This window comes from Gorilla gorilla, chromosome 3 (genome assembly GCF_029281585.2).
Source record: "Gorilla gorilla gorilla isolate KB3781 chromosome 3, NHGRI_mGorGor1-v2.1_pri, whole genome shotgun sequence".
Classification (NCBI taxonomy): domain Eukaryota; kingdom Metazoa; phylum Chordata; class Mammalia; order Primates; family Hominidae; genus Gorilla; species Gorilla gorilla.
Window position 1 is genome coordinate 155,818,316 of NC_073227.2, and position 144,179 is coordinate 155,962,494.

Consider the following 144,179-nt stretch of genomic DNA (forward strand, 5'->3'; position numbering starts at 1 on the left):
TACATTAACATACAAAATCATCTGCTTTATCAGAGCATAGTAATACAGAATATATATAGAAAATGCATATCACTGTTAACTCTCACTGTTTGCATATAGACTAGAGCATTATTAAAACTTCCAGCCTGCCAGATGACAAAAAATATCTATTTTAATGTTAAAAACAAAAAAATAAATTATTCAGGAGATCAGATTATCCTGGTGAAACGTTTTTAGCTATTTTACCTAAGTCAAATCTCTTATATTTATTTTATTTTATTTTTCTTTCTTTCCCTTTCTTCTCCTTCCTTCCTTCCTTCCTTTCTCTCTTTCTTTCTTCTTTCTTTCTTTTTTTGACAGAGCCTTGCTCTGTTTCCCAGGCTAGAGTGCAGTGGTGTGATCTCAGCTCACTGCAACCTCCACTTTCAGGATTCAAGCCATTATCCCACCTTAGCCTCCCAAGTAGCTGGGATTACAGGCACGAGCCACCATGTGCTGGGGTTTTGCTATGATGGCCAGGCTGGTTTCAAACTCCTGGCCTGAACTGATCATCTGCCTCAGCTTACCAAAGTATTAGGATTACAGGCATGAGCCGCCATGTTCAGCTCTCTTAGATTTCTTGAAGAACAGTTTCCTACCTATCAGTAAATAGGGTAATTGATTTCAGAAATATTGTTTTCCTTTCTATGCTTAATATTTTAGGTAATTTTTAAGCCATTAAGGATAAACATATATCATTCTTATTTAAAACCATTGCTAATATGAAATTGTTTTGTAAAAATTATAAGTAATGTATATTAATTGAAGGAATTTGAAATATAATAAATATATATATAGAAATATGTATACATACAGAAATATATAGAAATACACAGAATATGTAACAATATTAAAAACAAATAATATTATGCTAATAGTATTGTATCATTTTGGATCCTCCCACTGAAAATAACCACTCTGATACATAAATCTGTCTCCCTACTTTGTTTTTACTCTGTTGTGTTTGTGTTTGGTACGTTTATGAGAGAAAGAGATTCATAAATAGAAAGTTCATTGTAATTTTATTTTGCAACCTACTTAAAAGGTATCTTGAGAATAGATTTATTTATTTTTTTGAATTTGGCCCTATATTTCATGTCCTGTATCTTTGTTTCCTGTCTTTTCCAATATAATTAGCTTTATCAAGTTATTTTGTAGCTTCCCCTGTCAGAAAGTTGGGTGTATTTCCTTGTTTCTTGTTTATGAATTTGGCCATGTGATTTGACAATGAGACATGTGCAGTAGGACCTTGAAAAGCTGTTTGTGCATTTTTACTTCCCCTTCTGCTTGCCACTATCATTAAAATGTGCTTGAGCTACCTTGCAGGAGGGAGAAGAACATAGACCTGAGTCCATCCTAGGCAATCGGAAAACTAGTCAACGCCCAGACAAGGTGTTCAACATCTGGCCAAGATCAATGCAGCCACCTGGCTGTACTGCAGATAACCACAGACACATGAATCAGCTAATCTGATGCCAGAGGTTCCACAGAGTTGGCCTGCCAACTCGTGACCTAAATTAATGCATATTGCTTTAAGACACTGAGTGTGAGGTGGTATTTTATGCAACATTCTTGTGGTGATTGATATTTTAAATAGTGTCTCATGTAGAATTCTTAAGCTTTTTAAAAATAGTGTTTTTTAAGATAAATTATGTATCATAAAATTGATCATTTTAAATGTGCAATTCAATTAATTTCAATATATTGATAGTTATACATCATTATCATAATGTAAATGTTCAGCATTTTACCACCCTAAGTTAAAGAAATGAAAAGAAATAAAAGAAAGGAAAAGAAAATAAAAGTGTTCATTCATAGCCCCAAGCAACTAATAATTTATTTTCCATCTCTATATATTTACCTATTTTTGGTATTTCATATAAATAAAATCATATATTACATGTTATTTTGTGTCTTCTTTCACTTAGCATAATGATTTTTGGGTTCATCCTTGTGGTAACATGTATCAGTACTCCATTCCTTTATGTTGCTGAATATTATGCTTTTGTATGGGTATGCCAAACTTTATCTATTTATCAATTAGCAAACATTTGAGTTGTTTCTGCTTTTTTACTATTGTGAATAATATCCCTATGAATATTCATATGTAAATCTTTGTGTGGACATATATTTTTATTTCTCTTGTGAATATATTATACTTACAAGTAAAATTGCTGGATTCTATGATAAGTAAACATTTAGCATTTTGAGAAACTGACAAACTGTTTTAATAAGTGGCTGTATCATTTTACATTCTCACCAACAGTGTATAAAGGTGTTGGTTGTTTTACATCCTTGCCAACACCTGATATTATTTGTCTTTTTTCTTGTAGACATCATTGTCAGTGTGAAGGAACATCTTGTGGCTTTGATTTGCATTTCCCTAATGGCTAATAATATTGAGCATCTTTTTCATGTGTTTATTAGTCATACATGTATCTTCTTTAGAAAAATGTATCTTCAGATCTTTGCTCATTTTTAACTGAGTTATCTGTCTTTTTATTGCTGTGTTGTAAGAGTTTTTGTTGTTGTTTTGGATATAAGTCTTGTGATGTATACTCTGTAAATATTTTTATATTATCACTTGTTTCATTGGTATCATATCTAAGAAATCATTGCCTAACCCAAGATTATATATATATATATTTTTTCAAGATGGAGTCTGTCTTTGTCGCCCAGACTGGAGTGCAGTGGCACAATTTCAGCTCATTGTAACCTCTGCCTCCCGCATAACCTAAGCTTAATAATGTTCACTTCTAAAGGTTTTACCGTAGCTTTTACATTTAGATCAGCCATGCACTTTCAGGTAACTTTTTTTCTGTGATGTGAGACCACTCCAAATTTGTTTTTTGAATGTAGAAACCAATTGTCTCAGCATAATTTGTTGAAAAAAATTATTTTTCCCATTGAATTTTCTTAGCATTTTTGTTGAAAATCAGCTAACTATAAAGTCAAGAGCTTATTTTTCACTCTCAGTTGTACACCATTGATTCATATGTCTGTCTTTATGCCAGTACCTTACTGTATTCATTACTGTAGTTTTGTAGTGAGTGATGAAATCCATTTTCCTTTTCAACATTGATTTGACTATTCTGGGCCCCTAGTATTTCCATATGAATTACATGCAATCTAGTCTGGGACAAACACTATTACCCACAGTGATTGATAGAGCCTGAGTGGCAAAATCTTCTCAAAGCTAACCACGCTCAATTTCTGGAATTTCATGTATTAAGGTGTCAAGAGAAGTCTTCTTTACTTTTTGTCTCTGAGTTGGCTTGATACAAATCCAGAACTTCCAACTGTTATTGTTACATACATAGACTAGAACTCAACTACCTATCTTTACGAGGACAAAAAGGTGATAAAATATAAAGAACAACAGAAATATGAAATGAAGGAGAAATTCTGCATCTATTCAAATCTCTCAACTGATTGAACCTGACTTCACGTTCATCTCTCTTTTCATGGGTAAATTTTGTTGCGCCACTACATTCTCCTTTTTTGTGGCTTTAGTTCAAGATGCATTTTGTCAACCAAAATGGAAGGTTTCTAATTGATATAAATAATTTTGTAATAATTTACCTCATGTGTGTATCCCATTACTTATTTCAAATGGTATCTGGGAAGTGTGAAGAAAGACATCTTTGTTTTAGTACTATATTGTGCTAAGGTCAACAGCACTGAAAATTCAATGATGATACGAAAGTTATATCACTATCAAATGCTCCATTTTTCTTAGTCACTTTGACATATTAATAAACCAAAAGTGATTTGGCTTTTCTTTGAAGATTTGTTTGAACTATTCAACTTAAGCAAGTGTTATAAGTAATTCAAATTCTAGTTATGTTCAGTCTTATAAAGAACTACTTGATGGCATCAACATTAAGTATAAAGAAATTTAATGTTTCTAAGCAATATTATTTTTCTTCGTGAAACCTGACACAATGAAAACAACTGAGTTAGGGACAATTCTGGAAAAAATTTGTCATAAGCAAATACCATTATAAATCACTGTATAGTATTTTTACCTGTCAAGATGATTCATTAGTTATTATTCCATTTTTAGCTCTGACCATTGACATATAATCAAGAACCAGACAACAAAACTGGATAGGTCTGTAAAACTATGAATCTACCAACATTCCAGGCTGGCCACTGAAGTGACAGTTTTAGAAAGATAATACTTTTCTGCAAATGAACTTTTATTGAAAACTGAGGGCTAAAAAGTTTAATAAAAAAATCTGTTTAATAAACTGGATGTGCAGTGTCCTATTTTCTTTGCCACCATATTCTTCAACTTTTCATCACTCCATTCCAGGACCTCATGAAATGTGAGAATTCCTGCTATCAACAGTTTCTTAAAGTTTACTTATATCTGTCCTACTAATTTCTTTTGGCATCTGAGCTGAGGCCGGGCGCAGTGGCTCAAGCCTGTAATCCCAGCACTTTGAGAGACTGAGGCAGGCAGATCACGAGGTCAGGAGATCAAGACCATCCTGGCCAACATAGTGAAACCCCATCTCTGCTAAAATACAAAAAATTACCTGGGCGTTGTGGTGTGCGCCTGTAGTCCCAGCTATTCAGGAGGCTGAGGCAGGGGAATCATGTGAACCCAGAAGGTGGAGACTGCAGTGAGCCAAGATCAAGCCACTGCACTCCAGCCTGGTGACAGAGTGAGACTCCATCTCCAAAAAAAAAAAAAAAAAAAAGTAATTTGAGCTGGTTCTACGTTGGCTTTTATCACATGGGAGGACGTGAATCATTAGCAGGAATATTATTTATATATCATATCCATTATTGGCCTCTGATATATGAGATATTAAGTATATTTTCTGTATCTCCAACTAGCTATAATTATTTTCAACAGCAGTCATTTAAAATTGAATATTCCTTCATACTTTCACTATAACAGATTATGCTTGTGCTTATATTTTCACTGAATGCTTGGAATTTTAACCTTATCCACTTCTTATATTCCCACCAACAGTTTATGAGAGTTCTAATTTTTCTGCCTGCTCTCCAACACTTATTGTTTGGCTTTTTGATGACAGTCCTTCTTCTAGTCAGGGTGAAGTAGTATTTCACTGCAATTTTGACTTGCATTTCCTGAAGCTACTGACATTGAGCATCTTTTCATGGGCTTGATGGCCATTTGTGTATCTTCCTTGAAGAAATGTTTATTTAGATTCTTTTTACATTTTAAAAATTAAGCTACTTGTATTTTTAACATTGAATTGTATAGTTTTTTTTGTATACTACATAAATACTTCCCTTATCAGATACATGATTTGCAAATATTTTATCTAAATTTGCTAGTTGTCCTTTGACTTCCTTCTTGGTGTTTTCTAAATCACAATACTCCTTAATTTTCATGAAATTCAACTGATCTAATTTTTTGTGTCTTTCATTACTTTTGAAACTTTCTTTAATAAATTTTGTACAGAAGCTTCGATCTAATAAAGTTTATGGATGTTTTTATGTGTTGATTTTTTTCCTATTTCATTATTTCATTAGTTTCCAGGTTTCTTGCTAGTAGAGCCCTTTTGGTGGAATCTCCCCTTTTCCTATGAAGTACAGACACAAGGTAAATTTCATATTTGTTTTGCAAATAAGTTTTTAAAGAGTCTGTCTGCTTTCTGTAAATACAGAAAGATTAATCAATAGTTGCCTTCAAGAAATGATGGCAAAAATCCTTTTACTCCCCTTGGTTGATAAAACCTTTTCTTTTAATAAAACACTAGTAGTATTATTCCATTGATGCCTATATTTTACTACAAAATTTGTAAATCATCACCAATGAATAGATTAATCTATGAACATTCTCCCTTTTTAGACCTGATAAGATACATCAAAGAAAAACAAAACATGAATACATATTGTGCTACAGTAAATCATAATCATAAAGCATGAAATAATAATCCTAGCAAGTATTTCAAAATACTCAGCATTTGCATGACATCTCATAATATTCCATGTCACCTTAATAGGCATGTAGTCATTAAATAATCAAAAACACCCAACCAATGGAGCTAGTCAATGGTTACAATGAGGAAACTGCATTTCAGAAAACAAGATAGTAATAGAGATATTTTAATTGGCTTTAGCACTTTATAGTTTACACAGCAATTTCATTGTCTGTCATGATCCCAATTTTGTCACTGATTTTGTGAGATGCTTGAGGAATACTTCAGTGTCTAGGGTAACCAGTAAGTTATACATCAGCAATGAATTACACAGGCATCTAAATAAATATATACATATATAAAACAAAATTTTAGATTAGGTTTGTAATCAAATGCAGAGTTTTAGTTTTGTCATATACTAAATAAAACAGAGTATTCTTACTGAGTAATGAAAAAATATTTACCATTTATTAAGTACAAAAATCCTCTAACTTATCTAAACTACCTACACAATTTGATTTTTAAATGGATGTGGCCAGTCTTGATGTTTCTGTTACCCTGACTTGGTCTTTGTCCCTGCTTCCTGAGAAGTTAAGGTTCTTGCCAATGCCACCTGAATATTTCCTCTCTATCCACTCAGCCTTGGTATTTAATGGTTGCTTGCTTAACAATGTGCTCTCTTATTTTATTTCTACATTATATGAATCACATTGCCTCAATATTTCACTGTTGACCGATCCACCTAAAATATGTTCTTTTATATTCTCATGTCTTAGACTTTGAGATCTTCTAAAGATCCCTTTGCCCCCTTTTATCCCACATGGATATATTTTTGCAAATTCCTAAAGTTATTATTTGTTAACTGCTTTATTATAGTGCCAATATCTCACCTTAAAAACCTTTGCTTATCAGAAAACAAAAAAGCTAGCCATTTTTCATTAACATACCCTTGTATCAACAATGTAAATATAAAATGGATTCAATACAACAGAAGTTCCAAAAATGCAATTAGCAGAGATTTGACACAGATAAAGGTTTGTCAATTCCTCCTAACAGAAGTCCAGAAGTAGAAAAGGCAAGTATGGGTATATTATGGTGTACTGACTTGGCTCCACAAACTGCAGTGACCCAGGATACTTCCAGTTCTCCAGTCTACAGTTCCTAAGATATGTCCTTGACTCTTATGGTCCAAGATGACTGCTGGAGCTTCAGCCATCATATTTGCTTCACACTTTAAGATTGGATGTAGAGGTAAAATGTGCAACCTCTCCTTTGAGAACTTTTCCAGGAAACTGCACTAAACACTTTCACTTACCTGGGAATGGCCAAACCTTGAACATAGACCAAACACAGTTGCAGTAGAAACTAGATAAAGTGTTCTTGTACTTGGGCAGCAATTTGCCAAGATAAAAATCGAGATACCTACTGCAGAAGGATAAGAGAATTGACATTTGAAAGGAGTGGTGACTCTCTCAGAATATTATTGTTTTGATTTATTCAGGAAAGGAAAGGATGGCTCATTGTATTAGTCCATTTTCATACTGCTGTAAATAACTACCAGAGTCTGGGTAATTTATGAAAGAGAGAAGTTTAATTGACTCACAGTTCTGCATGGCTGGGGAGGCCTCAGGAAACTTACAATCATGGCAGAAGGTGAAGGGGAAGGAAGGCACCTTCTTCACAAGGCGGCAGGAAAGAGAAATGCCGAGCTAAGAGAGAAGAGCCCCTTATAGAACCATCAGATCTCGTGAGAAATCACTCACTATTATGAGAACAGCATAGGGAAAAACACCCCCATGATTCAATGACCTCCACCTGTCTCCCCCTTGACACATGAGGATTATAGGGATAATAGGGATTACAATTCAAGATAAGATTTGGGTGGGGATACAAAGCCTAACCATATCACTCACACATATTAAAATATTTGTACAATTTTACTCAATTAACATAGTTTAATTTTGAAATTAGGATTATATAATTACACAGTCTTCCTCTTATTTCTTTAGCATGTACTCTCCCATTTCAGGGTAAATTCTGAATAAATTATGTTTCTAGCCTACATTTTATTTGTTACCTGCTTTTCCCTTCAGGGCACTATATTCTGAGAGAGTCCACTATTATTCATTTTAAAAGCACACTTTTACACTTTATTTCTCCTGTAAATTCTAATACATGGAATGCTTTTTCTTTTCAGTGTATTAGTATTTATCCATCATCAGAATAAATACTAATTTTATGTATTTATCCATGGTCAGGATAAATATTAATTTTATGTATTTAATTTTATGTGTTATTTAGATCCCTCAAAGGAACAAAAATATTTTGTCTATTGTATGTTCTACTTCACAGAGCATTTATGGTCATTATGACTTTATAGATCTATTTCCACTATTATCCTCTTTCCAATTCTAGAGCATAGAGAAATGTGTGCCATATAGAAGTAGTTATGGGCAGAATTGTGTCCTACCGATATTCATATGTGAAAGCCAAAATCCCTAGTACCTTATAATGTTGATTGTGTTTGGAGATAGGTCCTTTAAAGAGATGATTCAACTAACAAGGTCATTATGGTGGGCCCCAATCCAATCTAGATCAGTGTCCTTATAAGAAGAGGACATCTGTACACAGAGAGCAAGCCACCAGCAGTGCTTTTGCACAGAGGAAAGAACACATGAGGATGCAGTAAGAAGGCAGCCACCTGAAAGCCAAAGACAGAGGCCCCTGGAGAAACCAAATTGGCTGATGTCTTGATCTTGGACTTCTAGCCTCCAGACTGTGAAAATATCTTTTTGTTTGTTTGTTTGTTCAAGCCACCCAATCTGTGTATTTTATTAGGGCATAGGCAAATGCAGAAGACATTTAATAATTATTTAATCAATACAATTTTTATGGTATGTACTTCTTTGGTGTTTTTTGTTTGCTTGTTTACTGATTACTGCCTTCTTTACTGTAAAAATTCTTACTTCAGAAGAGACAGTATCTATATTAAAATTTAAGGTAAAGTTTTTTTTTATTTTTTATTTTATTATTATTTTTATTTTTTGACAGAGTCTTGCTCTGTCGCCAGGCTGGAGTGCAGTGGCACGATCTCAGCTCACTGCAACCTCCGCCTCCCAGGTTCAAGTGATTCTCCTGCCTCAGCCTACTGAGTAGCTGGGACTACAGGCATGTACTGCCACGCCTAGCTAATTTTTGTATTTTTAGTAAAGACGGGGTTTCACCATGTTGGCCAGGATGGTTTCGATTTCTTGACCTCATGATCCGCCCACCTTGGCCTCCCAAAGTGCTGGGATTACAGGCGTGAGCCACTGTGCCTGGCTAAAGTAAAGTTTTTACCATAAATATTTGCAAAAGGAAAAAATCAGAAATCTTTCGTAAACATTTTACTCCTCTTCATCAAGATGGCATCCAAGAACATAGAATGTGTGTTTTTTTAAAATTTCATTTCGTAGATAATAATATAAACATAGATTAACTTCTATTTTAGCTAATACACAATATTAAACACAATAGTCCTTTCTCAACCCAACTTTTGACTTTATTGCCTGATTTTTACATTTTAAGTCTTAACATATCATAGCGAGGCAGGGCTAGTTACAAAATTTTAAGGGCCTATCGCAAAATAAAAATGTAGGGCTCCATGTTCAAAAAGTATTAAAAATTTCAAGATGGCAACAATGGAGCATTATGAAGCCAAACACAAGCCCTTCTGACTGGGGAGCCCTGTGTGGGACTCCTCCCATGAAGCTGGCATTGAGACTTCATGACTATGATCAGTGACAGAACTCGTCTGTAGTTTGCCATCAATAAATGGCACATTCTTTAGTCTGGAATTTCACTAGCCTGCTTATAATTAATCTTAATTACTTTCAAGGTGTCTTTTCCCAGAATTTCTGTCCTGTCCTTGAAAACCAATTTTCCATTAAATTGGAACAAACTTCTTTTTTTCTTTTCTTTCCTTTTTTATTTTTAATTATACAATTTTACAGCATAGGGTAAACGACAGGCAGGCTTTCCCTGGTTTATGGCACAGGCTTTCACTCTGTCTCCCAGACAAGGGTGCAGTGGTGTAATCATGGCTCCCTGCAGCCTTGACCTCCCTGAGCTCAGGTGATCCTCTCACCTCAGCCTCCTGAGTAGCTGGGACTACAGGGACATGCCACCATGCCTGGCTAATTTTTCTATTGTTTCGTACAGATGGACTTCCACTATGTTGCCCAGACTGGTCTTGAACTCCTGGCTCAAGAGATCAGCCAGCCTTGGTTTCCCAAAGTGTTGGAATTACAGGTGTGAGCCCCAAGTTTCTTTTCACAAAGGACTATAACCTACTTCTCCAGAAGCTTCAAGTGTGCCCAAATTGTTCATATTTTACTCCTCCATAGGAAGTTGATGTGAGTGTGGATATAAAACACTAACTCAAACCTCACCAACAACCATGAGTTATACAAATATGAAACAAGTTAGGTGGCATATAGAGAACCATAATTTAGGTGAATTTTGTGCTTTTTATAAAGCAAACTATGTTCTACATTTTATCTTTGAATATTCAACAACTTGTTAAATTAATTTGAAGTCAGAAAAATATTATGCTAATTTGCATTTTTAACACAGGAAATTTTTTTGAAGTATAGCATCTATCTCTGCCAAGTGGAGTGCTGTATATCCTCAAAGTTGTAGGGCTCTGCACAACTCATTGCCAATCACTTATAAGCTGCTGTAAAATTGAAAATCCTCACAAAGACTTCCACCAACAAAATCTTTAATGCTGTGATTATGAAATGGGAACACCTTTAAAGTGTTTACCTCAAAAAGGAACAAAAAGAAAGAAAGAAGTAGTTACTTTGCACATTATTTTCCGAAATAAATTATCTGGCAATGTTACTGAGCTTCTCTGAAAGCTGCTTTCTCACAGCTATTAGATTTTATGCAGCCAACTACAATGAAAACAACAGGCTCAAGCACAGGAATTGAGGTAAAACGGTATTTCGTGGAAATAGGTTTTTTTGTTATTTTTAAATTATAAAATGTAACAATAGACCTAAAAGTAACATTTTAAGATAAATTCTATTGCACCTATATAGAAACACCTCTTACTATAGTTATATACAATGCTCACATTACATTCTAATACAAGAAAGCAATGCCAAACAAATCAAATTGCCTTTAAAAATAAAGGGATTGATTATTTCACTTCAAATAGACTAGAGATAAGGCAGACCTCAAGCCAAGTGAATTAGAGATTCAGTTCTGGTTTTCTGTGAATCTCTAGGGTTCGCCTTCCTCCACGATTGTTATGAGATGGTTGTAGGAGTTCCAGGAATTAACGTTAAGGGCACCAGAAGAAGGATAGAGGCCATTTCCTTTATCTTCAGTGTCTCCTAATTGGAGCAAAGGAACTTTTCCCAGAAGTCTTCCAGCACAATTTCTAAATGGACTCAGATACAGATTCCTAAAATCAGTCACTGGAAAAATAAAGCTAATCATTTACATTGATGAATCTATCAATCTGCTTTCTCTGGTTTATGCTGCAGTTTAATTTTGAAATCTTTCTGGGGCACCAAAAAAAAAAAAAAAAATTCCCCTTACACAGCGAATGGCAATCCTGGCTTAGTTTTAACTCTGCCTGACATCATTTGCGGACCAGGACTAAAGCTTGAGGAGTGGCATACATATAGGAAAGGGCAGAGTAAAAAGAATTAGTGGGGCCACACAATGACTCTTAAATCAGAAATGCACACTTCAGTTTATTTTCCAAATCCTGTCACATGCCTAGGCCTGACATCAATAGGGCAGGCAATAATTCTTCCTCCAAGAGGGATCCCAGAAAGGGGCTCAACTGGAAAGACTACTAATAATTTGAGAACAAGACGATATACCACAAATAGTTATTACATCCATATCTTGGAGATATTGTGCGTCCAGTTCCAGATAACCTCAAAAAAGCAGATATCACAATAAAACAAGTCACATAAAGTTTTTTTTTGTTTTCCCAGTGCAGATGAAAGTTCTGTTTACATTATATTGTAAACTATTTTTTTTTTTTTCTTTTTGAGACGGAGTCTTGCCCCATTTCCCAGGCTGGAGTTCAATGGCGCAATCTGGGCTCACTGCAACCTCTGCCTCCTGGGTTCAAACAACTCTCCTGCCTCAGCCTCCCGAGTAGCTGGAATTACAGGCCCTCACCACCATGCCCAACTAATTTTTGTACTTTCAGTAGAGACGGGGTTTCACCATGTTGGCCAACTTGGTCTCGAACTCCTGACCTTGTGATTTGCCCACCTTGGCCTCTCAAAGTGCTGGGATTACAGGCGTGAGCCACCACACCAGACCCTATACTGTAGACTATTAAGTATTCAATAGCATTATGTCTAAACAAACAATGTACATACCTTAATTTAAAAAATACTTCATTGCTAAAAAGTCAATCATCTGAGCCTTCAGCTAGCGTGATCTTTTTGCTGGTAGAGTGTCTTTCTCAGTTTTGATGGCTGCTGACTGATCAACGCAGTGGTCGCTGAAGATTGGGGTGACTGTGGCAATTTCTTAAAAAAGGACAGAAATAAAGTTTGCCATATCAATTAGCTCTTTCTTTCATGAAAGATTTCTCTGTAGCATATGATGCTGTTTGACAGCATTTTACCCATAGTAAAACTTCTTTCAAAATTGGAGTCAATCCTCTCAAACCTTGTTGTAGCTTTATCAATTAAGTTTATGTAATATTCTACATCTTTTGTTGTTAATTCCAACAATTCTCATAGCAGCTTCACCAGGGATAGTTTCCATCTTGAGAAACCACTTTTCCCCCTCATTCATAAGAAGCAACCCCTCACCCATTAAATTTTATCATGAGATTGCAGCAATTCAATTACATCTTCAGGCTCCACTTCAAATTCCAGTTGTTTTAATATTTCTACCACATCTTAAGTTACTCCCTTTGCTGGAAACTTGAACCCTTTAACATTATCCACACGGATTGGAATCAACTTCTTCCAAACTCCTATTGTAGTTGATATTTTGACTTTATCCCACAAATCACCAACGTTCTTAAGGCATCTAGAGTGGTGAATCCTTTCCAAAAGATTTAAATTTAGTTTTCCCATATTCATCAGAGAAATTACTCTCTCTGGAAGATATAGTCTTCTGAAATGCATCTTATAAGTAACGAAACTTGAAAGCCTAAATTATTCCTTGATTCACTGTTAGCAGGCATGAAAACAACATTAATCTACTGGTACATTTCCATCAGAGCTCTTAGGTGACCAGGTGCATTTTCAAGGAGCATTAATATTTGGAAAAAAATCTTTTTTTTTCTTTTTTTTATTAGTATGTTTCAACAATGGAGTTAACATATTTAGTAAACCATGCTATAAACCAATGTGCTGTGATCTGGGCTTCGTTGTTCCATTTATAATGCACAGGCAGAGTAGATTTAGCACAATTTTTAAGGGTTCTGGGGTTTTCAGAATGATAAATCAGTATTCCCTTCAATTTAAAGTCACCAGTTGCATTAGCCCCTAACAAAAAAAATCAGCCTTACCTTTGAATTTTGAACTCAGACTTTGACTTTTCCACTCTAGCTATAAAAGTCCCAGATGGCAACTTCTTCCAATATGATGCTGTTTTATGTACAGTAAAAATCTAATATTTAATGGAGCCACCTTCATCAATTATCTTAGCAACATCTTTTGGATAACTTGTTGCAACTTTTCCATCAGCACCTATTGCTTCACCTGCATTCTTTGTTATGGAAACGGCTTATTTCCTTACCTCATAAAACAAACTTGCTAGGCTTCAACTTGTCTTTTGTAGCTTCCTCACCCCTCTCAGCCTTCAGAGGATTAAAACAAAAGTTAAGTTTTTGCTCCACATTAGACTTTAGCTTAAGGGAATGTTGTGGATGGTTTGATTTTCTATTCAGACCATTAAAACTTTCCCCATATCAGCAAAAAGGCTGTTTCACTTTCTTATCATTTGTGTACTCACTGGAGACATACACACACACACACACACACACACACACACATATATATTTTTAAGCTTCAGGAGTTTTTTTATTTTTCTTTTTTTAACTTTTATTTTAGGTTCTGGGATACATGTGCAGGTTTGTCATGTAAGTAAATTGTGTTTCATGAGGATTTGGTGCACATACAATTTTGTCACCCAGGTAATAAGCATACTGCCCAATAAGTATTTTCCTGATGCCTTCCCACCTCCTACCCTTCACTCTCAAGTAGGCCCCAGTGTCTGTGGTTCTCCTTCTAGTATCCATGTGTTCTTGTTGGTTAGCACCCACTTATAAGTGAGAACATGTAGTATTTGGTCTTTTGTTCTTGTGTTACTTTGCTTAGGATAATGGCCTCCAGTTCCATCCATGTTGCTGCAAAGGACATGGTCTCATTCTTTTATATGGCAGTATAGTATTCCTTGGTGTATATGTACTATGTTTTCTTTATCCAGTGTACCACTGATGGACATTTAGGTTGATTCCATGTCTTTGCTATTGTGAATTGTGCTGAAGTGAACATATGTGTGCATGTGTCTTTATGGTAGAATGATTTATATTCCTTTGAGTACATACCTAATAATGGGATTGCTGGGTCAAATGTTATTTTTTTTCTGAGATCTTTAAGGAATCGCCACACTGCTTTCCACAATGGCTGAACTAATTAAGAAGTACTTTTAATGTTTTACTAGAACTTTTTCTTTTCATTCACAACTTGGCTAATGGTTTGGCACAAGAGGCGTAGCTTTTCACCTATATTGGCTTTAGGCATGCCTTCCTCACCAGGCTTAATCATGTCTAGCTTTTGATTAAAGTAATACATGTACAACTCTTCATTTTATTTGAATATTTATTGGCCATTCTAAGATTACTAATTTGCCTAATTTTAATAGTGTTGTATCTCTGGGAATAGGAAGGCCCAAGAAAAAGGAGAAAGACAGAGAAATGGCCAGTCATTGAAGCAATAACAATACACAACATTTATCGATTAAGTTTGCCATCTTATGTGGAGGCAATTCACGATGCCTCAGAACAATTACAATAGTAATATCAAACATTATTGATCACAGATCACCATAACCAATATATTAATAATAAAAATGTGTGAAATATTGCACAAATTACCAAAATGTGACACAGAGACACAAAATGGGCACATGCTATTGAAAAAAAAATGACACCAATATAGTTCTTCAACACGGGATTGCCGCAGACCTTCAATTTCTAAATGATGTAATATCTACAAAGTGCAATACAGTGATGCATAATAAAACGAGGTGTGCCTGTATGCTTCACCTTTGGTGTGTCTTCATCATCATTTATTGTCATTCTTCTACGTAACTACTCTTTTGTAGGATAAAATGTAGCACCATAAAAAGGGGTAATTTGAGGTCTATTTACAAACTATTAAGATAATATAACAATTCAACTGTTTTTGTGGAAACATTGAGAAAAGTGATGATTTTACCTTAGACCCAAGTACGGGAAATTGATCTATTTATAACTGCCTATTTCTAAAGTTTCTTAACTTTTACAAGCATTCTCTCTTGGTTATCAACTTTGAATGTAATAATTATTTTTTTGAATTTTTTTGTTTAAAGTAATCACAAATATCTAGGAATGTTCCTGGTAGATATCAGTTTCATATTGCTAGCTGTTGATAATAATTTTAAAAGTATTTTAAAAGTAAAAATTAGCTTGTGTTGCTTACCAAAGTTGCACATGTTTTCTTTTTCATAAAATGTTGTTATATTTTATACTTGATTCTACTAAGAGATATCTTCTAGTTATTAAACCATTTTATTTAACTCCACTTTCTTCATCATTAAAATACTTACATTCATGAATCTGTGTACCATCAAGATAAGGAAAGAAGGAAAGTCTTTATGTTTTTTAAATTATATTACTGTCATCTAGAAAATCATACGATGTACATGACATCTAAATAATGAAAATGACTGAAAACCATCAGCCATACTAGAAAGGTTTCCATAGGACAAGAAAAAAACAGAGTATGTGTCCTAGTAGTTTTAGCTTAGGCACCAGTCTTCAACTTTGAGCAAAACTCATGGTGTAAGATCATTCCTGCTTTTATTCCATTTGCATAAAGTCCCAATAAGCATCAGAACATTTTCCTAAGAACTCTTTCAGCAAGTCTTCTAGTTTGTCAGGTGGTCAAACTTCACTACACCTAAGTGATACACAGCAGAAAAGAAAGAAAAAGGGGAGACAACTGAAAGCAGAGGTGGTTTTCCAAACTGGTGGCTCCCTATCATGTGTGCTTTGGTACCTTTTGTCTCAAGGAGTGACACAGAGTACGAGATATCTCATAATTAATTTATGCAGTATACCCAATTTTTAAGGGGACAGGTAACTTTCAGGACTAGTGTGTGAGAATAAACTCCAAGAAACACCATCTACATTAAGTATTTTTCCCCAAATGTTGTCATCCAGTTTCAATTATCTGTGAGTTTCAATTTTAAAATAATTAAGCATGTGATAATATAAGTTAGCAAATTTTGTTTAGTGGGACATCTCTTGCTGGGAGAATTAACGGTAATTAAGACATTTCCCTCCCAAATAATCATAACTAGGTCTCACAGAAATTTTGGACTGGAAGATGGGAACATGCAGAAAGCAAAGTTGCCTGCTTGTTCTTACTCTCCCTGCAAGTTTGTTTCCTTTATTTATCTCTGCACATTTTCTTTCTTGGCAAACTGAGTTGCCTATTTAGATCTTCTCACATATGCCCTCAAACAGTAGTTTTAGATCCTTAGTCTACATGATTTGTTTCAGTCTAGAACCTATAGCATTCAAATACATTTTCTTCATCCATAGTTAGAATATTTAAGACAGGAAACAGATTCAGATCTAAAAAATAAAAAAAGAGAGTTAAAAATTGTTTTAGGGGATAATTACCTGATGTACATCTTCATTTTTATCACATTCTAAGCTTCATTTCTATATTTAAATGCCTCCTAAACATATTCACATGGATCTGTTACCATTCTCTTAAAAACTAATCTTGTGATAGTTCCCCCCCAAAATAGCTATGCCTTCTGTCCCTTCATACAGACTCAATAATAATGATGCATTCAAGATAGTGATTTGTGTTCATACTTATTTTAAACTTTTTCTTCTTCCAATGTTATTAGAATCTGCATGAATATATTACATTTTAAATTGAGGAACCCTTATTTTACGTCTAGTCGTGGAGATTATAGTACTCTTTAATAGACCATCTTGTTTAGGGAATAAATTCTTGAGTGCTTCCTCTTACTTAGGAAATCTTAGGGTGAGTGGGCAGCTTTAACTATGGAATCACAGGGCAAAATAATAAAGAAAAGTTCTTTGATATATTTGGGATCCCACAAACTATCACAACTTTCTGTGTAAATAACTGGAAAAGTTTAAGTCATATGATAATATTTTTACTCTAAGATTGTGAAACAGTTTTTTTGAAGGGTCTTAATTCAGAATGTTTACAAATCCTCATTGCCTAAATACAAACTGTAGTACTGGAGCATTCTGATACTAGAAAAGTGAAATGTGCTATTGGCTAACTTTTGTACAAGAATGTACAAAATGTATCACTTATTTTAGAAATATAAGCCAACTTTGAGGAGACTTAGATCTAAAAGATCTTAGAGGATATTATAAAATTTATTATCAAAAACATACCCACCAGCCTAATATTTCACATCAAGAAAGTACATACATGGAAACTTACTGACATATGAATGAAACATCACACATAGAGAAAACAGATTAATTAAAGTTGATTTGAAAAACCTGCCTCTCTGCCTCAGCTTCTATTTTTAAATGGAAAAAATAGGCATATAGTTCGTTTTGCAAGTCTAAGTGCAACTAACTTGTTTAGCTACTAAACAAGTTAAGACATTGACTACACATGGACACAAATAAGGGAACAATAACACTGGAGCCTGCTTGAGGGTGGAGGGAGGGAGGGGAGTGAGGATTGAAACCACTTCTCCAGCATTATGCCAGTTACCTGGCTGACAAAATTATCTGTACATCAAACCCCTACGACACACAATTTACCCATGTAACAAACCTGCACGGGTACTGCTTGAACCCAAAATAAAAGTTAGAAAGGAAAAAAGAAAGTTAAGAAAGCCTGCTGAAATAATAAGGCAACAGAAATCTAGAGGGTTTTATGGTATTTTATGTAAAATATGTTTACATTTTTCCTGGTGTTCTTTCCTGAAATGACATAAGAGCATCAGACATCTGAAAGTCAGTGTATATATGTGTATAATCTGAATCTTAAATTCATGTGGAAGTGCAAACAACTAGAAAAGCCAAGGCAACATTGGAGAAGAAAAGTAAAATCAAAAGACCTGCATCAACAGATTTCATGATCTATTATGAAACTACCATAATTTAGATAGTGTCTATTATTATGGGTTAGAAAAATAGACCAACAGAATGTAACAGAGATCTACACATATATTCACCTCATTTCAAACAAAGTCACAGTGAATTTCAATATAAAAGTATTTTCAATGAATGATAGTTTGTTAATTATCTACCCAAAATGAAAATACAAAATGAGAATTTGACCCCAATCTTATAAAAAATTATTCAAGATGTTTAAAGACTTAAAAGCTAAACCAATCAAGCTTTTAGAAAAAGCATACTATAATGTTATCATAATCTTAGAAGAGAATATAAAAAAGTTAACCATAAAAGTAATAAATCAGACTTAATTAAAATTGACTTTAAAAGATATTTTTATCCACATATATCACAAAATAATTATATCCAGAAAACACCATCAGCTCTTTAAAATCAACAAGAAAATCACAAAGACAACTTAATTAAAGGATTGCCAAAAATGTCATTTTCAATAGAAGAATGCACATTAAATCCCAGCAAAATATTATTAGACACCCATCAGAATGTCTAAAAGTGAAAAAGACCATACAAATGTTGAGAAGAATGTGGAGCAGGTGAACCTATCTTATATTTTGAGTGAGAGCATTTGGAAAATGTTTAGCAGAATGAACTAAATGTGTATAAATGTTGAAATGTCAGTTGAAAGTCTGGCATTACTTGACATCTGTATTAGTCCATTCTCACATTGCTATAAAGAACTGCCCGAGACAGGGTAATTTATAAAGGAAACAGGTTTAATTGACTCACAGTTCAGCATGGCTGGGGAGGCCTCAGGAAACTTGCAATCATGGTGGAAGGAGAAGGGGAAACAAGGTGCCTTCTTTACAAGGTGGCAGGAAGGAGAATGAGCACAGGAGGAACCGCCAAACACTTATAAAATCATCTGATTTCATGAGAACTCACTTCCTATCATAAGAACAGCATGAGGAAAACTGGCCCCATGATTCAATTACCTCTACCTGGTCTCTCCCTTGACATGTGGAGATTATGGCATTATGGGAATTACAATTCAAGATGAAATTTTTGGTGGGGACACAGCCAAACCATATCAAGTTCAGGACTTGCTATAAAGTCATAACGATCGAGAATGCATGCTATTGGTGAAATAATAGATATCAATCAATAGAACAGTAGTCAGAGCAGAAATAGATACAAACAAACATAGTCCGATTTTTGAAAGAGGAGCAAAGGCAATTCAATGGAAAAAGAATAGTCTTTTTAACAAAGGGTGTTTGAACAAATGAATGTTCATATGCCAAAAAAAAATGCAAGTAAGAAAAAGTAAAACAAAACAAAAATCAGAGCCTATATGCAGACCTTATATCTTTTAAAACATTAACTTAAAATAGATCATAGACCTAATGTAAAATGCAAAACTATAAAGCTTCTAAAAAATAATATAACATAAAATCTAAGTGACCTTGAGTCACTTGGCAATTAGTTACTGTATACAACATCAAATGCACAATTCATGAAAAAAATGTTTAGTTAAATTCAACTAAAAGTCTGCCAAAAGTAATGTTAAGAAAATAAAAATAGAAGCCACAGATTGGGCCAAAATGCTTGAAAAACACATATCTGATAGAGGCATTGTATCCAAAATATACAAAGAAAAACTAAAATTCAACAATAAGAAAATGTACAACCCAATGAAAAAATAAGCAAAAGTTCTGAAAGATACTTCTCACTAAATAATACACATATGTCAAGTAATAGAAAAAATATGTTCATTCTTTTATATTAAGGAATTAAATATTTGCAAATTAAAACAACAATGAGATATTACTACATATCCATTAGAATTACTAAAATCCAAAAAACTGACAAACCAAATGTTAGGGAGAATCAAAGCAACAGGAACTCTTATTCATTGCTGATAGAAATGCTTTGAAAGACTGGCAGCTTCTTCCAAAGCTAATCGTGGTATTACCCCATGATCCTACAATCATACTTCTAGGTATTTACCCAATTGGTTTGAAAACTTATGCTCACACACAAAAAACTTCCCACAAACATATGCAATGACTTGTTCATAACTGACAGAAACTAGAAACAGTGAAGATGTCCTCCAATAGGTAAATGGATAAACAAATAGTGGTGCATCCATACAATAGAATATCATTCACTGAAAAAAAGAAATGTGATATATAAAGTCACTTACTGACATATTTTAAAAAATATATGTAAATCATACCTTAACTAAAAGGGAGACCTCCACCCTTTCTTTTCCAAGTCCATCTTCATACTCTGTTCTGCTTTCCCCAAACCAAGCTTATTCAAAGTGTCACATATATAGCTCACATTCTTCCCTGTCATTCCCTCTTTAGTCCCTGATAATCTCTTAGGCTTTCATGAAAAGGCTCTAATAAAGACTACCATAGTTTGTTTATAAAGCCAAGGAACTCTTTTCAGACTCCATCTTACAGGGCCTAGAGGCAGGAACTGATGTATTGCTGAACACAGTCTCCTAATCAAAATTCTATTTCCCTTTGCTACTTCCTGTATGCAAAGAGTTTATAACAATGTATATTTCATTGTGACATTTTTGAGATAAATTAATCTTGTAAGACCTACATGTAGAGCTGTGCCTGGAACTTAGAAAATGCTACTAAAATGATAATTAAACTGGAGAGAGAGAGAGAGAAAAGAAAAATAAGGATATCCATCATCCATTCACTGACTTTGGGAGTATAACTTCATACATCTAAGGGAGTCAAGGATGTGTATAAATTTCATAAAGTCTCATTACTAAGTACATATGTGAGTAATGTCCACGCAGGTACACCAGAATCTATGTACAAAATGTTTATAGAAGTATTGTACATAATAGCCACAAATGGGAACAACCCTTGTTTCTATCAAAAGAGAAAGAATAAATAATATTAGAAAACTGGAATACTACGTAAGAATGAAAATGAACATACTGCAGTCTTCAACTTGGATTACACTAAAAACATAAGGTTGAGTAAAAGTGTTAAGTCCCAGAAAAATACAGATGACTCATAGTTTCTAATTTATACATTTTTTCTGTTTTTTCTAACATGTAATAAATATCTCTTTTACATAATTTAAAATATGATGATAGTAAACTCACAAATCAGCTTTCCCTTTCTTTTGCTTTCCTTGGCACGGTATATTATTTACTTTTAATAATGTCAGGAGAATGCATGTGTATTAAGAAGATAAAAGAATAGATCTTGTGCAAGTATCTACCTAGCAAAGATAAAAGGAGACATAAATATAATTCACTAAACCACACTGTATGGTTCAATAGCATGACATTGAACACTAAAGATTTGAATATAGATTTATGTATTATGCCATATTATACTTCTCATATTTTCCTTGTTTGTCCTTCCTAAAACGACATGAACTTTAGCCTCAAGAGACCTAAGCTTGAATGCAAGAACACCTATTCTTTTCACAAAGAGACAAATAAATGGGCTATTGTATTAGTTCGTTCTCACATTGCTACAAACAACTACCTGAGGCTGGATAATTTATGAAAAAAAGAGGTTTAATTGGCTTACAGTTCTGCAGGCTGTACAGGAAGCACAGCGGGGGAGACCTCAGGAAACTTACAATCATGGCAGAAGGCCAAGAGGAAGGAATCACATCTTATATGACTAGAGGAGGAGGAAGAGAGAGAAGGGGGAGGTGCCACACACTTTTAAACAACCAGATCTCATGAGAACTCACTCACTATCATTTGAAAAGCAAGGGGGAAATACGCCCTATAGTTCAATCACCTTCTACGAGGCCCCTCCTTTAACATTGGGGATTACAATTCAACATGAAATTTGGACCGGGACAAAAACTTAACCCATATCAGCTATCAAGCCCATAGAACTTAATATTCTAGAATGAATAGGGGTGGGCAAACTACAGCCCACAGGCTAAATATTGCCTATTACATCTATTCAATGATTTGTCCACTGAAAGACATATGTAATATTAAGCTTTTCCTGGAAATCCATTTTATGGGAATGATCTGTCAAAAAAAAAAGACATTTTACTAGACTTTAATTTCTTGAAATTTTATATTTTACAGTCTCATCCTTTGGATAATAAATAGTATTTATATTGGTGATTTATTAAAATAAGTATTTCTTAGTGGAAGAACTTCGGGGAACTCAGCACTGGGGAGGTTATACAAGTTTTCTCATTTTTAGCGTGCCATTTTCTGAATTCTCAAAGGGGTATATTGTGCAAAGCACAGAAAATTTGTAACGGAAGTGAAAGTCTGTGGAGGATTCACTGATTTTCATTCTTTCAAACAGAAAGAGCATACAGCCAATTAGTAAAATCCTTAATTGTTATGAATATAATTATTGCTTTGGTTACCCCAATTTAGGAAAATATGTCATCTGATGATGCACCTTTTCCTTAAGTGATTGCCATTTAATAAGGCATCAGCAAGGATATCTAATCATTTAATATGCCTTGTTTACTAATAGAATTGTTCACTGTCAAGAAAACTCACTTAACAAAATTGTATGCCTACAAAATTTTGATTTATGTAGAATCATATGATTTGTTGCAAAATTCATCTAGAATTTATTCTAGCCAGGGTTGTACAGAAGAGAATGTCTTCATTCTTTAAATGTTTAACTTTTAGCCTATTATCCTGGAATAGATGAACATTAGACCTTTGCTTTTTCAGCTTTCATAACAAAAATGACTTTAATGCCACATTCTTTTCTGTAAAAAGATAAAACTTGCACCCTCTTAATATGTTTCTTCCCTTCTTATGCAGTTACTTTGTTTGGCAGGAAATGAGCTCACATTTCTCTCTGCTGAAGAAAGCAATTTGTGAATCATATACAGTTTGAGAAAAGCATCACCTTATTCAAAAGATAAATCATATGATATTGTTATGCTGAATGGATAAGAAAGCATGGATTGAGAATAGATTGGATGATTGCATTATAAAGACATCAAAGTAAACTGATCTGAAGGGTGCACTGTGAATGGACTGAAATTTAAAGATATTTTATTGCTACCTAAGTCTATGGGAATCTAATGAACAAATAAATGCTGATTTTCTATTGCAGACTTTCTCAAAGACTAAGAATTAATATTAACCTCATTTTAGAAAGTCTATTATATTTATTGCCCTCATTACATATATATAGAATAATGAGCTCAACTAAATAATTTTTACAGGTAAGGTTTGTTTTAAAATCTTTTCACTTTACTCAGCAAGTGATTAAATAAAAATTATTTCATTTTTAAAACTTAAATATCATATTACTTTCTTGCTGTAACAAGTTAACACAAACTGGGTGCTTAGAAGAAAAGAAAGTTGTTGTCTCACAGTTCTGGAGGCCAGAAGTCTGAAATGAAGACATCAGTAAGTCCATGCTTTCTCTGAAGATTCTGGGGAAGGATCTGTTCCAGGCTTCTCTTAGCTTCTGGTAGTTCCTTTGCTTGTGGCAGCATAACTCCACTCTTTACATGGTATTCTCCCTGTGTGCTTGTCTGTGTCTGCATCCAAATTTTCCCCTTTTTAAAAAAAACAGCAGTCATATTACATTAGGGCTCACCCTGTTGACCTCATTTTAACTCTCTTACCTCTGTAAAAATCCTATCTTCAAATAAAGTCACATTCTGAGGTACTGGTGGTTAGTAGTCCAAAGTAACGTTTTGCTGGGGAGGGACACAATTCAATCCTAGTAAGTATTGCTTTTTCCATCTAGTTATCACATTGTAATTGGTCCCAAGTTTCATGGCAATCATGAGCAAGTTTGCTCACTTTTTTTTAAAGTTGAAATTTCAATGAAGTCACCAAAGAACCCTGGTCCATTCTGTGTGAACACTCTGCCACATTTATTGTATTGACTTTTGATTTTCACCATGATTTTGTATGGTAACTCTATGGTTTCTGTAACTATAGTAAATATGCACTTTAAGAAAGTAAAACAGTGAAGACAGCTTCAATTTATTTTACCAGGAAAGCAAAGTCCTCCCCATGTCCTCCCATCACAGATTCTTGTAAATCCAGTGGCCAGGATCTAGCAAATGAACTGAAGACAATTCAATGATTAGAAATCATGAGTCATTTCCCGCCTTTGAGCACACCGACCTCTTAAGAAAATCAAGTTTCTCCTATAAAGGAAGAACGTAGGGTGTGTCTGTTGAGTCAGCAACTCAGAGGATCTACTTTACCCACTCTGAAATAGTTGTAACAATGAGAATTTGATGGAGTCTGGTGAAATTGGTAATCCTTTCTATTGTTTCCTATACTTCCATTTGGGAATTAAGAAATGAACACAAAAAGTAGATATTGAGACCTGAGTGTATTATTATAATTTTTAATACAATTTATTTTTATAGTAATTATCTCATCAGTTACATATTTAAATTATATTAAGATTTACAAGATATTAACATGCATGGAATTGTGTGGGGGTGCTATTAATTGCAAAATAGCATACTTTTTCCCCTAAATATATTATGATGATAAATTGAAATGCATGTTCTCTCATTCTTTTTTTTTTTTTTATATGGAGTCGCTTTGTCGCCCAGTGGCGCGATCTCGGCTCACTGCAACCTCCGCCTCCTGGGTTTCAATGATTCTCCTGCCTCAGGCTCCTGAGTAGCTAGGATTACTGGCGTTTGCCACCACGCCCGGCTAATTTCTTACCTTTAGTAGAGACGGGTTTCACCATGTTGGCCAAGCTGGTCTCCAACTCCTGACCTCATGATCCACCCGCCTCAGCCACCCAAAGTGCTGGGATTACAGGCGTGAGCCACCGCCCTCGGCCTAAGTGTACGTTCTTTTAATGATGAATCTTAATATGGCTCATTTCTTCTAATATATATAAAATATGATTGTTTAAATGTTGTACAGAGAAGTTAAATGTCTGAAGCAAAAATTTTTTCAATTTATTATTTAACAAAGCTGTGGAAAATTTCTCAGTCTAGTTCTCTACTCCTGTAAATAAACAGAGGAAAATTTGTTTTGTATATTGGGAAGTTTATTCTAATGATTTCATATAGAACACAATTGTTACACTGACATTTCTACATAGTAGGTAGATTTTTTCTTTTTTTGTTAAATTATCTGGGTAAGAAAATATATTTATGTTTACTTTTTGTCAGGATGGAACTGAAAAAAAAAAAACTTTAAAGTTAAAACAAAACCGTCAGATGCCTACATGCTAGATACCAAGCAGAATGAATCCCTGCAGAGCAGAAAGAAGTAAAAATAAATGGCATTAAACTTAAACACTATTGTTGGAAAGAGAACTTAATGAAAACAGTGAATCACAAATAAGATGTCTTGAGGGTAGTAAAATGTCTAACATAACTTAATGCTTGTAACTTTGCCTTATATTATTTCATATATATCTTGCAAATGGTACTGCCTGTTCTTGGAAAAAGAGTAAGTCATACAAAAAAGAATTTTTTATACAAAGGCAACATCTAGATACAATCAAACATAACATATCTAGATAGTTCAGCAATTCAATAAAATTGATTGCAAATAATTTGAAGCAAGTTGTGCAGACAGAATAATTCACAAGTGGAAATAATTTTCACAAAATATTGCTTCAAACATAAATTTGAGAAAGAGCAATGTAATATTCATTTAAAATTTTAACTATAAAAACATCACAATCAAAGTTGAAGTGAACTCTCTTCTATGTGAAATATCAACAATTTTCCATAAGTCTTACCATTTACAGAAATGCTATATTTTATTTAAACAGCTAAAGCCAACATAACTATTTTAGCTAAAAAAATTTGCTACTGTAAAACAAGGAGAATTTTATCTTCTGGTATAAAAGAATTACTGTTAATATTCATTTTTGTGTTGAGTGCAGACACATGATAGTCACAGAAAATTTTGAACCATCTCTGCTCAATAAAAACATCTACCCAATAATTCTGAGATGGCAAAATATACATAATCAGCTTAGATAGTTAATTGATAAACTTGATAAATAAACTTGATAGTTTATTAGGTAGTTTCAGCTGAAAATGCTGTTTTCCAAATATTGCCCCTTGCCTGTGCTATTTCAAACCTTTGATTTGCACCAAGACTTTGTCCTCTTAATACTTAAATTCTGTCATCTTTTGGTTATGTTGTTTATTAAAACTTAGTCCAATATGCTTTAAAACTCTAATCTCAGATCCAGTTCAGAGTTTATTTAATCCCATTTTCACAGCACAGCCATTGCAGAAATGGAGGAGAGGACCCTTAACTGGCCCTGAGACACCAGATCCACCCAGCTTCCATGGTGTGGGGCACAAACGGGTAAAGAGAATACAAAGATCCTCTTGCATACATAACCAGTCATACCTTGCTCAAGGAAGATGCCCTTATCCCATATCCATTGTAGTCAGTTTCACTTTCTGATGCTTGTTGCTTCTCTAGATGTTGTGGGTTCCCTATAGGAGTGTGCAGCACATGTGATTAGGGTGCAAAACAAGATTACACAGAAGCTCAATTATGGGCTAATGTTGTCCCCCACTGTTCCCTAAACAAATTTTTCCACAGGAGAATTTCTTCCTGTGCTTCTTGATGATAAACTGGGAAGTTCCATGATTAAGCAGTGTCATAGTTATCATTTTACAATAATTCCCATGTAATAAATACCCTATATTTTCTTCAAGTCACTCAGCATAATCTTTGTTGTTGTTGTTGATGGTGGTGGTTCTGACGTGTTTGGGGAGGAATGGATGGGAAGTTGGTGTAGCAGTGGATAAAGATGGTAGGCCTCTTCTGCTTTTTATAAGCATGGATAAGGCAGTGCTCAGGGGTAGACTCTGGCTCTATTTTTGGAGTCTGCTTAACAGCTCTTTTTAGGGTGTGAGTATTAAGTACCCTTATTCTCTGCCTTGTATCTTAACTGCAATTCCAAGGATAGTGGATACATCCAAATACTTTTCCTTACATATACATGAGTTACTTACGTTTTGGGGTGGCAAAAGGAACTAAGGTCAGTCTTTTTGTGTTGTTGCTCTGTTTTCTCCTACTCTACAATATACTATGCTTCTCTTTCATTATCTTATTTAAAAAAGTGTTTTGAAGGTTCTCACAAATTGAAAAATGGAGTAATCTTAAAAATCTGGACTACTGTTCCACATTCTCACCCCAAATTTTGGAAAATTTTATCTATGTTCCCTTTTTAGCAATTTGTCTGAAAATTATTCATGATACATTCTTATATAGCTATAATTAATATAATTATCAGGAAGCATTAATCATCTTTATTCCATTTTTTTGTAGCTACCTAATTATTATGCTTCATTACTTGTAATACTATTTAAAATTGGAGCTCAATCAAACTGTTACACGATCATTAGAAAATACACCGCATGGAGCCCTTAGGTTATCTTGTCTTCAAACCATTATGTTGATGGTTCTAGGTTAAATATCTTCTTATTACATTTCTTCATATTTTATATTCTTCTTAAGAAAATATATTTAGTAAATTCTTCCCTTATCTTTGTTTAGCTGGTGTGAAGAATATTGCCAGGTCTAAGATTTTTCCTCCACCTAGATCCTCTGTTGTAAGACAGAAAGGGATAAAAGGAAAGGCAAAGATCTTCTTACATAGCCAGGAATACATCAACTATATTTGAACCAGCCAAAGGTTTAACAAGTTTTTTTCTCTTTGTTTAAAAAAGTTCCTAAAATTCTTTCACTTATTAGTTTATTGGAAAGTCTTAACTCAAAGATGTGTCATGAAAATATATTTTTCTAGAGAGCATTTTTCAGCAGTGCTAGTTTGAACTCCTCGTTCCATTACATATAGGTGACCAGAATAAAAATACCTAGGAATTATTTTTTGAAATATGTAAAAAATATGTAATCTTTAAGTATTATTATCATTATTATAACTCCCTATTTTAAGTAAAGCTTTAAACACTATTTTGGAGGAAAATTTTTGATCATAAGTAATTCAAAGTAGAAAACAGCTTAAAGTTATGAAAACAGACAGAACTCAGTGCAAATTATGAATTCTGGCACTGTCAGTTTGTTAGTCATATGATCATGGCGAAGTTAAAATAGTTCTAAATTTCACATATTACAAGTGTAAAATTAAGATATCTATCTTACAGAATGGGTATGACAAATTGAATCAATTTTTATAAATTATCTTACAAAACCTTTGTAAAATTAAAGAGACTTAATAATAAGCAAAAATTTTAAAATTGTCATTGTAAATTGTTAAGTAAGAAAATCTGAAATATTTTATAAAGCTATAAATATAATTATATAAGGTCAAAGTTCACATACAAAACACTATCAAAAATTTTTAAGAAATATTATCCTCAAATTATTACATTCAAATATTGTCTTTCAATAAACAATAATGTTTATTCATTTCTGTGACATCATATTAAATTTTTTGCTGTGTATTTATAATGCTGTTGGGAAAGTTTGATCTTACAACTCATAAAATAAGGCAATTTTAAAATTCCAAATGTTATATAGGCCATCAAGACTTGTTAAAAATACCTTCACATTCTATTTATCCATTTCATTTTTAGTGCCATCAGTAAATACAAATGTTGTCAAGCAACAAATCAGGTGAAAACAGACAGTGCAATAAAATATGTTTATATTGACTATTTGCCCTTCTGATTTCACTGCTATATAAATCTGCAAATAAAAAAACTCTGTGGAGGTAGCAGAGCACCTTACTTTATGACTGTTATTTTTATCGTGACTTTTATTAAATTTTACCAAATATTTGATGCACATAAATATTAACATGAATTTTATTTGCACTTTTAAGAGATTCTTATAGTGAAGTATATTGGTTTAGATAGAATACTCAAGATGCTCATTTTATAGTATTTAGTGGATAGTGAGATTAAGACTACCACTTTTAGAATAATTGTCTGTTGAGCATTGTATACATGAAGAAAATAAAAATTGATCAAAAGACATAACACAAATAATTGTGCACATAATATGGCCATGAACTAAAAAGGTACGCAAGAAGACATATTGTGAAGAGATTACTCCGATAGTCTCATGACAGCCTTATTTCTGTATATTCTTGAGCACGGGGAGAAGAAGGCAATCTGATTTTAAATGATATTTCAACTTGGAAATTATAATTACTGTCTTAGAGGAAACATAAAACAAGTCCAGCATTTAAGAGAATGAATAGCCCTGTTACAGATCAGGGCCATGGATATGCAGGGTTATGTATGAAGCAAAACAAAACAAAACAAAACAAAACTTTTCTGCAGCAGTATAACTGGTGAGGAAGGTATTTTGAAGAGCAAATTAGAGGCAAGTATAATCTGTATAAATATAATATTGATAATGTTATTCTATTTAGAGTATTCGTTCAGGATTTACAAAAACAGATACAGAATTTTTACCAATAACTGTTGTAAATTTTCTGTTTCAAGATAATAACATTATGTGTTAAATCATTTGATGGGAGAAATAAAATGTGGGAAATAAAAAAAGATCAACAAAATTTGGATATCACAAGAAAAAGACTCTTGGCTAGATTAGAACAGAAAGCTTTCTCTGTTACACCTGCCTGAGACTTTTCACCAATAGCTGTAAGAAATATTTATCAATACAATTCCTCTATGATTTGTAGTTCATTTTACATAGTAATTTCTATGTTAAACATGGCAATATTTATCGATTTGCACAATAGTAACAAAATACAATTGAGGGCATACTATGTGCCAGCTGGACAGTGTTGAAATTAACATCAATAAAATATGACATCCCAACCCTCAAAGGCTTCATAGATTAAGAAGTGCATTTTTTCTTCATAGTGTGGCATTAGCCACTCTCAATAATTGTGATGTCTTATTAAAATTCTGAGTTAACAACCATCTCCAGGGGTTTAGCCCCATATGTGTTTAATCTAGATATTGAAAAATTGTATATCTGCTAACTCTGAAGATAACACAGTTACTATCAGAAAACCTTTATTTGAACGTTTTGAATGTTTAAATGCTCCTATTTTCTGTAAAATTATTTTCCAAGGGGCAGGCATTTATATTAAGATTTTTTTTTAACTGATTGGACCAAGTCATGTATTTATACTTATACAAAGTTTAAGTTTTTTTTATTTTGAAAGATATGAAATAAACTGACCAAAAGTATAACATAAGTTATGTTTCTATCAAACCCCAAATTTAATGCATGGTAATGTTTTCATCATTTGGTTTCAGCATTTTATAAAAAAAAATAAATAAATAAACATTAAAGAGTGAACAAAAGCACCATTCCCATCACTTCTTCCATCCTCACTCTTCAGAGATAACCAGTAACCTAAAGTTGTTTTTTATGACTTTCATATATATCTTGTATTTGTTAAATCATTTATTCTTTAATATTATATGTCTCAAGAGGGAAACAGGGCAGAAATACTGGTCACAAGAAAACGTTTTCCTACAGGTTTTCCATAATATGTTACTATTATGAACCAAACATGACTGCCTACAACTTGGAACGTACTATTCTAGGTTGCAAAGATAGTGAACAAAATTTTTCACCTTAAAAAATGTATAATTTATCTATATTGTATCCCTTATTATAAAATACAATAAATACAAAAATTTATAAAATAATATACAAATAATTAAATAAGGCCATTTGTTCATGAAGTACAATAAAAATGATAAAATTGATGTGGCAAGGTTATATAAAAACATTTTATATTCTGGCTTCTCTCCTAGTTTGCTCTTTCACTTATGCTCTGAGATACAATTGAAAAACAAAAACAAAAATGCACAACAACAAAAAATTATTCTTACCAAGAGACAATTCTCAAAGGTGCCTTTGGCTGGAGCATGTGTCATCAAGATTCTGGTAGCACCTTTCAGAGTGAATTTTCAACTCCTCAAAGACACAATGCTTGTAAGGAGGGAACACTGGAACTAGGGAGGTGGAATAGAGAGGTGCCAGTGCCTTGCATGTGAGAGAGAGTAAAGAGGGATTTTAGCACTGATGTCCAGTTGCTGTGCAGAAACCACAGGAATTCTGAGCATACAGACTGCCAACAGTGGACGGACCATCAGTCTTTGAATATGAATACCCACTGTTCTCAATATTCTTCTTAACCTGTCCTGCTCCTTAACCACTCCCATAACCTCCCATAAAGGGTGAAGGGCTTGGACATATTGGGTGGAGATGACGTCATGAAGGCAGATTCTCCCTCTATCAAAATAGCCCAGGACAGTGTGAAAACAAAACTGATAATCTGCCTTGTGTACACTTCACATTCCATAGTCAGAAAATGAAAGAAAAAAGTGACACACTGAGATGAACTAAAAACAATTAGATCAGGCTAGTCGCGCTAGCTCACGCCTGTAATCACAGCACTTTGGGAAGCCGAGGCTAGCGGATCACTTGAGGTCAGGAGTTCGAGACTAGCCTGGCCAACATGGTGAAACCCCATCTCTGCTAAAAATACAAAAATTAGCTGGACGTGGTGGTGCATGCCTGTAATCCCAGCTACTGGGAGGCTGAGGCAGGAGAACTGATGCAACCTGAGAGGCAGAGGTTGCAGTGAGCCGAGATCCTGCCACTGCACTGTGGCCTGGGTAACAGAGCCAGACTCCATCTCAAAAAAACAGAAACAAAAACAAAAAAAAACCCAGCTAAATCACCATTTCTATTCCTAGTCTCCCTAAAAATATAAACCTTTGTATATTTCCTCTAAGCTATTAATTTCTGAACAGAACAACTTTATTCCCGACTTCTTAAATGTTAAAAATCTGGGTTTTCTTTCATCACAGAGAGAATAATTACAATCTCAAGTGGCCTTAGAAATGCATAATTTTCTTTATTTAACTACCTGGTGTCTCTTTCTCTCTCTCTCTCTCTGTGTGTGTGTGTGTGTGTGTGTGTGTGTGTGTGCACGTGCACGCATGCATATCTTTCTTAATGTACTGTTATTTCTGAAGTCTAACTTTACAATGGTTTTAGAAGTCAATATCTTATTTTTGTTTTCAAAACGCTTTTCTAAATAGTTGTCAGTCTCCTGTAAGTTTAGGCAGCAATGATTTCTGAACAACTCCCCTGCTATCATATTCTCATAGGATGATGTCCAAGAGTGCCTTGAATATGTGTTGAGGAAGGGTGTGGAGTCAGAAAAATAGAACCTTAGGCCATTGCCTGAAATGGGGTTCTATTTTTCACAACCCCTAATGTGGTGAGCAACACAGCTACTTAGGGACCTTTTAAAGTAAAAGGGATAATTTATTACAAATCTAATTTTCCTTCACTTCATAATAGTAATTCTCATCACTAAATTTTTATAAAATGATTTATTCCATATGGTTCTTATTTTATGAGGAAAATATTACACTTTCCTAATATCCCTATATTAGTGTGACAGGGACTAAACATTTTATACATCACTTTCTCAAGGCATTTACTACTTTATAATGTACACTCTTTTGCCTACTATTCTCCTAAAGTAATGAAGTTACTTAATTCACTTTTTTTGTTGACTACGTTATATTTAAACTGAAATGAATGCTTTTGTTTTTGTTTACCAGATCTGATCGGAAATACTGTTTTCAAAATAAGTTGTAACAAATAGGGGGCTATGAAATCTATATGCTAGATTTTGGCCAGCATTTTAAAAAATAAGATAGAATATAAAAGAATAAAACAGACTTGAAAATATTATTTTAGATACATTGAAGTCCATTTGACTGAAAAAGAAGATAGAGTATATTGCGTATGACGAGTATACGTAAGTTTATTACTTTTAATTTCAAATATAAAATATATAGGTATACAAACAAACATACATATACATGCATTCCTACATTCATACATTTCTGTGTGTGATTAGGTGTGTTTGTATAAAGACAGAGAACACATAAAATGCTTTTCTTTCTATGCATTGCATTATTGTTTTCAAATTGTTTAAAGCATTTATGAAGACCAATAAAATATCTTCGACCCCAGACAAGAAAAACAATGACATACTGAGAGATAACTGTGTATCTACCTCAAAGTTAATTTACAAGTGATCAACATGAACCAATAATAACTAGAGCTACATTTAAAAAAGGAAAAAGCAAGGAAGAGGCAGGAAGGAACATATTGGTTGATTAGGAAAATGAGCAGAAAATAGTTTATGATCTTGATTCTTTCTGAAAGAAAGTCGACATGGATTATTCAAACATAAGAATAAGTCATCTATAAATCTATCTATGTCTTCTTCAAATTAATTTTCTCACTCTCAACACAGTGAAAGCAATCTCTATTCTCAAAATATCCATGCATGTCTCTGAAGCACATGTGAAAAAGATATTTTATTCCTAGGTTCATGGCCTGTTTAACCTCTTCCATTACCCATAAGCATGAGTTATATACTCTATTCCCATATTTAAAAATGGTCCATTTCATGTTCCTTTTCAATGTCATTTATAAATGCCAACCATCAGATGTATATGTGATTTATTTCATATGCATTGAGAAGTTTTGTACAGCTGATTTAAATAAAAAGTATTTCTTTGTAAGATATCTCAACCATGCAAAGCCTCTGTTTATTTGACCACTAGAATGACAATAATAATTTTTTTTTTTTTTTTTTTTTTTGAGACAGAGTCTCGCTCTGTGGCCCAGGCCGGAGTGCAGTGGCGTGATCCCGGCTCACTGCAAGCTCCGCCTCCCAGGTTTACGCCATTCCCCAACTCAGCCTCCCAAGTAGCTGGGACTTCAGGCGCCCGCCATCATGCCCGGCTAATTTTTTGTATTTTTAGTAGAGACGGGGGTTTCACCGTGTGAGCCAGGATGGTCTCGATCTCCTGACCTCGTGATCCGCCTGCCTCGGCCTCCCAAAGTGCTGGGATTACAGGCGTGAGCCACAGCGCCCAGCCGACAATAATAATTTTTAAACAATTCACAGCACAAGATATCTAAGAAGCTCTTTGAGATTTTGTAGATAAAATTAATACAAGTATAAGCAATATAAAAATGAATTTGTTCTTACACATGTTTCTAATTTTGTAGTTTGACTAGCATCCCTCCTCCTTTACCTGTTTCCCCCGATAATAAGGCGAAAGATGAAATAAAAAGAACTGTATCAAATTTGGACCATGCTTCTAGGAAAAATATAAAGAAGCATTTATAGCCCATGAAGGTCCTTGCAATGGAGCTTAGTTAAGAAATAGAATCCCATAAATGCTCCTCTGCATGATTATGGTGAAGTTTGTTGTTTCAGATATGGCAATGGCAAAGACAAGGTGCTGGATAGAGTAGGCGTTTATTTCCCATATATAATTAGCTTACATTTATTTTGAGATAATATGATTGTTTTTTATTAATGAAAGGTAATTTTTATACATTACAGAGGTGTTATTACCTCTATAAAACTAATAAAAAATATATTGACAGTTAAGAGAATAGAATGTTCTTTGAACACCTAGCTTTGCATTAACCATGGAAGTATAATTATTCTTTCCATCAAGCTAGAGTGGCAAATCAGATGATCAGAAGGGGACCTCCTGTAACTTCTGGCCAAACCTGAAAAATTTTGTTTTAAGAGGCAAAAACTGACAGAGGAAGTAATGGGATTCATGAGGAGAAAGGATTGGTTGAGGAAAGGTGAAGAAACAAATAAAGACTTAGATGGTATCCATAATCAGAAAGGGTCTTAACCTGTAGGATACCCATTTAAGTATCTGTTGTTCCATCACTGTGCAGCTAGGCTTAAATCCATCTGTTCCTTTAATAAAGTACTTCTAATAATCTCCAGTGTAGATAATAAAAGATTGCTCTGAGGGAACATGGCAAGGCAGAATGAGCAACGGAGGATGGTTCTAGGTTAAGGGAAGGGTGCTTCTAAGAAGCAGAGGGCCGGAATCATCATAACAAACTGTGGTTTAAGAGCAGAGAAGAAATTCAAGGCAGAAACAATGGTAAGAACAAATTCTTTATCACTCTATGGATTAGTAAATTTCATTATGCAGGAAAGTAAAACTGTTTATCCATGATAAAATAATCTTACATAAAAAGGAGCTATAAAAATGATATTTCTCAAGGACTAAGGAAATGAGATGAGACTGTATTCATATTATTGTATTTAAAACAATTAAATCTCTGTAGGACATAACCTGTATGAAGAAATCACCTACACACCGTGTTTAATGTAGTTATCATAAATAACTGTGTTAATGTATGGGAACAATATACTGAGTTTGCCAAAATACCTCTTCAGTGCTTTTTTTTTGTAATTATAAACCTTATCTTAAGAAGATTCAATTATATTTTTGAAAATCATTTATACATTACTTTCTTCTAGTTTAAAGAGCCTTCTTAATGACTTAAAATTCTTAATAAACAATATTGCAAATATTATATAACAGAGCAACTAATTGAGAAACCATAAAAATATTTAAAAAATACAAACTTTTAGGGGTAGAGGGAAGAGTTTTGAGAAACAGGAAATTAGACTTCATCAATATTCCCTATGCAAAATGTAGAAGAAAACTTGATGGGAAGCTGTGTGGAAAATTGACAAATAATCTGTAAAAATTACAGACCCATGAGCTCATATCCAAGTTGGAAGGGAGAGAGTGGTTGCTTCCAGCAGTTTGGCCTGGCTTTAATGGATAACAGCTACTTTTATTCAGTATATGCTTTATGCAAATTTTTTTCTAAATACATTACATGTATTAAGTCATTATTTATGTTTATACTATCCCTATAAAATGACTATTTTTTATTATAAAAATTATGCAATCAAGACACAGAGAGGTAATATAACTTACCCAAGATCACATAGCAAGTAAGTGTCAAAACTACTGATGTACTAAATGTATTAAAAGAAATCACACTAAATTAAAAAGAAAATACTCTTCTCCAATTGACTTTGATTGTATATAATATATTCCTGTTTAATTGTAATGTAAAGGAGAAGTGCCTCCACACAAATATCATAATTTCTAACAATTCAGGTGATATAGACCCCAAAAATTTAATTTTATTTGTAAATGTAAAGAATGTATTTTTTTTGGATTCTAGTGTCATGGAGAATTTCATACATATGACTGATCTAAATTAATACAAGATTTTTGGTTTTAGGTGTTAAATTTGTATATCTATACAATTAGTTTACAATGAGATATCTTTTTATGGACAGAGAGTGAGGGTGGGCTACCTCATAATAAAATAAAACTCATTTTGCCTATTTGGAAATCCTAGAAAGTTATTGAAATCACCCATCCAACCCTTAGCATTGTGAATAGGTTCACCCCAAGAGGGTTTTTTCCAAACCAAATATCCTGTGATTTATATACTATCACAAGACTTCTCTACTTAAGGGTATGACTGCAAGTTAATACATCATATGATAGAAACTTGCCATAATATAACGATTATAAATCTTTAAGGTTTCTGTTCATAAATAAAGATTTATGATCAAGAGTTACATTTTTCTTTCCTTTCATGTATAAATTAGCCTGAGGATTTTATGAATAATTCATATGAAAAATATCATCTTTCAAAGCTATGGTAACTAGGAAAGTTGCATGTGATTTTATGCAAGTATATCTATGTATATACAAAAATAACACAGGGTATAATACATATACAAATGAGGAAGCCTAACTTTAATGTTTTATGAATTTTGGAATATTTTCTTAAAATTTCATATGTAAGTATATCTTGTGGTCTTTTAATCAATCCTATAATGTAGAGTGATTTATGAAGTAAAAAATTTAATTTAAATACATTAAATAATGATTCATGTGGTGTATTTTTCTTTATAACACTTTATAATTTAGAAAGTTAAGCATAAACAATTTTAAAATAATATTTTCAGTTTAAGATAAGACTGCATTCTTTTAGATATTGATTCACAATGCTGCCAATTCCCCTGATGTAGAAAGAATATTAAGGAAAGCAAAGCTGTGGGAATCAGCCCAATCAACCTAATACTGCCCTCAAAAATTTCTTTGACTTGAAATTTAGGTCAGATCTGGAATACCTTTAAAACACTTATATAATGCAATAAATTCTTTATCTTTGGCAAACACATTAATATAGAGTCCAACATTCTCACTAAGTATATTAAATATTTTATACACATGAATTTAGAACACTTTAATAGAGGATAAAAATGTTAAAGAGCATGCTGATTATTTTAATTCATTCTCTGGTAAAATCCAATAAATAATATTTCTAATGTTTAGGAAATATTACAAAGTAGTGTTGCAACTAACTTTTGAGATTGCATTCCATGCAGTCCATGAGCACAAGATTTTTAATCCTTCAGAATTACATTGGAATTCTTACTTTAGCTATTGACAACATTTTTGAGCTCATTTTCTTCATTAATTAAAATTACAATAACAATAATACTTGTCCTATTGAGTTGTCAGGGATAACTGACAAAAAGTAATAAATCACTTTGCATGTGGCACAAAATAATTAGCAAATTTGTGAATATTAAAAACTAAATATTAATTATTACTATTATCTTTCCTTTTGAAAAATGCCCAAGGAAATTTTTAAGCTATTGGCAAAAATGAAAAATACATTGAACATGTGTTTTCTTGCTATTAATAAGAATGATAATTAGAACAATAATAGCATCAATCACAGTGACAATAATTGACCTTTATTAAACAACTGGTGTGGAAAAGGTTATTACCTACCTTGTCTCAATGCATCTTTATAGCCAACTTTTGCAGTAGATTATACTGATATCCCCATTTCATAAATAAATAAACAGAAACTTAAAGAAAACTCCGTAAAGTACAGAGGAATTAGAATTAAAACTGTGGAAGATCTCCCTTTCAAATTTGCTTTTGACAACTATACTTTAGCTCCTGCTGTAGTATACTGCTGCCTCCCACTAGTTTTCTATGTGACACACAAACACAGAGACACACACACACTGAGCTGCATTTAAGCTAAAGTGATTATATGACAATTTGAAACAGAGAAGAGCATTTCTCATTAGGATTTTTTTCAGGATTACCTATGTCGCTCTTTATCTTTTCACTTAATACCAACTCCTCACTCATACCGCTTCCTGTTCCAGTGGTAAATGCTTAAAAACACTATATGAGGAGGGTAGAGAAGAGGGAGCTCTTGATTTGTAGCTTTTGCTAATTGTAAATTTGCTAATTTACAATTTCTAGGGTGTGAACAGGCTCAGTTTCTGGCACATTGTAAATTATCAGTGAAGGTAGTTCATCAGCATAATATACTTTTATAAGACAGATTTTGCAATTCATGATTATGATATAAAGTATTTGATTAAACTTCTCAGTCATTGCAAAGTACTTCTGAAATCCAAAGTAATGAAAGAATTTAAGATCTTATAACTGTTTTGGCTGTGAACAATAAGACAATTAAATATGATGACTTCGAATTTGTATTATAATACAATCAACAAAGTGAAGAGACAACCCACAGAATGGGAGAAAATTATTTAAATTACCCATTTGCCAAGGAATTAATAACCAAAATATATAAGAAGTTCAAACAACTATAAGGCAAAAACTCTAATAATCCAAGCAAAAAACGGGCAAAATATTTAAATAGATATTTCTCAAGAGAAGGCATACAAATGGAAAGCAGGCGTATGAAAAAGTGCTCAACATCACTGATCATCAGAGAAATGCAAATGAAAACTACAATGAGATATTATCTCACCCCAGTTCAAATGGCTTTTATTCAAAAGACAGGCAATCATGAATGCTTCCAATGAAGTAAAGAAAGGGGAACTCTTGTACACTGTTGGTAAAAATGTAAATTAGAATAACCATTAGGAGATCAGTTTGGAGGTTCCTCGAAAAACTAACAATTGAGCTACCACATGACGCAACAATCCTACTGCTGAGTATATTCCCAAAAGAAAGGAAATCAGTATACTGAAGAGATGTCTGCACTCCTATGTTTGTTGCAGCACTATTTACAACAGCTAAGATTTGGAAGCAACCTAAGTGTCCGTCAACAGATGAATGGATAAAGAAAATGTGCTACATATACACAATGGAGTAGTATTCAGCCATAAAACAACTGAGATCCTGTCATTTGCAACAACATGGTTGGAACTGGATATTATTATATTAAGTGAAATAAGCCAGGCACAGAAAGAGTGGGATCTGAAAATCACCACAATTGAACTCATGGACATAGAGAGCAGAAGGATGGTTACCAGAGTCTTTCAGGGCAGTAGGGGTCTCAGAATGAGATGGGGATGATTAATGGGTATCAAAAAATAGTTAGAAAAAATGAATAAGACCTGCTATTTGATAGCACAATAGGGTGACTAAAGTCAATAATAACTTAATTGTACATTTTAAAATAGCTAAAAGAGTGTAATTGGATGGTTTGTAACACAGAGGATAAATACTTAAGGGGATGGATACTTTGTTTTCTGGTATGTGAGTATTTCATATTACATACCTGTGTCAAAACATCTCATATACCCCATAAAAATTTAAAATAAAAAATTTTAAAAACTCAAATTTGTAATTAAATGTGAATTTACAAAAGTTACGATAGACTGTAATGTAAATACTTAATATGGCTTCCTGCTCAGCATTTACTAAGTGCTAACTCTAAAAAATGTGAACAAAGTTAAGCCAAGTGTGTTTCTCAATGCTGCTTCATTATTTAAATATCTGCCCATAGCTGTTAGAATATTTTTATTTGCACATTAAATGCGAGTAAAGGTGATAGTGGGACTCAGAGAAGCAACACAAATTTTGACAACAGACATGTAGACAGTGCTATCCCCTACTTAAAGCACCACCCACAAAGGCAAACTGATTGACCCTTCCTTGTATTGAGTACTTTGAGTTGACAAAATTCCTAACTATTCACTTACATAGAGTAAAAGTTTCAACGTACATGAAAACAAAATAATAAAATGAAAAAGGGATTATTTAATACTATTAGTGAACAATTTTACAATGATATATTAAAAAGAGTCTTTGATTATTCAAATCTTGAAATTATTAACAGTTTTATTTATTTAAAAAATAAATATGAAAAAATAACTATTCGTATTTTATATAGTGTGTCTCTTTTATAGATGATGGCCTGGAGAAAAATATTTCTTGATGACATTGGACGAAAATGTGGGGTCTCTGATTTCCCATATCATTCAGTAGAGGATTTTTCTCTTGCTCCAAACCCTGCAAAAACAATGATTAGTCTGCCACCAATTGAACACTTCCTTCCACATGTCAGCAAGTTTGGAATAAATTTCTATAATAATTTTTTATATTAAAAATATGAAGAGCTGCATGCTCTTGGAGATAATGTGTGCAAGGAAGAGACCATTTAAACGAAGGTGTTGTTTCCAATTACAGATCTACTAACGTATAATAATAAAAACTAAAATTATTCTAAAATCATCGACATTTTAACACTATTAGTACCAAACCAACAATTAAAGAAATACATAAATATTTGAAAAATACTTAATCTAGTACTACTAATTTATTTATATCATATACTAGGGGATCTCAACCTGTTTTGGGCAAAAGATTTACCAAGACTACTTGTTTAGAATGAAGATTACTAGACTGACCCATGACTTCTTTGTTAGTGTGTGTGAAGTGACACTTTTTGGCAAGTGCCACAGAAGATGATGGTGCTGGTGACCCACAGTTCACACTTCAGCAAACACTGCCACCCTCCATTGCAACCATTATGGTAGAGAAAAACTGTCTTGGATAAGTGATCAAATCATGTTAAGATAAATATTCTTGAAGATTTGGTATTTGTTTCAGTACAAATACTGTTGCATGTTAAGTACTTCACTACAGAGATGACGGAAATGAGAATAACATGTAAGTGAACATCAAGGATTAGGTATTGGTTTCAATAGAAGAAAATTAGCATCTATAAATAAATAACTTCTTTGAAACCAATGAGAACAAACACACAATGTACCAGAATCTCTGGGACACAGCTAAAGCTGTGTTTAGGGGGAAATTTATAGCACTAAATGCCCACAAGAGAAAGCAGGAAAGATCTAAAGTAGATACCCTAACATCACAATTAAAAGAACCAGAGAAGCAAGAGCAAACAAATTCAAAAGCTAGCAGAAGACAACAAATAACTAAGATCAGAGCAGAATTGAAGGAGATAGAGAGATGAAAAACCCTTCAAAAATTCAATGAATCCAGGAGCTGGTTTTTTGAAAAGATTAACAAAATAGATAGACTGCTAGCCAGAATAATAAAGAAGAAAAGAGAGAAGAATCAAATAGACACAATAAAAAATGATAAAGAGGATATCACCACCGATCCCACAGAAATACAAAATACCAACAGAGAATACTATAAACACCTCTACGCAAATAAACTAGAAAATCCAGAAGAAACACACACCCTCCCAAGACTAAACCAGGAAGAAGTCGAATCCATGAATAGATAAATAACAAGTCTGAAATTGAGACAGTAATTAACAGACTACCAACCAAAAAAATCCCAAGACCAGAGAGATTCACAGCCTAATTCTAGCAGAGCTACAAAGAGGAGCTGGTACCATTCTTTCTGAAACTATTCCAAACAATAGAGAAAGAGGGACTTCTTCGTAACTCATTTTATGAGGCCAGCATCATCCTGATACCAAAACCCGGCAGAGACACAACAACAAAAAAGAAAATTTCAGGCCAATATCCCTGATGAATATCAATGCGAAAATCCTCAATAAAATACTGGCAAACCAAATTCAGCGGCACATCAAAAAGCTTATCCATCACGATCAAGTCAGCTTCATCCCTGGGATGCAAGCCTGGTTCAACATACGCAAATCGATAAATGTAATCAATCACATAAACAGAACCAATGACAAAAACCACATGATTATCTCAATAGATGCAGAAAAGCCCTCCGATAAAATTCAACACCCGTTCATGCTAAAAACTCTCAATAAACTAGGTATTGATGGGATGTATCTCAAAATAATAGAGGTATTTATGACAAATCAACAGCCAATATCATACTGAATGGGCAAAAGCTGGAAGCATTCCCTTTGAAAACTGGCACAAGACACGGATGCCCTCTCTCACCACTTTTATTCAACATAGTATTGGAAGTTCTGGCCAGGGCAATCAGGCAAGAGAAATAAATAAAGGGTATTCAAATAGGAAGAGAGGAAGTTAAATTGTCTCTGTTTGCAGATGATATGATTGTATATTTAGAAAACGCCATCGTCTCAGCCCCAAATCTCCTTAAGCTGATAGGCAACTTCAGCAAAGTGTCAGGATACAAAATCAATGTGAGAAAACACAAGCTTTCCTACACACCAATAATAGAAAAACAGCTAAATCATGAGTAAACTCCCATTCACAATTGCTACAAAGAGAATACAATACCTCGGAATACAATTTACAAGGGATGTGAAGGACCTCTTCAAGGAGAACTGCAAATCACTGCTTCAGGAAATAAGAGAAGACACAAGCAAATGGAAATTAAAAAGTCAGGAAACAACAGATGCTGGAGAGGATGTAGAGAAATAGGAACACTTTTACACTGTTGGTGGGAATGTAAATTTGTTCAACCATTGTGGAAGACAGTGTGGCGACTCCTAAGTATCTAGAACCAGAAATACCACTTGACCCAGCAATCCCATCAATGGGTATATACCCAAAGGATTATAAATCATTCTACTATAAAGACACTTGCACATGTATGTTTATTGCAGCATTGTCCACAATAGCAAAGATTGGAACCAACCCAAATGCCCATAAATGATAGGCTGGATAAAGAAAATGTGACACATATACACCATGGAATACTATGCAGCCATAAAAAAGGATGAGTTCATGTCCTTTGTAGGGACATGGATGAAGCTGGAAACCATCATTCTCAGCAAACTAACACAGGAACAGAAAACCAAACACCACATGTTCTCACTCATAAGTGGGAGTTGAACAATGAGAACACATGGACACAGGGAGGGGAATATCATACACTGGGTCCTGTTGGGGCGTGGAGGGCTAGGGGAGGGATAGCAGTAGGAGAAATAACTGATGTAGATGACGAGTTGATAGGTGCAGCAAACCACGATGGCACGTGTATACCTACGTAACAAACCTGCACATTCTGCACGTGTATCCCAGAACTTAAAGTATAATGTAAAAAAAAAAAAAAAAGATTTAAAGGATAACCAATTCATTCACATTCTGCAAAGATAGAAGGAGCTTATAACTAATTATTTCAAAATATTTTCACAAGATTATATTCTACACACATGAGACTTAATCATTTTCCAAGTGAAATCACTAATTTGTATAGGCTATAATAAGTCTGCATAATACAACCTAAATATTATTCTGTAAGGTAAATACTTTATATGATATTTTAGTTGAGTGAAATTTCAAAATATGATCTTTTTCTTTGAATTATCTTTTATCATTCTTAAATGAATTACTGTGGGATTTAAAAAGCTGCCTCCTATCTTGCTAGCTTATCATATAGGCACACATCAGATACTCTTACAAAAATTGTATAGTGTGTTCTCCAGAAGCTAGTTAAATATAGCCACTGTGGAATAAGCAGTCTGTTTCAAGGTCTCTAAGACTCTTAATGGGTGAATAGCATTGCTAAGGTACATAATAGTTATTCCCAGAGGCAGAGCTACTTTTAGCTACTCAGTAAAAGTTATAAATTCAGGTCACATACATTAGTACAAAAAAAAATTAGCAAGTGTTTCTTTTCTTGCCTTCCCCTCTTGAGGTAGTAATTTTTCCTTTTTAGTAAATTTGTATTTTTAAAGAGAAGAATTTCTAACTGTTAATTCAACACAACAACGAATCAAATTTTATAGTATTTGCAAGTCGACACAATGAAGGCAGATGGAAAGTATGCTCATGAACCAGAGAATTAAAAATTGTACTCTTTATATTTTTGGAAATTTAACTCCATTAAGTTACAATCACTTCGAATGATGTTTTACCTATTTACAATGTATTTTAAATCAGGAAAGGCAAAGTTCTGGAATATAAATAATTTTTAAAGTCCTGTGTACTGTATACTTGTTTTGAATATAAACTTTATTTCTTTTAAGTGAAAGACTGTCCAAATGCAAAGGCGTACCTGCCTCCACAATTTTCTATCATGTTGACACAACTTGGGCCAATTTACATTGTTTTTTTTTCCAGACAGGAATATCCAGGGAATTTCAAAGAGTTCCTCAAAATAGTTCTGCACAAAAGACCTGCACACAGTAGAAGTCTAGGAAACACATAAGAGTAAAATGCAAACAAGGAGGAACTTCAGCATTTACAAAGTTCAGATTTATTTATTTCGCTATTTTAAGGCTATTTGTTCCATATGAATTTTCTTGTTCTTCGATACTGAATGGAGATGGAGATCTCTATAAGGCTGTATACTAGAAATTAATCTAAGAGATTTTACCAGATGTGGAGAACATGAGAATATGCTTCTTATACCTCTGATGGCAGGTAAGTTTCTTGACCAAGGACCCCATCCTCTGCTCTCTCTGTTGGCACTGAGAACTGAGTCTGTTTCCTGTAGGCTGTCCCCTGCCAATGCTTCACTCTCAGACCATCGTCTTTAATTCCCACCTCTCTCCCTTCACTAATCCTATCCCTTCAATTATTCCACATTCAATGTGACATTAAAAACAACTGACCTTCACATGTTTTTAAAAACTCTCCATCATCCTCCCTATGTCATTTTTTTCTTTTCTTATTCAGTGGAAATTCTGTGGTTCTTTATTTAAATAATTTTATTTGCACCCTCGGCCTTCTGTACTCCTTGGCAACTAGTTATGCCTACCTTATGGGATTTGTCAAAATGAAGAAAAATCAAGAAATATGTAGGTATTATATTTATAAATTTACATAAAATAATATAAATTTCTGTCTATTAACCTATCTATATTCACAAAAATTATCTTTATGTTTTGCCCTTAACACTTTGAAATAATAATAAAAATATACCAGAGATTATTCTTCCAATAGGAAGCTTGAAATTGATTTTTGTGTGGGTGTGGATCACAGGCCTATTCATAAATTATGTTTATGAAATGAAGGATAAAAGATGAACATTTGTAATCTAGTTAGTATAAATAAGAAATGACTATCAGAAAGCTGATCACTGGAGAAAAAATTTATAAGTACAAAATGTAAGCAAAATTTAAGAAACAAGCAGAAGATAAGGAACATGTTTAGTAAGACAATTTCATCAGAGAAAGAAGATGAAAGCAATTAGCACAAAATGGAAAAGAGAACTAAAAAGGGAACAGTTTCAACAAGGAAAGGGCATTTGATAGAGATAAAATGATGCAACTAAGTATAAAAGGATGAGAACATACAAAGTTTAATTTTGCAAAATATCTTTGATGACGAGAGAATTTTCTATAAAAAATAACTGGCTAAAATTGCATTGATTGGTAGAAATCATGAAAAGAATAGAAGAAAGCATCACAAATGTAGACTATTTTAAAATATATTTGTGGATAGTGAGGAGCTAAATCACATTTATGGGGGATAGAGAAGGATGCAGGATATTTTCTGATAGATAGTGGGATGCTGGCTCAATATGACTGAGTAGGAAATTCAGGGTAGAGCAAGGGGCTTAAGTGTTAATGGCTTTCACTTTGCTTAATTCCTTGGAAACCACATGATGATCTCAGTTATTTGATGTTGCTAGGAATTGTACTTGTAGACAGCAAGTATTTGTTTATTCATAGACAATCCTCCCTGAATCCAAGGCTTTTCCACATTGCCATTGTTAAAGATTTTCCTTCTCCTGGGAAGATGCATGGGGGATAGGCTATCAGAGTCTTTCTCAGTCTTATCACTACAAGATTTTTACCATATTGTCACAAGAGATGATTTATATAAATCACCACAACGGAACAAAGTAGAAGTGCATAATGTACTTAAACAACTTTATGTTTTATTCTCTCTGGGAGGGGAAATATACATACTTGGTTATTCATAAGGCTCAGCTGGGGAAACGACAAAGTGATGATTTGTGTCCTAAATGAGAAAAAATTCATTCAAATATAGTTTTTGATCATCTTGCATATAAAGGACAGTGTCATATTTTCTCACTTTGAAAATCCCATGCATATAGAGTGACAGTAAGCAAAATCTATTCTTTCTTCCTTCCCCAATCCAGGATGTGGGAAAGGGTTTTTCATTCACTACTGAGATTTTTCAAATTAAAACAAACAAATAAAAACAAACTGTAGGTAATATTTGACTAATTTTTAATATTGTATTTAGTAGAAAATCAAAGAGGCTTGTCAAAATCTAGAGAAAACTCCTCTGACTGATACCTGTCTCATTATGTTATGGATATCCACATCATACTTTATATAATGCCAAGTTAATTTGATAAGGCTTTGCCAACAGAAAGGAATCACCTTGATCCTTTGACAAAGTTTCTAAAAGTGACATCTAATATATGTCATGGGTAACCAAAAGGAATTTGAACGCCCTTCAAAGTGACCTAATGGCATAAAGGTCAATACCACCTTAGAAAAGTCTCCAATTTATGCCTTCTTTCTTTATTGCTCCTATTGATTTAGAAAATATAAAAACAAAGTACTATTGCATCTTTTTACAATACTCATTTTGCATTAACATTCACTGAACTTAGTTGATATTGCTGCGAATCTTTGCATTCTGGGCAACTGCTACTGATAACTGTTATTACCTACCCAAAACACCATGGGGCATATGAAATTTTAAAGTCTTCCAGGATATTTGTATGTGTTGCACTACTATCTTAAATGAGCTTTGTTTTCAGTTTGCCTTGGGTTCATTATTCTGGTGTTAGTATATCAATGACAAATCTGAGACTGTAAGACAAAGAAATAATGAATATAATTAAACGGCATATTCTTTTCTTTCTTAGAATGTCAGTTGATGTCAGTAAGGATTCGTTTTCAGAGTTCCCACGTGCCTCAGTCCAGCTTATCAAGGTTATGCCCTCTTTCTATACTTACTGTGACTGAAGCTAACTACTTCAGTCAATTAACCATCAATTGTATTGACCACCTCCTAGGTACCGCTCTTTTGATCATTGTGCATACAATGGTAGACAAAATAGGAAGAGTTCCTTCTTGATGGAGTTTAAATTATATTGAAGTATGAAAAAAATAAATAAATGAAAAAAGAAACAATAATTTTGTTGGATTCAGATTTTACCCTAACTAAATTCAGGAGGATTTAATTTTGAGATCCTTAACCAATTGCATATGCAAAGACAGACGCTATTTCCAAATAAGGTCACATTCTGAGTGTCTAGATGGACATGAAATTTTGGAGGATACTATTCAACCCACTGCAGGTGGTAGAAAAAAAACAAAAACAAAAACAAAACTAGGTAGAAGTAATTTAAACAACCCCAAGTAAAAAAATGTGACAGCGTCTGCCACTACAATGTTGAAAGTGAGATAGTGATGAGATGTGATTGTCTTTAGGTATTTAGAGTTAATGGAACATGCTGAGTTAGTGGGAAAGTCAAAAGTGGATTGTATTTGAGGTCTACATTCTAGATAAATAGTGAAATGTACTGAGGTGGGAAAAACTAAAAGAAAAGTAGATTTTCGGAGAAATAAATTAACATTTATTCTTTGGATATATTAAGTTGTAACCTATATTTGATATCCAAGTTGAAATATTAACTTCAGAGTTAAATATTGGAAAGCCTATAGTCATATTTATTAGTAAATAAAAAAAGAAATTAAAATTTCAGCAATATATTTCTTTCATTCATAGAATCATGACTAAAGAGACTTTTATAATATAGTTACAAAATTAGCATGCTATAATATCATTTAGAACATACTAAATATATATTCATCTTCATTTCCATTTAACATATTTTTCTTCTGGCTATATCTGAAAGTCAAACGAGGTCCATATCTTCCAGTTATCAAGCCCACTATCAACAGACGATTTAACTAGAAATAATTAAAACCAGGCAATCATCTGGCCTACTTTGTGTCTCCTACACCATTCATCAACTATGTGGCTTTGAGGAAGTCACTTAAATTGAAGCATCCCTTCCCTCATATTAAAACTGGGTTAATAACACCTACTTCTCAGGAAAAATTATGTATAAAATCACCAGTACATCGTATATATTTATGAATGTTTGCTCCTGTTATATCTAACATCTTTTAAAAATAATTACGTAATCTTTCCTCATAATATACATTTAAAATAAACAATATTAAATAAAATTTCTACTTTGCAGAGAAAAAAGATGAAAATAACATATCAAAAAGGATGAGGAAGTGTTAAACTGTTTTCAGTTGAAAGAGCTAAACCTAGGAGAAGCTAAAGTTTTTTTTTTCAGTTTAATAGTGTTGTTTATACGGAGACAAAAAGTGCTATAATTTAAATCTTTAGCATGCTATTCTGTATTAGAGTACTAATGCTGTGGCTTGTCAATTTAGCATTTTTATTTCATGGATTCCTTGAATAATTAATAAGTGAGAACATTGAGGCTATGCAGACATTTTATTAACACACATCCTAATAGCATCTCACTATTCTAATTGCCAAACAACATCTTTACGTGTCTGCTTCATCTCAGTGCTCACCATCTTCGGGGAGCTTTCTACAGTTATGCTCACTCACCATCTCAGCCACTAGAGACATAAATCTCCAGCTTAATTTAATAACCTTAGGACGTATATGCCTCTTTCACAAAATAAAACAAAATATGTTTACTAGAGAAAAAGAAATGAAAATAAGTAAACTCACAAACAATAAAAAATGTCATTAGAGAGAAGATAGTCAAATTTTATTTTTCATTAGCCCAGAACATATAGAAAGGAAGCAAGCAAAAGGAAATTGGGGAAGTGACATTTATTGAGCAACCACTAAATGCCAAACATTTTATAGAGGGCATTTCATTACGTCATTGCAACACAGCAGTAAGGGTATCATTTTCCCCATTTTGAAAATGGCAAACCCAAGTTTTAGTAAGATTAAAGTAGATCAAGGTGCTAAGCTTTTCGTAGGAATGCTGAGTGTCCAACCCAAAACTATCTGACCTTGGCGAATCTGAAGTACAATTTATTTCACTAAATTGCAACGTAAAGGAGAAATAATATGACATTAATATAGGACTTACAGATAGTATGTACTCCCCAACTATTATTGCTTTATTGTGGGAAAAAACATGAATACGTGGTCAGAGAAAATAGATGTTAGCAACACATTACTGAAAACAAATTATTGATCAGATTTTAATGGATCTAATGTTCATACTTGTGTTTTTCTACAGGAACTTTTGTATCACTTAGAAAACCACTCCTCTACTCATCACCATTTTATAATTATTTTTGTCGTATTTCCTATTTTATATTATTGGATAGAATTTATGACCTTGTTGTAAGTTTTTATAACTACAAACTTAGAGATAATTTAAGTATATTAACATATTACAGATTATACTATAATTATATTTCACAATGTGAATTGTAGCTAACATAATTTTCTGTGAAAAACCTTTATAGTAATTTGAATTCCTATGCTTTTCAGGCAATAATATTCTCTGTAATAACAGTTACAATAATTTCTGTGAGTATAATTTTTTTTATTTTAAAATATGCTTCATTCTGCTGATTTAAGTGGTCTAAGAAATTATAACCTTGCAGTCAATAGATTAATACGAAGACAGGGATGGTCCAATAGACATTATTGCAATAAGTCTTTCATTACAGAACTTGGATCAGAATGTCTAAGGATTTGAATCACCCCAGGGATCCAAGAGTTGTGATTGAAATTGGATCCACATCTATTCCAAATTATGTAATATTCCCAAGCATCCTCAAACCCTTCTTGAGGAAAAGAAAAATTAAAACAATATGAGAAAATCCAGCTTATCTATACAAGAAAACTGTTAGACTGATTTCAGCCTTCTCATCTACAACACTACATTCTGAAACTTAATTAAATAGTAGTTTTAAATCTGAAAAGAAAAGAAAAACATACTAAGCTTAAAAGTAAGAGAGGCTATGAGACATATTGGCCATTAAAACATTTGGATATCTATGTATATCCTATTGCAAAAATATTTAAATTATTTCAACAAAATGGAAAAAAGCAATTGAAGCAAGAGGACAATATAGGATATAAGAAATTACTTTAGGTGATTATTACCAGATTAAGTAAAGAAAAATTAGCAAGATCTTGATTCTTGGTAAAGTCTCCTTTGAGCAATAATATTACTGCATTTGATTACATTTTATAATAAAGTAATAATCAAATTTAAATATTGTTTATTTATATTCAATGTGTAGAATCAAGCTATAGGAAAAAATCACTGAATTACAGATAACTAACATAAAGTAAATATATTAAATTTAACAATGCAAAACAATACTATATGTAACAAACTACAAATTAGTGGGTATGAATTTTGGAAGGAAAAATAACTCCCTCGTATTTTGTATTCGACTATGTGTAAAACAAGGTTATCTTACAGCTGAACTGAGATAGCTCCATAACTATCTGGAAATCGAGTATGACCCTTGGTCAAAATAAGGATGGGAGGTACTAATTTGGAAGTTGCATTGTGCTGTTTAAAGCTGGAAACTGAAAGGCAATTAGGGCTAGCTGTCTATACTGTTTAAGGATGTATTGACTGGTTTCAGCAAGCTTAAACAGTTATGTAACCTAGTTTTAGCTATGTAACCAATGGGATATGATAAATCCTGTGCAAAATTTTGCCCAGACTCACTTGAAATAAAGATACTTCTCACTTTCAATAGTAGTTCATAATCTAAAGACAAAGACTATCCTGTGGAATATGTGAATATTCAAGGCAGGAATATGTGGGCAGGTCTACCGTTGAAAGTACTCAGACCTTCCTATGTGCTTTCTTCCTCTTGTTGTGCTACATCTTTTACTTTCATAGAATTACATGCAAGCATAACCTGTGAGTCATGAATTCTTGCAATTTTGTAATTGTGTAATTGATGTCATTGGCAATGTAAGTAGAAAAATTGAAACAAATCTTAAATCTATAATTTAAATTATAATTTAGACTTGATTTGGGAGAGAGCAGGATGAGGAAGGGGGAGCCATTTTTTGTCAGGATAGGTTCCTGGCCATCTCTGGTGTGAGATTGCTCAAGAGCTTTGACTACTGCTGACAGGAAAAGCTTAATAATAGGACACAGAGGCCGAGCATGGTGGTTCATGCCTGTGATCCCAGCATTTTGGGATGCCAAAGAGGGCTGATCACTTGAAACCAAGAGTTTGAGTACAACCTGGCCCACATGGCAAAATCCCATCTCTACCAAAAAATACAAAAATTAGCCAGCTGTGGTGGGGTGGGCCTATAATCCCAGGTACTCAGGAGACTGAGGCATGAGAATCTCTGGAACCTGGGAGGCGGAGATTGCAGTGAGCAGAGATCACTTCGCTGCACTCCAGGCTGTGTGATAGAACAAGACTCTGTCTCAAAAGAAAAAGAAAAAAAAAGAAAAGAAGAGAAGAGGAGAGGAGAAGAGAGGAGAGGAGAGGAGGGGAGGGGAGGGGAGGGGGGAGGGGAGGGGAGAGGAGAGGAGAGGAGAGGAGAAAAAAGAAAAGAGAAAAGACAAGACAAGACACACAGTTGGTAGATGCATGGAAGAAATTACTAAAGGATTACAAAAGAAATTTGAACAAGGGCAAGTCAGTCAACAATGTGATACTTTGGCAGCTTTTACCCACTTTGGTGATTAGAAAAAAAAGAAGAAGTAGCCGAAGGCGGCCAGATTGCAATCACAGTCAGTGACCCATCTGTACATGCAGGGGTATAACATCATATGGGAGTTGGGCAGATACCTGTTTTGGTTGAAATGATGTCCCCATCTTATCACTAATCATAGAAAAATAATACATGTCTCAAGGAGAGGAAGTCAAGAGACTCCTTAAATAGAAAGCAAAAGCAAAAAGATATTCAGTTAAGAGATAACTCCATTTATAAACTGGTGTTGACAACATGGCTAGCCACAATTAAAGTTGATTTTATTGACAAATAAACAAGTAGCTATTATTCCTGCTTTAGATACTGCCAAATGGAAGGCCATGTTTGGTCTTACTGAAGATCTTCATATAACAGCATCTTCTGCAGAAATGTGAACAGATGGATCAATTCCCAATATGGACACAAGACAATTGTTCTACTCTGCCTTCAGACATTAAATGGAATATTAAGGCTGCTAAAATGTTGAAAATGCAACAACTGTGGTTTGTTTACATAATGATATTCAAGTTTCTACAAACTCTGTGCCCTTGATCCCAGTAATGATTGATGTGATAAATGGTGTTCCAATTCCTCAGGCTCATTTGGTGACTTTATTATTTGAGAGGAGGTAAGATAATGTGAGAAAGTTTGTCATGAATCTCTTCACCAAGAAACCTTAATGAAATTGCATGATTGTAAAAAGATTAGAATTTCTGAGAAAAAGGAAACAATAAAAAGGGAAAAACAGAAAAAAAAACTAACAAAACCTCAGGGCAATTAAAACGGTAGCAAGAAGTACTTAAATAATTAGTTAAAAATAGCTTGAGAAATATGGAGTAAGTAGTTCTCAATATCTTAATGGATTATTATAAGAAATTAGGTAGTATAGCTACCATGAAACTCCTCATCCTATACGAGGATAAAAACAGCGTCACTCAACTTATTCTAGCCTTGATGAATTAAGAAAATGTTAATGGTTACATAACTGATGAATTTTCAAGTCCTTCAGAATCAGTGCTGATTACCATAGTGTGAAGTAACGTAGACGATTATGACTACAAATGTCACGCGGGTCATGGTCTCTTGGCACAACTCCTGGCAGGAGAAATAAGACTGTTTGCTTTGATATGGGTAAACAGCTTGGCGGTGCTGAAAAACTTATATTGGGTTTACTGGACACTGATGCACCATGTATTGTCATATCTAAATCTACTCATGAAAAATGTATTGGCAATATAGCTAAGCTAGGGTAAATGGCATGCAATTATACAAGCATTTTGAGTGAGGACTTTATGAACAAAATATATGGATGCTGTTTATTTTTATCAACCCTACTAGAATGTATTATTTCAATAAAATTAGAATATAAAAATAATTAACCCTCATTAACATGCAAGAAGGCCTAATCGATTTTTAGATAGGTAAAGTGATGTTGGTTCATATTTTTTTATGGGAAAAGAGAAGCATTTTTGTGTGTGAGTTCTTTTTCTGTAACGCAAGTCAAATAACAATGACCAGTGAACATCCATTCTCAAAATATTATTTTCCTAGGGTTAATTTCTTTTAAAAAGTTTTTTACTTATTTTGTTAAAATATCAACATTTATTTGAAGGAATTAATTTTGTAATTTTTTTTTAAAATATCTGCTAGGTAGCATAATATTAACAAAGTTTCTAACATGGAACATGTCAGAAATTTTGGAGCATTCTATTTTTTTTTGTAAAATAAAATTATGACTCCATTTTAAAATTGAAAACTTTTAATATTTGGCAACTTTATCACCTCTCAGCCACACTAAAGTACAAGAAATTTTATTATCGCCTTTTATCTCTTTTTCACTAATAAAAGTTGACATAAGTTGACAGCTTGCTACGTACACCGTTCAAAGTACTACACACATATAAACTCAGTTAATCCTAACATCAGAACTTGAAATAGATACTGTGTGGGGAAAAGAGAGATCAGATTATTACTGTGTCTATGTAGAAAAGGAAGACATAAGAAACTCCATTTTGATCTGTACAAAGAACAATTGTTTCTGCTTTGAGATGCTATTAATCTGTAACTTTAGCCCCAACCCTGTGCTCACAGAAACATGTGCTGTATTGAATCAAGGTTTAAGGCACTTAGGGCTGTGCGGAATGTGCCTTGTTAACAATGTATTTACAGGCAGTATGCTTGGTAAAAGTCATCGCCATTCCCCATTCTCTATGAACCAGGGGCACGATGCCGCAGGGACCTCTGCCCAAGAAAGCCTGCGTATTCCGAGGTTTCCCCCCACTGAGACACCCTGAGATATGGCCTCGTGGGAAGGGAAAGACCATCCCCCAGCCTGACACCTGTAAAGGGTCTGTGCTGAGGAGGATCTGTAAAAGAGGAAGGCCTCTTTGCGGCTAAGAGGAAGGCTTCTGTTTACCGCATGTCCCTGGGAACGGAATGTCTCGGTGTAAAGCCGACTATTCGTTCTATTTTGAGACAGGAGAAAACCGCTCTGTGGCTGGAGGCGAGATATGCTGGCAGCAATACCGCTCTGTTACTTTTTGCTACACTGAGATATTTGGGTAAAGAGAAACATAAATCTAGCCTACGTGCACATCCGGGCACCGTACCTTCCCTTGAACTTATTTATGACGCAGATTCCATTACTCACACGTTTTCCTGCTGACCTTCTCCCCACCATCACCCTGTTCACCCTGTTCTCCTGCCGCACTCCCCCTGCCGAGATAGTGAAAATAGTAATCAATACATACTGAGGGAACTCGGAGACCGGCGCCGGTGCAGGTCCTCACATGCTGAGTGTGCCGGTCCCCTGGGCCCACCGTTCTTTCTCTATACTTTGTCTCTGTGTCTTATTTCTTTTCTCATTTTCTCAGTCTCTTGTCCCACCTGACGAGAAATACCCGCAGCTGTGGAGGGACAGGCGCCCTTCAGTACTGTAATCAGCATCCTTACTTTGGAGATGAGGAAGCTGACACACATATATGTATATTAACTTTCCCAACACAGATTTTTTTTTTTTTTTTTGAGATTGGGTGTTGCTCTGCTGGCAAGGGTGGAGTGCAGTGGGTGCAATCACGGCTCACTGTAGCCTTAACATCTTGGGCTCAAGTGATCCTCCCACCTCAACCTCCAGAGTAGCTGGGACCACAGGTGTGTGCCATCATGCCTGGCTAATTATTTTATTTTTTGTAGAGATGGGGTCTCATTGTGTTGCCCAGGCTAGTCTCACACCACTGAGCTCAAGCAATCTTCCTGCCTGTGACTCCTGAAGTACTAGGATTATAGGCATGAGCTATCGCGCCTGGCCTGAGAGGCAATTTTTTTTGTTTTGTTTTTGTTTTATTTTAAGGATTGAAATGGTAACTTTTATATTAGGTATATTTTACCACAATTTTAAAAATTAAAAGAAGAGTGATAAGGGTAGAAATTTAAAAACATTTAGAAAGTCAGTGGAAGCTAGAAAGGATCCAAGTATATCACATGTGATTTCCTTTACTGCTTTTGTAATTACCAACATCTTAGAGGGTTTCCCTTATTCATTGTTCTTTGGGAAATGATTTTTTTTTTAAATTATACTTTAAGTTCTGGGATACATGTGCAGAAGGTGAAGTTTTGTTACATAGGTATACATGTGACATGTGCCATGGTGGTTTGCTGCACCCATCAACCCATCATCTACATTAGGTATTTCTCCTAATGCTATCCCTCCCCTAGTCCCCCACCCCCAAAGAGGCCCCAGTGTGTAATGTTCCACTCCCTGTGTCCATGTTCAACTCCCACCTATGAGTCTCATTGTTCAACTCCCACTTATGAGTGAGAACATGCAATGTTTGGTTTTCTGTTCTTGTGTTAGTTTGCTGAGAACGATGGTTTCCAGCTTCCTCCATGTCCCTGCAAAGGACATGAACTCATCCTTTTTTATGGCTGCATAGTATTTCGTGGTGTATATGTGTCACATTTTCTCTATCCAGTCTATCATTGATGGGCATTTGGGTTGGTTCCAAGTCTTTGCTATTATGAATAGTGCCACAATAAACATACCTGTGCATGTGTCTTTGATTTATAATCCTTTGGGTATATATACCCATTAATGGGATTGCTGGGTCAAATGGTATTTCTAGTTCTACATCCTTGAGGAATCACCACACTGTCTTCCACAATGGTTGAACTAATTTACACTCCCACCAACAGTGTGAAAGTGTTCCTATTTCTTCACATCCTTGCCAGCATCTGTTGTTTCCTACTTTTTAATGATCATCATTCTAACTGGCGTGAAATGTTATCTCATTGTGGTTTATTGTGGTTTTACTTTGCATTTCTCTAATGACCAGTGATGATGAGCTTTTTTAAAATATGTTTGTTAGCTGCATAAATATCTTTTCTTTTTCTTTTTCTTTTTCTGTGGACGGAGTCTTGCTCTGTTGCCAGCCTGGAATGCAGTGGTGTGATCTCGGCTCACTGCAATCTCTGCCTCCCGGGTTAAAGCGATTCCCCTGCCTCAGCCTCCCGAGTACCTGGGACTGCAGGCATGCACCGCCATGCCCGGCTAATCTTTTTGTATTTTAGTGGAGACGGGGTTTCACCATGTTGGTCAGGATGGTCTCGATCTCTTGACCTCGTGATCTGCCTGCCTCCACCTCCCAAAGTGCTGGGATTACAGGCATGAGCCACTGCGCCCAGCCATAAATGTCTTCTTTTGAGAAATGTCTGTTCATATCCTTTGCCCACTTTTTTGATGGGTTTTTTTTCTTTTTTTCTTGTAAATTTGTTTAAGTTCTTTGTAGATTCTTGATGTTACCCTTTTGTCAGATTGATAGAGCTCTTTAGTTTAATTAGATCCCATTTGTCAATTTTGGCTTTTATTGCCATTGCTTTTGGTGTTTTAGTCATGAAGTCTTTGCCCATGCTTATGTACTGAATGGTATTGCCTAGATTTTCTTCTAGGATTTTTATGTCTTTCAGTCTTATGTTTAAATCTTTAATCTATTTTGAGTTAATTTTTGTATAAGGTGTAAGGAAGGGGTCCAGTTTCAGTTTTCTGCATATGGCTAGCCAGTTTTCCCAACACCATTTATTAAATAGGGAATCCTTTTCCCATTGCTTGTTTTTGTCAGGTTTTGTCAGGTTTGTCAAAGATCAGATGGTTGCAGATGTGTGGTGTTATTTCTGAGGCCTCTGTTCTGTTCCATTGATCTATTTTTAAGCACAGATATTTAGATTCCAAAGCTGACATTTCTAACCGTGATGTCACTGTCTGCTACTTAAGGTAAGGAAATTGATAACTTCACTTAATTAGGCAAAAATTAAATCCATTGCATTGAAATTGGAAGGAGTGAACAAGTGAGAAACCAGTGTGAATGCCTACATATGGTGGAATTTTCAAATTTTCAATTTTGTTAAGGTTTCCTCTATGTAAGTATTGATTTCTCTTTTAAATATAATTAAAATGTGAATTTATTTAAAAGTTTAATGTAAGTATGCATACTTACTCATTTGTTGAGTGCATATTTGAACATGATGTTCTTCTAAACACCAGAGATTTGCCAGTGATAGCATCAGAAATTGAATAAGGAAAATATTTAGAAGGCATAACTAATAGGTCTTATAATGATTCTAATGAAGAATTAAGAAACGAATAAGTGGGGAATTGCAAGTTGTATTTGTTTAAGAAACACTTTCATGGAAAGTTTGAATATTGTCACAAAATTAATAGTTGAAAACAAACTCTGTTGGTCTTACGGCTTAATTTTGTCTCAAAAGTAATTGGGGATAATAAGAAATTCTGAGACCTCCGTATTGACTTATAGAAAGCAACTTTCACTTATGCTGCCTCCTCAGAAACTGTTTATTACCTGCTTTATAGTATTCTGAGTAACGAAGTCAATCACATCATATTCTCTAATATAAATACAATTTAATTTATAACATGTTGAGATTAGGTTTTTTAATTAACCCAGGAAACTCAACCAAACTATTTCTGCTTAACAATATTGAAAACAAAGAATGATTTAAACTTTACTAATGTTTACATAGTAAATACTAATATTTGAATAAGATAAAAATAAAATGCAAATATCAAAAATTCAAGTTTCAAAATCCATATAATGTTCAGATAATTTTTTTGCAGTGGATTATGTGTTACGATTCATTCACTTTCTCTGCTATATCCTTGAAGAATGACTTTATGGACTGCACAGGCTGCAAAGCTGAAAACTGCCTTTCCCTCACTCCACAACAGTTTATGTTTCAGATGTGACTTTGAAGAGACTTGCTTCCAAACCTGAGTTAAGTGGAACAAGAGAGTTAGGATATAAATAAAGACTCTCGCTGGTGCATATCACTGCAGAGGCAGGGCAGTTTTGTAAATATCAACTTCCAGATTTAGTGATTTCCTGAGATGTCAGTAGCTTTCAGCTTTAGGTAGAAGCAGTGTGACCTTTGCTAATATAGTGTCTGTTCTTCTAGCCATTATTAGAATAATTTCCCAAGGTCCCTTAAATAACATACTATAAATTATACATGTCATATAAATATGCTTGCTTCTAAAGATTAAGGGACAGAAGTAAACTCATTCCTGAGAATCACTTTTTAGATTGGTAAATATACCTATTCATGTTGCATTTACTAAGAAAATTTTACACACTGTATCACTTAAATTTAATTTCCTGTGACTTAAGTTGATCATTCTCTATTGCTTGGAGATCTTACCCCTTCTGCATCAACATATATATTTACCACATTCTTTTTAAATTGTTTAGTAAGTCAGAGTATATTAAGAAACATAATGTACTTAATTGGGCTCATATTTTTGTACATAATTCATTTTTAGAAAAGATTTCTAGAAGCAGAATTGCTATGCCAAAATATGGGAATTTTTGAACATAGGAGATATTGAAATATGCCCTCCAAAAAGGCTGTAATCATTTACATTATATTCAACAACATATGAATATGTACATTGTACAACACTCAATTTGCTACTGATAATAAAAGTGGTAGATCTAAGACCAAAACACAGGCAGTCAGTCAGTGCAGTGGCTTAAGGATTCGACCATTAGTTATCTAGAATTATTGCATGAAGGACTGCTCATTTTGCTTACATGTATTTTGGTCTGAATTAGGAATTTCTACTGGATTTTATTGGACATTTTTATTTTAATTTCTGCAAGGTTTTGTGCCATGATATTGTATTCATGTTTATTTATAACAAGATTTATATTTTATTAATCTTATAGGGAATCACATTCTGAAGTACTGATATGGTCTTTTCATTTTTTTTCCACTGTCATAATATTGATTTATTCCCTTTTAGATATTCTCTGCTATTTCAATGGGAGTTTCTGTGGCAAGTGCATTAGACTCATGAGATCTATTTAATTAAACCAAATTCCTGCTTTTGCTTTTTGATTTTCTCTACTTTGTTTTAGGCATAACTTATTATCATTATGGTATATAGTGTAAGGTAGATTTTAGGCCGGGCACAGTGGCTCACACCTGTAATTCCAGCACTTTGGGAGGCCGAGGCAGGCATATCACCTGAGGTCGGGAGTTCAAGACCAGCCCGACCAACATGGTGAAACCCCGTCTCTACTAAAAATACAAAAAAAAAAAAAAAAAAAGAAAGAAAAAGTTAGCTGGGCATGGTGGCGCGCGGCTGTAATACCAGCTACTTGGGAAGCTGAAGCAGGAGAATCGCTTGAACCTCGGAGGCAGAGGTTCCAGTGAGCTGAGATCATGTCACTGCACTCAAGCCTGGGCAACAGAGTGAGACTCAGTCTCAAAAATAAATAAATAAATAAATAAATACATTTTATAATTTAAAAAATAATGTCTTTAGATCATTTACTATTTGTGGCATTACATTTTACTTTCTCTGATACTCATTTTTCATACTGATTTTTCCTCACAGGTGTGTGTCTGTGTGTCTTTCTCAAAGACAGAATTTTGGATTAATCTTTCTTTTAAAAAAAAGTTACTCAAATAATGTTTTTTGTCTTTGCAAAGATAGTTCATGTTTTTTATGATTCATATTTTAATTTTTAACCAAATTTAAATACATTTTCACATCTGCAAATTAATTAGAGTTAAAGAGATCACATGTACCATCACGATTTAGTTATACCATGTTGGAAATGTATACAAATATGCACAACTTCCCCAGCAGGAGAAGAGTATATGTTGTAATACTAGGATGTAGATGGGAGGCACATGAAAATTCAAGAGAAGGCCTTTTGTCTAATAGTATACCACTAGAAACAAATGGATCAATTTTTATATATTTGGGCATAAAATAACAGTAAGACTAATGATCATTTTTACATTAACTCATTTAATTTATCCAGTAGCCCTAAAAGATGATAGAATATAATCTCCATTTCTCCAATGAAGAAGGGAGAGCCTGGATAATTAGGCAAGAACACACAACTAGAAGATGGAAAAGCCAAGATTCAACTCAGTGGCCACATAGGACACCATGAGGCCATTCTGCCTCTCAGTAAAGTATGACAGTATATGACCCAGAATTTTTTTTTTTCTCTGAAGTAACATGGATTAGCTTTCAGCATGAGCATTTATAACTGGTGCTCAGGCTTTTGAGAAGCCCTAATTACTAATATCTGTATTCTTATTGTATGTATTGTTCAAAGTGTCAAACATCTAACATCTATGTAGGTGAGTTATTAGTTATATATTTTGTAGATATTATGTAGGTGAGTTATTTACAGATTTTTGCTAAGCACTTCAGCCTTTAGAGAGTTTTGCTAAGCACTTTGACTTTTTTTTGCTAATTTTTTATATAATATAAAAATTTTCCTTTTTAAAATAAAGAGTTGTCTGGGCACGGTGGCTCACGCCTGTAATCCCAGCACTTTGGGAGGCCGAGGCAGGCAGATCACGAGGTCAGGAGATCGAGACCATCCTGGCTAATATGTTGAAACCCCGTCTCTACTAAAAATACAAAAAATTAGCCGGGCGTTGTGTCGGGCGCCTGCAGTCCCAGCTACCCGGGAGGCTGAGGCAGGAGAATGGTGTGAATCTGGGAGGAGGAGCTTGCAGTTAGCCGAGATCGAGATCGCGCCACTGCACTGCAGTCTGCCACACAGAGCGAGACTCTGTCTCAAAAATAAATAAATAAAATAAAATAAAGAGTTATTATTCTTGAGTCATTTGTTGGGATTATACTATTAATCTACTATGTTTTGTTGATGTGAAAAAATATTTAACTGAACAATGTATTAAGTAAAATTTATTTTCTCAGGGATTGTGTTTTTCAAAATGTTTCTTGGCATTAACATATTTTGTGTTGCAAAGAGAATGATACTTATTGTTGTTAGAAGCCCACAATTCTGATATAAGCCCAAGATTATTGTACATTAGAGTAGAAATGAGAGGGTGGGATGATTTGTACATAAAACACTAATGATATACAATTATTCACTCACAACAAGCATGCTTTGTCTTCATGTATATTCATTCATCATCGAGAATTATCTATATCAGCACAGCACTTCAGACTTTTAGTACTCAAGTAATTTATGATGCTTAGAATTACATGCATTGGCAGACTATTTTTACAAGTTTTAAACAGATGGTTTTATATCAGAGATTTTTATAAAGACAGAACAACTAGGAGTAAGTTTTTCATGGCCAAATTGTCTTTTGCTGTATGAATTTCTGCCAGTTCAAGCATATTGAATGTATTTCTCTCTGAAATTATATTTCACAACTTGTAAATGTGTGTATGTCAATTTCAAAGACTGCAGTTGCTTTGCACATTTAAAAAAATAATTTTTATGATAACCTATTTGTTAACATACTTTGCATAATTTTTAGGATAATTACTATGTTAAAAATAGGTTACCAGAATTTCCCTTGGGGAAAATCACTATGAAAGGCTTACTTTTCAATAACCGAACTGAAGGTACTGCTAGATAAATGAGTTATTCTGAACCTTGTGTCTTCAGTTCTGTTCTGAGTATACAACATTCAGATGCAATCTGTGGTTAGATTAGACCAGTGAAATGCTAGCATAAAATGGAAAGATATATATATATCTATGGAGGCACATAAAATTATGACATTATGTAATTGAGCCAGAAAATGTAAGGACATGTTGATATTATATTTAAATAACTTTACAATGTTACAATCTTCTGCATCTCTAAAATGCAAGATATAAACTAGAATGGTATTGAATTATTTTACAGCGTTATTACCCCATGATTCCTAAGAAATTAAATGTATAAAAATGTTATTTGCTAGTTGGGAGCCACTTACTCTCTTTTATAAAATGTTGCATCTTTTTTTTTAAGCAAGCATTCACAGGTTGTTTCAAAAAACATGCTTAGAAGTACTTGTCCCATGTAAACATAGTTGAGGCATAACAATAAGTTTTCTTGTCAGAAAGAGATAGAATATATAACAACTTAGATACTCTAAAGTCTTTATACACTGTCTACATTAAAATTAAAATGACATGATTAATTGCATAAGAATACTTTGGATTTCTATAACAATATTATAGGTTTTTAAAAATAATAATCGGTTAAGAAAATTGTAAAGACACACGTAAAAAAGTATCTATGCAGGTTTTAGGTATAACTATTTTCTACTATTTTGCAATCAGAAGCAAATGTCTATGTGTGCTTTTATGTGTGTGTATTTGTGTGTGTATGTTTTATTCTAATAGGTTTAGCATATCTTTTGAATTGTAATGGTTAGTTTTATAAATTCAACAGCCCATCAAATAAGGTTGGCGAGTAAAAAGCAGCTAAGTTTATTTTGGTTACTTTAGCTAATGTTGAAATGGGTTGCATTCGTAGACTATGTTATTGAAATACAGGTGAACTTACTGTGACACAGAAGATTGCTTTGTTTTTTGATAGAATTATGTTTGCAGGAGGATCTCAGGAGATGCCTAACTGTGTGTATGAAAGACATTGGTAATACCAACATGACAAGGAAACCCTCAGAATGGGACAGGGCTCCCTTTATTTGTGATCCTAATTTTATACCAAGAGTATTGTAAAATCATCTAGTATCTGGAGAGTTCTAAAAATAATTTTGTTCTGTTTAACATCAAATTTTCAGATATTTCCAACCTTTGAAGCCTTTTTAGAATTAAAGTATATAAATTAAATTCTATTTAGATTAAATATATACATTTTTAATCCAAATTTCTATATTCTTCTTAACATTTCTTTTTTCTATATTATCTATATATGGCAGGATAAAATATGGAATAATATAAAGATCAACCCGAACAGTAAGGCCCCAAACGATTTAGCATGTATTTACGTCCATGCAGCTTTGTCAGGCATTGCACAGTTGTAAAAACAAGGTGTTTAAAGTATCAGGAAGATATGAGCCCTGCCTTTGACCTGCATTTCCAGAAATGCCCCTCAATTGCTTTGAAAATATATATCGTATAATTTGTTTACATGTTAACAAAAAATGTATGTAGGTTTTTGAAATTATTTATTTAGAGAAGAAGAAAATATATCAGTTTAGAAATATTTGCAATTAGATTGTTCCCATGTGCGGATATTTAGGGGTGCTGAATCACAAATAGCAACTTATTATGTTTATTGCACAAAATTGTAACATTTTATGAAGCAACTCCTCATGGAGTTTTAAGAAAATTGCATCCATGAGTATGTGATACTATTTAGAGAAGACCCTGATACTAGAGAAATATTAACTTTGGATTAAATATTGGATTAAAAGAATAATATATGTACACAATTACATAATTATACCATCTCACTTTATCTCATGTGAGAACTATCTTTCTAAAAGATGGAATATAAGTAAAATATTGTGGTTATAAATGCCAAAACCAGCCTTTCTGAGTTCACCATAAAAAATTGGTTGAAAATTGATGAGTTATCAAAGTCATGAGATGCTGCCTAAGCAGATATAATAAAGGTTTCCAAGACATGGCAAAATTTGGAATTTCTGAAAATTGCAGTATATACTATCCAATAACTCAGAAGACTCCATCATTCTCTGTTTCTCCCTTATACTAGATTTTTTAAAGTAATATTGGTATTATTAATGTTGTATTATAAATGTAAAAAAAGATTATGTAGAAAATCAATGTACAAAAATTAATCAAGTCACTAGAAGCTTTGTCATAAAATACAAATATTAAATAATACAAGTTTGTACAAATTTGAATTTATTTTCCTGAGGACAATAGTTACTATATCTAAACCAGAATTGTTGAATAATGTGGTTTCAAAAATAATTTAAATAATCTTGCAGGGTAAACATATTAAATTCAGAGATAATTATGACATAAAAATCTCAATATCTTACTGCTGATTTTTAATAGCATAAGTTCAAGTATATAAAATATTTTATTGTTAACATAGTGGTATTTTGGAGATCAACATTTTTAAATATTCAAAACTCTTCTCAGAAAATTACGTGTGACATCTCTTATCTTACAGCAATGAATCAAAAAATTTAAACATATTTCATGACATGAATAAGTTATAAGGAATTAAAAACATTACAAAAATATTACCTGATGTAAATATATTTCATATGATAAGTCTTCCATGCCACTTATTTATTTTTCATCAAACACTGCAAAGAAGTCTGAGAAGTAGGCCACCTTCTAAGTACAAGGAGAATTGCATATAGTAGAGCTTTAACTAGCACAGCATTTCATTCAAGAAGACTGCTTCAAGACTTCATTTAAAATTATCAGGGGCACATTATCTGGGTATACAACAAGAAGCAATTATTGGTTTAATTAGCCGGCATTCACCACGTCGCCCTCTTTCTCTTTGTTCGATTGCCAGGCAATTTTCTACAATCATTGAGCAAGGGAACTATAATTCCACAATGACCTAATCTCAGCTCTTTCTTATCACATTGGAATATTTTAAAGTTATTTATGACTGTCCTCAATAAGAACTAAGTCCATTGGGCAGAGAACACTTCAGGCTTAAAAATTCAAAATTCTTTGTCATATTCTAAATCTTTATTACATTTAATAATCGATTATGTTTTTATTTTCATAGATACTTGCCATGAAATTAATAATATTCTATTGAAAGTCAGTATATATGTTCTCTCTAAAAATTTTTAAATACTTAAAAATGATTTTTGTGCAAGTGATTAATATATCATCTTTTACAAGTATGTGTGTGCATGTGTGTGTGTGTGTGTGTGTGTGAGTAAATATTGTAAAACTGAATTTTAAAAAGTGAAGAAACTTTAAAATATAACTTACTGAAAACCAAAACTAGATAAATAGACATTCTCTAAAATGTTTTTATTAGTGGTCAACTTTTACAGGTGATCAAGTGAAAGTTTTGCTCAAAACGTTAACCATTAATTAAGATGAATTCCTAAAATTTGTTTAAATGAGAACTTCCCAGTCTGGCATTGAAAAATAAAGACAAGTTAAAGAGTTAAAACTCTTTCCTTTGTAAGACCATACTGAAACAGCTGTCTCTGTGGTGTAAGAAGACCCAGTAGAGAATCTGGAAACAGTAAAAACCTGTGTTATATATTAAATTTAAAAAAAGATGACAAAAAATCAATGTTCCTGTATAAAAGTTTTACATAAATATTACTGTACTCTAAATATTTATGTGACATTTATAAATATTTACTTTGGAGATATTTTTAAATCTGTTCATTTATGCTTTGCTAACTTTTTTGACATGTAAAATAGTGTTCTATAGATTAGATCTCATATCTATACCCTAGATATGATATAATTTATTCAGTCTCTCCCATATGACAAATATTTGGGTTGTTTTCACTACTCCGTTTAATATATTCCTAATTTTTAGACACAAATGTAATAAATTATTTGTAGAATGTTATTTAGTACTTAGAAACAGTCTCAGAGTTTCTCAGTATTATATGTGAATTTTTAAATATTTTTCCTTTTAATATTAATTCATATTATTATTAGAAACTAATTAGGACCTCAGGATCTTTAATTGATAACATTGAATACAGTTAGTCAATTTAAAAAATGCTTGAAAAAATGTATATTTTTTCTTTAGTATACATTTTATACTATACAATATATAAATATATTCTATACATGTACTATACAATATATGTGTCAGTCTTGTTATTAAGAACACATCATGTAGATTTTAAATTGTTCACATATTCTATGTTCTTATTTACTTTCCACCTATGAAATATGTTCATTTTTAAGGTATTAAAAGAAAACAGTATATTGCTGGATTCATTAATTTTCCTTACATTTTGAAGAGCTATTTTATTTTATTAATATTTTACCATTTGTTATTTTTTTACCTTTACTTCTAGATGCAGTACTTGTAAAAGCATATAGTTTTTTATTTGTTTTGTTTTGTTTTAATCCTAAGCATCTAGTCTACTAATGTGTTGTCATTTTTTCTAATTCATGCCATCTCATTTTATGTGTTTCATTTGGCAAAACTTCTTGATCTTTTCCCCTCCTTTTTATCTATTCTTTCCTCCCTTTCTTTCTTCCTCTTTTGTCTTCCAACTATCTTTTAAGATAGAATGAGCGTTTTTTTCCATCCTACCTTTATTTATTCAGTAGCTGTATGTTTCACTTGTGATCTTCTGTCACCCTAAAATTTTTATTACTCGTATTTGAAAAATATAGATTGGCATCTAGTGTCAATAATTATCACAGAGGACTAAATAAAGTCTTTGAACATATTTATCATTTTTTTCTTAATTTCCAGAGTTATAAACAAAACTTTGCAAAACTTATTCAATTATTAATGTAAATCTTCAGAAGTTCAGATTCTTCTTTGTAATATGGACATAATACTAATGACATTATAAGATTTTTACGACAATCAAGATAGCAGGTAGTTGTCCTATGTTAATAACCTGGAACATGGTGGATGGTTAGCAAATGATATATCTTTTCTCACTTTTAAAAAAAAAATGCTTCTATTTTACTGTTATGGAGTTATGGGCATCGTGTTTGTCCAATAGAGTACAGCGTTACACTACTAGTATGCTAAAGTTGAACTTCACTCTTCAAAATTAATCATCTTAATATATTTTTCTACTGTACACAATAAGTTCATGTAAACAAAAGTAATTGTGATATTCCACTGATCTTTTATAAGGACAATAATATCAAAATTATGAACTTTTTTAGAATATTAAATCAGCTGATTTGTGTATAAATCTATAGGTCAGTATCTGGCACACAGTGTGTATTTGAAAAATAGTAACTATAGTAATGTTTTCATTATCATTACATTATTTGAAATGTTATTTTAACGCATGATTTTTCAGGTTTCTGAGCTGTAGACATTGCTACATATAAGATAATATTTGCTATTTAAAGCTCTAACACCATCAAGTGTGTTGATAATAGGTATAAAGAAAACCAACACAGCAAGATCCACATAATATCCAAGGTGCAGATGTTCCTTCTAAATAATCAACAAAAAATTACATGAATGAGAAAGAGAGAGGAGACAATTAAGGAGGCACATGAGACAGAAAGAGAAGGTCTACTTCTTACATCAAGACAACTAGATTAGATTTCCGCTATCTTGTTTTCATTTTTTGTGCATGACAAATTGATATTCTAGGACATAAAATTTTGCTGCTCACAGAAGCTGGAGAGGAAGTGTAACCTTTGAAGCAGGTGTTCAGAGAGATAAAATATTTTGCCATTTGAGAGCGACAGGCTCCCACTGGACAGCATATAAAGTCGTTTTTTTAAAAAGTCCTAAATGACTAGTCCAGCTTGAGAATAGGATATTCTAGCCCGAGTGATATTTGGATACAAAAATGGTTAAAACTTAACATCTCAAAACACCATGGCTCAAGAGAACATAATAGTATTACACTTGAATGAGAATATTAAAAATATAATGTTTTTATTGAAAGTATTTTAATTAAAATGTTAGTATCTTAAAATGTCTCCTAACTTCTCATTTATTTATGTTGAGCATTTTGCTGTGCATTTTTTATTAACCATATGCCAAGTAAAATATTGCACACTATTGGAAATCCAATGATTAAAATCTCATCTTTATAATGCACTAGATATGTAAAAATTGAAAGTTAGCTTTTTTATGACGCAGTGTTTCTTGCTTTAAATAGGGATACTAAGGTCCTAAAGATAAGAGTGAGATTCAATGAAGTAATTTGGTCTAGTAGCATGCTTGCCATCTTTTTGTTTCCTAATAAATCACAGTTTCGACATTCCCTATTCACATCTAAAATCTAAATATTCAGTGAGTCATTAACAATGTGCAAAACCATTATGATTATGCAGTCACTATTCAAACGTGCAAATTTGAAATTATTTTATTTTCTTAGTTTCATATGTCTTTCCTGGCATTGAAACAACCTGCCTTTTCCTGGTGCAGCCATATTCTCATTTGCCAGGTCCAGTGCAATGTGCTGGCAGCACTCACCCAAAACCTTAGCACTTCAGTGCACACTATCCTTACTTCCAAATGCTTGGTACATCTCTTTGCCTGTGGGCCCTCTGACCTCTAGACTCTAGTTAACACATATGCAGCAGACAATGTATGCTGTGGAATTAATACCCTCCCTCACCACCGCCACACACACTTACACTCAGACAGAACCAATAGAAATTAGTGTACTCTCCAGCTCTCTCTTGGTTCAGGCAGTGTAATTCTGACAGGAGTGCTCCTCATTGGCCCCAGAAGTATTTCTAGTGTGACTAAATGCCTTCTGACTTCTCTACTCCTCTTTTTATCTCTCAACTAAGTTGTCTGCACTGAATTTTTGTCATGAGGTTTGCTTCTGGTGAAAAACATTTCCCCGGTTCGGACCAGTGATTGCAAAAACTGACCAGGGATTAAAATTCCAGTTGCCGTCAAGTGTTTCAATCGCCCAGTTATTTCAATATCAAGTCTTTATTTTCAAAAGAAGTTTGTTTAACTTCCTCCCAAATCTGTTACCTGTCCTGTTTCTTTTCAAAGGGTGACTTTGCCTGGAATCAAGTGTGAAAAGAGGAGTCTGATTACATGATTGCACGGTCTTTAAGACAAATAAGGCAGAGCCAGTCTGTGTTTCCAGCCTGACAAAAAGGTGGTCTCCACAAAGCATGTATGTGACTTCTTTGGTGCTCTCCAATAAACTCTCAAGCAACTGGTTCTCTGTTGCTGAGGACTCCAGAGTGGCAACTGTGTCTTCCTTTGTCTCTGACCTACAGCATCCTAGCATATAAACCACTCCTTCCCTGTCTCGTGAACTGTTGCCATTTCTGTTCAACATGGACTTCTGGGGTCTTACAAAGAGCCTCAGGGAATAGAGATGTGTTTGTTTGCACTCTGTCAGTACCCATGGGTACCATTTGGCCTGTGTGTCCTGCATAATCCAGTAAGTCTTTCAACTTCAGACATCTCTGTATGAAAATAAACAGGCACTAGACTCCGCCACCATCTCCCCACCCCAGGAAAACACCAAATTGCAAAAGATATGTGCATCCTTTCTATTTTCAAAGCCAATTCTAAGAGAACAATGTGTGTTCTGACGGGGAGGGAATGTTTACAATTCTGCTTTCTCTGTAGAGGACTCATATCCACTTCTGTACGTTTTTTGTATTTGTTTGTTTTTTACATAGATAAGTTTATGTGAACAGCTGTACAGAATCTGATGGAACACAGTTCCTTAGAAACTCCAGTAGTGGAATATCTAAAATGACAGCAAGTGTTGCTGTTAACTTAGAATATGAGATAAAAAGCATTTTTATTATGATTTCTTGCAAATTTTTGTTATCTTGTAAACCACTTCTAATCATCAGTACACAAAAATATTATGCTAATTCAATGATTATAGGAGTAATCAGAATGAGATCAGGGACAAGAGGTTAATTTATGCACTTGGATATCTTTTTAAGCCAATGCCCGCTATGCTACACAAGATTTTGTCCCTGTCCCTCTCTCCAGCCTTGCCTCCTTTTCGTACTTGGACAGCACACTCTATCCACAATGTTCCTTTTGTTGTTGAAAAAAACAGAATTTTTTTCTTCCTTTAACCGCTTCTTATGAAGAATTTTGAACTTCTCTGTGCCTGTATCTCTCTTACGAGATATCCAAATAAATTTTCAATGGCCTTCTCTGCTTCATCTTTTAAATCTTGCCTAAATATTGCCCTTCACAGTCAGCATCATCATATACTGTTTACTCATAACACTCATAATTAAATATCATTCATGTTTTGTTTATTATATTTTTCTTCTTACGAGATTATAAATTCCGCTTGCTAAATTCCTAGTGCCTAGAACAATATAGTGCAGTTCAGTACATATTTGAAAAAGAGAAGAAATCACAAATGAACGAAACAAAGTCTTGTTAAAATTAATTGTTGTCGTAAGTTAGTTCATTAGAAATATGCGACCTTATCATTATTTTGCTTTATGTGTCATAAGCAGGCACAAAAACATTAGAAATCGAATAGATTAACTTTCTTAAAGAAACATATAATAGAAGCAATGTAATGTGTCATTTTAACAAAATAAAATAAAAACTTAAATGTTTTAATAGACTCAGTTTTGAAAAAAAAAACTTATAATTCCAAATACTATTTAGTTTTAATTGAAGTTGGTCATCAAAATCCCAGTATTTGGTAATGATCTTGAAAAGAGAGGCCTCTGAAAATATAAATGTTTATCTTGCAAAATGTAGAAATAACTATTCTTATTAAGTACAAGGAATAATTTCCCCAAAGATATAAACTCAGCTTTAATGTTAAACCTTGAGAAAAATAAATTTGCTTAATTTTCTGGGTTATTAAAGTAAAACTAATTTGTTGAAATTAAGCCAACTCTAGCTTTAAGCATTTCATGCTACTACTTAGAAAATAAGTGAATATAATGAATCCTATTTGAACAACTTATAATGTATGAAGACATTTAGAGTGCATCTAAATTTACCAGGAATAGAGTTTTTTTTCTCTCCTTCCTCCAATTCTGTATAATGTTTAATGGTGAATAAAAGCACTGAATTTCATTTGTGCTTACTCACTTTTGTCATGTATTGAAGGAAACATTTATCTATCATACTACATGTAGGAACAAATAAACACATCTCTAGATATAAAAATATAAATAAAATTATTTCCTGGAAAAATATTTCTCATTCTCATTCCTGCATTAATTCCACAGATGTTTATTGGACACCATGAATCACTTAGCACTCTTCTAGGGCCTGGGACACAGCAGTAAACAAAACAGACAAAAATCTCTCATAGAGATCACAATTTAGAGCAAACACATATGTAATGTTAGATAGTGACAAATGCTAAGGAGAAATTATACAGCAAGGAAGACATGACTTGCTGGGAAGATGAAATTGTAGATCAGGCAATTAGGAAGAGGCTGAACACAAGCAATGTTCAAGTTTTCAGATTACACTCATCTAGGGCACAATATTTAAATCATTGATAATGAACTGGAATATTTCTCAAATTATGTTAATAGATAGCAAAAGGAGTTGGCTTTCTTGTTATTAGATGTAAGACCATACAGGTAGCAAAAATTACTTATATAATAGTTTCCTGATTGGGGTTTAGGTCTTTCCATTATAATTTAACTGCAGGGATTCAGATTAGAGACTTTTATAAAAATGAGTCTCTCACCAGCCCATTGCAGCATTCCCAAAGGATGCTGTGATGGTTAATTTTAGGTGTCAGTGTGACTGGGTTAAGAGATACCCAGATAACAGGTAAAACATTATTTCTGAGTATGCTGTGATGATATTTTCAGGAGAGATTGGCATTGGAATCAATAGGCTGTGTAAGGGGAAGACCAACCCTCACCAATATGGGTGGGCATCATCCAATCTGTTGCAGGCCCAGTTAGAACCAAAAGTCAGGGAGAAGATGACGGCAAATCTACTCACTCTTTTGGAGCTGGGACTTCTATCTTCTCCTGTTTTCAGGTATCAGAAGTCCAGGTTTTCAAGCTTTTGGACTCAGACTGAATTATATCACCAGCATCCCTGGTTCTCCAGCTTACAGATGGCAGATGGTGGGACTTTTTACTCTCAATCATTGTGGAAGCCAATTCCCATAACAAATCTCCTGTTACATCTATCTATCTATCTATCTATCTATCTATCTATCTATCTACCATCTATCCATCGACCTATCTAATCATCTCTCTCTACATATATGTATGTATATACTATATATATATATATACACACACATTATATATACCATATATATATATATATGTGTGTGTGTGTGTGTGTGTGTGTGTGTGTGTGTGTGTCTTATTAATTCCATTTCTCTGGAGAACCTTGGCTAATCCATAGTTTTATGGAACACTAAAATTGTGGGAATCAAGAGACGTTTATTCATTAAGAGTGCTATAGACTGAATATTTGTTACCCTCCCTTCCCCAAGAAATCGTATGTCAAAATCCTGACCTGTGGAGACTTCGGGGGTTAAAGTCCATGAATGGGATTAATGCCCTTATAAAAAGAATAGAAAGCTTGCTTCCTCTCTCTCTTCTGTTCACCATGTGAGGACAAAATGAGAAGACAAGATGGTTGTAAGCCAGCCATAAAGAGGGCTCTAATCAAGAAATGAATCTCCTGGCACCTTTATCTTAGACTTTCCAGCCCCCAAAATTGTAAGAAATTGTTGTTTAACTTACCCAGTCTATGATAATTTGTCATAGTAGGTGGAACTGAGACCAATAGTCTATGTAATCAATAATTTTCCTTTATAATTTGCGTGTATATGTTAGATGAATTATTCAATTAATCTATATGTACATGTGCAGATGTTTTTAAAAATTGCTACATGAGAAGATTAATCATAAAAGTAGCTTTCATATTCTACGTGGTCTATTTAGTAACTAGGTTTAAGTGTAATGGACTTTATCTTAAAAAATCAATATGCTATTTTAATATTATTCAGCCTATGCCATATATTAAACAGCATTGTGGCATATAAATTAAATTTTGATGATATCTTGCATCAGCTTTAAAGAAATTTTTCTGTCTCTTTTAAGCCCTAGCTTTTTGCTCCTTTTTTTGGTTATCTGAAATGTTCTGTTAATGCAATATAATTTAAAAGGAACCAAATTTCACAAAAGAAATAGAGTTTAATAACAATGCTACTGAACATGAACATTAAAACTTGATTCTATCCAATTTGTCCTTTTATTTCTGTACTTTTGATTGGTGCATATCAAGAAAAAAATAGAATTGTACAGGCCACCTAAAATGATGAGGGCGTGAAAATCGAAAACATGTAGTTTGATTAAAAGGAGAGGATTTAATTGTTATTCCAATGATCCCTGACTCCATTTTCTTCATTAACTTCTATCAACTAATTATTAAGTATATATTTCTATTCTCCAGAGTTTTCTACATTGAAAATATTCATACAAGTTTGTGATTAGTATGTGGGAATCACAAACATAGCTGATTAAATAAACTACAAGGAACAAAGTTAGAAGATGCATCAGGTTGTATACCTGCATGTGGTAAAAAATATTAGAAATCAAAAGACTTAGGACAGATTTTTCTCATGTTCTCTACCAAATTTGCCTTTCCAGAAAAGTCACTTTTTCCTGCAGTATTATAAAGAAAGAAACTAAAATAGTTCAGAAGGTAATATAGAAAAAAATTTCTATTCCTATTATATTACTATATATAATTATGACAATATTTTCATAAAATAAATTTATATAACACTTTAGAATCAAATAAGTGGTTTTAATAATAAGTGCTTTTAATCTTCTAAAACGGTTTAAAATAAGTGGTTTTAATCCTCATAAAATCTTTTGCTGTAATAAGATAGTCTTACTATGCTGACTTGATCTAGATTACACTGCTAATAAATGCCAAATAGAGATAAATTCTTTTTTCATATCAACGTGCTGGTCATGAGTCTTTCACTTATTTTTCCAATTAGTTTGAAGCTTTTGATCCTGGCACCTGAAGTTCTAATCATAGTACTCATGAACATGATCAAAATAAACTCTATGGAGTTGGTTATTCATATTTACTCCTGAGCTCTTGGTATAGAAATCTCCATGATTAGAAAAGTACTACTTAATTAGAAGTGTTGGTGGCATATCACATTTCATATTGTATATAATAAGAATAAATAAAAGTTATTTAATCAGATAATTGTAAAGTCTCAGGATGTGATGGACATAAAGGTCATCTTATCCAATCATGCAGTAAGACTTAAGACATATATGCAAGTAAATCCAAGTTATATTAACATACCTGCCCTTTATTTAAAAAATAGCATGCTTTTATTTGACAAGAAACTCTTTAACCTTTACCAGAAGAAGTAGATGGTTTTAGAAAAATATTTTTCATAAATTGAATTAATATGGCTTCTAGAAGAAAGATTAGTATTTAAAAGTAATATATAAAATGAAACATTTATCATTTATCTATTATATTTGTGAAACTGTTTGCCAGTTGGACTCTCATTATGTGAATGCAAAATGTATCTTTGCCTTTCCCCTGACATTTGCTCTCTGGTGAGGTATGTCACAGTAAGGTCTCAGCCTTCTATGAAACTTAGACATGGCATCAATAGACTGGTGAAGTATGTAAAATATACTAAGTCTCTTTTATCCAGTTTGTTTCCATTTTATTTCCTGATAAGTACACTTCAAGTTCTGCAATTTTTTGAAACTTATTCTGCCTCTTGATCTAACTCACTGTTTCTTATCATCTTCCTTAAGATATTAAGCACCATACCCTGTCTTAACTTTCAAAACTGGCACCTTCCTAAATTAAAAAACTAATCTGAAGCTTCCTGTTAAATGGAAGATTAGTTATGCTTTTTTTTTTTCTAATTAATTTGTATACTTTTAAAGGTGAGCTTCTATCTTATTGGTAATGTCCATTCTTTAAATTCAATTTTAGAAGCTCAGAAATTTAGCTGGGGATTGGATAATGCTCAGGTTTAGCACATCTATCTTGGCTTCTTCAAAACACATCACATAGGTAACTTCCCTTTCTGCCTTTGTTGTCATCATTCAAACATAGGTTTTATCAGAACATATGGGTCTATGAAGTAAAGGAAAATTAGGCAAACTGTGAGAAAGAGAGATGTTTAAATTCTTCTTAATCCTACTTCCTTTTATACTTAGTCTTTTGCTTGATAAAATATTCAAAATAACATGTTCATCAAGTCTATTTTTTTTCAAGTTATTAATGTGGTATGAAACTTTAACTTTTAGATTCATTGTGGCATTCAATAACTACTGGACATAATTTTGTAATTATTTTGAAAGCTTTATTTGTAATACATCTTATCCATTTTAACCATCCTGTTATAAGTTCTGAAAATTATTAGGTTTTTATTGTGATAACGATTAATTTCAGAGGCTTATACACATTTTGGTATGATCTAAATTTATATTAATATTTTACAGATAATGTCATTTTTAGTCAGTGTATATAGTAAGTAGACTTTGCCAAAAATAATGTCTTGGGTTTGATTTATTATATTTCTGATTAGAAAGGGAACATATATATCATATGTATGATATATATGACAGATAAATTTGTATGAATTAGTGCGTGATGATTTAAGTTCTGAAGAGACTTTATTCAATTTACTATGCATAGACCTTAATTCAATATTTGATATAGAAAGTAATAGAGATTTTTATAGTTAACATATTCATGAGAGTAAATATTCATGAGTGAATAACGGATGTATATATTTCAGTAATAAAAACAGCATTAAAATAGAAAATCATGTTCAAAGAAAATAATCACTTTATATTGTACCTTGCATTACAGATATATTTTGATATCTCCACAATGTTTGTGACAAAATTGTAAAGATACCAAAGACCTCATGGATTTGGTTTAATCTGGAGAATCATATTATGTTCCTCAGATATCATTTCTTAAAGAGTCACCTAAGAAAATAACTTGACAGTAACAAAAGATTTTTTCAGAACAATCTCTGCTGGTTGTTTTTCAGAACAATCTATATTTGTCATTTTTTTTCATTTTGGTGAATAAGAATTACTTTAAAAATAATAGTAAATCTTAAGTAGTAATGCAGCCACCCTCATTGTTGAACTGTCTAATTATACATACTCTGATATACTCTGATTTAAAAATTCCTTCTTCTCTACCGTCAGTTAGGTCAAAGAGTTTATATGTGTTATGTCAATTTCTAATGAAATTTGGAGACTATGCTAATCATATTACTTAAGACTCTGACTCTAGTTGGAAAAATAAAGCTATAAGATATTTAAAATACTCAAACCTTTTCACTTCTGGGAAAATACCAGTTGAATTATGTGTTCTTGGCAGCACATCTAAATATAAGAAATGTAAATTAAATGGGAATATCAACTTAATAAACTAAATTAATTAGGGCACGTGAGATAGCCTTTGGAAATTCTATTTTAAATATTGCCAGAATCTTGATTCTTGATCTATTAAAACATTCCAAATAAAATAAAGTGGTAACACAGATATCAGAAAGAACCTCCTTCTCTCTGGGTATACGCACACACACACACACACACACACACACGTATATACATTTTTATAACAAATGTCATTATTTATTTTGATGTTTTTCCAGAAATCAAAACACTTTCAAAAACAACTAAGATATAAAATACATCATAAAATGAGATTTGTATTTATTTCTCACATGAAGTGAAAATATTCTCAGAAGTTGTTTTTGCCAAAACCAATTAATAGGTTACACTTTTCCTATTCTCCTAATAAAATCATCTCCTCCTGTCTCAGGCTCTAGCCCACTCAGGGCCAGGGGAAACAAGAACAACCACTAGTATTGAGACATGCTGTTGCAGAACTGATTTCGACGCACTTGGCCTCCTTGGTCAACCCCACTTTTCACAAACCAATCAACCAATCAACCATGGCCACAGAGAAACTTTGACTTGTCCAAGTGTCATTTGACATAGCTGTCATACTGCATTAACAGGAAGAGGGGTATGCACCAAGAAACAACCCTGCTGAGGTTAAAACACCGAGACAAAGAAATTGGAAGTCTGTAGGGCAGGCATATCAGGAAGAGACTCGCAGAGCGCCGCAGAAAGAATCTCTGCAAGAATGAGCCAAAGCTGTTGTCCAGAGGTGGAATTTTCCCCTCTCTCTAAAAGCCTCAGCCTTGCTTTACGGAATTTCCAATCATTTAAGTCTGGCCTACTAAAGATAATACCCCTATGTAAAAGCAATTAATTGGGGACTTTAATAAATCTGCAAAATCACTTCACAGCAGCTCCTAGATTAGCATCTGACTGAACACCTAGGGGTGCCAGCCTAGCCAAGTCTATACATCATGAAGCCATCACAGTGCCCATCAAAGAGCCTATTATACTTGATTTTATGTCTAAATTTTTAACCTGTGAAAATGTGAAAGACTATTTGTTAATTTTGTTCAGGGGGTTGAGGGCTTGTTCCATTGTATCCTGCCCACATTTTCATGTATTCTTTCTCTTTTGGATATTTAGATCAAACACAGATTCAGACATTTTTAGAGTGATGTGGCAATATACTGATTCAAATTATCAAGTCATAGATTTTTTTTTTCTTCTTGGTCACTATTTTCATTTGTAGTTCAACCATCATTACACTAAAGCACAAGGTTGATAAACAGATGGTCTTAATGACTAGATCATTTAGAATACAAAGGAACTTTAGTAACTGATGTATGAGACACTCACACTAAGTTAATTTAGAGTAAACTATACCTTAGCGGTGTCAAGTAAAGATAGGGAAAGAAAATGATGAAAGGCTCTTAAATCTAGCTACAAACAGAACAGAAATGCCGAATATCTATTAGCAAATAGGATTTTCGTTGGGATTTTGCTGAATCCATTTGGGAAGAATTGACATTTTACTAATATTGAGACTCATGAGCAATGAATAAGATATATTTCTTCATTTATATAGTTATTATTTAATTCCTTTTCCATAAGTATTTTTATTTTTTGTGCTATTAATGCTATTTTTAAATAATTATTTTAATTACTGGTTGTTCATTGCTAGGAAATGGAAATAAAATTGACAACCATGTATTTATCTTATATCTTGTAAATATGCTAAACTCATTAATTAATTCCATTCTTTTTTTAAGATCCTTCAGATTTTCTGCAAAAGTTATTATAAATAAAAAGAGTTTTATTCATTTAAGTCTCAGTAATTTTTATTTTTTTATCACCTGATTGCAATGGCTAGAACTTTAGTACAATGTTGAATAAAAATTATAAAAGTAGACATTGTTGTCTTGTTCTGATCTTATGTAAAAATAATTCATTTTTATCCTTAAATAGGATATTAGCTATAGGTTTTTTTTTTGGATGTTTTTGGCCAGGGTTAAGAATTTCTCTTCTATTTCTATTTTGATTAAATTTTTGTTCTTTTTTAAAATTAGAAACAGATGTCGGAATTTGTTAATTACTTTTAACAAATAAGATGCTTATATAAATATTCTATCTTAGTTTGTTAATATGTTTAATAACATTTTTGATTTTCAAATACCAAGTTCCATTTTTGGGAAAAATACCACTTAGTAGTATCTTATGTTGTCTCCTAGGAAACCTGTAGGAGAAAATATAAAACACTATCTTTAAGAGCTTGGGTTGGGCAAGAAAAAGCATCACATGTAAAAGTTTGATAACTTGAACTACATTAAAATTAAAGATTTCTGTTCACCGAAATATACCAATAATATTGTGAAGCAAGTAATGAAATAAAAAATCTGTACTTCTATCCAAACAAGAATTCATACTCTATAAAAATAAAACTACCAAGCAAAAAGTAACAGAAAAAAAATCAATTTAAAAATGGGCCAAAACTTAGAATAGGCACATTAATAAAGAAGACACCAGATAGCTCACCATATTTACTCAATAGTTAATTGCAAACTAAACCTAGAAAATTAAAAATACGAATAATACCAAGGGTTGGCAATAATTCGAAGCATCTGTAAAACTCATATGCTTTTGGTGGGCATGAAAGTGAATAAAACATCCGGGCTAGTTGGCTCATGCCTGTAATCTAAATTTGGGAGGCATAGGAGGGTGGATCACAAGGTCAGGAGTTCGAGACCAGTCTGGCCAGCATAGTGAAACCCTGTCTCTACCACAAATACAAAAAATTTAGCCAGGTGTGGTGGTGTGCACCTGTAATCCCAGCTACTTGGGAGGCTGAGGCAGGAGAATCACGTGAACCCAGGAGGCAGAGGTTGCAGTGAGCCAATATAGCACCATTGCACTCTAGCCCAGGCAACAGTATGAGACTCCATCTCAAAAAAAAAAAAAAGTGACTAAAACTACTTTGGCAACTTTTTAATTAATATCCACTGAAGTAAAACATTTGCTTTTTTTCTTCACTCAGAAATTCTACATATATTTTACATAACATATATGAATATTTATCTATTCATCTATCTAGCTCTCTAAGGAAATGAGTGCAAACATTTATCAAAACACATTCCCAAGACCATTCATAGCAGATATATTCAAAATATTTCCAGAAACAAGTGAATTACCTTTCAAAAGAAGAAACAAAGAACCAAGGACCAAGGTATACTATACAATTAAATACAATACAGCAATAAAAACGTGACTGCTTCAGAAAACAATATGAATGAACGACATAGGCACAATGATAAGAAAAATAAGCCATACACAAAAGAGCACATATTGTATGATTTTGTTTCATGAAGTTCAAGACGCAAACCTAATATAGGTGATAGGTGCAGAAGAGTGGCTGTGAAAGTATTTAAGTATCAAAGGCATATATATGTTTTCAAACCACAGATTTATATTATTGCAAAATTTTGCAGAATGAGGACTATATTATTTTTTGTAAAAATGAAAAGCTCCAAAGAGGTAAAAACAGTATGAACAATTGTGTGTGGACATTACATTTAATATATGGAAAAATACAAGTGAAAGAAACATTTAGGTATGAACTATTAAATTACAACTTTATGTAATTAAGTTTAAGTTAGGCAAAAATGGAATTCATTTGCTGATTATCACCAAATGAATCTCACCAAATGATTATCACCAAATGAGTTTCAGGTGGATGATAGTTTGAAGGTACAGACTTGGAGAAAGTGTAGAAATTAAGGATGCCCCAAAGGCTGAGCATCAGGAACCATATCAATGACCAAGCACTGGAACATTTGCTCACAGCCTATAACATCCATACTCCTTTCTTTGCTGAGTCATTGCATAGTGGCTAGGTGTGTGGGGGACAGTGATTCTGAGAAACATCAGATTGGTTGAGCAAGGTAAAATATCTGGTCCTAGGCAGTGGAAGTAGGGCTGTGGGGTGAATCTGGTCGCTTACACTTTTAATTGTAGACACAGTCTCTCACCAAGATTACACACAAACAAAAAATTAGAGTATTTATAGGGAATGGAGTTAGATGATGACATCCTTAAAATATCAAATGTTCACAACTGGGAAACAATATAAAATTTAAAAGAGTAATAAAATGACATTAAATTCACCTTCTGTTTGAAATTTGCTTTAACTCTTAAAATGCACAGAGGTTAAGAAGGGAATGCATGTTTCTGGGTTGCGCTAAATGAAACTATTTAATAATTTTACTTTAGAAGATCACAATTGCCTTCTCAAAATGAAAAATTGCCCTCCAGCTTTAAACTATTGACATGATTATAAACCATTGAAAGATAAATGATAATTTAGTGGATTAATATGTGCCTAATTAATTGGCCTTGATAAATATAAACTATTTAGTTTTAACAATATAGAAATACTTTTCCTGAAAAGTATATTAAAAAAAAACAGAAGCTTCCAGTTTATTTATTTTAGTTTTACTCTCTTCACATACCAACAGCTACAACTTTCCTCCCTTTGTGGGGTCCCCAAACTAAGTCTCTTTCCAGGAGAACAGACACATGCCTCCATCAGCTCTGAGGACTCTGAGGGACTCCAGACTGTGAGCTGGGTTATGGTCTCCCATATTAAAAGAGGTTGATAGCTCTCACAGGTCTTTGCCTCATTTATGTACAAAGGCTCAGAAAATTTCTTCAGCATTTGGGACCCTGGTGTTCTGTAGCTCCACCGCCACTGCTTGACTTAGTCAAGTCCTGCTAGCCAAGTCAACGATTATCTAGAGTCCAAATGTCCACTGTTCTCTTACTTTGCTCTTTCGGGCCAACCCAGTGGGCAAGCTGGGCCCAGCAGACTCTCCAACTGAGGGTCAGTCCAGAGTCAGCTTCCAGGTCACTGACCAATCCTGCAGACTACAGGCTTTGTTGTTCTTCCCTGACATTTCTCTTGCTCAGAATCCACAGACATAAACACCACCTGGAACAGGGACAGCCAGAGAATCTATTTTCCCTCACAGCTTTATGTGCCTGCTCCCAACACCCTTTCCACAGAACTGAACGCTGCTTGATGAATAACTGGACACTCTAGGACTCCTGTCGGCCACTTGTACTGAAAGTCAAATCTCAGGGACAGTTGGAAGTCAAGCTTGATTATCCCACACTGTGGGACACTGTGAAGGTGCATGTTAATCTGGGGACCATAGAAAGCACCAACTCCAAAGTTCAGGTCTCAAGAGTTCTCCAAATTCCTCCAGGGTCCATTGAAGGACCTGTTTAGCCTATTCCCAAAGGCAACGCTCCCTGAGGAAGCCAGATGGCAAGGTGGACAGTGCCAAGCAGAAGAAGCAGCAAAGGACAACATAGACATAGTGGAGGAAATCAAGACAGCTTCAGATCTCTGCTTCCCACTGATCTGGTGCTGATCTTTCATCATCCTCTTGGAAGCACCATGGCTGGGTAAGTCTCCCAGGACTGCTGGAGGCCTCAGTCAGTTGTAGGGCCTAGAAGTCAACCAGTTGCAGTGGTAGCTTCCTCCAGGATCTGAGGGGGTGGGTGAACATCAGGCAGCATGTAGGGCAGTTCATGGGCTGTAGGGTGTGTCTTGGGGATGCCTAGAGCTGTCAGGCCTGTCAGAGTCTGGGGCTACAGGGGCAAACATGTCTGCCCTTTAATTTTCCCAGTGCCCTGAATGTTCCAGAGTTTTGTAGAGAACACTGTGGTGGGCCTACTCAGCCTTGATAAATACCAGTAATTCAGTATACACCCTTGTCCCTAGTGGCAAGAAGAAGCAGCTTCCAGTTCATGGAAGCAGAAGTGGCTCAGTTCATGGAAGCAGAAGAGCTCCTGTTCCTTCCCAGCATGGCAGTGGTCTGCAAATCAGTTTCCTCTCTCCATACCTCCAAGGTTTTCACAAACTCTGCTGTGGAGAACTCTTTGCAGTGTCTCTAGAGCTTCAGAAGACCTCCATAAAGATGAAAAGTTTGTTAGCAACTTCAATCTTTCAATCTGTCTAGTATGCCAAAGGTGGGGACTCAGCAAATGTCAACCAATACACCATGCCCATATACTGTTACTGTCAGACTTGTGACTTTCTCCTGGCTCAGGTGAAGTTTAAAGTGGTTGTCTTGAACAGCTGGCAAAGCTGATATAGGAAACCTCTATCCTACAGAAGAATTAAGCAGAGCTGTAAATTCCCAGAAATCTGCGGCAAAGCAGGCACTCTGAGACCCAGGTTGTCTGCTCCTTTCTTGGGAAGAGATTATGGTTAAAAAAACAGCCTTGGACAGAGAATAGCACCTAGGAATTGTTCGGCTGCTGCCCACAGGACATGGGTACTGGAGTGCCAGAACAGTCTTTCCCTTCTGAGGGATGGAATGTCAGAAATTTGAGGTCAGAATTGTCTTCAAGAGTGGCTCCAAATCATAAAGTTCTTAATTCACATGAGCAGCTTCTACAGTGTCTGCCAGCGTGGAACTGAACTGCAGGGCTAATTGGTAAGGGTTTGTTTCCCATGCAACAGCATCCACTTTCTGGTTTCCAAGAAGTGATATATTAATATGCTGGGGTTTCTTTTGTGCTATGCTTGCTAACCTCTTTACCTAAGAAGCCCACAGCTCCTCAAAAGGCTAAGCCACTCTGCCAACCAGTGTGGAGGAACAGTTACAACTGCCGTGATGTGTATGTAGCCCACACGCCTGTAACTTTTGGAGTCAGAGTGGACATCACCTCTGATACAGCCTCATGTTCCCTGAAAGATATAATTTCACCAACATTCAGATATTTATAATGCAAAGGAAACGTATATTCGTATCTCATGAATAAAAAATAAACATTAAATATTTAACAACTATTAAGAGGTATAAATCTAAGCAAGTACTTTTGATACCTGGATGATTAAAAACTTATCTCACTTAAATTTAAATACTTAAAAATTTTATTAACATAAATTAACTACATTTTGTGTCAAGATATCTTGTTTTCATATTTTAGCATATTTAGCATTTAGAAATGCCAGATATAAAATTTCTAAGAAAATTAACTTGCTAACTCATAGAAGTTGCTAATTTATTTTATTACAAAAGGATATGGTGCTAATTTACAAAAATTCTAAAAAATTATATTAATATTATTGAGAAGAAGCTACAATAGAATTATGATAACCAAGATGGCTTCTGTCTTAGTCCATTTCATTTACCAAAACAGAATACCAAATATTAGGTAATTTATAAAGAATAGAAGTTTATTTGGCTCATAGTTCTGGAGGCTGGGAAATGCAAGAGCATAGCATCAGCATCTGGTTAGGGCCTTATAGCTTCATCATAATATAATGTAGGGCAACATGTGGTGAGGGACAAGAGCAAGAGAGCCAAGGAACGCTTAGTTTTATAACAAAGCCACTCCCATGATAATGAATCTACTCCCACAATAATAACATTAATATATTCATGAAGGCAGAACTCTCGTGAATCTACTAACTCATTAATGAGAGCATAGGTCACATTAATCCGTTCATGAAGGCAGAGAGATTAGGATTCTAACACATGAAGAGGACACATTCAAACCATAGCAGTTTTTAACTGTTTTATCTCATTTATCTAATTCTAATTCCTTTGTTTAAATACTGTGGCTAGCTCAAGTGTTTGTAAATGTTCAATTATTTCATATTTGTCTTACTCTATTTGAGTTGTTAAAACACAATACCATAAAATAGGTGGCTTATAAATAAAAAAACATCTATTTCTCATAGTTCTGGAGGCTGGGGAGTACACGATCAATGTGCTGGTAAAATTAGTGTCTGGTGAAGTTCCACGTTCTAGTTTATAAAATGGCACCTTCTTGCTGTCGCCTCACATGTTAGACAGAGAAGGCAGTTCTCTGGTGTCTCTTTGTAAAGGGCAATAATTCCATTCCTGAAGGTTTAACTCTCATAACTAATCACTTCCCAAAAGCCCACCTCTTTGTGCCATCACATTGGTAATTAGAGTTCAACATATAAATTTTAGAGAAAAAGAAACATTCAGACCAAAGCAATATTTAAGACAACAACTTAAAATATCACCTATATGTCTTCTACAATATGCAATTTAGATATAAAATTTAGCTTAATATATGAGCTGAAATACTGGTATGAATCTCTACCTTTGAACATGACTATACTAGAAAACAAAATATTCCCTGTATTATAAAAATAAATAAAATAAGAAAATTATTATTAAAAAAGAAGGTTATTAAGTTTTATTATTCTTCTTTGGTTAAGTTCAGTTTAGATATTCGAAAGAAAGAAAAAGAAAAAATAACTATTATTGTCCCTTGCCTATTATTAACTAAAAATTAGAAAATAGGTCTGATTTCTACAATATTTTAGATAGAGATTAACAGTTCTCAAAAATTTATAAATTACTGAATAAATGAAAATATTCCAAAATTTATCATAACCTGCTATTAAAGCATACTTAAAATAGATGGTATCCTGCTGGTTCTCATGGGCACCATCATGTCTCCAGTAATTTAGGGTAAGAGATTTAGTTTAATTGCTAATTGCATAAATGAAACTGGGTCATATAATTTGCTATTTAATTAACTATATAAATACAAATGATTATGCTACATTTTATATTTTTGCAAGTTACTATGTTGGTTATGATACTTCGTACTTGAAAAGAATATTTTATTTTTACCTGAAAGGAAATTTTGTCAAAAACTTTTTTTAAAACAAAATTTTAAATGATATTTTTTCACATGCACCAACTATCCCTCTCTTTTCCTTTTAAAATGTAAAATAAGTAGAGACTTGAAGGTTAAAGTTAACTATTATTTCATATTCATGTGTATATAAATATAAAACATGTGTATATATTACATAATACACACACACACGTTTTCTAAAACAGGGTCTTGCTCTTTTACTCAGGCTGGAGTGCAGTGGCACCGTCATAGCTTACTGCGGCCTTACCCTCCTAAGCTCAAGTGATTCTCTCACCTTAGTCTCCCAAGTAGCTGGGCCTACAGGCACAGGCCTCCATGTCAGGCAAATTTATTTATTTATTTATTTATTTATTTATTTATTTATTTATTTTTATTTTTGTAGAGATAAGATCTGACTCTGTTGCCCAGGTTGATCTTGAACTCCCAACATAAAGTAATCCTCTTGCCTCAGCTTCCCAAAGTGTTAGGATTATAAGTGTGAGCCATTGTGCCTGGCCCTGATGTTAACTTTTAGTCAGTAAGGAAAGTAGCCTCTTCAAAATTACTTAAAGCCAAAAGAAATATCATTATAACATGCTAATTTTCATCTTTAATTTGAGAAACAAATGCAATGCATATATAATAGAAGATACATCCACCAAAATAAAAAAATATATTCAGAAGCTTAGAAGTTCCATACTATGTGCTCCTTAAGTCACATTTGATAAGTTTATTATTTCCACAGAGGTATAGTTTGTTCAGCTCTATCTTGACAAAGAAATATCCTGCTTTGGAACTACTGTCTTAATGAATAATAGCACAGAATATAAAAATAGAATATTATCATAATGACAGACTAGGAAGTAACTGATTCATATTCCCCTGTAGCAACAGGAATTCTGAACCCATCCACAGAAAAAAATACTTGGGATTCAGGTAGAAGTTTATAAAACTCCGTGGGGCCCAAGACATAGTTGGGTCATTTCAAGTGTGCAGGTTGGCACCCAAGTGGCTAATCTGCTGATTCTACTTTTGGTTCAAGCCTAGAAACTGTCTCACCTCTAAGAGCTTTGAGCCTGTAGCCAAAATCATCTTTCAAGGGTTTTAGGAGAAATCACACACATTAGTACGTTGGTGAAGAGGCTCATCTGTCTGCTGACATTTATCTTGACAGTAAACCTGAAAGTTGCCCTGTGGCTAGGTTCCTGCTCCCCTCAGCTGAAATCCTGGCTCAGAACTCTAAACAAAAAGGCACAAAAGGAGACTAACTCATTTCTTTCAGTCCAAGTGTCTAAGCCTGCATGATGGGCTCACCAACTGCCATCCCAAAGCAGATCCTGAGATGGCTCAGTCTCAGCTTTGGTCTTTTTTGCTGAAGCTGGTGAACATTCTGCCTGTACAGGGAACTGCTGAGAAACATGCCCATCTGAGTAACTGGAACAGTCTTCTAGGCTTAAGTCCCAGCCAACTTTCCCATACAGTTCCAATATTCTCTCAATGTCAAACTCAGAGTCTTTGTGAGACTCATGACAAGCCTAGATTTAGAGAATCCTGTATCAATGAGGTGGCTGCAGTGACCACAGAATCAGGAAATACAATAGTCAGTCGGCTTAGAATCTCTGGAAGACTCTCTGAAGAAGGATGGGCACAAACAAAGCCAGGCATCAAAGATTAGAATAAATACCTTATTCCTCAATGGGCAGACGTCATTGTACATTCACAAGTTTCAGAAACATTCAGGGAAATATGACCTCAGCAAACAAAGGTGATAGAGATGCACACAAAAGTAATGACAATGTGTGATTTCTCAAAGTACTTAAAATACCCTTTTTAAGAAAACTCAAGAAACCACAAGAAAACATATATAAGGTTAATTCAGAAATTTATCTGAGAAATTTAACAGAAAAAAATTGAAATAATTAAAAAGAAATAAAACTCAAATTCTGGAGCTGAAAAATACAATGAACCAAATGAAATATGCAGTATAAAACATCAACAGTAGAAATGATCAATCAGAAGAATCAGTACACCTGAAGACAGGCTACTTGAAAATACATAATTAGTAGAGAAAATGCTAAAAATAATGAAGAATTCTAATGAGATATATGGAACAAAATCAAAAGATCAAATATATGGGTTATTGAAATTAAAGGAAGAATAGGGAAAGACAAAAGGATAGAAGCTTATTCAAAGAGATAATAATAGAAAACTTTCCAAAGCAGAAAAAAGATATAAATATTCAGGCATAATAAGGTTAAATGTCATCAAGCAGGTTCAACCCAAATAACAGTACCCCAGGACATACGATAATCAAACTGTCAAATGTCAGAAACAAAGAGCCTCTTGAAATAAGTGAGAGAAAAGAAGCAAATATAAGGAATTTCTAATACACCTCAGCGGAAACTTTACAGGCCAGGAGGGAGTAGGATGATGTATTTGGAGTGCTGAAGGGAAAAATATAAAAGTCTGTCAAATGAGAATACTGTGTCCAGCAAAATTATCTTTCAGAAATGAAAGATGGATAAAAACTTTTAAAAACAAAAGCTTAGAAAATTTGTTGCTACCAGATATTTCCTACATGTAATGATAAAGAATGTTCTTCAAACTGAAGGAAAAAGATGCTAAAATAATTGTTATTCTAATACTGAAATCATGCTGCAAGCATTCTAATACTGAAAAACTACAAATATTATCAGTATGAAGACAAAAAGTTCAAACTAATAAAAAATAAAAATAACTATGGTAATTTGTTAAGAAATAGGCTATGTAAAATTACAAATTGCGATATTAAAATTTCCTAACGTAGGGGGGGAATAAACAAAGTGTACAGCTTTTTGCTTGTTTATTTTCTTTCCTTTGAGATTAAAGTTAAGTTGTTATCAGTTTATACAAGTATCAATTTATACAAGGAAAAGTCTGTAAAAATACAAAAGCTTGTTATAATTGTAGAACGCATTTTGTAAGTCTCACTGTAACCACAAAGCAAAACCTAGAGTGGATGCAGTAAACATAAAAAGCAAAGAATAAAAACATACTACTAGAGAAAAATTAGTTAACCACAAATGAAGACTAAGAAAAAAAGAAAAAGAGGATCTGTAAAGCAACCAGAAAACAAGTAACAAAATGGCAGTAGTAAGCCCTTAACTATCAATAATTACCGTAACTGTAAATTGATTAAGATCTTCAATTAAAAGATTGAATGGAAAAAAAACAAGACCTAACTATAAGCTACCTGCAAAAAATTCACTCATTCTGTAAACAGACTGAAAGTGAAAAGCAAGATATACAAAAAACCTTGAAAATTGAAATAAAAAAGAACTGTGGTCTCTATATGTATATCAAATAATATAAACATTAAGCCAAAAAATGTAAAAAAGAGAAGCGACCATTATTTAATAATTAAGGGGTAATAAAAAGAGTTTAACAATTATAAATAAATGTGTGAGGGATAAGAGTACCTGAATGTATAAAGCAAACACAACCATACCCCAGAGATATTGCAGGTTCACTTCCAGATCACCACGGTAAAAGAAATATCACAATAAAGTGAGAAACAATTTTTTATTACCCGCTACATTTAACAGTTATATTTGCACTGTACTATATTAATTGTGAAATAATACTATGTTTACAAAAATAATGTACATGTTTTAATTAAAAATACTTTATTGCTAAAAAGTTGTATTGATCATTTTAGCATTGAATTAATTGTAATTTTATTTTGCTGGTGAAAAGATCTTGTCTTGATGCTGATGGCTAAATATTTCTTTGATCACATTTGTTTTTGCAGAAGATTGGAGTGGCTGTGAAAACTTCTTAAAATAATACAATGATAAAGTTTGCCACATCAATCAAATCTTTCATTATGAAAGTTTCCTCTGTAGAAAGCAATGTTGTTTGATAGTAGTTTATCCACAGTAGAACATTTTTTAAAAATTGATGTTAACCTCAAAACCTTCTGCTTTTTTATTAACTAAGTTTATGTAATATTTAACATCCTTTGTTTTAACCATGTTCAGAGCATTTTCTCCAGGAGTAGATTGCATCTCAAGAAACCGCATTCTTTCCTCATCCATAGTTACAACTCCTCATCCATTAAAGTTTTGTCACCAGATTGCAGCAATTCACTCACACCTTTAGGCATCACTTCTCATTCTAGCTTTCTTGCTTATTCCCATCATATTTGCAGTTAGTTTCTCCACTGAAGTCTTGAATCCCTCTAAGTCACCCATGAGGGTTGGAATAAACATCTTACAAGCTCATATTAATTTTGATATTTTGACACCCTCCCATAAGTCCAAAATATTCTGAAGGACATCTATAATGGTAAATTCTTTCCAGCAGATATTCAGTTTACTTTCGCCAGATCTATCAGAGAAATCACTCTTTGTGGCAGCCATAGCATTAGGAAAAAATGTATTTCTTAAATAATAAGACTTCAAAGTCTAAATTGCCCCTTGATCTATGTAGTAGCAGAATAAATGCTGTGTTATCAGACATGAAAAACCACATTCATCTTGTAATACTCCATAATAGCTATTGGATTACCAAGTGCATTATCAATGATAAGTCATATTTAGAAAGAAACCTTATCTGAGCAGTAGGTTTTTAACAGTGGGCTTAAAATATTAAGTAAAGCATGCTGTAAACAGATGTGCTGGCATCTGGACTTTGTTGTACCATTTATAAAGCACAAGAAGAGTAGATTTATCAGAGTTCTTAAGGGCCCTAGGATTTTTAGAATGGTAAATGATGATTGGCTTCAACTCAAAATTACCAGCTGCATTAGTCCATAACAAGAAAATCAGCCTGTCCTTTGAAGCTTTGAAGCCATGCATTGACTTCTCTTTAGCTCAGAAAGTCCTAGATGACATCTCCTTTGAGTATAAGACTGTTTTGTCTACATTACAACTATATTGTTTGATTTTCCATGTGGAACACTATGAATTTATATCAGCACCCAGGCTGTTTTGGTTTCTTAGCATTCAGGTGTTCACTGGAAAGCACTTTTAATTTCATTCAAGAAAAGTTGGGAGATAGCAAAGTTTGGTTCATGTGGTTTAAGGAAAAAAGCCATCTACATAACACAAAAGTGCAAGGCAAAGTGGCAAGTGCTGATGGAGAAGCTGCAGCAAGTTATCAAGACATTTTTCTTGACATTTACAACTTGGCTAACCGCTTGGTACAAGGGACCTAGCTTTTGGTCTATCTTGGCTTTTGACGTGTCTTCCTCACAAAGCTTAATTGAATTTAGGTTTTGATTTAAAGTGAGTGACATGTGACTTTGTCTTTTTTTTTTTTTTTTTTTTTTTTTGACGGAGTCTGGCTCTGTCAGCCAGGTTGGAAGGCAGTGGTGTGATCTCGGCTCACTGCAAGCTCTGCCTTCCGGGTTCACGCCATTCTCCTGCCTCAGCCTTCCGAGTAGCTGGGACTACAGGTGCCTGCCACCACGCCCAGCTAATTTTTTGTATTTTTGGTAGAGATGGGGTTTCACCATATTAGTCAGGATGGTCTCGATCTCCTGACCTCGTGATCTGCCCGCCTCAGCAACCCATGTGACTCTTTCTTTACTTGAACACTTAGAAGCCATAGTAGGTTATGAATTGTCCTAATTTTAATATTGTTGTGTTTGAGGAAATAGGAAGGGTCTATAAGAGGGAGACAGATGGGAGAATGACTGGTCAGTGGAGCAGAACACAAACAACATTTACTGATTAAGTTTGCTATTTTCTGTGGGTAAAATTTGTGATGCATTAAAACAATAACAATAGTAAAATCCAAGATCACTGAATACAGATCACTATAACAAATATAATAATAATGAAAAATTTTGAAATACTATGAGAATTAGCAAAATATAACAGACATGAAGTGAGTACATGATGTGAGAAAAAATGGGCCAACAGACATGCTTGACGCTGAGTTGCCACAAACTTTCCATTTGACTGTTTCAGTAGTTGAAAAATTTTTACAGTGCACAATAAAGCAAAGCACAATAATACAAGATATGCCTGTGTTAAAAGTCCTAATGGAAGAAGTAGAGTGCAAATCAGTAAGAGTAGGGCACATCAACATTCCACTTTCAGCAATGGACAGATCATCCAGACAGAAAATAAGGAAAGGTCAGATCAGAGTTCAAGTGCATTCTTGACCAAATGGACAACAGGCATTTACAGAACGTTACATCTAACAGCTGCAGATTACACATACTTCTCATCAGTACATGGAACATTCTCTAGGATAGATCATTTGTTAGGCCACAAAACAAATCTTAACAAATTTTAAAATAACAAAATTATTACAATGGAATAAAACTAGAAATCAATAAAAGGAGAACTTTGGACATCTTGAAAATACATTGAAGTTAAACAATATGCTCTTGTACAACAAATGGAACAATTACTATTTAAAAAAAACCTTAAAACTTAAAAATTTATTGAAATAAGCAAAAGCAAAAGCTCAACATACCAAAGTCTTGGGATATATAAAAGAAATTCCATGAGGAAAGTTTATAACAATGAATACCACATCAAAAGATTAAAACTACTTCAAATAAATGACTTAATGCTGCACTCAAGAACCTAGATAAACAACAGATTAAACCCAAAATTAGTAGAAGGAAAGACATGGTAAGGATCAGAGCAGAAATAAAATAGACTAAAAAAATAAAAAGATCAACAAAGTGAAGAGTTATTTTGAAAAAAAAAATGCACAAGATATACAAACCTTCTCGACTAACAAAAAGGAGAAAAGTAAAACAATAGATAAAACTAGAAATGAAAAAAAGACACCACTGTGCTGCTGCAGAAATACAAAGAATCCTTTGAGATTATTATGAGCAACTGTACAACAATGAATTGGAAAACAGAATAAATAAATTTCTGAATCATACAACAAATGCTGAGGAGGGTATAAACAAAGAGGAACTCATACACTGTTGGTAAGAATATAAATTAGTAGAGCCATTATAAACTACATTATTGAGGTTCCTCAAAAATTATAAATAGAACTATCATATGATCCAACAATTCCACTACTGGGTATCTATCCAAAATAAATGAAATCAGCATGTTGAAAAGATTTCTGCAATTTAACATCTACTGCAGCATTCTTCACAGTAGCCAAGATACAGAATCAAGCTCAGCATCTATCAACAAATGAATGCTTGAAGAAAATGTGGTATATTTACACTATGGAATACGATTCAGGCATAAAATGAAAACTTACAGAGATGGCTCTTATTTGTGACATAATGAGTTTAAATAAGATTAGAAAGCATACACTGCTATTCGATTTCTACTATTAATTTGCCATACAGTCCTGGAAAAGTCAACTAATCTCTATGATTTTTAGTTTTCTGTCTTATAAATAGCTGCAGCGTTGCTTTTTTGAACCTAATGGAATAAATGCAATAAATAATGTAAAAGTACCTTTTAAAACAGCCTATTTTCTAATTTTAATAACAATAATTGTATAATTGCTCATAACTATGAATAATATTATTTGATCTTTTGCACTGGGTTTCCTTTTTTTCCCCCATTTCTCAGTTATGTACCTAGCACTTAATCACCAAAAAAGCAAGTAAGCTCCAAGTGGAGCTTTGGAGTTTCTCAGAATGCTTCTGTGTAGTTTTTATGTGAAGATACTTGCTTTTCCACAGTAGGCCTCAAAGCGCTCCAAATCTCCACTTGGAGCTCCAAAGCTCCAAGGGTGTGGTGGCTCACACCTGTAATCCCAGAACTTTGGGAGGCTGAGGTGGGCGGATCACTTGAGGTCAGGAGTTCAAGACCATCCTGGCCAACATGGTGAAACCCCATCTCTACCCAAAATACAAAAAATAAGCTGGGCATGGTAGCAGGTGCCTGTAATCCCAGATACTGGGGAGTCTGAGGCAGGAGAATTGCTTGAACCTGGGACGTGGAGGTTGCAGTGAGCCAAGATCACGCCACTGCACTCCAGCCTGGGTGACAGAGTGAGACTCCATCTAAAAAAAAAAAAAAAAAAAAAAGGGAAGTAAGCAAGATAACTCTAGTAGTACAATTTTTTTTATATAAAAATTCTTATGAAAAATATTTGGAAAAATCTGCCCCTGCATTACTAACTCTGATTTAACTTAAAATTGCTCTATGCTATTCTGAGAATTCTGCCAGATTCTGGTAGTTACTTTTTTTTGAGAACTTCATTAATTTACTTGGATAAAACAATATTTATTTTTCAAAATCTGGTGCCGACAAAAACCTCATGATCCAGATTTAAGTGAATGATAACACTGTTGATGATAATAGAAATAACTACAATTGGCCAGGCATGGTTGCTCATGCCTATAATCTCAGTGCTTTAGAAGGCCAAGGATGAAGGATTGCTTGAGCCCAGGAGTTTGAGACCTGTCTGGGCAATATAGCAACATCCTGGCTCTACAAAAAATAAAAAGAAACCAGTTGGGCATGGTGACATACACCTGTGGTCTCAACTACTCAGGAAACAGAGGTAGGAGAACTGCATTAGCCCGGGAGTTTGAGGCTGCAATGAGCTATGATTGTGGCACCACATTCCAGTGTGGGCAACAGAGTGAGACCCTCTTTCTAAAAAAATCAAAATAAAAAATGACAACAATTTTCTGAACAGTTAGGATGAGACTGTCTTTATATTGTGATCTTTCAATTTTCAGCCCGTTAAAAGACAAAATACTGAGGCTCAGAAGGATTAGTAAATGTAGAAAAAAGCACAGCCTGCAAGTGACAGATACTATTTAAATGACAGTTATCTTAACTCCAAAATTTATACTATTTCCACTCCATCATACATCATACTTCCTTAACCTCCATTCTTGTGAATGAATAGAATTAAAAAACATAAAAATGATGTTATACAATATAAGATTTATAGTTGGTATTAATGCAATCACTTTTAATCTGTGGAAAAATCATTGTATCTTATAAAGATAAAATAAAATTTGTCAATCTTGAGTATACAACTATGATAGATAATAAATTATACACACAAATATTATTTCATTACCAAAAGCAAATTTACGACTTGCACCTTCCAATTTTCTTAAGACGTTCAAATCTGCATGTGATCAGTAGGGACCCTCCTAATCTAAATTGTCATTTTTCTCTCTTGGGTGGCTTCGTGGGTCTCCTATTGATCTCAATGTTTCCTTTCCTGCTACCTCATTCCTTTTTCCACATATTCAGTTTCAGAGAATACAATAAATTAATGGAAGAGCAGCAGAGTTATATTTTATATACTAAATCAACTCACATCAACTCCTCATGGAAAACATTCATACCTTGATCTACAGTCAGTGTAGCAGTTTGGCCTGGTATGCCTAGGACAGTTTTGGTTTACACTATTTCACATTGCATGCCTGTATCAAAACATCTCATGTATTTCATAAATATATACAGCTACTATGTACCCACAAATATTTAAAACAGAAAAAATACTTGTTTGTTGATTTACGTAGACAACCCATCCCCAAGCCCACATGTGAACTGACCCTGCCTTGCTCCCATCTTAATGTTTACCATTTTCTCCTGTGCTGTCACATCTGCCACACTGTTGATGTCTCTGGAACACATCGGGCTAAATTTGCTCTCATCATTACATTTCTAGGATAGTTCTTCCTTATATTTTATAATGACTTTCTTCTTCCAATCATCATGTCTCTGTTAAAATAAAACCTCCAAAGCAGACTCTTCTTGGCAATCATTTTTAAAATTGCTCTCATCCTGAACATTTGTTGGCTTCCTACTTTCCTTTATTTCTTCTGGCATTTATTAAAAAATGAGTTTTATTTTTATTCTTACTAGCTGTTTTTCAGCTTCCCTCATTATAACATACGCAAGTTTATGAGGGAAAGTATTTTCTTTATTACTCATTAATGTGTCTCAAGAACTGATATATATAGAAGGAGCCAGTCAAACTAGTTTTAAACATGTGTATAATAAAGGATTTAGCAAAAAACAGTAAATTCTAGATTTATTCTGCTGGCTAAATAATCAAAAAGCATTTCAGATTTACATTGCTAAAATTACTTCTGAGTCTTTAATTTTCTTTAACAATAGAAAGTCTTTTATAACACCTTCCAGTTTTTCATTTTCATTTTGTTTTATAGAATCATTTCTTAATGCCACAGTTATTAACATATATCATTTAAATATTATTTTTCTTGGCTTATAATAGTCTTTATCTTACAAGGCTTAGTAAATCTAAAAATATACTATTATTCCTATATGGTTAGGTCACTCACAATACCATAATGTGATAATTATGCAATATTCTTATAAGATTTTAAAAGGTAAATAGTAAAACTTTTCCCAAATATCTATAAAATATTTATTCTTAATTTAATGTGTAAAATATTTCAAGTTGGTCTTTATAACAAATGTATACATCTTTGGAATTACATGGTGTTTCTTTGTTTGGCAATAGTGAAAATTAAATGCTTTTGAATAAACCCCCCACAGTAAAATACCTAAAATTGCTGCATAAAGTATAACAAACATCATTTTAATTGATTGGTTAGAAGTAAAACTCACAAAGCCTTAGAAGAACAACACATAAAAACTAGAATGGATGATTAAGACAGGCACCTGAAGCTGCCCTGATGATACTGGCTGATAGCAAGACACAGAGCCTTAAAATTTAAAGCTGCTTGGAGACACGAGCCTTTGTGTTAGCTTACAAGTCGAGGAGGGGGAAATGGAACTTAAATCCTTGCACGTTGCAGGATTCCTTGAAGAAACACCCTTAGCAACGAGTAGGGTGGAAGATACCTGTTTGCAAGGAAATGGCGAAAATAAGCTAAGTGTTAATTTCATAATTGTTTCTAAATTGGAAAGAAAAGTCCCTACTGAGAACTTGGAATCAGGGTATGGTCATTATATTCATGGATTTATGGTTTCAAATTGCAATACTTGCAGAGGCCAGGAAACCACAAACTCCGAAATAAATAGCAAGAGGTTCAGTTATTTTAGTATCCTGGGACACCTGGCAAATGCAAAGTAAAATCAACTGTCCAACTACAGGCCCTTAAACAGGACTACAAAAGCTTATGCATCAGACATATGAAAATTTCTCAAAATTTAATATTTTGGAAACATGACATCAAAATTTACGTAGCAGAATTAGAATTTCCAGGACATTTAATATTAGAATTTTCAGTACAAAATACAAAATAAAGCAAGCATAGATATAATAATAATAATTATTATTTGGCAAAAGTAAATGAAGAAAAACCATCATTGTATTAGCACCAAAGTGAACAAAAATGCAGTAGTGTATATAAGATTTGAACTGTAGAATTAAGCAGCCTTATGTACAGACATAATGTAGAACTCTCATATACAAATTACCTAAAATACACTCTTCCCAGTGTTGTATGGAACAATATAAAAACCATATATTCATCCATAAAGAAACTCTCAGTAATTTTCAATGTCAGCATTATACTTACTGTAGGTTCTTAATATCGCTAAAAAAATAATTCACAACCTTATAGTCAATATAATGCAAATTATTAGGACAAAGTAATTTGCTAACTTTTATAGAACAAATATATTTTTAATATTTCTATATGTAATTATGTGTATGTATTTGACTCAATAAAAGTATAAATATAGTAATCTTATTACCATGATCATATTTGATTAAGTCCTGTAAGATCTACCTAACATATACCAGACCCAGAGATTTTTATATAATTTCCAACAGATATTCGTAAACAGATAATTCTACTAATAACATACTATCTCACAGAACATCATAAGAGGAAAAACTAGAAAGATTCCACTTCCCAATGGTGCTTATGGAATAATATACCTTGTTATGAAAAATCAATTAAGGGTATTAAATAAAGTTAATCACCAACCAACCTTTCTTATGAACATAAGTGCAACAAATGGTGTTTGTTTTATAGATGGTTGTGTGTCATTTAATGATAGAGATACATTCTGAGAAATACATCCTTAGCCAATTTTATCATTGTGTGAACATCATAGACTGTATTTGTACACACCTGGATTGTATAGCCTACTAAACACTTAGGATCTTAGGATGTATGGTGCAACCTATTGCTCCTAGGCTATAAACCTGTACAGCTTGTTATTATACTGAATACTGTAAGCAATTGTAACAAGTATTTGTGCATCTAAACTTATCTAAACATAGAAAAGGATACAGTGAAAATATTATTTAAAATTAGGAATACACTCTTAAATGAAAAAAGTTATAAATGTTTATTGAAAGACATCAATGCAAACCTAAATATATTTAGAGCTTTTCAGCGATAGTATGTTCATGTGTGAAACTAATCTACTTTAAATACTGCAAACACTTCTATTCGACCCAAATTATAAAATAATTTATAAACCTAGGCAATTCTAATCAAAATAATAATGATTTATTTAACATTTGAGAAGTTAATTTATGTGCTTATAAGAGCAACTGACAAGGATAGACAAATTGCAAGAAAACAAACAATAATGCTTGTGGAAAAAAAGAGAAAAAGATACTTTAAGAGCTACAGTAATAAAAGGTATGTGCTGTTGGTTGTGCTAATAAAAAGATCAACACAATAGAAAAGAGGGCTCACATACCAGTTCCTAAACACAGACTTAACATTCAATTGAAATTACTTTGCACTAAAATGGGTAAGGATAACTAGTCACTACATCAGTTAGAAATGTTTAGTTGTCTACTAAAATTATACAAATTCCTACCTCCTACCATGCACAAGCAACAGTTTCCAATAAATATATGCTTAATGTATAAAGCACAATTAAAAAATGCAAATAACTTACAAGGGAGCATCTTAATAAAATGTATTACCAATAAAGAAAAAGAACTTTTACAAATAAACTGGTAAAACATGATAGAAAAACTGGCTATAACAAAGCTATATACAGAAAAAGTAAACCGAATCATCAATTAGTATGTGAAATGAATCAGCTCATGTAAGGAAAGTGGAAACTGAAATACAGAGATAAAAGCTCACACTCAGAATATGGGCAACACTTTGAAAATCTGAAATTTGAAGATCTGAAATGTGGTGCTGCTTGTACCGTAATGGGAAAGCCTCTAAACTGCTGATGCGAATATAATTTAGTATAACCCCCTATGAATACTGTTGGACAAGATCTACTGAATGTGAAAATGCCTTTTATTTAATTACCAGAAATTTTTTACTCTTAAGTGTTACACTAGTGAAATTTTCACAGCTGTACAACACAGGAATGGATATAACACAATAGTAAAGATTAAATGGAACAGAGCCACACATATCCACATGGGTATAACTAACAAACCAATTTTGAGAGGGGAAAAAATGTAATTTCCAGAAAAATTCGGAGATCATTGTACCAGCTAAAGTTTTAAACATGCAGAAGAACAATCTATTCTTTAGGGATATATTTTACAAAAATGTACAGAAATGTGTTGAAATTATAACTTTAAATATGGTGATTTTCCTTTGATGGAAGAAGCAATAAGAATTCTGAATTGGGAAGAGGAAATAGACATCTGAATATTTAGGTTTAGTAGTGCATATGTGAATATTTGACATATATAGGATGCAAAATAATAAATTTACTAAATAATGACAAATACAATTGTGAGCTGACATCTTAATTTTCTTTCTTAGTAAAAATAACTCCACCATCAAACCACCTGATTTTCACTCGGGGAAGCAACCTTCCTCTATTCTTTTTCCAAGGTGTGTCACTGCCTGGACCTGGACTTATTACATCATCTTAAAGCAGGTTGTACCTTGACCTTTGCTCAAGCAAAGATAATCATTAAGAACTGACATCACAGCATTTCAAATACTTGGCACTTAGCATAGCACACAAAATATTAGATACACTTATTATTAATTTTAATGTTTTAATAACTGGTAGAACAAATAATCCTTAAAACCAATTTCCCTTTCTTTTTCATAATTTTCTTACCTTTTCTTGAATATTTTTCTTATAAGCTTCTCACAAACTTTAGAATCTGCTTTTATAGTTCTAAAAGACCATGTCCTGTATTGTAATCTGTTGAAATTCATTTGACTAATAATGGAAGAATGAATGGAATAATGAAATGTTTATGATACTTACAAAGTGACATGGCATGGTTGTGTGTTTCTGTTCTATCTCTCTCCCCTTACTATGATCCAAAAGGTGCTCATGAGAAACTTCTGCTTCCACCCTACGTGCTGAAAACCTGCTGTTTGAAACAAGTATTTGAAGACAAGACTCTCTTCCATTTCTCTGATATCTGAGCAATCAGATATCTCTTTAGGTATCTTTTTTACAACTCTGCTTATTCTTCCTTGCACTTGGCAGCTTGTCCTTGTGAACTGAGAAGAAAAAGAATAGAGACCTCTCTTCATTCTGTTATTTTAAACTTAAAATTATCTTACTACTTCTTGCAACCTCACACACTGTAATATTATTTAAAATAATTACAGAGAAGTAATAGATAGAATGTATATTGGAATATACATTCCAAAGTGGGGAAATAATAAATACCAAATCACAAATAGTTTCTTCTGGACCTAACAGAGAAAGTTTAATGCTACTAGAGTATGTATGGATATAGTGGTGATAGTGGGATCCAATGAAATACCATCTTGCTCTTCTTCATCTCCAGCATAATCAATGATGTTATTCCAAAGATTAGTGAGCACTATTCAATCAGAATGAATCCAAGCTGGCCTAATCCTAGAGCATGAGAATGAAGTGATTGTATTGGGCAGAAATATGTGAAAGTTGGAGCATCCTTTGAGAGGGTTTGGGGTATGAAGGGCACTATTGGGTGGTAGGATTTGAGGACTCATTCAGGGACTATTTCTCCTCTACTAAAGTATTTCAATAATGTATCAACCACCATAGCTATACCAATGCCTACTGGATAAATATAAATCAGACTGTGAAATGACTAAGATTCTCTGTTTCCAGATTTCTAAGGTCTTTAATTATTTTATTAACATTTCATAAATTTACAGTTAATTTTGGGAAAAGAAAATGCACATTCATAGATTTCTGCATGGAAAAGGACAGTTTAAATTAGCATTCTAAATTATGTTTAGTTATGCACTGATATGGTTAGGCTTTGTGTCCCAACCCAAATCTCATCTCAAATTATAACCCCCATCATTTCCACATGTCAAGGGAGAGACGAGGTGGAGATAAGTGAATCATGGGGGTGGTTTACCGCATGCTGTTCTCATGATAATGAGTGACTTCTAAGAAGGTCTGATGGTTTAAGGGGCTCTTCCCCTTTTGCTTGGCACTTCTCCCTTCTGCCACCTTGAGAAGAAGGTGTCTTGCTTCCCCTTTGTCTGCTGTGATAATTGTACATTTTCTGAGGCCTCCCCAGCCATGCTCAACTGTGAGTCAATTAAACCATTTTCCTCTCTAAATTACCCAGGTATCAGGCAATTATTTATAGCAGTATGCAAACAAACTAATACAGTAAATTAGTATGACAGATACTAATCTTTATAGGGTGCTTCTATCAAGATATCCAAAAATGTGGAGGTAACTTTGAAACTGGGTAACAAGCAGAGATTGGAACAGTTTGGAGGGCTCAGAACAAGACAAGAAAATGTGTGAAAGTTTGGAACTTCCTAGAGACTTCTTAACTGGCTTTGACCAAAATGCTGATAGTGATATGGACAATAAAGTCCAGGCTGAGGTGGTCTCAGATGGAGATGAGGAATCTGTTGGGAACTGGAGCAACACTGACTCTTGCTGTGTATTTGCAAAAATACTGGTGCCTTTCTGCCCCTGCCCTAGAGTTCTGTGAAACTTTGAATGTGAGAGAAATGATTAGGGCATCTGGTGGAAGAAATTTCTAAGCAGCAAAGCATTCAAGAGGTGACTTGGGTACTCTTAAAAGCAATCAGTTTTATGCATTCACCAAGATACAGTTTTGCAATTGGAACTTAAGTTTCAAAGGGAAACAGAGCATTAAAGTTTGGAAAATTTGGTCTGACAATGTGATAGAAAAGAGAAACCCATTTCCTGAGGAGAAATTCAAGCCTGCTGCAGAAATTTGCAGAAGTAACAAGGAGCCAGATGTTAATTATCAAGACAATGTGAAAAATGTCTCCAGGGACTGTCGAAAGTCTTCACAGCAGACCCTCCCATCACAGGCCCAGAGACCTAGGAGTTAAAAATGGTTTTGTGGATGAGGGCTGGGGCCTTGGTGCTTTGGGCAGTCCCAGGACTTGGAGCCCTGCATCCCAGCCATTGCTTAAAGGGGCCAAGGTACAGCTCAGTCCATTGGTTCAGAGGGTGCAAGCCCCAAGCCTTAGCAGCTTACATATGGTGTTGGGCCTGTGAGTGTGCAAAAGTCAAGAACTGAGGTTTGAGAACCTTCATCTCCATTTCAGAGGCTGTGTGAAAATGCCTGGATGTCCAGGCAGTAGTTTGCTGCAGAGGTGGAACCCTCATGGAGAACCTTTGCTAAGGCAGTGCAGAAGGGAAATGTGGGATAGGAGCCCCTACATAGAGTTTCCACTAAGGCACTGCCTAAAGGAACTGTGAGAAAAGATCCACCATCCTCCACACCCCAGAATGGTAGAGCCACTGACAGCTTGCACTGTGCACCTGGAAAAGCTGCGGACACTCAAAGCCAGCATGTGAAAGCAGCCAGGTGGGGAGCTGTACCCTGCAAAGCCACAGGGGTGGAGCTTCCCAAGAGCATGGTATCCCACCTTTGCATCAGTGTGACCTGGATGTGAGATATGAATTCAAAGAAGATCATTTTGGAGCTTTGAGACTTGACTGTCCCACTGGTTTTCAGACTTGCCTGGGGCCTGTAGCTCCTTCTTTTGGCCAAATTCTCCCATTTGGAACAGGTGTATTTACCCAATGCCTGTACCTCCATTATATATAGGAACTAAATAACTTGCTTATGACTTTTCAGGCTCGTAGGTGTAAGGGACTTGCCTTGTCTCAGATGAGACTTTGGACTTAGACTTTTGAGTTAATGCTGGAATGAATTAAGATTTTGGGGAACCTTTGGGAAGACATGATTGTGTTTTGAAATGTGAGGACATGAGATTTGGGAGGGACCATGTGTGGAATGATATGGGTAGGCCTTGTGTCCCCACCCAAATCTCATCCTAGATTATAATCACCATAACCCCTACATCTCAAGGGAGAGACCAGGTGGGGGTAATTGCATGATGGGGCGGGTTTCCTCCATGCTGTTCTCATGATAGTGAGTGAGTTCTCTCAAGATTTGATGGTGTTATAAGGGGCTCTTCTCCATTCTCTCAGCACTTCTCCTTCCTTTTTTCTTGTGAAGAAGGTTCCCTGCTTCCCCTTCACCTTCTGCCATGATTGTAAGTTTCCTGAGGCCTCACCTGCCATGTTCATCTGTGAGTCAATTAAACCTACTTCCTTTATAAATTACCCAGGCTCGGGCATTTCTTTATAGCTGTATGAACCATACTAATGCATACATTTAAGGAAAATATTTAGGTGAATTAAAGTATCTGGGGGTAAATAAGGTTTTTTAAATTAAACTTTGTTTCTATAATATGTAATAGGCATGTAAGTAGTTTCAAAAGAAGACTTTCAAGTCTCAAATACTATGAATTAAAAATATGCACCATACTCATTAAAATCTAATTTATGGCCTGGCACAGTATCTCATGCCTGTAATCCTGGCACTTTGGCAGGTGGATCACAAGGTCAGGAGATGGAGACCATCCTGGCTAACAGGATGAAAACCTGTCTCTAATAAAAATACAAAAAAAAAAAATTAGCCTGGCATGGTGGCGGGCACCTTTAGTCCCAGCTACACAGGAGACTGAGGCAGGAGAATGGCGTGAACTCAGAAGGTGGAGCTTGCAGTGAGCCGAGATCGAGCCACTGCACTCCAGCCTGGGTGACAGAGTGAGACTCCGTCTAAAAAAAAAAATCTAATTCATATGATACTGGAATAAAGAGAGCCAGCTACCCGTTAAAACAAGATAAACATATTTTGAGGCGCTGGGAAAAAATACAACTGAGCATTGTTGTTAGCATTTGTGGAGATTATTCTGTATTATTTTAAAACTACAATTCAAGCTCCATTAAAACACATTAAGTTATAACATGTGTTTTATAGACCAAACAACTGCATAAGTCTTATACTTTGAGGAAGAAAATGAACCATGAAGACATGGTTTATATTAAATCAAAAGGAGCACAAAACTGCCACTTCCAACCTGACTTTTCTATTTCCTACTTGAAAAAAAAAATCTATATGTTTTGATATAAAATGGTCTTTCTGTCTTGGCAGTGGCTTTCCACATCACATATTTTAAATCCCTCAGCAATCATTTTATTATTCATTGCCACAACTCAGATATTCTGGTTTCCTCTACAATCGTTTAATGATTATGCAAAAAATCATTCAAATATCCAATATATACTTACTGAAAAATATATATGAGCTTATTACATAGACACAGGAGAGACAAAGTGGATACAGAGGTGACATGTAATGAGATGACTTAGAAAGAAAACAGGTGTTGATTGGCTATTATAATTACTTTTCTTTCTTCATAGCCACATTACGAATCCTATGTAAATGTACAGTTGAGGAACAATATGAAAGATTGTCCCAGAAAAAGAGAGGATCATAAGCTTAGGGTAGGAGGTAGAGCTGTTGTATTTGAAAGTATGGGACGTTTTCTTCTACTTTAGAAGGAGACAGGGTCTTGACAAGTTTTTGTGAGTTTTACTCTCATAGAAAGCCCTAAAAATGCTTCTACATCAAATCCAAGTTTTACATTCTTTATTGCTATAAACTGCCCAAAAGAGGACATGCTTAGGAATTTTACCAACAATCTCCAAAGAGGTTATCTTCTTCATTCACACCCCTCCTTTTTTTTTCATTTAAAATTGTAAGACCATATTTTTCAGGTGAGGACTACTTATCACACAATTCTCACTATCTGATTTATGTTTCTATTCCCTTGGTCATCCCCAAATATTTTATCTATGCATTTTGTATTTCATAGTCTGTCATCAGTAGAATCACCTTTTACTTTTCTTAATGTCTCCTTTACTTTTGCATTCTAAGTGAAGTTGGTTCTCTTCTCAGTATTCCTTTGACCCTGAATTCCCGTTTTGAATTAACACTTCTAATTTTCTTAAGGATAAATTAACATAAAACCTGGAATTGATATAGATATTCTCATTTCTTATAACTGATTTCATGTTTTCCTGCCTCTCCCATTAAAAAGTCTAGCTCTACTGAGTGACAAGCTGAATGACTGTGATTTACCAAAACGTATTTGTTATCTACCTATCACCAGGTCATTCACTCATATTGATTGAAGTTTTCTGTTCTTGTTCTTTGTCATTCTCTCTAACACTACCTATTAACATTTGACCACATCCTTTCTAACAATAATAGTAACCTAAACATCCAGGCAAAACAACATTCAACACACTAGATTCCACTCCCTTGACGCTTAAATTCCAAATGCCTTTTCTTCTGTCCTTCTTTAGCAACTCTAGGTATTTTATACTCTAGATACTGCCAGTAATAATAGATCCACAATCCATTGTCTTTTCTATATTTCTTTTTTCTTTTCTTTCCTTCTTTTTATTATTATTATTATTTTTCCTGGGACAGTGTCTCACTCTGTCACCCAAGCTAGTGTGCAGTGGTGCAATCGTGGCTCACTGCAACCTCCGCCTCCTGGGCTCAAGCGATTCTCATGTCTCAGCCTCCTGAGTAGCTGGGACTACAGACACACACCACCACACCCAGCTTATTTTTGCATTTTTCGTAAAGACAGGGTTTGACATGTTGCCTAAGCTGGTTTCAAACTCCCGAGCTTAAAGCCATTCTCCTGCCTTTGCCTCCCAAACTGCTGTATTACAGGTGTGAGCAACCATGTCCAGCTGACTCTACTATATTTCATTTTTTTTGTTTCCCTATATTTTCATTTCCATCAGTACATAGCCAAAGCACAATTGCTCACTGCTGTAATTACCCACTTCAAGCATTCTTGACTCACTTGTCCCTGTCTCTATTACTCAACATTTTTGATATATTTAAACAATGCTCAGATTCAATTTTCTTCATGTTTTAGCTTTTCCCTAGTATAGGTAAATGTGTGTGAAACAAAACTGTTAAACTAAGAATCACAATGCAAAATGGGTCGTCAACACTGCATAGGTTTTCTTGTGAATTTATTGTCCCATTTTTCAGTGTAATATTTCATACCTTTTCTTCTTTCTTGAACTTGCTATCAGCAACTTCCTACATTGTAGCTTGTTACACCATTTAAAATTTTATTAAAAATATTATCTGAAATACATTACCACCCCTTCCACAGCATTTTATAACCTGTTTATAAATTTATTCGTATATTTTTATTTCCTCCTATTGTACTGCATGAATTTTATCTGTTAGGATTATCACCCCCTCTAATTATGTACTAGATAATACTATTCCTTCTCACACATTTAAATGTGTTTTTTTACTGCAATTATCCCATTGCTATTTTAAATAATCAATTTTTCTTTCCCTATTGACTGCTCCTGTCCCCATAAAAACATGCTTAGAATTTTCCTGTAAAAAATAATAATAATAAAATCCGTACTTCATATCCCTTTTTCAACTACTGCCCTATTTCTCCCCAGGTTTAAAATTACACATTTAAATAATACTGCTATTAACAAAAATACCTAATTTTTTGAGTGTTTACAGTAGACTCTAGGCATGGTGATAAATGCTTTGCATGGCTACCTCATTTGTCTGTATTCACTTTTTCACTTATTTACTTCTTATTTTCCCTTGAGCCTACAATAATTAGGCTTTGTTTCCAAGAAGTCTATTAAACTACTCTTTATCAAGGTCCTTAATGACTTCTATCTTGCCATATCAAATGTTTAATTGTGGCATTCTCTTCATTTTATATCCAGGCAACATTTATTAATATTACTATTTTCTCTCCTTTGAGACCCTGTATTCACTTGGTTTTTGGGCTATCCCAGACCCCTAGTTTTCCTTCACCCGGTTTTCAACAGCCGGTTTTCTGTGTAATTGACAACTTAACTTTTCTTTTCTCAATTGAAAAAAAGAGAGTATCTGAAAATGAGTCTTGGCTTCTTTTATCTACTTAAATTCACTATCTAGAAGGTCATCTAATATCAGCTTTAAATAATATTTACACGTTGTTATATCTCACTTTTATATCTGTAGCTCTAACCACGCCCCTGCTTTATATTTCTGTATTCAACTGCCTAATATATAGTTCTATTTGAATGTTTATAGACATCTGCATTAGAAGCTGCTACTGAATTTTAATTATTCTTCTCCTGAGCACATGAAAGACTACATTACCTAGCCCCTAACATTTGGAAAGGCCCCTACGACCACTTCAAGACAAAAATCTGAGAAAAAAAAAAAATGCGTGTGACTTTTACACTTAAACACAGAAGAATGAATGTGAGATCTCCTTGTATTATGTTCTCCTGCATTAAAGAATGAGAAAGCTTTCTCAAGATGCTATGGCTACTAAAAGGTAGTATCTGCTTTCACCAAAGCCCTACACTGATTGAACAATTTCTGTGAGAGAAACTTATCATTGTACAAAAAACTGTTAAGATTTGGGGGTAAATTAATCACTGCAGCATAACTTAGAACACTGCTATGAATATAATATCTAAAAATTAATGTCTAAAACAACTGTTTTTTTCTTAAAAATATTTATTCTTCAAACTATCTATAATTGTAAATGACATCATCTTTATCCAGTTAACAGATCAAACATGTAGGAATCATTCTTCATATCAAGATACAGTCTCTCAGGAAATCCTATTAGTTCTAACTTCAAAATATTCCCTGAATCCCACCAGTTTTCATCACTGCCACCACAGCCACAGCCACACTCATCAAAGCCATAATCACCCATGCCTGGAGGTTTGCAAAAACCTCCCAAGTAATCACCCTTTTCAGTATGATCTCTCGAACTACATTTCCTATAAAACATCTCCCAATCAAAATATAACTGCTCCCACATACAATCCCTCATCTATTATCTTCTCTACCTACCAGGATGGTGTAATTTCCTTTGGATCTTGCTCTTGATCAGCGTGCTTTAATCATATTGATTTTCTTGATCTCAAACATGTAAAGGTTGTCTCTGTTTGGGGGCTTTTGAAGCTGCTGTTCACACTTCTCCAAAGTCTTTACTGGTTCGCACCCTCAAATGACATACCTTTACAAACACAGACCCACAACATTCATTACTCCCTTATTTTGCTTTATTTTTTCTCATAGCATGTATCACTTCATACAAATATAAAAGTATATGTGCACATGTGTGTGGATGTGAGTGTGACCGAGTGTGTGTATGTACTTCTTTGTTGTCAAGACCTAACCTTGGATTAGAAATTCCATAAGAGAATTTTTTTTCCTCCATTGTTCATAATTTTGTTCCTAGAACTAGAATAGTGCCTAGAATACAAGTGAGTGCTTAGGAAACATTAGTTACGTAAAAAAATAAATTCCATTATTATTATTCTATATCCAATTCCAAATAATGAGATATGGTTACAGAATAATCTAAACCAATATTATTCAGCTAAACCTTTGAAGTTATTACTTTCTCTATTTGATATGATAAAAAGCAGCTATTTATTCCTATGAATTTAAATTAGAATCTTAAAATGCTGTGATTTCACAATTTGTTAAATAATAGATTGTTTATTCTTTCTGTTTGCTACCTAACCACATAAAGCGTTCTATGCAAGCAGAGAGAAAATGGTTCAATTCAGCTAAGATATTTACACTGCATCATTTATTTATGCATGTATCGTTAAAATCAAGCTGTGATTTGAAATCACCATCTTCATGCTTTACAAAATCAGAATTGATAATCTGTGTGAGACAAATTCAGAAACAGTTGAAAGCTAGAAATAGAAGAATCATACTTTTTCAAATTTCTCTGATAAAAGACTTAATATATTATGCATATATACTGATTTAAATACTTAAAAGATGACATGATTATATGTTATCCTTACCTCCTGGCATATCCTTAATCCACTGAAATTGCAGATGATTTTTTTTTTTGGCTAAACTAACAGAAACACCCAGTATTTTAGTTACCTTACCTCTCATTATTTGATGCTGCTATTTGCTTATTAAAATATTCTCTCTATGGCTTTTCTGGCATCATAACTGTCTCTTACTTTCCCTCCAAATGTTCTCATGACTGCTAGTAAATTGCTTTTACTGAGGAATGATTGTGTTCCTCAGAGTTCTTTCCTGTGTTTCTTTTTGTGTTCTATGCTTCACATTCATCATAGTTATTCTAGGCAATCCCTTAGCTACCATAAGTTTAGTATATCTATACAGAGTCCACATATCAATAATAATTAAATGTCCAATTTTTCTATTTTGTTCAAATGTAATATTCACAGCAGTCAATCTAGAAAATTTCTTCAACTACCACAAGTTTAGTTATACATCAGCCCATGTATCAATAATAATTTCAATCTTATCCAAATGTGATCTTCTGTCTTCTCTTGGATGTCCTAAAAAATATAGTATGATTAATATCCCTAAACTAATTAGCTTCCCTCTAAACCAATCTTATCTTCCCTTTGTTAACGTTCTATGTGAATTCCATAAATAGGCATAGACTTCACCTCTGTTTTTCCTTCCCATATAAAATTTTGAGCAGTTAATTCCATAAACATGTTACTAATTCAAACTGTGGTGAAGAATTCCAACAGGTAATATCAGTTCTGTTTTTCTTCCAGACATTTAAGTTAAACTTTACTGCCCCCCATTTGAAGATAGGTCAAGGAGACCTTATAATATATTTGATTGTGTTAAATACATTTGGGAAAATATTCTTTCTCAGTTTGTAGTTTATCTGTTTACTTTATGTAGGTTTCTTTTGGTAAACAGAATTCCTTATTCTTCAAACATTGTTTATTCTTCATACGTTTATCTACTTTTTTTTTCTTTCATGGTTAATTCTTGTGTGTTTTATTTATTAACTATATCACTACGTCAAAGTAAGAAACTATGCACCTATAATTGACAAATAATTTTATCAAGAAAACCAGAAAGATTTCTACTGTTTGGTTGGCTAATGGAACACTGCAAAATCATGAAATGACACTGCGTAAAGGAAAAGACAGATAAAAGCACTGTACATATGAAGATGTGCTCTACCACACCAATAACCAAAGAATGAAAATTTAATGTATCTACCACAATATAATATTTTACACATATTCAATTTGTAGAAATTAAGTAAGCTGGAAATTTTCCATATCAGAAAGAATGTGGATCAATAAAATCTTTTTTACAACCATTTTGGAAAACAGAGTGTCATTTTCATTGTAACACTGAAATTTCTCACTTCTTGACTCAAAGTTTCTACTTCTAGGTAGATACCTAAAGACATAATTATGCATATGTTGATTGGAAGTTATGTATGAATAGGTTCAAAACAAAATTTGTAATAGATAATCAACAAAGGGTCTTTGATAGAAGAATTAATAAATACATGGTATATTACCAAAGTACGTATAGTAGCTAAAATGCCTAGGCTAAAGCTACGTATAAAATATGTGAACGGAACTTCATAATAATTTTGTTGAATATAGAAAGCAAACCCCAATGACTATATATAATATAAAATTATTGTAATAAAATCCAATTGTTAGCAAGAGTAAATAATTTATTTAAATATTTTAAATCCAGAAAATATAATTAATACAAAATTTAGGATACAAGTTAAATCTTGAGGGTAGGTGGGAAGTAGTGAGAAAAGACCCTACACAGAATCCTTTTAGCTGTGTACACAGGTTAATATAGGCTACTGTTGATGTTGTAGTCACTGGTTGAATCTTGCGTTCAGAGGTATTCACTATGTTATTTAAAATGAATGAATAATTTAATCAGTCAGGTATAAGTGATAAAATAAATTACGGCTACACATAGACTGATACTGATAATATATCATTAATGAAAGTTTAACTTTCTTTTTATATATTTGGGTAATTTTTGTTAAATGGTATGTTCGGTGATACATAGACCTGGGCTGTGATAAAACATTAGATATTAATATTTTCTTCATCAATTCCATTAGTATTTATTTTCTCATATAATCCTGAATTATCTTCCATATGTTATTCAGTCCAGAAACACAAAAATTATTTACAGCTACTTTTAAACTTTTTTTAGTACAATTTTAGATTCACAGCAAAATTGAGTCTAAAGTACACAGAGTTCTTATATGCCACCTGCCCCAACACATGAATAGCATTTCTCATTATGAACATCTCCCACCAGGATGAGACATTTAGTACAATCAGACTCCTGTTGACACATCATCACCCAAAGACCATAATTTACATTAGGGTTCACTTTTGGTGTTGTATATTTTATGAGTTTGGACAAATGTATAGTGACATATATTCACCATTTAACTATCATACACAGTATTATCACTGCCCTAAAATTTTTCTGTGCTGCATCTATTCATCAGTCCCTCCCCCAAGCCCCTGACAACCACTCATCCTTTTACTGTCTTCACAGTTTTGTGTTTTCCACAGTGTCATTTAGTTGGAATCATATAGTATGTAGCCTTTTCAAACTGGCTTCTTTCACTTAGTAATATGCATCCAATGTTCCTCCATGTCTTTTCATCGCTTGACAGCTCATTTCTTTGAAGTGCTGAATAATATTCCACTGTCTGGATGCATCATAGTTTATTTATTCATTCATCTACTGACAGACATCTTAGTTACTTCCAAGTTTTAGCTTTTATAAATAAATCTACTATAAAAATCTATGTGCAGGTTTTCTTGTGGACATAAGTTTCAATTCCTTTGGATAAATTACCAGGAAGTGTGAATGGTGGATCATATGGTTAAGAGTATATTTAGATTTGTAAGAAACTGACAAACTGTCTTCCAAAATGGCTATGCCATTTCACACTCCCACAGGAAATGGATGAGGGTTTGTGTTACTCCATATACTTGCCAGCATTTGGTGTTGTCAGTGTTCTGGCTTTTGGCACTTTTAATGGGTGTATACGATATAGAAGTTAAGAAGAAATTATTTAGGAAGATAGTAAGGGCATAGGAGTCCTCAGTAAGGCTTTTCCTTTTAATGAAAAGCAGCCCAAAATCATTTTCTAACAAAGAGCAGCCTGTAAAGTTGAGCTGCAGACATAGACAAGCAAGCTGGGAGCTTTTACGGGTGAATGCTCACAGATACTAAAAATCAGACATGTTAAGATGGTGGCTCCATCTTCCTTTCCCTGCCAGCCATGTGTACTATCAAAAGCAGACAAGATAGCACTGATCAACTACAAAACTCATTTGCATAAGAAGATTAGGGTGGGGCAGACAGCTTTCCCTACATGCTATGTAAACATCAGGCCTTATCAAAGGAACTGTGAGCCGTATGGAAATCAGATACCGCCTCCCCAAACTAGACTATAAAATTTGGAAAATTTGCCACCACCTGATCTTTTTTCCACTTGGAGACCCCTTCCTATATAGAGGAAGCTGTTTCTCTTTCTCTTCTCTTCTACCTATTAAAACTCCGTTGCTAAACTCCTCATGTGTGTCTGTTTCCTTAGTTTTCCTGGCAAGCAACAATGAACACTAGGGTATATACCCCAGACAATATAGCCACTTCATAATGGGGAACTTGTCTGGGATACCAAGGTATAACATTCATTAAAACAGTGAGTAGAGAAGTGGACGCCAACTCTGTCTTTTTCATTTTGAAGCTCTTGGACTCCATTTTAGAACTGAATTAAACCAATTACTGGTCCCCGCTTCAGCCATTTAAAAACAATTAGCATGGCTGCCAGCCTTACAAGACTTGAGGGAAAGGCTTGCTGAGGAGAACATGGAGAATCCCCTGGTAACCACGGGTTGCTGAGCATATTGGCCATGCTTTAACAAGCTTCTTTTCACAGAGGACTTAGCCATTGAATAGGACTGGAAGAAGTCCTGAGGCAACTGAGGATTTCTGGCCTGGAATACCCCCAAGGGTTATCCAAAGGCCTCTGGACTGACCCCAGCCTCTAACTGCCCTGATGGGGTGTCAGCAACAGGCAATACAATTTCCTATTGTAATTTCCTTCTTTCCTGCTCATGACCATAATATTCCTTACCTCCTCTGTGTATGCAGTGTTCAGGAACTTCTACAGTTCAGGGAAATAATCTTGTTTGGCAAGATCAGGGAATGTCGTAGTAACTGGGGATATAACTCAAGGGAAGGTATCTTTTTTTAATTCTAGAAACAGAGGGTTCTCCCCCACCCAACACACACAGTGAGCATCTCTTTTTCTCTCAGCTCTTGGTCTGGAGAGCACATGGCATTTCCAGGTCTTTCTCTGTCCTTGGTCTGGAGAGCACACAATGTTTCTAGGTCTCTCTCTGCCCTTGTTCTGGAGCACATGGCATGTGAATGTCACTCTGCCCTTGGTCTAGAGTACTGGTCTACCTACTGGAATAGGGATCCTGTCCATGAGGCACATTGTTGGTCCTTCACTGAAACACCCTAGCCTCCAAATCTCTCCCCTTTTTGTGCCTCTCTACTGGAAACCAGGCTTCAAGCTGCTTCTGTAAACGGGAAAATTCTGACTTCAACAATTAGGGGTAAAGTCTCAATACTGTCCCATCAGCAGGAAAATGGCCATTTGGTTCCTATATTCTTTTGAGGCACATATTCTGCCTCCAGTTAGAGTGGTACTTAATTGGTAAGGGGATTTTTAACTTCAGAAGTTAATCAGAACCATGCTTTAAGGGTAAACCCTTCAACATGGGCCATAATATAAGGACATAGACTTCAATCTGCACACCCCCTCCATTAAAGGGGCCTTGCTCAACTATTACATAGTTTTTCTTGAGATCCATTTTTCAAGTAGTCAGGGGGTCAAACAAGTCTAGGAATTCAAAGGGAAATCACAGGCAGAGAACTAGAGCTACTTGGGCGAGCGTGACTAACCTAGTTCCTATGGTTGCATGGCTGGGGTTCATGCCTGCAACCATCAGTGGCAGGTTCAGCAAGGTACTGGGACCCAGGAACCATGGAGAGAAAGCAGCAGAGGGGACACCTCCATTGTCTTCCACTCCACCCTGGGTCATACCAAAAGGGAGACTATAGGGACACCTTTTTCTCACTTCTCTTTCTAGATGGGTGCTATCTTCAGCCTGCACTCCCCTGGAGTTCATTCTGAAGCACTGGGACTCCTTTCACCCTGAGACTTTAAAGAAAAAGTGTCTCGTTTTCTTTTACACAAGTTCATGACCTTTTTACTAGACCTTTGCAAACATTGCAACATCAACTCAGCTTTTTTCACAGTCCTATCAGGCAGCCTAAAGAGAATAATTCCCCAAAATTAGAGAAGCAACTTCCAGGGGTACCATCTGAGGATCGCCATATTTGGGGGCCCTTCGAGTTCCCTTATCATTACAGGACCATAAGCAAATAAAAAGAGACTTAGGCTGACGTTCTAATGACCTTGACATTTATAAAGAAGCTTTCCAAAATTTAACTCTGGTATTTGACCTCTCACGGAGGGATGTTATGCTGTTCCTAAACCAAAATCCTAACCACAGCTGAGAAGCAGGTGGCTCTGTAAGCAGCAGAAAAATTCAGAGATGCGCAATATGTCTCCTATAGTAGGCCTAAAAGAAAAGAGAAAATAGGAAAGGCAAAGAAATAGGGGAAACACCATACTCAATAGGAAAAATGGCAGTACCTCTTGACAACCTTAATTGGAACCCCCAGGCTTTTCTATGGTGTTTTTCCTTCTTTTACAGTTTCAACTGGTTTTTTTATAATGTTCTTTCAACATGGAAAGAGTTAATTTCACCAAACCTTAAAATGTTTGGCTTAGAGTTAATCTCGGGTGAAGGGAACCTAGTAGCCTGACATGCTGGCAAGAAGGTAAAAGTTTTTTTTTGTTTTTGTTTTTTTTTTTTAACCAGTCGAGCTTTTGGTTTCTCTCTCCCCAGGCAAACCGGCAAAAGGGATAATAAGGATTGTTGTTTATATTCTCTGTACAGTTTTAATTAGTGAAAAAGGATTTGTGAGGTTGGTCTTAAGCTATAGCCAATCTGGTGTACTTTGTGTGTCTTTCTGTACAGTTCTGTCAAAAGAAAGGATACCTTAGGTTAGGATGGAGACCCAGGACTCCATAAGCCTACTGTTCAAGCCAGCCCAGCAGAATGGTCAGTAATAAACTTGGCTATAAGCCTCCATCCTGTTTCATGTCCTTGGGAACATGACCCAATACTTTGTTTTAGTCTTCGCCATTTTACAGTGCTGGCTGTTTTCTTGTTCTGAGTCAGTTCCTGGGTGAGGGCCACCAAATTAGATAAGCCAGTTTATCAATTTGTGTCAGGCCAGCTAATCCATCAAGGGTAGGGTATACAAAATATTTTAAGCACTGATCTTGAGAGCAGTAAACAGAGGATCAAAATCTTGGAGCCTCCAGCTGTGTGATTCCTAGGCCATGGTTTCTTTTTCTAAACTTGTGGCTAGATTCTTGGTCTGGTTCCCAGGCAAGAGGAAAATATTCTTAAGAAGAGCTATTATCATCTTTGTTTTAGACAATAAACTGTAGATCAGTCTTCTCCCAAAGTTGGTTTTGCCTATGCCCAGGGAAGGGCAAGGACAGCTTAACGGCTGGAAACAAAATGGAGTTGGTTGGGTCGTATCTCTTTCACTATCTCAGTCACAATTTTGCAGTATTTTACAAGCTGCCTATTGCCCCTTTGAAAATACCTTGCACACTCGTGGTGTAGTCATGACCTAATTTTGGCTTGTGCATTTCACTTGTGAGGTTACTTTTTGTAAAGTTCAAAGCTGAAAATCTTAACTGCTTGGCATGGCTAAAGTCATTTAACAAGGGACTTAAAGAAATTTTCTTAAAGAGTATTTAGGTTAATTAAAAATGGATATTCAAGTTATAGGTATATTTAAAAGGCCTCTGTTTTTCTCTTCCTGGATCTTGTTTTTCTGGAATAAGTTTTCTTCTTCTTGGTTGATTGAATTATTTTTCTCAATTTTTTTGACTTGCCACTCTTAATACTCTTAATGAGAGACCCTAAGATAACTTCTGGTATGATGGAACTCTTTGGGAAAAACAGAGGAGGTGCAACAGACTCCATTTTGGGGAAAAAACCCTCTGTTTTCCTCCTAAAACCCAAGGAATTAAAGGCAGATACTTCTCTCTCAAAATCAAAGGCTTGGTTCTGTTTTGCATTTTGTTATCTGTTTTGAGTTTTTGGGGTATCCAATTACTTCACATTAGGAGAGAGCTTTGTTGTGTAATAACTAGGTAGGAAATACACTTTAAGGGATGGCAAATAGTAGTTATAAATCAGAGAGGCATGCTCTTGGCCACCCAAAAGATATGGAAACGTCCCCACCCCCGCCAGAGAGATAAGACTCCCATGGAGGATGGGCTAATTACAAAATAAGCCAACTGGCTTTGGGTTGTCCTGCAGTGAAATTCATGGTAGAAGCACTACACAGACTTCTTCTATAGTAGCTCCTGCTTTTTGGAGACCCAAAATTCGGTATAAAATGGCACCTTTAATTTTAGGGATCTGTTTTTACCTTCCGCTATGCCTGCTTATTAGGCCCTAGAAATGCATGCTACCTGGCTCTCTTCCTCTAAAGTTTCCACCCTGATGCCAGTAATCCAATTAAGAAACTGGCAAATAAAAAATCTTACAAGTGTTGAATCTTGTGTTTGTGTCACTGTATATGTGTTGTGTGTAATGTCTATAAAAAGAACATTAATTGATGGGCTTAAAGAAAAATAAGCACTTAAACACTTTTTAGTTCATGTGATTTTAGTCTTTAAGAAATAAAAATAGTCTTAAGGATTACTGGTAAAATGCAAGAGCTATCAAAATGCAAATAGGTGGTCTAAATCATTCAACTTAGATACTAGGTTTGCTAAATGTTCCCAGATTGTATTCTGCCTGCTTTTCAGATAGGTAAGGCCTGGGACTTGTGGAACTAGATGCTGAAAAGAGTCAGACCTTATCTTCACTTCTTTCTGAGTCCTAGGCTCCACACTTCATAAATAATTAAAACCACTTATTCACAAGGTTTTTCACCAAAAGTAAAAGTTGCTAAGAGTTAACAGTGCAACATTTATTTAAGATCCCTAAACAGTTTTATATACAAGGTGTATAAAAACAGTAAAATGTGTTTTCTAGTAAAAGATTATAAGAAAGCATAGAAATGTAAATTTTGCCCAGTGATGAAGGAAGATGTTAAATTTGATATGATAAAACTAAAGATTTAAGCAAATTGTGGAAATATTGTAAAAATTAATCTTGCAAAAATGTGTAAACATTAAATTCAAAAGGGTATTATACGGTCTTTTCATAAATTGAGCACTGAAATAAAAAAACAGCAAGGTTGTCTTAAGAGGCTAATCTGCCCTTTTGCAAAAGGGGTTATAAAAGGTTTATAAATATTTTACCTCATGGTCAAATTTGTTAAGCTTAGATGGAATTTTCTATGAGGTTTTATCAAAAGGTGGTTAAACATAATAAACTAATGCAAGGGTAAAATTTGGCTTTGAACAGGATTTTCACTTAATAGTAAAGGGTAATAGAAGGTTTTTGCCTTCTGAGTCATAATTTTGGCAAAATAAATAATTTATGGCAATCTGGAATTCTATTTCATAACATCAAGTGTTTTAAACCTCTAACATTTAACAGGCATCCCAAAATCAAACTTCAAGTTTCATAATTGTCTTTCCTGATGCCTGGCTTTCTGGATGGTTCAGAGGGCCCCTGAAACATTCAGAGAAGAGGTAAAAATGATTATTTGACATGTTTAGTCACATGAGATTGCCAAAATGATGTCCAGTTTTTTTTTTAGCTTTTTTCTGAGTATATGCTATCAATCATAGCTGAGGTTAAAGTTATTGTAAACCATGGCGATAACTAAACTTCTTTGTAAGTCGTATTTTTAACTATAACTACTCTGGAAATTTTGTTGTTCACAGATAACTGTTGTCTTGCTTCGTTCCTTCTCAAAAGATGGTTTAAAATCAAGGTGTAGGACTTTATATTTTAAATAGCTTTGAAGATTGTAACATGGGAATAGAGAAAGAATGTACGGGACTCATAAAGAACTGACATGTTCACGAATATCAAACAAAACAGTAGTTAACTAAATGGACTGCACTCAGAAAGTTAAAGCAAACTTTTTGACTTTTGCTTGGAATATTTCTGATCCTTGTTTTGTTTTTCAGAGTCAAGGAAACTGATTTTGAGCTATTTAGGTCCTTAATAATTAAGTGAGGTATATTCCAGTGGACAACATTTGGAGCATGTTTGTTTCTCTCTGCCTGGTTCCTCTGGAATTTGGAAACTATCTGTGAGTAATCTTAACTTATAGCAACATAGTTGTTTGCAACAGGGCAATAGGAATCCATTTTTCTTTTTCAACAGGACACAATTGGAAAAACTGGTTATTTCATCAAAGCTTTGACTGGAAGGGTATGCTTCCCTTTAAGGAATCAATCTTCACTTGTAGAGCTGATAAAAGCCCTATGGAGATAACTGGCCTCATACCTTTTCTACACAATCCCTGCACAGGGTTCCTAACCTGTGGTCAGTAAAGAATGTTGCTTTCTAACAGGTCCAGGAACTCCAAGTTTATCTTGGGACCATAAGAGAATAGGATTACCCAATTCATATGTATTTGAGGATACAAATCCATGGCTTGACTCAGCTTTAAAATATCTTATCTGAGATTCTTTAAGGAACAGACTTTCATCAAAGCCAATCCAAAAGGACTATGTAGAAATAAACATTTTTACTGCACTTTACACAAATAATCAGGCCAATTATGAGACTAAAGTTTATTCTATGAAAAACACAGTTCTGTCATAATTTTTTACCAAAAATGAGAACTGGATGTAGAAATTGTGCTCCAAACTTGATCATACATTTGTCATTAAATCCTAGTCTCATTGTTTTTAAGTCTTTTGTCTATATTTTAGACTAACACTGCTTATTTTGTGAATCAAGTGGTGATCTCCTGCAGCTTGGAGGAAACAAAAAGGGATGGGTAATGTAAATATCTGGATCAATTATTCTGCAAATTTTGCCAGGTAATAAAAGTGAGTAGGGTGCCCATAATACAGAGGTTCTTTTCGTTCTTAAAGTTCTATAAAGGAACTTTATAGACCCCCCAAAGGGAAATTCTCATCTTGGCAAGTAAAATTTTAGATGGAGTTAATCTACTACATTACCCTTGCAGAAATTGCTATACTCACTCTACTATTTGCAGTAGAGCTATATGCAGTAGCACCTTCTAACTGAAATACTGGAAAGAAAGTTTCCATTGCTGTAGTATTTTGCTTAATTATTATCTTCATAGCAGGGATAATAGTTACCAAAAAAAAAAGAGGCTTGAAAGTTTTACTATCAGCTCTGCTAGGACTTTTTATTGGGTTTGGTGATACATCACATCTTTTAGCTCCTGCAATATCAGCACTGGCCTTTTGTACAACAAGACTAATTGCTGGGTCTGTCCTGAGTGGTTTGCTCAGTTCGATCACACTAAGGAACCTCTTAAATGACTCAGAACTTACTGTCTTAGGATTCCCTTTGTTAGTCTCACCTTTAACACTTAAGGACTTATCAGGCATAAATGTGACATGGTATGGGAGCACTTTCAACTGGGTAACTAACTCCTCTCAGGAAACGCATGTTTCCAGTGCCAAAGAACACTCTCCCCAAAGGTGAGTTTCACACCCTCAGGCTTGGAAAAGTTGACCAGGTAATAACAAATGCCTTCCTCTGCTTTAAAAGCAGCGGGGAAGGACCATATTTGGGAGATCTCAAATAATGTAACATGACACTCGTAATTGCTGATAGTTCAAAGATTTGGTGAGGAAAGCACAATAAGGGTGATCTTTGGAGATCACCAGTATTGAGGGGCATTCAGAATCTAGCCTCTCCTTCTTGTTGAAAGTCCCAGTGGGACTGGCATGATCTAAGTAACCACCTTGATTATAATGTAAAGAATAACACACAGGCCTTTCCAAACAAGCCACCTCATGGAATTCCAGACCCTTGTATGATGTTTGCTAATAGTAGTGTCCTACAAATCTGTGAGAAAATTGGAGACATCTGGACCAATATCCCTTGCCACAAGGATCATCTGAGATTGGACAGTGCATATTATATCCCCAATTTTTTGAAACTCCATTTGTCAGGTGGAACTTTCTCATTTAGCATGTAAGATTCTAAACAGCATTGTGAATGACTATCCTGAGTATGGATAACCCTATCCCAAAGATGCTTCTATTATATGTAAGGGGAGAAAGCTTCTAAGAGATGAGAAAGATCTGCCTGTGTCCCTCACAAGTCACAACTTAGAACCATACCTTCAAGGACAGGTTTATATTTCCTTTGTGGCTCCTGGGTACACTTAATCCTCCCTAGGCGTTGAAAGGAACCTGCATGGTAGTAGGAGTGATTCCTCGCCTATTATTTTTATTTATTATTATTATTATTTATTTTTTTATTTTTTTTTTGAGACTGAATCTTGCTGTGTCACCCAGGCCAGAGTGCAGTGGCACAATCTTGGCTCGCTGCAAGCTCTGCCTCCTGGGTTCATGCCATTCTCCTGCCTCAGCCTCCCAAGTAGCTGGGACTGCCACCACGCCCAGTTAATGTTTTGTATTTTTTAGTAGAGACGGGATTTCACCGTGTTAGCCAGGATGGTCTCAATCTCCTGACATTGTAATCCACCTGCTTCGACCTCCCAAAGTGCTTGGATTACAGGCGTGAGCCACTGCGCCTGGCCTATTATTTTTACATTTCACTGACATGGCTGCATCATCTGGGTACATCCCTAACCTAGGTTCCTTTTTAGAATGTGCACCATACTGAATAGGCCAAACAAAGCAATCTGTTATTTCCATGTCCTCGTATGGAGATTTAACCAAAAGAGGAGACTGGGGAGTGCATGCACATGACAATCCCATCTTAGAAAGACCACGAATGGGGAATTCTACAACCAGAGTCTTCTTCTGGCTTGCTGGTATTCCTTTCCTCGTAAGGTCGGTAATTAACATGCATTTCTTCTGAGGACCCTTAGTTCAACCCCAGGAGGAGCGCTAGCTGCTGTTCCCCGCATGACACCTATTTTCAGCAGGAATTATCCAGAAAGAGTCATTGCCTGACACCCCCTAACAGCAGTAAGTGTTACCATTCCAGATGGGAGAATGGTATAGGAGTTAAGAAGAAATTATTTAGGCATATAGTGAGGGCATGGGAGTCCTCAATAAGGCTTTTCTTTTTAACGAAAAGCAGCCCCAAGTCATTTTCTAACAAAGAATGGCCTGTAAAGTTGAGCTGCAGACATAGACAAGCAAGCTGAGAGCTTGCACGGGTGAATGCTGGCAGGAACAAAGAACTAGACATGTTCTAGATGGTGACTCCATCTTCCCTTCTCTGACAGCCACATGGACTGTAAAAAGCAGAAAAGATGGCGCCAATCAACCAGAAAGCCCATTTTTATAAGAAAATGAGGGTGGGGTGAACAGCCTTCCCCCATGTGCTACCTAAACAGCATACTCGATCGAACCAATCTGTGAGCCCTGTGGAAATCAGACACCACCTCCTCAAACTGGACTATAAAATTTGGTGCATTTGCCACCAGCTGGTCCTTTTACCACTCAGAGACCCCTTCCCATAGCGGAAACTGTTTCTTTTTCTTCTATTCTACCTATTAAACCTCTGCTCCTAAATTCCTTGCCTGTGTCCGTGTCTTATATTTTCCTGGCATGCAACAATGAACCCCAGGGCATATACTCCAGACAAGGTAGTCACTTCATATAGTGGTAGATACTTTTTTAACAAATAAAATGACATAGTCTAGCTCTACAAATATGCTTTCTGACATCATCTTCCTTCAAAGAATTTTTTTTAGTGCTTGATTTTCCTTAAATGTATAACATTATGTTGACACAATGTTTGCCTCAATACTTTATAAAAAGTTGAAAAGATTGTTACTGTAAAGGAGAGTCTCGATCCAGACCTCAGGAGAGGGTTCTTGGATATTGTGCAAGAAAGAATTCAGGGCGAGTCCATAGAGTAAAGTTAAAACAAGTTTATTAAAAAATTAAAGGAATAAAAGAATGGCTACTCCATAGAGAGAGTAGTTGAGAGCTTGAGCTGCTCAACTTAGGATACTTATTGTTACTACTTGATTATTTGCTAAAGAAGGGGTGGATTATTCATGAGTTTTCCAGGAAAGGAGTGGGCAATTCCCACAACTGATGGTTCCTCCCTTTTTTAGACCATATAGGGTAACTTCCTGAAGTTGCTATGGCATTTGTCAACTGTTGGGGCACTGGTAGGAGTGGCTTTTATCATGCAAATAAATTATAATTAGCATATAATGAGCAGTGAGGATGACCAGAGGTCTCTTTCTTTGCCATCTTCATTTTGGTGGGTTTTGGCTGACTCCTTCTTTACTGCATTCTGTTTTATCAGCAAGGTCTTTGTGACCTGTATCTTATGTCAACCTCCTATCTCATCCTGTAACTAAGAATACTGAACCTCCTGGGAATGCAGCTCAGTAGTTCTCAGCCTTATTTTATCCAGCCGCTACTCAAGGTGGAGTCTCTCTGGTTCAAATGCCGCTGACAATATGAATATAATTTTATCAATAATTTTATAATATTTAAAAATATCTATCATTTTAACTGAGATGTTTTATCAAAAATACTTTTAAGAAAAACAAAATTAGCAAATATTCAGAAAATAAAAAATTTGAATCTTACATGGAATGCTTATCTTATAAGAAATCATTTTGTAGACAACAATTACAAATTGAAAAGTTATCTTTGTAAAGATATATGCTTAGAAAATTAAATGTTTGCCATTTAATATAATTCATGATATATTAATGCCTTTTAGTATGTTTACAATGTTTCTGGTAAAATTATATGCCTATATAATTTTTCAACCATTTACTAAAAGTGATAAGTGAAAATAACTTTTTGTCATTTGTGAAAAAGTCCAACCATTAGTTTTACAAACTTCATAATATCAAACAGATAAATCACGAACTTAAACAGTACAGATTTTTTTCTTATTTTAAACTTAGTCTAAGTGTGGATCTTCCATTTATATCAAGTAGAATAATCCAGAAGAAATCTCTTTATAAGCTAAAATTGTACACCGAGTAAGGGAAATGGCAATAATTTTCATTTAAAAATCTTTTGTTATCATGGTGAAAGCCAAATTAGTTGAAAATGACACAAGAGTAGTAAAATCTTGACTCCTTTTATACATATAAAAGATTCATTTGCTTTAGTGTGAACTACTGTGGAAGACTAACAATGTAATTAACACCATATATTACTGTAAGGGATTCATATTAAAATACCCAGTATTCCAGTGCGTTTAGTTTTTAAAGGCCAATAGTCAAAGGGAGTTTATCAGAGCAAAACTAAGAACAGAGGGAGAGCTTCTGAATAGCTGAAAGATTAATGTTTTCAAAGACTTGTTTTATAGTATTTTGTCTTGGATTTCACTACATTCAGAAATTTAACCATGAAATTGGCATCTTCCTAAAATAAATAATTTTATAGAAATACTAACTAGCCAAGCAATAATTAAAACCTAACAATAGATACAATTTAATGGATTTTTAAATAGCAGTGTGTAGCACTGCCTTTTCTCCTGCACAGTTCCCTGTGACTTACATTCTGATTGACTTTCCACCAGTCTCCAATTCAAATTTCTGCTATATCACATGGGAATATGATTGTTACAATCTATATAATTGCTATGATTTTGAGTAGTGCTTTTTAAAATATTTTCTTACATATATAATTTACATTATAGGATAAATTTAAGCTCCATTTTTTATATGTCCCAGTAGAAAAATCCTACACAGAAGTTGACTATTTGTGTAAGGTGGAATATGATGATGTTCTCTGATTACCCTGATAAGATAAAATGATGCTATATTTAGCTCAGGATAAACAGAAGAGGAAAACAAGCAGTCTTTGGAAGAAAACATAAATCAAAGTAGCTCTCGGGAATTTCAAGTAGAAGAGAACTTTCATTTGATTGCGAAGTCTAATACATTTTGGGTCCCTTTTTTTCTCCACAGAAGACTGAAATTCCAAGGAAAAGTGGCATGATAGCTTTAGCTTTACTCAGGTGCTTCTACTGTGTTTGGGACGAAAAGTAAGGCAAAGGCAGATCCCCAAAGAAAGAAGTGATGGGCAGTCCTGAAGAACATATCTACCAAAATAAGGCAAAAATCAAGATATTTACCAATAACATTTTCATGTGATTATGCTTGATTTTATATCTACCATGAGCTAAAACTGATGTGAAACAATAATATTTTGAAAATGGCAGATGTTCTTTCTTGTCTGCTGGCTGAAAGACTCTGCACTGAGGATTCTGGAGATCTTTTCTTTTGCATTTCATTGTCTTGTATATGGAATTAACCTTAAGTAAATAAAAATAATAATAAATAATAATTAAGTTGTGGCATTTCTTGAAAACCCTAAGATTTTATTAAGAAGAAAAACTATGAAAATATTTTCGTGATGAAATTTGTAATTAGGTTAAAATATAACTCTTCCTATCTCTTATAGATTGATATATTACTAAGTCATTATAAGTAAGGCTGGAGCTATCAGTTTGCTTTTTAGCAGTGTTTTTTGAGGCTTCAGGCATTGAGGTCTCTTCCCCTAGGCATATTTGCAATCAAATTGCCTGGCATAGTTAGGCAATGTTATAGTTGCTATCTAAAGTTAATGAAAATATAACTCGCGGAAATCCAGCTATTTGGTTTCATATGTTGTCTTGTTTTTCTAATCAGCCCCCACTTAACTGAGGCAGACAATGCTATACTTAATTTTCTTTTCAACTCAGAAGCTATGCAAATTATTATAAAATAAATAATTATCCAGGTCTGCTAATTATGATGAATTATAGACACAACTGTATCACTATGCATTTGTTCACATTTTAAGCATGCTTATTATGATGATTACAAGTAGTAATACATGCTCAGTGCAAAGTTTTAAAAAATACTCTAAAGGCATACAAAAGGATAAGGAAAATTATCCGTAAACCCATCACATTTAGATATAATTAACATGGAAATGAAACAGGGATTAGAGAAAAGATGTTTTTGAATCACAATTTAAGTGGCTGCTCTCCTAACTACACATATATACACATGTATAAAGTATATCCATTTATATTTTATTGCTTTATGTTTAATTGAAATAATTTCCATCTCCCTGGATTTTCTCAGTTTTAAAGGTTTTGGAGTCATATATGAATCTTTCATTTTCTGGGTGACTTTGAAAAGTTGATAAGTCTCATGGAGTCTTCAGTTTCTTCATCTATAAAATGAGCATAATAATACCTGCATCTCAGTGTTCTAATAAGGATTACAACTAATATTTTTTAAAAAGTGTTAACACAATAACTTGCATAGAGCAAGTATTTGGTAAGGAATGTTTGATAATGTTTTTTAATTACACATATAATATTCTATCAAACGTGTCCACTAAGTTTATTCTTTAAATTATATATTTGAACATTTATATTATTTTTAAAGACATTGATAAATAACATACCTCTTTTATATAAATAGTGTGTTCATAATATGTGTTGCTCTTAGAAAAATCTATGTATTAGTACATTATTTACTTTTAAAATAATTTAGCCTAATGTTCTGTTACATTAGCAAAGATAATGGAAAATTAAGCTTTGACTAAATAGGAAATGATTTCACACTGCATGTAATTCTAAAATTTGAGAAAAAATAATTCAACAATGTCTCTTGTTCCTAAATATACGTCTTTTTTTCATGAAATACAACTTTACTTCATTTCATAACATAATTAATGTTTTATTTTGGAGAGGACAGCTAAAAAGCATAATTAAAATTGCAATTTTTTATAATGTAATGAAAGAACATAGTTAATGAAGTATATTTAATGTAAATTAACTGTGATATAATAGAAATAATATTGGGACCTTCTTAAATTTTCTGGATTGTTGATTCTATGATGGTTATCCACAATAGTAGATACACCTTACATGAACCACAACATTTTGGTTCTTTTAACCCAGGAATAATACCATACTGAAAGCAAGTTATCCCACTTCCAAGACCCCTTTTACACTTACAAATGAGTTTCAAGTGCCCTAGAGCTTATCTTACCTGATCCACACACATGTAGTTCTTCTTCAACCTGGAAAGGACCCATGCTTCTTTCATACCATAAGGAGACACTTCTATCACATAAGAAGAGGTGATCCAAAAGCAGTATGAACTTATGATGGCCCGAGTTGGTGAAAATTATTTTTGAAGCTTGCCTGCGGTTCATGGTACAGATTTAGAAGATCATTGGTGGGAAATATCTTCCAAACCGCTAAACAGAGTTACTTATACTGAAAGTTCTTTGAGATTGCCACAATAATGCATTTGTCCAAAGGGACACATTTAAATAAAAATTTGATAATATTTAAAAATTTATAGATTATTTGAGAAGAATGGATTGTTAGAAGCAAAGACAGGAATTCCTCCTTTGTCATTACCTCACTGTTTGATGTTGTGCTTACAGGTGTACCTCTCTTTAGCTTCCATCTTTAATTTATACAATGGGAGTAATATTATCAATCTACTCTGCTGTTTTCCAGGATTTTATAAGATAATATTTGGAAATGCTTTGGGTACATGCTAGAGAGTACGCACTAAAAGATAATTTTATTGACTTTATAAGCAAATATATTGGAGTCAGATTGTGCAGATTAATTGTGTTTCCTTAGACGGTATATTTGACATCACCTAGTCTCTAGTTATGGGCAATTTCAACTAGCTACTGAAATCGTATTGAAGGTGACTCAATTGTTAAAAATCATTATAAATCCCATCTTTGAACAATTTCTATTTTTGAGAAAAACTGAGGGATTCACTTGGATAATATAACTGTTGTGTAATGAGTGATATACAAATTTATTTTCCACTTTGTAATTTTTATAATCATAAGCCTTATCTTTTTTCTTCTATATGTACTTTTTTCTCTGGCTTCTCTCCAGATATATATATATATATAGATAGATAGATAGATAGATAGATAGATAGATATATTTATATATATTATATATATATTTGATATATATATCAAATATATATATAATATATATATCTAAATATATATATATCTAAATATATATATATTTAAATTTAGTAGTTCAATGCTTTTTAAATAATGTGTGTACATATGTGTGCTGGTATGTATTCTACTGATATTTATTCAGGTTGATGTTCTCTGGCCTTTGTAGATTTGTAGTTGAAATTTTGTATTTGTTTAAAAAACAAGTTTCAACCATTATCACTTCTAGTGTTTTTTTTTGTTTTTTTTTTGTTTGTTTGTTTTTTCCCTGCACGTTGTCTTTTCTCTTTCTAGCCTTTTCTTTGTTTTTTTCCTGGGATTCCAAAAACAAATTTGTTAGATAATTAGTATTTATTCCACACCTCTTTGGTAGTACATAATCTTTTTGTAGGTATATTTGTTTTTTAAAGCATTTCTCTTCATTTTTCAGTTTTGGTAATTTCTATTGGCCTATCTTCAAATTTACTAATTCTTTTATTAGCTGTTTTCAGGTTTACTGAAAAACATATCAAAGTTGTTTTTTTTCTGTTAATGCGTTTTTTGTTATTAAAATTTCAATTTCAGTCTTTCTTAAATGCTCCATCTCTGTGGTAAAATTCATCATCTGTTCATGTAGAACCTTTAGTATATTAGTCATAGTTATTTTAAATTTCTTCTCTAGCATTTCCAACATGTAGGTTATATGTAGCTTTGGTTCTCTTGATTGTTTTGTCTCTTGATAACGTTTTCATGTTTTGTGTGTGTGTACATTTATTTTTATTTGTTTCTTAATTTTTGGTTGTGTGGCATAAATCATGTGTTGGGCACTTTGAGACAGAAGTAAGCAATGTTTTGAGCAAAAATTGTTAAAAATCTTTTTTGACTAAGTCTTTGGCACTTGAGGTTTAATCAATTTAGAGTTAAATGGAATATCAGTTTTATTGCAGCCATTACTACTCTCAGGGTCTCTACAGATCAAAATTTCTCTAGCATTGCTTTGTGCTTAGGGTGAAGAATGGTTTGCAAATGAGTTTTTCTCAGTGTCTGCTTCTCCATCACCTTTATGCTTTCCTTGACAACTTTTCCTTAGAAATGTCTCTCTTCATACTCTTGCTCCTACCCCAGTGTAATATTCTTGGTCTTTACTAAGTGCTTGGTGAAGGATAATGTGAGGGGGCTATTTGTTGTTGTCCTGTATAGACTCAGTCTTAAACAACACTTGGGTATCTGGTGTGGGGCTTTCTCAGTGATCCTGTCCCTTCTCCAGCAATGGAAGATCCCTACTGGTCTGACCCAGAATGGTTTCATGCTCCTCCTTGAGTGTTAGAAGGTTGCCTTCCTTTTCTCTCCTTTGGTGTGTATTTTTGCTCCGTGTATGGTAAAGCTTGCTGCCCTTCCACAACCCCTTAATTATTTAATTCCATAGAGCAAAATCATCCGGATAGGGCTTTATGCCTTTTCTGGAGCAGCTGCTGCACTCTTCCTACAGGCCCATACATACTTCATTTGCACTGGGCACTGTTGTGGGGTGAGGGGAGTGGGGGAGGGATAGCATTAGGAGATATACCTAATGCTAAATGACGAGTTAATGGGTGCAGCACACCAACATGACACACGTATACATATGTAACAAACCTGCACGTTGTGCACATATACCCTAAAACTTAAAGTATAATAATAAAAAAATGAAAACTTTCTCTTATTTTTTATCCTACCCTCAGTCTTTCTTATAAGCTCCCTATAAAGGTTTATGGAAAAGAGCTTACCAGTACATGCAAACTGCTGTTTTCAGGGCTTCCATATTCTCATACTAGCGTACAATTGGTCCCTAGAAATTTCAAAATTGTAGCTGAATTTCACTTATCTGCTTATATGGCAGTCCTATATTCCTTTTGTGCTTTTTTATTTTTTTCTCCTCTTTCATTGGAGGCATATGTCTTTTCTTAGATTCCAAGCTGATTGATTGCTCTGTGACCTCACTTCACTGATTTTTTTTAAAGCTTTAATTTTACAGACTTTTCTCTTATTGTTATGGTGAGAGCGATGGTTATTCCAGCTTTTTTCTTCCTAAATAGAAATAGAATGCCATTTGTGTGTATGTAATAACTTTTTTTTGTATTAACTATTGTTCATTTTATGTAAATGAAAGATACATTACAATAAAAAGATGTATAGCTAACATTAGTAGGCTTTCTTTTCATTATTTAACATTGAAAAAATAAGTTGTGTTCTTTAGCAAGTGCAAAAGTAAATTTTAAATAATTACAACCTTAATTAAAACCAAGGATGACATAAAATGAGTAAATTTGCTAGCGGTGTTAGTAAAATAAAGTCATAGGTTATTGTTCTCTAACTCCCAGGCATTCTTTATTTTATTAAAGAAAATAAAACAGCACATATTGTTTAATTAGTTGATGTTAATAAAACAGTGTGTTTGTTCATAATCTAAGTTTAGCCACCATATCACATACATAAAATAAACAGATACTGTGATTTTCTTTGTTAATTTTTGCTATTATTACTAGTGTTAGAATTATTAATATTATGTAGGTCTTCAGGGTAATTGTATTAGCTATATATTTCTGCATAGCAAGTGCAAAAGGCTGAGTTGTTTAAAACAATTCCCATTATCAAACCATTCTGTGTATTACGAGTCTGGATATAAATGATCTCGGTTCTCTGCCTAGAGATTCCCAAAGATGCAATCGAGGTGCAAGTCAGGCTACAATCTCATCTGAGTCTCAGAATCCCTTTGCAAGCTCTTTGATTGTTGACAGAATCTAGTTTCTTGCGGCTTTAGGACTGTGATCCCCACTTCCTGGCTATCAGCCAAGGGCTGCTATCAGCTACTGTGGGCTTCTCCCATTAACTGGCACATAGTCCTCTGTACAGCATGGCAGTTTTCTACATCAAGGCCAGTAGTAAAACTTCTCTGCTTTCAATTCTTTCTAATCTTTTAAGGACTCACCTGATTAGATCAGGCTCCCCAGGATGAACTCTCTGTGATTAACTCAAAACCAAAGAATTAAATGAATCTTTAAATGACTTTAAATGAATCTGAAATAAACACTTTTGCCATACAACAGAGCACAATCGCAGGATTGATATTCCACCCTATTCACAAATCATGTTTACCTAACAAGGAAAGGAGTTTATGCAGTGTTCACACAGCACAGAGCAGGAATCTTGGGAGCCATCTTAAATGCTTCCTACCACAGTAATATTATTTTTCTATGGGAAAACAATAATAAAAATTTAAAACATTCTTTAAAATATATTACATTTATAATATAAGGATTTTGTTAACATAATATTTGTGATTGTTTAAATATTTCTATCTTTCTATGAAAGGAGATACTGCAATGTGAACTGAGGCTGCATATGTCACTTCTGAGCAGAATCTCTAAGAACCAGAATGTAGTTTTCCATGGGACTTTCCTTTCTCCCTCCAGATAAGCAATGTTTTACAGAGTCAGCTTCATTAGTCTTTGTGTCTCTGCTGGTTATGACATGGAATGGAGTTGCAGGTGGCCCTCAAGGGAGCTATCTATAGTAAGAGGAAGAAATAATTATTTAGTATTTCTAAACTGTTGAGTTACTTATTACTATAGCATATTTTAGCGAACTGAACAATATTTTGTCTTAAAAATTAGTAAAACTATTTTTTCTAGAATCATGAAAGTATTATTTAAAATATTCTCTTTAAATCATAAACATAATAGAAAACCTGGAAAATAAAAGCCAAAAATATGAATAAAAATACAAGTTATCCAGTTTCTTTGTAATGGCATTTTCTCTGTGCCCAACATGCACATTTAAATAATTTGAAATATGTTGCATGCAGAGGAATATTGCATTGCCTTTTATAATTTTATGTCCTCGCCATATTTTCAGGTAATAACAATGCTCCAAAATATTGTTTATTTCATGCCATAGGAATATCATAATTTCATTCATCAATCTTCAGTGATTGGATATATATGTTTTCCTGAAAAAATGATACCAGAAACATAACTTTACTCAAAGTATATTATATTCTAAGACTTTTAGTTATGCTTTCATTGGTTCTTGCAAAGATGATTACACTAATTATCAAATACAAAGACAATATCTACTTTAGTTGACAATTATCAGGCTATGAATCTTAGGTAGCATGAATCAATTGGTAACTTTTATTTCAAACCTGCCATCTGTCAGGCTGAGGTGGCAGTATATTAATTTTATTGGATTTTTAATGTACTTCCCCATTATTAAATGTTTCAGTGAACTGAATTTTTAGGCTTCCTTATCACTTTATTTGCAGTTTATACAGTTTTGTTTACATTGTTTCATATATATTCTCTGGCAATATGATTATCTTATATCTTAGTATATAAATTTTATTAATAAACCATTTGTATGTGTTATGCATTTGAGAATATTTGTTCAAGAATGAATAGAGAAGTGGACTCCCTTCTGAGTGTTCGATTATGTGATAATAACTTCCTGTGCCTTTGAATATAAATAACAATGTTTCTTGGTAATTTTTTGGTATATTGCTTTGTATAATACTTTTAAAACACAGTAGATGATACTCCACCATCTTCTGATTTTGGTTATGGTATTATGAACTTAAAATTTTTCTTTCTTCTGTAAGGAACAAGTTTATATTTTCTCTCTGGTTATATATAATATTCTCTCCTTTATTCCCATGTTATAATACAAAGCAAAAAACCCACAAATTTTTGATTATACATAATAGACATTAAGTTACGTACCCACATACTCATTCTATCTTTCTCTCATTTCGCAACATCCATGCCATTTGTAGGGTTATCCTAGTTACAAAAGTAAGTCTGAATCAATCCAAGTTGACCATGAAAACCTTTGGGCTAAATTATTCATTGCATGACTATCACCTGGTCATATAAATTAACTCAATATTTGACATGAGATATTTTTATGTTTTTCTTCTACTCTCAAGTCTTATTTAAGATGAAGACAATTCATTCAATTTAAATATCAGCTTTTATTTCTAGTTTTGGTGATATAAAAAAATCCTGAAAGTTCCAAATTACCAAATATCAAGACATGTTTCAATGACTATCTGAAACTTCAAGAAATTAGAGTTACTTTCTAGGGACAAAAATGTAGAAGAGTTGTGCATGAATTTATGATGCCATTACCCTGGAGCAGTATTCTGGCTCTTATCTTAAAATATCCCCTTAGAATTTATAACTATAAACCTAGAAATTGGGATTTACATTTATATGATCCACATGGAACATTCTTGGCGCTCTGCAACCAAAAATCTAAGATAAAATGTGGCCCCAGGCCAGTGATGTGTCAGGCATGCAGGCAGTAGTAAAAGCAAATGGGCCCTGGAGGAGACAGGTTCCTCACAGGTAGGATTAGTTCATAATCCCAAATTATAAAACATGCAATAAACCAAGTCTTCAGTAAGAAAGAATTGGAAGACATAGCATATAGCTGTACTAGATCATCAGAGCTTCACGTATCAATATTGAATAGAGATTCAAGAATAAATATGTTTAACTCCTTAAACACATTGTCGCTCATACAGAGCATGTGTGTATCTGACAAACTGTCTATAGGGCTACCAGTCTGTGATCTTTGCTTTAACAAATGTTTCATTGTGTGGAAATAGTGCCTAATAAGACCTCTTTATATAGCTGTTAATTAGCTTCTGCATATCTAAATTCTCAGATCTTATCTTTCCTGCCTTGGAATTACATATCCACCAGGTAAAATATAATCATATTTAAATTACTTAAATCTAAGTATTGGTGAGGATATATTATATAATTTTTATCAGAACCCAAAATCAAATTGGCTCCCTTAGGGAGCCATAAATCTCATAAATCTCAGTTTGCCTGAGAGAGTTCAGTTTAGGCCTTGTACCTCAACAGAATTAATGGTATCGTCTTCTTTTTTTTTTTCTTTCTTTCTTTCTTTTTTTTTTTTTTTTCTATGAGACAGATTCTCACTCTGTCGCCCAGGCTGGAGCACAGTGGTGCAATCTCAGCTCACTGCAACCTCCACCTCCTGGGTTCAACTGATTCTCCGGCCTCAGCCTCCCGAGTAGCTGGGATTGCAGGCACCTGCCACCACGCCTGGCTAATTTTTTTTGAAGTTTTAGTAGACACAGAGTTTCACCAACTTGGCCAGCCTGGTCTTGAACTCGTGACCTCGTGATCTACCCGCCTCAGCCTCCCAAAGTGCTGGGATTACAGGCATAAGCCACCACACCCGGCCTCATCTTCTTCATTCTCAGAACTTTTCCAGTTTGAATAATAAATCATAAGGCCATCATTCTCGAATTATAATGGAAGTACAGTTGACCCTTGGATAAAGCAGGAGTTAGAGGCCCAGATCCATGCACATTCGAAAGTTCATGTATAAAACTTGATTCCACCAAAACTAAATTACCAAGAGCCTACTATTGACCAGCAGTCTTAACAATGACGTAAATAATTAATAAATTTTTTAAATATTATATGTATTTTATGCCATATTCTTACAATAAAATAAGCTAGAAAAAAGAAAATGTTATTAAGGAAATCATAAGGAAGAGAAAATATATTTACTGTTCATTAAGTGTAACTGGATCATAGTAAAGGTCTTCATCCTTGTCTTCATGTTGAGCAGGCTGAGGAGGAAGATGAAAAGAGAAGTTGGTCTTCCTGTCTCAAGGTGGCAGAGGCAGATGAAAATACACATATAAATGCACCCCTGCATTTAAAAACCATGCTGTTTAATGGTCCACTGTGTATTCTTCCATGCAGTTGAAGAAATCTACAAGTCAGGTGAGTTTCAGGAAGTGATATTCTGGAACCTACTCCTATCAACTGATGAGAGCCATTAGTTAGCATTTGTTTTCAATTCCATATTCAGGGACATAAAATTGATATCTTGATATTTGCAACAATGAGAATATTTACTTTGAAAAACGGCTAAAGCTACAATGCAGACTTTTGTGGTTTTTTTTTTGGTTCCACTCAGACCAGTATACCACTGACTTTAAGAATAATTTTGTTTGTTGTACTTCGTTTTGTTTTGTTTTGTTTTTCAGCTCCTCTGCTTCTCAGACTGTTTTGCCTCATAGAAAAAAAAAAAAAAAGGCTCCTGCAGGCATCTGGTTTTCTCCCCATGTTCTCAGGAGCAGGTTGAGGGGATTCCTGCTGCAGGACTGTCTGATAGGAGAGATGCTTTCCATCCTCCCATCCACCACGCCACTATTCACATCTTAGCCTCTGTGACCTTCCTCATTTGACATCTGCCTCATGCAGCCTTTCTACTGAATCCTTTCTCTGCCCTGTTGCCCCTTTTCTTTGCCTTGAAATTTCTTGTGAGTTTTCTCTCAGCTCCTCAAATAGGTACAGAAAGAAAATCATCAAATAACAATTGCCTGAGCAGATATCCAAGTAAGGCTTGACATCACGGTCTCTTTTTTTGATGAAGACTTCATTTCGGCAGTTGATTCTCTGAGAGCCCCTTTCACTTGTTATCTGCAACAAGGTCTGTGGGTCAAAACCCTCAGCACATTTTCTCCCTAACAATTGTAAGCTATCACTCACAACTCTAACAATTGTCTTTGTATTTTTTTAAATACACCATGATTGTGCATCTTTATGTAAGATAATAAGACCAGTTCTGCCACCTTTTGATCATTCCTGGAGGTTGTATCTGGTGGTTCTATTTAGAATGTAAAGGTGCTTAACTTCTAAAATTTTTAGCTGTGAACTTTAACTAAAAGTTTTAGTTAAACCAAAAATGTAATATTTAACATTTTGATACACACACACTCATGTACATTTTTGTCACCTTCACAAACTTAATTACCAATAAGTAGTGGTCTCTACCAAGTATTTTCTGTTTAATTTACATTCTCTGACTGTTTATTCTTGTCTCTCCTCTGGAGTTTCCTCTATGTAGTTTTATGTTCATACTTGCAGACTTTGACAACACAAAAGCGCATCTCAAGTAGTGTACACTAATTTTTAAGAGGTCCTTGACCCTTTAAAGAAGGTAAACTTGTGATTTTTTCATCAGGTCTTAATTATTCCCCTAAAACACGTTTATATTACCATTTCTACTCCAGTTGCTGCTATTTCTTTTTTGGGTAACTGATTTATTTAGCAGTCTAAACTTGGAAGTATATAAACTTGAAACAGTTTTATATTTCTCCAATGACTGATTTCTAGCATGCTCTTCAGAATGTTAATTTCTGACCCCTGAAGACATTTTGGGCAGAATCCATATTTGATTATGTTCAGTGATAAAATAACCACTTTAAAATGCCAAATTCATGTCCTATCTAAAATTAATCCTTCCCTTCTTCTCCTAAGAGCTGGCAACACTTGTAATTTGAGGGACTTGGAGTAATAGGGGGTGTAGTCTCTGTCCTTTCAATCCTCCTGCCAGTGCAATTTCTTTGAGCCTAAGGTGGATGTTTGTGTGGGCTGCTTCAGGAATACCTATATTTACTCCTTTCTCACGGGCTTAGTAAGAACAAATTCTATATTACTTCCCTGTTTTTGCTTTTAGTTACATCCTTTATTATTATTCTTGCATGTCTAGCTAACACTGATTATAAATCAGTGTCTTCTGTACAGCAAGTATTCAAATTCTACCTGTCTTATATGATACCATAGAGTCATATAACTGCACAGTTCCTTGGCAAATAAAATGCAGGTACAATTCCACCACTTATTCTCCTCTCACCCCTCACACTTTTGCTGCTGTGTTTGTCCCTCAGCAAGCAGGCCATACCCTTGAATTGCATAACAAGCAAGACAATTCAGTAAGGTTTTCTTCTTCAGTATCTCTAGATCCAAGAAAAAATGACACATCTTTCTGTGACAAAGGATGAGAGAAAGCAGGACATCCTGGTGCTGATTACTGTCTTTATTTTGCTATTTTTCTTCCGTTGTTTTTCCAACCTTTTCAGATAGATATGGAGCAGCTAATCAATGCCTGTGGGTAAGCTGACTTTAAGCTGGGAAACTAAATGGCAGACTTCCATTCTTGAAGGCGCTTTTAATCTCTTCAAATTAGTCTTTTGGAGAATAGCCAGCCTCTTCTGAATTGAAAGTGTATCTGAAAAATAAGCTCCCTTTATGGAAACCACAACCTTTCCAACTAGGACAGTGGCCCAGTTCCACAGATCACCAACCCCATCCCACCTCCTGCCTCTTCTCCAGTGTCCCTGTATGTAGTTACCGGTGGTGGCAGAGTGGACAAGGGAAGACTTTGATACAGCCCTGGAAAAGCCCTGTATACTTGATTCTCAGTGCCTCTCTTGAAGCTTTGTCATATATATGAAGTAAGTGATGAGTTTTTATCTTAAGCTTTGGGTGCTCATTGCCAATTTTAGAAAAATAAATAAAAGGTTTATTCAATAATATGTTACATTTGTGAACACTCACAAATTTAGTTTATATTTCTGTCTTCCACACTCAAGTTATTATTTTTCATCCTTTCCTTTTCTTTACCTTTTATCCAGATTTTTGAATAGTATAAAAGTTTTTCTTTTTACAAAACAAGATCAAGATTCCTGATCCACTATTTTACAGTGTGAATTCTGTTCTGTACAGTTTTAGTACAGTATTAATTATTCTGCAACTATTTACTATTTCTTGACCCAGATTATTTTATATAATTATGTTCTCCATTATTTCAACTTATAATCTTCTCATCTTTCTATTTGTAAAAATAATTTTCAATAGAAACAATGGGAGACATATCATGTGTTTTGAATAGGTAATATATTTAAAATTTGGGTAGGTACAAAAGAATATATAGTGAAAAGTCTCCCTCTCTCTCTTGCTCATTAGTCACTGAATTCCTCTTTCTCTAGGTAACCCAGCTAAATTTTAGATAGAGAAGAAAAAATATGAAAATATCTTCACAAAACCGTAGCATGTCATACAATCTGCTCTTCACTGTTTCACTTAATAATATATCTTAGAGAGTCTGCCTTCTCAATACACAAAAATAGTCAATACAGATAGTTTAAGCTGTATGATATCTCATTATGTGCTATAATTGAATAAGCTCCATATTTATAGACAGCAAAGAGTATGTCAATGTATTATCTTTTTAGAGTCTACTAAGTCATCCTCAATTAGGATTACAAATTTACCATTTGCATTTCTTATGTTTAATGACACTGGCAATTTGGCAATATGATAGCTCAAAAAAAGTATTTCAGTTCATAGTAACTTTAGTGATACATGGTACATACTCTATATACCCTAACAAACAGAAACATTACTTTTAAGAATAATTACTAAAATAAACACAAAATTTATATGATATGGGAACAAATCAAGCCTAAGAGATATAATACTTCTATCATGAATATATCTATATTTCCCCTTTACTGGAGTAATTAAAAATTGAATAAAGGCCAGGTGTGGTGGCTTATGCCTGTAATCCCAGCATTTTGGAAGGTCAAGGTGGGCAGATCACTTGAGGTCAGGAGTTGCAGACCAGCCTGACCAATATGGTGAAACCCCATCTCTACTAAAAATAACAAAAATTAGCCTGGTATGGTGGCACGCACCTGTAGTCCCAGCTTCTCAGGAGGCCAAGGCAGGAGAATCACGTTAACCCAGGCGGCGGAGGTTGCAGTGAGCCAAGATTGTGCCACTGCACTCCAGCCTGGACGATAGAATGAATAAATAAAAAGATATATCACAATCATAAATAGGAAAACTAATATTTTTTATAACGGGTTTTCTTAAATGGATCTGTAGATCAATATAATTCCAATTAAAACACTTTGAGAATGAACAAGATTATCCTGATTCATTAAGAAAGAGCAAAGGTTAAGATTTAACAAAGGGATGAGGTGATGAAAACAGTGTATTGGTAGCTACAGGGCTTAATGTGATATGGCTTGGCTTGCATTCCAAGTATACATATATTAAATATATTATTGTTCATTAACTCTTTCAAGTATAAAAGGTGGTATTTTTAACTCTCTCTTTGTTTTTCAGTACTGCTTGAATGTGCTTTTATAATCTACAGCTAAAGAGAAAGTTCTAATTTCTAGACTAATTTTCAATACCTGGAAAAATTGCAGCCAGTAAGCCTTTTTAGATCTCATGTCCCTATTTTGTTTTCTAAAGCAAATGCATTAATATCTGACCCTCTGAATTTGTTGAGCACGTGTAAGTCCTCAACTCCAGGATGTATTAAGCATTTCTCAAAGTTTTAGTCATACAAATTTTCTCTCCAAATTTTAATTCTCCATTATATTTTAAATTATTCCTCCAATTTTAATTCTCCATTATATTTTAAATTATTTCTTTCTGTGAATTATATATAGATATAAAAATAGTAATATTATTATTATAATGGAGAGAGGATGATACAAAATTTACAATAATGTAGTCTCACCTAAAATAATGTTCATACAGCACCAATATGACATTTTTGGTTGCTACAGATGTGAGTCTCTGAGCCATGTAGCTAACAGTGAAAGAGTTAACATCTCATTGTATAACCTCTGGGAAAAAGTAATCAAAACATAAGCAAATAACGTACTAAAACTTTTAGTACATTTTATTGTCGCGTATGACCTAAAATATTATTCTTAGGTCCTGGAAAGATGTGAATTGTGACTTTTAATTTTAAGAACTTTAATGGATTGATATGTTTTGCTTGTCTTTAATAATATGTCAGGGGAAAGTTGTGAGAAACAACATCAGAGACAATTAAAGAATGTTCTAAACCACAGTATTCATGAAAATCCTAAGGTTATATTTTTATATTTATGCATTTTACTTTGTAAATCATATCTACATTGAAATGTTTGAGATTAAACTTAAATCTCAAATACACTTTTTAAGATTATAGATTTATTTCACATATTTCATATCTATTATTATATTGTAATAGATCATTTCTATAATTGTTCATGTTCAATCCTCTTTTCATAAAGTATTATGTTTTTCCTATATACTATCCATGGAGAATGCCTATTAAACACACACACATATTATATATATTTTACATATATATTTCGAAGCAGGAATGGAAGTTTATTAAAAAGCTTTAGAACAACAAGGAAAGGAAGGAAAGAAAAGAAGGGAAGTGCAACTTGAAAGAGGGCCAGGCAGGAGACCTGAGAAACCAAGTGCAGAGCCTGACCGCTTGACTTGGGCTTTTTATACATTGGCGTACTTCTGGGATTTTACTGGGAAGCTACTGATCAGTTTCAGGTGTTTTCTATGTAGTAGGAGATTGCGTTCCCTGGTACCAGCTGTGATCAATTATTTCTTTAGCTAAATGGTTAACCACAACCACCTGACGCCCAACACTCCTAGTATGTGTGTGGAGGAAGCCCTCTCCTGCGCTGCTCATACCTGACTAGCTACCTACTGCAACATTTCCCTCCTAAAGAGTCCAAGACCCCAAATATTTGGGGGAAAATGGCTGAAGGTTGGTCTTCTGTAAATGCTTCCTGCTGACAGAGGGGTGGTGGTGGTTCTGTGGGTCTTGCCCTCTTGCTAGGTGTTAGGACTGAGTTGGCTCCATGAACTGGTGAAAGTCTATCTATCTATCTATCTATCTATCTATCTATCTATCTATCTATCATCTATCTATCTGTCTATCATCATCATCTATTGTGTGTGTGTGTGTGTTTGTGTATGTGTGTGTGTGTGTGATCCACGGATGCAGGGGTTTTACTATTTTATATTCTTATTAGTCCAACTAGGATAAAACTACCAGCATTTCTCTTTACACAATTTATTTATTTATTTACAGTCATGTGCTTCCTGTTTCTCAACAAATCCTTGATTCTTATTTGATGCTAAAGCTTATAATTCAATATGAAGTAAATACAGTGAGTTCTTATGTAAAGTAATCACAGCCTAAACCACATTCCTTCTTACAGGGAAGGAATGATAGATTTTGTATTTTAAAAGGCAAAACTTGAAGGGAGAACATTTGTCCGAATTTTTGTAATTGTTAAGTCCAATGATTAAATACACCTTACTCCTCACGTTACCTTTGAAGAAACACAGAAAGCATAATTAACAGAAGGATGATGTGTTTGTATCTTTGTGCATCAGTTTGTTATTTTAGAAGTTAAGATTAAACAAAACATATTTTATCTACCTAAATTTTGGAAGTATAACTCTGATTAAAATTGTAAATACTTTAATTTCATTAGAGGAAAAAAAATCCAAAGAAAGAATATATGGCTACTTTATACTGTAGACCAGCTGGTGCAACTCTCATGAAATTCTCAAAATACATGATAAATTCAAACAATATCTTAAGCTTAGTAGCCATAAATATTCTTGTCATTTTGATGTAAGAAAGTTAGATGGCAGAATAACATAAAATTAATGTATTAGTCCTTTAAAAATTCACTTATTAGTAATTTTAATTGACATTTATTTCTGAATAATTTCTAGCCAGAATGAACACATCAGAAAGGAAAGAAGAAATAAATGAGGTGGGTATAAGAAACCAAAAATGCCATTAATCACTTAGTTGTAAAGTATTTCTCCTTGACAACTTGTTATTTTAAATTTACTTACGAGAAGTTTAAATAGAAGAAATTATTTTTGGTGTAGTCAGCCATATTTTACAATACTCAGTTTATAATATGTATTTAGCAACACAATCTTTTTTTTTTACATAATTAGGGATCAAGCTATTGCATCTATGTTGCTTTCATAATGATGGCATAACTCCTCAAGTGTATTAAGGACTTCTATATCATATTTAAAGAACTGAATAATCTAGGCTCTATGAGCAATGTCAAGATTGCTTTACAATGTAATTGATTAATACTGATCATACAATTTTGTTTTTAAGCACCTGCCAGTTTTTACTTTTTTTCTTTTTTGTATATAGTAACATTATTCTTTTATGGTCTTCTATATCACTCCTATGCCTCAAATAATTATTTTTTCTTCAACTTTTAAGTTAAGGGGTACATGTGCAGGATGTGCAAGTTTCTTACATAAATAAACATGTCCCATGGTGGTTTGCTGCATAGATCATCCCATCACCTAGGTATTAAGCCCAGCATGCATTAGCTATTCTTCCGGATAATTTCCCTTCCCTCAACCCCCATCAAAAGGCCCGTTTGTTGTATTCCCTGCCATATGTTTATGTGTTCTCATTGTTCAGCTCCCACTTATAAGTGAGAATATGTGGTATTTGGTTTTTTGCTCCTGCATTACTTTGCTGAGGATACTAACTTCCAACTCCATCTATGTCCCTGCAAAGTACATGATCTCATTCCTTTTTATGGCTGCATAGTATTCCATGGTATATATATACCACATTTTCTTTATCCAGCCTATTATTGACAGGCATTTAGGTTGATTCCATGTCTTTGCTATTGTGACTAGTGCTGCAATGAGCATACATCTACATGTATCTTATAATAGAATGATTTATATTCTTTTGTGTATATACCCAGTAATAGGAATGCTCGGTCAAATATATTTTTGCCTGTAGGTATTTGAGGAATCACCACACTGTCATCCAAAATGATTGAACTAATTTATACTCCCACCAACAGGGTAAAACCATTCTTTTTCCTCTACAACCTTGTCAGCATCTGTTGTTTTTTGACTTTTTAATAATAGCCATTCTGACTGGTGTGAGATGGTATCTCATTGACGGTTTGATTTGTATTTCTCTAATGATCAGTGATGTTGGAGCTTTTTTTTTCCATGTTTGTTGGTCGCTTGTATAACTTCTTTTGAGAAGTCTGTTCATGTACTTTGCCCACTTTTTAATGGGGTTGTTTGCTTTTTTCTTGTAAATTTTTTCCTTGTAGACTTTGGATATTAGACCTTTGTCAGATAGATAGATTGCAAATTTTTCTCCCATTCTGTAGATTGTCTGTTATCCCTAATGATAGTTTCTTTTGCTGTGCGCAAGTTCTTTAGTTTAATTAGCTCTCATTTGTCAATTTTCGCTTTTATTATAATTTCTTTTGATGTTTTCATCATGAAATCTTTTCCCATGCCTAATGTCGTGAATGCTATTGCCTAGATATTCCTCCAGGATTTTTTATATGTTTAAGTCTTACATTTAAGTCTACAATTCATCTTGAGTTAATTTTTGTATATGATGTAACAAAAGGGGTCCAGTAGCAGTTTTCTGCCTATGGCTAGCCAGTTCTCCCAGCACCACTTATTAAATATGGAACTCTTTCCTCAATGATTTTTTTTTTTTGGTTGAAGATTAGATGGTTATAACTGTGAAGTCTTATTTCTGAATTCTCTATTCTGTTCCATTGGTTTATGTGTCTGTTCTTCTACCAGTATCATGTTGTTTTGGTTACTGAAGCCTTGTTGTATAGTTTGGAGTCAAGTAGCATGATGCTTCCAGCTTTTTCTTTTTACTTAAGAGTGTCTTGGTTATTTGGGTTCTTTTTTGTTTCATATGAATTTTAACATAGTTTTTTCTAATTCTGAGAAGAATGTCATTGTTACTTTAATGATAATAGCATTAAATGTATAAATTACTTTGGTCAGTATGGCCATTTTCATGATGTTGATTCTTTTATCCATGAGCATGTAATGTTTTCCATTTGTTTCTGCCCTCTCTGATTTCTTTGAGCAGTGGTTTGTAGTTCTCCTAGAAGAGGTCTTTCATTTCCCTTGTGAGATGTATTCCTCGGTATTTTTTTTATTTTCGTAGTAATTGAGAATAAGAGTTCATTCATAATTTGGCTCTCTGCTTGCCTGTTATTCATATATAGGAATACTAGCAATTTTTGCACATTGATTTTGTATCCTGAGATTTTGCTAAAGTTGTTTATCAGCTTAAGAAGCTTTTGGGCCAAGATGATGAAATTTCCTAGATATAGAATTATAGATAATTTGACTTCCTCTCTTCCTATTTGAATACGCTTTATTTCTTTCACTTGCCTGATTGCTTTGGCCTGAACTTCCAATACTATGTTGAATAGAAGTGCTGAGAGAGGCCATCCTTGTTTTGTGCTGGTTTTCAAGGGGAATGCTTCCATCTTTTGCCCATTCAGTATGATGCTGGCTGTGGGTTTGCATAGATGGTTCTTATTATTTTGATGTATGTTCCTTCAATACATAGTTTATTGAGAGTTTTTAGCATGAAGGTATGTTGAATTTTATCAAAGGCCTTTTCTGCATCTATTGAGATACTCATGTGGTTTTTGCTTGAGTTCTGTTTATGTGATGAATCACATGTATTGATTTGCATATGTTGAGCCAATCTTGCATCCCAGGGATGAAACTAGGTGGTGGATAAGCTTTTTGAGGTGCTGCTGGTTTCAGTTAGCCAATATTTTATTGAGGATTTTTGCATCGATGTTCATCAATATATTGGTCTGAAGTTTTTGTTGTTGTTGTTGCATGTCTGCCAGGTTTTGGTGTCAGGATGATGCTGGTCTCATAGAATGAGTTATGGAGGAGTCTCTCTTTTTCAATTTTCTGAAATAGTTTCAGTAGAAATGGTACCAGCTCTTCTTTGTACCTCTGGTAGAATTCAGCTGTGAATCCCTCTGGTCCTGGGCTTTTTATGGTTGGTAGATTATTTGTTACTGCCTAAATTCAGAACTCATTTTTAGTCTATTCAAAAATTTAATTTCTTCCAGGTTCAGTCTTGGAAGGGTGTATGTATCCAGAAGTTTATCCATGTCTTCTAGATCTTCTAGTTTAAATGTATAGAGGTATTTGTTTATACTATTCTCTGTTGGTTGTTTGTATTTCTGTGAGGGCAGTGTTGATAACCTAGTTATCATTTCTGATTGTGTTTATTTGATTCTTCTCTCTTTTCTTCTTTATCAGTCTAGCTGGTGGTCTATTAATTTTTTTCAAAATACCAGTTCCTGGATTCATTGATATTTTTGAAGTGTTTTTTGTGTCTCTATCTCCTTCAGTTCAGTTCTGGTCTTGGTTATTTATTGCCTTTACTAGCTTTGGGGTTTGTTTGCTCTGGGTTCTCTAGTTCTTTTGGTTTTGATGTTAGGTTATTAACTTGAGGTCCTTCTAGCTCTTTGATGTGGACATTTTGTGTTATACATGTCTCTCTTAACACTGCTTTAGCTGTATCCCAAAGATTCTGGTACATTGTCTCCTTGTTCTCATTATTTTCAAATAACTTGATTTCTGCCTTCATTATTTACCCAAGAGTCTTTCAGGAGCAAGTCATTCAATTTCTATGTAGTTGTGTGGTTTTGCATGAATGTCTTAATCTTGAGTTCTAATTTGATTGTGCTGTGATCTGAGAGACAGTTTTTATTATTTTTTTAATTTCAGTAGGTTTTTGGGAAACAGGTGGTGTTTGGTTACATGAATAAGTTCTTTAGTGGTGATTTCTGAGATTTCTGTACACCTATCACCCTAGCAGTGTACACTGTACCCAATGTATAGTCTTTTATCCCTCACCCTTTGCCCATTCTTTCCTCTCAGTCTCAAAAATCCATTCTGTCATTTTTATGCCTTTGCATCTTCAGAGCTTAGCTCCCACATGTGAGCAAGAACATACGATGTTTGGTTTTTATTCCTGAGTTACTTCACTTAGAATATTAGTCTCCAATTTCATCCAGGTGTTGCAAATGCCATTATTTCATTCATTTTTATGGCTGGGTAATGTACCATCATATATATATATATATACACACACACACACATACACAATATGTTGAACGTTTTTATTTTTATATATAAATATGATATATATACCACATTTGCTTTATTCATTGGTTGATGGGCATTTGGGCTGGTTTCATATTTTTGCAATTACAAATTGTGCTGCTATAAACATGCACGTGAAAGTATATTTTTCATATAATGACTTCTTTTCCTCTGGGTTGACACCTACTAGTGGGATTGCTGGATCAAATGGTAGATCTACTTTTAGTTTTTAAGGAATCTCCAAATTTTCCATAGTGGTTATAGTAGTTTACATTCCCATCAACAGTGTAAAATTGTTTCCTTTTCACCACATCCATATC